The sequence below is a fragment of the Vigna umbellata genome, chromosome 4 (genome assembly GCF_029865625.1).
Source record: "Vigna umbellata cultivar VRB3 chromosome 4, Vumbellata_1.0, whole genome shotgun sequence".
Lineage (NCBI taxonomy): Eukaryota > Viridiplantae > Streptophyta > Magnoliopsida > Fabales > Fabaceae > Vigna > Vigna umbellata.
In genome coordinates, this window is record NC_142168.1 from 3,291,051 (window position 1) to 3,435,229 (window position 144,179).

Below are 144,179 nucleotides of genomic sequence, written 5' to 3' on the forward strand. Positions count from 1 at the left end.
TCTGTTTTCATTTTTACACCCCTGACAGACAAAGGAGCTTCAAATCTACTCTCTGCACTCCGGGTTTTTATCTCTGCACCCCCTATTCTTGTTGGTTTGTTTCTCTCGCTTTGTTCTTAAATTTTTATTTCTTTATGTAGCCCTTTGTGTTATAACTCCACTCTTGTATATTGCATCTTATATTTTGTTGGGTTTGTTCATAAAAAATATAAACAAAAAATAAAATAAAACAAACAAAGCCGTGTGAGTGCTCGTGCGATCGTACGCATCAGCCTAGTGCTCATTACGCAAACAATAAGAGAAAAAAGCCGTGTGAGTGCTCGTGCGATCGTACGCATCAGCCTAGTGCTCATTACGCAAAAATTTAAATATTACATCAAAAAATACCAAAAAAATATAAAATCTTCAAAAACCAAAAACATCCACATTTTCAAACAACAAACAATCTTTCTGGCCAAAACTACGTGATCCTTGATTCTCCATCAAAAGTGGAGATACGTAGGAGCAAGGCTAGTCCTTGTCAGGTTCATTTCCCCAAAAATCCAAATTTATCCATAATCAATCAAACAAATCTTTCAAACAATTTGCAAACAAATTTTCAAGTAGTTTTCTACAAGAACTACATAACCCTGATTTCTCATTCTGAATGAGAATACGTAGGAGCAAGGTCAATCTTTGTCGAGCACAAAAAACTAAAAAATATTTTGTTTCTTTAGAATTTTTATTTTAGGGGATAGTTAAACATTTTGAAAACCACATCACATTCGCATATTTAGTTAAAGGTACTGCCCTAGGGCAGGCGTTGTAGGGTGATAATACCTTCCCTACACGTAACCGACTCCCGAATTTAGAATCTCATTTTCGCAGACTATGCCTTATCATTTCATGATTTTTCTGTAGTTTTCCAGAATAAACTATGGTGGCGACTCCCAAAAAATCTTTTTTTCAAACCCCTGCGTTTTCTTTTTCGGATCGTTGTCCCGTCGCGATTCCGGTTGCGACACTTGTCTATTCTAAAACTCGGGAAGAACATGAAGATCACCTTAGGGCAGTGCTTGAAGTGCTGAGGGAAAGAAGATTGTATGCCAAGCTATCCAAGTGTGAGTTTTGGATGGAAGAGGTTCCTTTTCTTGGGCATGTGATTTCAGCTGGAGGAATTGCTGTCGATCCCGCTAAGGTGCAAGCAGTACTTCAATGGGAGAGACCTAAGACTGTTACAGAAATCAGGAGCTTTGTGGGTCTAGCGGGCTACTATCGTCGTTTTATTGAGAGCTTTTCCCGGATTGTGGCGCCGTTAACAAAACTGACTAGGAAGGATCAACCTTTTGTTTGGACAGACTGTTGTGAGACTAGCTTCCAAGAGCTAAAGAACAGATTGACTAGTGCACCAGTTTTGGTTATCCCTGACACAGATAAACCTTTTGAGGTTTTTTGTGATGCCTCTCATCAGGGATTAGGGTGCGTACTGATGCAGGAGAAGAAGGTAGTGGCATATGCATCAAGACAACTTAAGGTTCATGAGAAGAATTATCCCACTCATGACTTGGAGTTGGCACCTGTGGTATTTGCTTTGAAGATTTGGAGACACTATCTGTATGGCGCGCAATTTCAGGTGTTCAGTGATCATAAGAGCCTGAAATACCTCTTTGATCAGAAGGAGCTTAATATGAGGCAAAGGCGATGGATGGAGTTTCTTAAAGATTTTGAATTTGATCTCCTTTATCACCCTGGGAAGGCTAATGTGGTGGCAGATGCATTGAGCAGGAAGTCAGTGCATATTTCAGCCTTAATGGTCAGAGAGTTAGAGTTGGTAGAAAGCTTCAGAGATTTGAGGTTGCAGGTAGAATTTGAAGCTGACAGCATCAGATGCAGTAATTTGGTGGTGTCCAATGACTTGTTGAAGCGTGTTAAAGAAGAGCAGTCGAAGGATGTTGAGCTCCAAACGTCATCTAGTTTGATTGGGACTGAGCAGGGAAAGGATTTTGCCTTGGGGGCTGATGGTATCTTAAGGTTCAAAGGCAGAGTCTGTATCCCTAGCAATTCAGAAATGAAGAGGTTAATCCTTGAGGAAGGTCATAAAAGCCGTTTTAGCATGCATCCTGGCATGACTAAAATGTATCAAGACCTCAAGGAGTCTTTTTGGTGGTCTGGTATGAAAAGAGATGTAGCTCAGTTTGTTGTCTCTTGTTTAACTTGTCAGAAAGCTAAAATAGAGCATCAGAGACCAGGAGGTTTGTTGCAGCCATTGGAAATTCCAGAATGGAAATGGGATAGCATCGCTATGGACTTTGTTACCCATTTGCCACGCACTGTTCGAAGACATGATGCAATATGGGTAATAGTGGACCGATTGACCAAGAGTGCCCACTTCTTGGCAATCGATTTGAGGATGTCTATGGCGAAGTTGGCGCAACTGTATGTTAAGGAAATAGTGAGGTTACATGGGGTATCAGATAGAGACCCAAGGTTCACATCCAGGTTTTGGCAAACTCTTCAGAGTGAGATGGGAAGCAGACTTCAGATGAGCTCGGCTTATCATCCCCAAACGGATGGACAGTCTGAGCGGACAATCCAATCGCTTGAAGATTTGTTGCGGACTTGCATTTTGGATCACCTAGGGGTATGGGATGAGATATTGCCACTAGTTGAGTTCACTTACAACAACAGCTATCAGACTAGTATCGGCATGGCACCGTTTGAAGCGTTGTATGGGAGGCGCTGTAGAACACCTCTTTGTTGGTTTCAGGATGGAGAAGCAGTTTTGACGGGACCAGAAATAGTTCAGCAGACTACAGAGAAGGTGAAGCTTATATAAGAAAGGATGCGGGCGTCTCAGAATAGACAGAAGTCCTATGCTGATCGGAGGCGCAAGCCGTTAGAATTTGCAGTTGGGGATCATGTGTTCCTACGAGTGACTCCTACTACCGGTGTAGGAAGAGCCATTCGTGCTAGGAAACTATCTCCTAGATATCTTGGTCCTTACCAGATTCTACGACGTGTAGGACCCGTAGCTTATGAGATAACCATGCCACCTCGGTTGGCAAACTTGCATCCAGTGTTCCATGTATCTCAACTGAGAAAATACATGTCTGATCCTTCTCATGTGCTTGAAGTTGACGATGTGCAAGTCAGAGAAGATTTGTCAATTGAAGTGCAACCAATAAAGATTGAGGAGAGTCAAAACAAACAACTTAGAGGAAGAACTGTCAGACTTGTCAAAGTTATCTGGAACAGTGGAACGGGCGACTCTACCTGGGAGTTAGAGGACGAGATGAGAGAAACCTACCCACACTTGTTCTGATAAAGCCTAATTTTCGAGGACGAAAATTTTTGTTGTTGGGGAGAATGTAAAGACCGCACGTCCCACTTTCTTTTGAAAGTGGGAGGGGCGGCTACCTAACAGAGAAGTGGTGGGGAAGGGAGGCACGTTCCTGGAAGTGGAAGGGGGCGGCTGCACGATGGAAGTGGGCGGCTGGCTGCACGTTCGTGTAGTGGTGGGGGGCGCTTCAAGTGGCAACAGCAGCTGGTGGATGGTGGGGTCTTCCCACTTTGAAAGTGCTCCAGCCACCAAAGACACCATCATCTCCTTTGTTGGTGGGCATAGCACTGAGGAGTGGCTATGGGGAGCACCATTTCTTCCTTCTTAAAGGTAGAAATCGTGGATTGAAGGGGTTGGATGCTGCATCTGGAGAAGGGAGAGGCTTGCTGCAATTTCGGGAAAAGAAGAATTGGAGTTTTGCTGCAAAAATCTGAAGAGTGAGAGGAGAGCTCTGGAATTTCAAGGAGACCTTGGGAGAGAGATTCAAGATTCAAGGAGGTCTTCAAGAGGTAAGGGGAGCTAGATCCTTTTTTCTGGATTTTATGAACCATGTATGTGTGTTGTGAAATCTATAATATAGTGTCGTTGATGAACAAATTTCGTACTTAGAGTGACTTTGTTGTGTATGAATCTGTATGAGTGATGGTAGAATATTGTTGTTGAAGCAAATCTGGGAAGAAGGGGATGAAAATGGGGTTTCTGGTTTCTCTCCGGAAATCTGGTGCGATTCTGCAGAATTCTGCAGATCGCGCGTTCGTCCAATTTGGTGAGCCAAATTGGACGTTCGTCCAAATGGCTCGACCAATTAGTGGTCGGCCAAAATAGCATGAGCGTTCGGTTTTGTGTTAACGAGCGTTCGTTCGTTTGCAGTGATATATTAGACGTTCGTCCCAACTGTATACAGGAATTAGTAATTTTAGGCGTTCGTCCCTAAATTGATATTTACGTGATCTTGAGCGTTCGGTATTTGGTAATAGAAATTGCAGTCGTTCGTCCTTAACGGATTCTTAAGTTTAATCTTGATCGTTCGACCTTAAGTTGATACTATTAAGTTTGGATCTCTAAACGTTCGGTTTCGGTGTATTAGTCAGCGTTCGGCCGTTAGTTGGTATTCTTAGGATTGGATTTTGACCGTTCAGTCATAGTTTAATTCTCATTGTGAGCGTTCGGTTTTGGTTTAATTCTGATTGTGAGCGTTCGGTCTTTCCTTGATTCTAATTGTGAGCGTTCGGTCTTGGCTTGATAGTTTTAAGTTTTGGAATTTTGAGCGTTCGGTCTTATTCTGTTGAACGTTCGGTTTTGATAAGGTATTCTCGCTTCTGAGCGTTCGATTTTAATTTGGATTCCTTAGTTTGGATCATAAGCGTTCGTTCATGGATATTTGTGATTGTGAGCGTTCGGCCATAATTGGATATTATAATTTGAAATCTTTAACGATCGGCCTTATAATATTAGTGAGTTTGAGCGATCGTTCTTAACATTGTATTTTCGGATAGCAATGTTGAGCGTTCGGCCTTGAGTAGTATTCTTAGGTTCCAAGCGTTGCGCGTTCGTCCAAGTGTTGAATTTAGTATTGGTGTTCGATGGTTTAGCGTTCGGCCTGATAGTGTAGGATTTGATAACGTTCGTCCAACAGCGTTCGGCCTGGTGATTGATAACGAACGTACGTCCAAATAGTGTTCGGCCTAGTGGTTGGAAGGTAGTGTTCGTTCAGTAACGTTCGTCCACTGTGCTCGGTGAACAGTGCTCGTCCAAATAGTATTCTGCAAATGTTGGATTTTAAATTCATTTTCTCTTGAATTGAATTACGTGCAAGGTTTGGAAAATATATACTGTGAAGTGATTTATGTGAATGTATGAGGTGTGTTGGATTTACTGTGATAAAATGGATATCTGGTGATTCGGGAGTAACAATATGATTCAGGGACGTAATTCCATGATCCTCATGAGAGGATACATGGTGGTGGACGTAATTCCATGATCCTCAAGGAGAGGATATATGGTGGTGATTTGGGGTGTACAGAATGATTTCATGGTAGCTCATTCTTGAGGGTTTTCCTGACGCTCCAATGGTCTTTCATTCTCAAGTAGAGAGGATTGATCCATGTGGTGAGGAGTAGCAGGAGGTCCTAGTCTTGGAGGCTTCCAGTATGCTCCAGGGCGCGAAACGGACTAACCTCGTGAGGGTGGTAGGGTGGAACCCATTGGCAATGGCTTTGCAAAGCAGTAGAGGCCACCACGAGTGCATAACCCGCCATAGCTCGGTAATCATTCTGGTCCGGACGAGTCGGTCTATAAAGTAACAAGTCGGGGTTTAATGTAACAAGTCTTGTGATGTTAGTTTACCATGTATGAGTGACTTTTGCATATCATGTTGGATTGTATAACATGTTTTTTATATCTAGCTCACCCTTGCATTGTTTGTGTTGTGTGTTGTTTGGGTATGTTTCTTTGGCGATGATCATCCACTTGGATGGGAGCAGATGGCGAGGAGAATACTTTGGAAGCAACTCTTGATGAAGACGGCAGTGCTGCAGCCTAGATTAGCTAGTCTTATTTCATAATTCTTAATGTTTGGAATAACTCGTGTGTATTTTAAGTTTTAAATTCTCTGTGATTTTCATGGAGAAATTCTAAATACTCTTGTTGTCAATTCCGCACTATTCTAAGGATGACTGTAATCCTTAAATTACTCTTGACTGCTTTCTTATATTATGTATGATGACTCTTTATTATATATGCATGATGTATATTTTTGGGACGTTACAGTTAGTATTATAATATATTTTTTAATGAAGTCTGGTATTAGTTGAAAACAAACTCAACCACCAAAATACTTTCCTTTACCATAGATATAATCCTAAAATTCTCTTGATCATTAACTTTCAGGTTAACTTTTTCTGTGAAATTTTTTTCCCAGAAAAATTAACATTTTTCCATACAATATTATTACTTCAAATACTTTTTTTTCTTCTAAATCTGTATTAGTGATGTTTCAAACTTACAGTATTCAACTCTACCAAAAAACTTCAGTATTCCGCTCTAGCATACGTATTTAAAAGAAATAAAAAAATGTTAACTTAATTAAACTACTTTAAATTTACCAGGATTTAGAAATTACTATAAATTATTTACTTTTTATATTTACATAATTAATCAGTTTAACTCGTTATATCAAGACTTTAACTGCAATACAAACATTTAACACCAAAGCTGTCTTTATCAAACTGTATCGTACCCAAAAAGGAAATTTAGGAAACTAACCATTGAAATTAGTTAGCAATTAAATTGTCAATACTGATGTCATTGCTTTTTCTGAGGATGCAATCACCATGTACACACACTCAACCAACCCACTGATTATTTTGATTCTAACTTCAATCATTAATTCTTCATTCGTTGAAGTGTCAGATCATTAGTTCCATTCTACACGTCTTATTTTGGGGGATTGGTGGAAATTCAGAAAGTGGTCCCAAAATAAATCATAATTTTGCTACCTTTTATTCATAGTGATAAGGTGACAGAAATGAGAAACGAATTCTACAACAAATTTTCGTTTTATTCAGCACCGTATGCTAAAAACAAAATTGTTCCACGTAAATACAAGAGAATTCTCCTCCATAACCAAAAAAAAGCACAAATGCTGAAAGAACGGACCTACAAATCTGGAAAACCGTGACCACAGGTAATAATAATCATAGCATCATTTCTGCTATAAAAACTATACACCTCGTCGATACTCCAGTTGCTTTGTGTTCTCCAGCAAAATCTGCCAGCCAACAAAGAAACAGGATTTAAGCAGTGAAATTAATGTAAAACTTGTTTGGACTCCTCTTAGTATAATCACAAAAGTGTCAGCAGGTTCTTACTTCTCGAATGTAGTTTGTTATTGCTTTGCAGCCTTCGATTGCCAGTTGCATAACATTTTCCAAAATGTCAATTGGTAGTTTAGAATCCATCTATAGACAGTAACAACAGAAATTAGTGCAAATAAAATTAAACTAGGAGCTTTTCCATTCTAAACTACGGAATATGGCAGGGAGTGAACGAATGAAATAAGCTGGATGAGAAAAGAAAAGCATTGCATGCTTTTCATAATAATGATAGTAGTAAATTTCTGATTAAAACTTTGAAGGTTCACAATCTCAACCAGCCTTTACATAGTGGCACGTGTTCGAAACAAATTTAACTCCATAATATCAATCTAAGAATGGGAGCAATAAACTGACTGATAAACTGTCATTGGAAAAAATCTATGCCAGCCCCACCAAATGAAGTTACCCTCCCTCTCTGTTTTGTGGACCATACATGAATTTCATCCTATAATAAGGTGGCGGAAAGAATATATCAACTATATTTCTTCAGTCAAAATTTAAAGTATCAACAAAAGATCTGCAACTAAAAAAGTAAAAGATGCTGAACTGGAATTCCAAATAAAGAGTTACCAAGTATGATACTAGTGAAAATTAAGTTACACTTGATCAAACATTAACTCAGACTAAAAAGAAGATTTGTCATGACATAACTCCATCAAAGGGTACAACAGCAAATCACTCTATCAGGAACCTTCGTAAGAAGTATCTGTTGATTAAAAAACAACTGATATTTGAAAAAAGATTCATGTGTACAGCAAACTATTAAGTTGTTAAATCTGAGGCGAGCTTAGATAAGCTTCTTTTGGGGATTTCCGAACATGCACCTATTCCCTCGAGTAATCAAGGGTTAAAACTCTACTGTTCTCTCCAAAATCTCTAATAACAAGAACAGTTTTTGAAGGAAGAGGAATTACAGCTTCAACACCACCAGACTCTTTACTACGTGAGTACCAATGACTGAGAGAGCAATAAAAAGTTTTCCTTTCTGTTGAACTAATTTACCTGGTTGACTACACAATAGATACAAAGAAAATAACAAGACATGAATTAACCTGAAGCAGTGTTACTTTATCCAACTTTGGCAGAATTCCTAGGGTTACATCAGGACCTCCAGCACTGTCTTCTACATAGTTCAAATCTGTACACATTCAGAAACCTTTAATAATTAGGGCAGCCCGTGCATCAGAAGTAGACAGAAACAAAACAGACATACCACACTTGTATTTAGCCAGTTCAAATTTAGAGTAAAAACAGATATATACCAAGCAGACTTGTGCTGTTAAGGTATCCGGCACTGCAGGATGTTACAAGATCACGCATAGGGATCCCAGCATCGGCAAGGGCCAAAGTTGCAGCATTTATACAAGCAGATCTAGTTCCTATAAAAGACATGTCAACATCACCCAAAATTAATGTACATATTAAATGAGTAAAGAGAGAAAATAAAATGGCAATGACAGAAGAGAATCACAAGATCCCATTATCAAGTCTTAGTTACCTCCATCTGCTTGGAGAACTTGGACATATATATCTATCTGCAAATTTAATAAGTAAAACATTAGGGAGGACTAGGGGAAAGCAAAGCACATGACAAAATAAGTTCTTAATGTGTAATAAAACCTGAGATCGAGGCAATAGATGTGTCAATATAGATGCTTCCATGGTTTGCCGAATAACCAGGGAAATTTCAGTTGATCTCCTGTAGAATGAGAACTTCAAATCACGTAGTAAAAAATAAGAAGTGATCCTATTATCCTTCTGTAAGAGAACCTTACAATGAGAACCATATTAAAACTATGAAGGAAAAGCAAAACAGGATAACATTTATATCTGCAAACATTGATGGTTAAGCCATTCAAAACTATTCAGTGAGTTTTGGCCAAAGATTACTCAAAAAAGTCAAAGCTTGCAAAAAAGATTAAAAATGAGAAAAGGCAGCAAAAGGGTGCATGGGGTTAAGCTTTTCATTGTTTTATCATAACCCATTGCTGAGCCTGTAGTCAGCTATATCAAACTGACCGTTCGTCCATGTCGGATTTGAACGCTCGGTCATGCCATGTGCTGAGTGACGTTCGGTCAAATGTTGGTTTGATTAGCGTTCGTCCTTGTCTGGGGAGCGTTCGGTCTTAGGGGATGATATTAACAACGTTCGGTCATTGGTTTAAATAACGATCGCTCAAGTTATGGTTTAGTAACGATCGCTCAGGTGTTGGTTAGTAGCGTTCGTTCAGTTGATGGTTTAATTAGCGTTCGGTCAAAGGTTGAATTAGTAGCGAGCGTCCATAAGTAATAGCGAGCGTTCATGTTGGTGGCGTTCGGCCTTGGTTTAGTTGCGATTGTGAGTGTTCGGCCTTAAGTTTGTATTCTTAGGGTTGAATCTTAAGCGTCCGGTCTTGATATTGGTTAGTGATCGCTAGCGCTCGGTCTTCATGTTTGATCGTTGAGCGTTCGTCCAAACAATGTCCGCCCAAGGGATTTTGACGTTCGTTCAAACAGTGTCCGACCAATGGGTTTTGGACGTTCGTTCAAATAGTGTCCTCCCAAGGGCTCTTGGCGCTCGTCCAAATAGTGTTCGTCCAGTGGTGATATTTTCTGTTATGTTTTCTCTCATTCCAATAAGTTATGTTATTTAAATATTTCGGTTACAATTTATGAATGCATCTTCATGTGATCCAGATTGGTTGAAAGTGTATGGTTATAAGTGGTTTATGATGTACATTGTTGATCCAAAAGGAATATCATAAGATTTAAAATGGTAGGATTGAATCGGAAATTTAGATCTCTCGGTGGGATCAGTTAGTGTATTGAATGAATGTAAGAGGCTTCCATATGGGGGTTATCCCTAACACTCCAACGGTCTTTCATTCTCACTTAGAGAGGATTGACGCGTGTGGTGGGAGTAGTGGGAGGTCCTAGGGTAGACGCTATCACTGGAGGTCTATTCCGCGGTAACGGACTAGCCTTGTGTATGGTCGGGTGGAACCCCTCGGCAATGGCTTTGCAAAGCAGTAGAGGCCATCACAAGTGCACAACCCGCCCCAGCTCTACATACATTCTATGTCCGGACGTGTCTAGAGTCTTAACATGATAGGATGCTTGTCTTGATGAGTTTTATGAAATGAATGCTTATGTTTATGATGACTAAGGTGTTTATATGTGTATGGATATTCTGGTAACTGCTAGATTGATTGAAAATGAATTGTATGTGTTGCATGTGTTTGCCTTTCCCCTTGCGATGATCATCCAATCCTTTGGATGTGAGCAGTAGGTGATGATGTACCTTTGGAGCAAGCTTTGGAAGTTGAGGAAGACCCAGCCCCTAGTGCTTAGGATTTCTACTAGCTAAACAACTCTTTATTTTGAAAGACTTCTAGCCTTCATTTTAGCATGATCTGTGTTTTGGAGAATTATGAACTTGTACTTAAGTTTTAAAGTTTCCCAGCCAGACTTGGATAACTGTACTCCTTAATTCTATCTATTGTGTACTCTTAACTGCTTTCTATTATTATAATCGCTGCATTCTACATATATACATTGTTATATATTTTGGGATGTCAGCATGTGACACCCGGGCACTGATGAGAGTGCGGGGAGTGACGCCGGTGCAGGTAGCATGGTGCAGGGGGCATAGACAAGGAGCGGCTCCTGGCAAGGCTTCCGGTGGAAGGGGTACATGGATGAATCGAACATACACCGGAATGAGAGGGATCTGGAGACTATATAGGTATGGGACTATACCATTGAAGGATAGCTTAAAGGAATTGATTTGACTACTCATATCACCAAATGCATTTGCTTTTCGGTTGCCCGACTCATAAGAACTCCATGGTTAAGCATGCTTAGCCTAGAGTAATTCTAGGATAACAAACTCCAGTTGCTATCTAAAGATTAGGATGTAAACAAGGTTACAAAAAATCAAGCAATCTGAACTTTGAATGAATATCATATAGACAACAACAAACATTTACCCAATAAGTGGGGCACTAGGTAAATAATATTGCAGAAATAAATATTAGAAATCAGCAAACAACAAAATAACAACGCATTTGAAGAAAATAAATCTGGTCGTGTCCCTACCCTTTTAAACATTTAAGTTTGCTCTTAATCTCGTCGTCAGTCAGGTACTTTTCCTTTTCTCTCTCTCTGGTCATCAAAGTTCAAACCCTTTCAATGTTTGCGTTGTCATGTGTAGTGCCTTGCAGTGTCACCACTCACCACCCAATCCCTATTTTCTGTTAAACTCGTAAAAGTTGCTATGCTTTTCTAATTTAATCAATTCAACATTTACAACCAAGAAAAATGGAGTTTACGACGGCTTTGTATAAGCTTCAAACATTGAACATCTTGATAACCAATTACTCCTATACTATATCGTTCTCTCAATCAAACTTATAACCCTTCCTTGCCCTTTGTATCGATCTCACAAAAACTCTTCTTAAAAATCCTGCATCTTGAACTTGCATACCACTCAACCATAAAATTGATCTATAGCATAACCGAGTCACTAAAATCATTGCTCTGTGTTGTTAGTTTATTAAGTGGGAAGGGAACACTGTCCTTCTCATATATAATTGACCCAAATCTTTCTTCTGTAACTATTAAACTAAAAGCCTGCTCATTCTCCTTTAGAAATTTGTTGAAATTCGGAGAGTGCTAGAATAAAATAAAAATAATAACAGTATGCAGATTGAATTTGCTTCGAGAACCACCCCTTTACAATATCTTTCTGTCCGTGGTGTACTTTCCTCTTTTTCTTTGCTTGCAGTAAGATTAAGAGCAAACTTAAATGTTTAAAAGGGTAGGGACACGACCAGATTTATTTTCTTCAAATGCGTTGTTATTTTGTTGTTTGCTGATTTCTAATATTTATTTCTGCAATATTATTTACCTAGTGCCCCACTTATTGGGTAAATGTTTGTTGTTGTCTATATGATATTCATTCAAAGTTCAGATTGCTTGATTTTTTGTAACCTTGTTTTCATCCTAATCTTTACAGAGCAACTGGAGTTTGTTCGGTATGTTTTCAATTGAGCAGTGTTATTAATTCGAACTGCTCTCTCACTCATCTCACTGCATGACCCACAAACTACTTGAGCCAACACAAACTTTTAAATGACTCAGATTCATCAAAATCTCACCATTTTGTTTTAATAACTTTAGTAGAAAATATCATTTTTTTGGAAGCCAAGAATATAAAGCAAATAAAAACAAAATCCAGCTGCTTATGTCTCATCTTTGTCTCTGCCATAGATTGACCTGAGGATGGAATACGTCAGGCCAGAAGGACTTCGACTGGATGGTCGCAGACCCATGGAGGTACAGCTATTATTTTTTTCTTGGGCTTTTTTTTTCCTCCTTTTTTCTTCACTTAATATTCATTCCAAAAAAGGTTCCTTTAGATCTTTCAAGAATACTCATGAAGCGTATGAAATGCGGAGTATTAATAAATAATAATATCCTACATGAATTCTTACATAGTCATGAATCACTGAAGCTTTATGTTAATTAGTATATATAAGATCTGCAGATAATTCTGCATATGGGTTATACATAGATGAGCCATGCCATGGGTAATGGAAATGTGTAAGGGCACATTTTGAACTGCAAAAAAGCATATAAACAGATTAGAAGCAGTCAATAACCTTAGTTCTGATAAACATTAAAACCTATCATGATGGACGAACGCCCGAGGAGAGGTCGATTGAAGCTGCGCGAATACAAACCGGACCTCCTCGAAGCTTCTCCGACGAAGAATACACAACGGAAAATGACAAAAACAGAGGGTTAAACTCGATAGAAACCCTAGAAATGGAAGGAAACCCAATATGAACCGATTAATCGGTTCAAAATGAAGATTGAACGGTGGAAAAGGTTTGGAACGAATCAAAAGTAATTTTAATCGGCTAAAATCAGAGAAAATGATGAAGGATGAAGAAACCCTAGACAAATGTGCAGATGATTTTGTGACAGTGGAAGAAAGATGAAGAAACTTGTGAATCTGATACTTACGGAGGAGAAGAGATGGATTTGTGATGAAGAATGGCTGGCGACGAGGAAACTCTTGAGTGGAAGAACGAGATGTGGTTCTGCGAGATGGAGAAAAAGCTCTCACGAAAGAGAGAATGTGGCTGTGCGTGTCTGATGTGTGAGAAGAAAAGCAAATGATGTGGAATGAGGGAGCGGACGCGTGGCTGAAGAAGGAATTGAAAAACGCTGACGCATGCGAGGTGGCAGCGAAGGAGAGGTGGCGTGGAGGAATGAGTAGCACCGTGGAATTTTGGAGAAATGGAAAAATGAGAGTGTGCTTGGAAGGTGGCTAGAGGGAGTCTTTGGACTCTCTAGCCTATGACTTTCAAGAGAGAATTATTCTGATTTCAGAAATATAATTCTCATTCAGCTCAAAAGTGACAATACAATAAAGGAGCTGGGTATTTATCTTGAATTAATTGTTTTCTTAAAGATAAGAATAACTCAAGATTTGAATTGTCATATTTTGAAAATGTTTTCATGACAATTGGTTTGAAAGAGAAGTCAAAAATTGAAAAGTAATCAATTATTGGAAAAGAAGTAAAGATTTGGAAACCTTCCCTTTTTTGTTCCACAGTCTTTGAAAGAATAGGATTTGTCATCAGTAACAATTTCTCCTTTTCTTTCTTCTCTCTTTCTTGCCTTTCTCTCTTTTCTTCTTCTTTTCTCTCTTCTTCTCTTCTTAATTCCTCTCTTCTTCTCTCTTTTCTTTTCTCTATTTCTTCTCTTCTTAATTTCTCTCTTTTTCTCTCTTCTCTTTTCTCTATTTCTTCTCTCTCTCTCTTCTCTTCTTCTTTCCTTTCTTCCTTTTCTTTTCTCTCAATCTCTCTTTCTCTTTTCTTATCCTTGATCTCCTTAAGTCTTGCCCCAAATTCTAATTCTCTACGAAGAAACCCATGATTATTTAAACTCTCAAGAAATAATTTTCCATCATTAATGCAATCCCTAATTAGTTCTAGGTTTCTTTTAATGCTTGAAGGCACAAACTTTCTTCTCATGCAAGCTTTTAAATCACGCCAATCACGTATGGAGGACTTTCTACCTTTCCTAACATGATATTGTCTTTCATCCCACCACTCACTTGCATTTTCTTCTAACTTAGAGAGATATATACTAAGAACATAATATTCACTCTCTTCACAAAACCAAGGATTTATTTTATCAATTTCTTTTTCCCAAGCTAGGTATGTTAATGCACCTATATCTTTACCAAAGGATGGAAGATTCCTAGCTTGTTTAAACATTTCATCAACTTTATCTAACCTAGAAGACCTATATGAACCATAAGACATCTTTGTTTTTAAAAGTTTTCTTAATCTAAAGGGTTCAAAACTTTCACTTAGACAAGTCCCAGGTAAGAGAGGTGAGCTAAAGAGCTGCTTAAGTACCAAATCTTGCCTTGCCAGAAATGTCTTAGGCTACTAACTAATTACCCCTTAAACTAAAATCACCTTTAGAAACAAAGTACACAACTCAAACAATTAATCACAAATAAAAGACTAGACTATCGGACTCTAATGTGAAAAGGCTTAGAGTTTAATCCCTTTTAGCCTAATCAACCCTAAACGTGAACACAAAATCAAAGATACAAAAACACTAAAGAAACCAGCGGACTCTAATGACCCCTACGAGATACACAAATTAAGTCAATATTAAAGTCTACTCCTATGGTGAAGCTTGTAGCTTTGGCTAACAAGACACATTCACCTGTCTAGCTATGCTAAAAATAAAAGCAAATAAAGTTGCCAAGAGTTTGAAAGAGCACCAAGGACTCTTCCTAAACACTTGGACTTTATAAAAGGCCCTTTTACAAAACAAAAGCTAAAGCTAAGAGTAGGCTAACACAAGCCTATTACAAACAAATTGAAGAAAATAATTACAAAAGAAAAACTATACTAGGCTGCTACGGTCCTGGTCCTGGTCCACTTCATTCATTTTGATGCCAAGTCCTTCTGCCAAAAAAAAATGTACACTCCTGTTGCTGGTTCGGCCAGCTTTGGCCCCTTTTCTAGCTTCTGGTTTATCCTATAATCACAAATCACAATTGGAATCAATGTGCCTTATCTACACACAGATATCAAAAGGATTAAATTCACACAATATAAAAGATTCTTCCCCTTTCTCCTAGTCTCGTACACTTGATGCAGCTATATAAATTTCTGTTGCTCTCAAATGACAAACTGCAATCAAAGATTCACAATCAATTCAGCAGAGTAACCATCAATGCTATCAATTTCCAGCTAAGACAGAAACAATTAAGTAATCCAGAGGCAACAAAATTAAACAACTCCCCTAATTAAATGGTTGGTCTATCTTGCTGTAAACTCTACTGATATTCTGCTACTGCTTAAAATTCTTGACTCCAAATGTTTATCAACTCTGCACACAACAACATCAAACCAGATTCCAATTCAGCAAATCACATCATCCAACAAATTGCAAGCTATAACACAAACAGTTAAACAAATAGAAGTAATATAGCTAAGCAACTTCCCTGATTAATGCTTATTTCTAGTTGTTGGTTTTAGTGGACTTTGTTGTAGGTTCTTCCTTGTGCTCAACTAATCAGCAGATTCATTCTTCACTTTTTCCCTGCACTGATTCGTTTCAGATCTGCTCACAAAAATTGCACCAACTCCAGCAAAAATACACAAGGACATAGATATTAAACCAGATGCAATGGGTGTAATTCAAAGCTGAACTAAACTGATTTAAACAACCATTCAATTCTAATTTAAATTCTGATCAATCCAATGGGTAAAAGAATTATGTGCTTAATTCAACCACAACGTCAGAATTGGAAAGTAAGTGCTTTAGTCACTTCTTCAAATGGAATGATGCTTTGGCAGTTAAAACAAGTTCATGCACAAGACTAATTACTCCAAGCAAATCAATTCATGCATAAATCAGTCCATGAACAACTAACTAGGTGGCATGCAAGGTATTCAATCAATCAATCTGAATAAAACTGAAATCTGCATGTGATTAATACCAGGAAAATATTTTCTATATGCATTTGGAAAAATTGATCTCAACAACGAAAGAATGATGGTGCTAATAAGTATTCAACAGATTTCAACAATTGTAAGCAAACCATGAAATCAGTAATCACATTCAGACATATAATATCTCAATGATTTCAGCAAGCAGTTTATAATCCAAAATGAATGCAATGTCAGTTTAAGCAAACCACAACTGATCCAATCTAATTGATCCAATTTCTTTTCCTGCACAATGAACAATCACAAAACAGTTAGATTAACAATGAATTCTCTATTTCAAAGTGCCAAGGAATTAGGCAAAATCAGCCTTACAAAACTCAAAACACTCAGGCTTCTTTTTAAAAGCTTAAAGCACTCAAAATGTAAAGGTTTGGAAGGGAGATTCTCCCTTGGCAGTACACAGCTGGAGAGTATTCCAGACCACCACCACCTAAAATGCTACCAAGCACACAAACCTTCTTTCAATTTCCAGAAATCCAGAGTGAAAAAGCTTCTCAAGTAATAAAGAAATGGCTAGGCAAAGATCAAAGTAATGGACAGACAGGTAGAACAGAACAGGACAACCACTAAAGCAAAAGAATTTACAGCACAACAGAGAAACTGACTCAAGATCAGATTATGAAAGCAAACAAAGCTCAAATTAGAACAGCTGAACAGATTTTACATGTAATGTAGACAAAACTAAGACATTCAACAATGACAAGCAAGAAACAAAGCTTTTGATCACAGTAAGCACTCAAACAGGATCCTAAGATCAGTTCTAGAGTAGATTTCAAAAGCAATAAAAGATCAAGAACAAATTGCAGAATTTTTGTAAACAAATGTTCAAACTGATTCACTTTATTTCAGACTTGTAGTGCAGCATTTAACATTGTTAATTTCAGCCTTATGCACTGTTTTACAATGAAATCAGTAGAATCAACTCCAATTACAAGTGTTACTGCTAGGTTCAAATTCAAATCACAGATTTAGTGGTTGTTTTGTACAAGATTACAAGTACTGCTGATGTGATGCAGATTTTTGTGGACTTAATCATCAACCACTTACAAATTTTAAGCCAGAACAACTTTGACACAAAGGTGCAGTAACACAAGTCAAATCAAATTTAATTCTGCAGAAAAGAAATTAAAGCACTCAGACACAATGACTGTAGGATGTACTGATGTTAGAACTTAGTAATGATCTAATACTAAGTAGAACAAACACACACTCAAAACATTAACACAAACTTCAAAGAAAAACCAGTTCGGTGTAGCTGGCCAAATGAAAGACTGATGCTGCTGTAAGCATCTTGCACCCAAGCTCAATGCAACATTTCATAGCTTAATTGGTGTGCATTTGCTATCCACAAGCAGATTCAACTTTCAGCTCACAGAATTTCAAAAGTGCAATACAAATTACATGTAATGGTCAGCATCAAAAACTCAAGACAGCTTCAGATAAATGAAATGAAATTAAACTGCTGTTGAAGTCTGCATCAAGCTCATTCAATTGAATGTCACTGCTTATGATGATGAACAGATCTTACTCAAAGCAAAAAAAACTCAATTGAATCACAGTTAAACTCAGATTTAATTGACAATTAAAACAAAATAACATGACATAGACAAAACAGAAATGGATTTAGAAATTAAAATACTCAAACAAAGACTTGCACCGAAATAAAATGAAATAATACTCATATAATGACTCAAAGGCATAGAACAAGAAAGCTTAAACAAATAAGTAACACTCAACTTGAAAACCTAAACGCAGAAATTGAGATCCAAGAACGAACAAACATATTTGAATCTCATACAGAAAAAACAACACATACTGAAACTGAATCAAGGCAAAACACTTTGAGAATTCCATGACGAACAAAAGTTAAACACAAGACAGTAAAGAAATTAACTAAGAACGCGAAAATGGAAGAATAAACTCAGAATCAAGACAGAATCAAAACACAAAACTAGAACAAAGACAGAGACACGAATCAAACTGAAACAAGAATCGAAACAACTCAATAATGGAAGAAAACTCAGAACAGAGACGAACCGAGATACTTACCTCTGAAGCGTGTTCGAACTTGGCTCTGATACCACTTGATGGACGAACGCCCGAGGAGAGGTCGATTGAAGCTGCGCGAATACAAACCGGACCTCCTCGAAGCTTCTCCGACGAAGAATACGCAGCGGAAAATGACAAAAATAGAGGGTTAAACTCGATAGAAACCCTAGAAATGGAAGGAAACCCAATATGAACCGATTAATCGGTTCAAAATGAAGATTGAACGGTGGAAAAGGTTTGGAACGAATCAAAAGTAATTTTAATCGGCTAAAATCAGAGAAAATGATGAAGGATGAAGAAACCCTAGACAAATGTGCAGATGATTTGGTGACAGTGGAAGAAAGATGAAGAAACTTGTGAATCTGATACTTACGGAGGAGAAGAGATGGATTTGTGATGAAGAATGGCTGGCGACGAGGAAACTCTTGAGTGGAAGAACGAGATGTGGTTCTGCGAGATGGAGAAAAAGCTCTCACGAAAGAGAGAATGTGGCTGTGCGTGTCTGATGTGTGAGAAGAAAAGCAAATGATGTGGAATGAGGGAGCGGACGCGTGGCTGAAGAAGGAATTGAAAAACGCTGACGCATGCGAGGTGGCAGCGAAGGAGAGGTGGCGTGGAGGAATGAGTAGCACCGTGGAATTTTGGAGAAATGGAAAAATAGAGTGTGCTTGGAAGGTGGCTAGAGGAAGTCTTTGGACTCTCTAGCCTCTGACTTTCAAGAGAGAATTATTCTGATTTCAGAAATATAATTCTCATTCAGCTCAAAAGTGACAGTACAATAGAGGAGCTGGGTATTTATAGTAACCCATGCTCCTTAAGAGCTAAACTATAAAAAGTAAAAAAATACAAAAAGAGGACTACGTCAAGTACTGCAGTTTATCCTCTAAAGTGTTATTCCTTCACTGCAGAGGATCTAAATCTATGATTTTATATTTCTTTCTCTACTGATCTTTTGCCTTTAACTTTTTCTCCTCTCTTTATGGTATATTGTAGATGCGACAAATTCGTGCAGAAATTGGTGCTGTATCCAAAGCAGATGGGTAAATGAATTTTAGCTTTTTAGAAAATTAAGTTGTGATATCATTTGAAGCATTTGACCATAAAGTTTTTTTATTTTGAAAACAGTTCTGCCATGTTTGAGATGGGTAATACAAAAGTTATTGCTGCCGTCTATGGCCCTAGAGAGGTACTGTTTAATTATTTACCTTGCTAATGAAAATTTGTCTATGTAATTTAAGGATTGTTAACTATCCTTTTTCAGTGTTAGTTGGTTTAGACATTTAAAAAACTTTGATGTTGTAGTTGAGCTTTAGATGATTTGCTGTTTTTCTTTAGTAACTTCTCTGCATTTCAGGTGCAAAATAGAAGCCAAATAACCAACCATGCTCTGGTAGTTTTTTTTTTCTAAGTTATGTTGTCTGTATTTATATGAATTGTAACAAAAACTTAATTGTTGCTTATGTGCAATGTATGTCTATAGGTTCGGTGTGAGTACAGCATGGCTAATTTTAGCACTGGAGATCGCATGAGGAAATCAAAGGGTGACAGGTTTTGCTCATTTACTTGCTTTTGTTTAACTTCCTATTCTTTTTGACCTTTCACTTATTTTTTATATATTCGTAGTTTTATACTTATCAAAATGGTATTGGAGCATAGACTACTAGGATGATAGTGAATGTTGCATTAGTAGAATCTATCTTAAGAGTGCCTTGTAATTTGTAAATTGGACTTTTTGATCTTTTTACTGAGGCAAGAATTTAATAGCAATGGTGGTAATGCATGTTTAGACTTTTAGAGTATAAATTTTGATTATTAATTAGTAATATATATATATATATATATATATATATATATATATATATATATTGCATTTGTTCATGTGATACAGTATAATTTTTTTTTAATCTTGCATTCATAATTTTCTATGTAACAACTATCTTGCTATCCACTAACGTATTGTAGTGTTTTTGGGGCTGGCTGCTCCATGCCTTTGATATAGCTGACTACAGGCTCAGCAATGGGTTATGTATCATAAAACAATGAAAAGCTTAACCCCATGCACCCTTTTACTGCCTTTTCTCATTTTTAATCTTTTTTGCAAGCTTTGACTTTTTTGAGTAATCTTTGGCCAAAACTCACTGAATAGTTTTGAATGGCTTAACCATCAATGTTTGCAGATATAAATGTTATCCTGTTTTGCTTTTCCTTCATAGTTTTAATATGGTTCTCATTGTAAGGTTCTCTTACAGAAGGATAATAGGATCACTTCTTATTTTTTACTACGTGATTTGAAGTTCTCATTCTACAGGAGATCAACTGAAATTTCCCTGGTTATTCGGCAAACCATGGAAGCATCTATATTGACACATCTATTGCCTCGATCTCAGGTTTTATTACACATTAAGAACTTATTTTGTCATGTGCTTTGCTTTCCCCTAGTCCTCCCTAATGTTTTACTTATTAAATTTGCAGATAGATATATATGTCCAAGTTCTCCAAGCAGATGGAGGTAACTAAGACTTGATAATGGGATCTTGTGATTCTCTTCTGTCATTGCCATTTTATTTTCTCTCTTTACTCATTTAATATGTACATTAATTTTGGGTGATGTTGACATGTCTTTTATAGGAACTAGATCTGCTTGTATAAATGCTGCAACTTTGGCCCTTGCCGATGCTGGGATCCCTATGCGTGATCTTCTAACATCCTGCAGTGCCGGATACCTTAACAGCACAAGTCTGCTTGGTACATATCTGTTTTTACTCTAAATTTGAACTGGCTAAATACAAGTGTGGTATGTCTGTTTTGTTTCTGTCTACTTCTGATGCACGGGCTGCCCTAATTATTAAAGGTTTCTGAATGTGTACAGATTTGAACTGTGTAGAAGACAGTGCTGGAGGTCCTGATGTAACCCTAGGAATTCTGCCAAAGTTGGATAAAGTAACACTGCTTCAGGTTAATTCATGTCTTGTTATTTTCTCTGTATCTATTGTGTAGTCAACCAGGTAAATTAGTTCCACAGAAAGGAAAACTTTTTATTGCTCTCTCAGTCATTGGTACTCACGTAGTAAAGAGTCTGGTGGTGTTGAAGCTGTAATTCCTCTTCCTTCAAAAACTGTTCTTGTTATTCGAGATTTTGGAGAGAACAGTAGAGTTTTAACCCTTGATTACTCGAGGGAATAGGTGCATGTTCGGAAATCCCCAAAAGAAGCTTATCTAAGCTCGCCTCAGATTTAACAACTTAATAGTTTGCTGTACACATGAATCTTTTTTCAAATATCAGTTGTTTTTTAATCAACAGATACTTCTTACGAAGGTTCCTGATAGAGTGATTTGCTGTTGTACCCTTTGATGGAGTTATGTCATGACAAATCTTCTTTTTAGTCTGAGTTAATGTTTGATCAAGTGTAACTTAATTTTCACTAGTATCATACTTGGTAACTCTTTATTTGGAATTCCAGTTCAGCATCTTTTACTTTTTTAGTTGCAGATCTTTTGTTGATACTTTAAATTTTGACTGAAGAAATATAGTTGATATATTCTTTCCGCCACCTTATTATAGGATGAAATTCATGTATGGTCCACAAAACAGAGAGGGAGGGTAACTTCATTTGGTGGGGCTGGCATAGATTTTTTCCAATGACAGTTTATCAGTCAGTTTATTGCTCCCATTCTTAGATTGATATTATGGAGTTAAATTTGTTTCGAACACGTGCCACTATGTAAAGGCTGGTTGAGATTGTGAACCTTCAAAGTTTTAATCAGAAATTTACTACTATCATTATTATGAAAAGCATGCAATGCTTTTCTTTTCTCATCCAGCTTATTTCATTCGTTCACTCCCTGCCATATTTCGTAGTTTAGAATGGAAAAGCTCCTAGTTTAATTTTATTTGCACTAATTTCTGTTGTTACTGTCTATAGATGGATTCTAAACTACCAATTGACATTTTGGAAAATGTTATGCAACTGGCAATCGAAGGCTGCAAAGCAATAGCAAATTACATTCGAGAAGTAAGAACCTGCTGACACTTTTGTGATTATACTAAGATGAGTCCAAACAAGTTTTACATTAATTTCACTGCTTAAATCCTGTTTCTTTGTTGGCTGGCAGATTTTGCTGGAGAACACAAAGCAACTGGAGTATCGACGAGGTGTATAGTTTTTATAGCAGAAATGATGCTATGATTATTATTACCTGTGGTCACGGTTTTCCAGATTTGTAGGTCCGTTCTTTCAGCATTTGTGCTTTTTTTTGGTTATGGAGGAGAATTCTCTTGTATTTACGTGGAACAATTTTGTTTTTAGCATACGGTGCTGAATAAAACGGAAAATTGTTGTAGAATTCGTTTCTCATTTCTGTCACCTTATCACTATGAATAAAAGGTAGCAAAATTATGATTTATTTTGGGACCACTTTCTGAATTTCCACCAATCCCCCAAAATAAGACGTGTAGAATGGAACTAATGATCTGACACTTCAACGAATGAAGAATTAATGATTGAAGTTAGAATCAAAATAATCAGTGGGTTGGTGGAGTGTGTGTACATGGTGATTGCATCCTCAGAAAAAGCAATGACATCAGTATTGACAATTTAATTGCTAACTAATTTCAATGGTTAGTTTCCTAAATTTCCTTTTTGGGTACGATACAGTTTGATAAAGACAGCTTTGGTGTTAAATGTTTGTATTGCAGTTAAAGTCTTGATATAGCGAGTTAAACTGATTAATTATGTAAATATAAAAAGTAAATAATTTATAGTAATTTCTAAATCCTGGTAAATATAAAGTAGTTTAATTAAGTTAACATTTTTTTATTTCTTTTAAATACGTATGCTAGAGCGGAATACTGAAGTTTTTTTGTAGAGTTGAATACAGTAAGTTTGAAACATCACTAATACAGATTTAGAAGAAAAAAAAGTATTTGAAGTAATAATATTGTATGGAAAAATGTTAATTTTTCTGGGAAAAAATTTCACAGAAAAAGTTAACCTGAAAGTTAATGATCAAGAGAATTTTAGGATTATTTCTATGGTAAAGGAAAGTGTAAGACCCATGAAAAATATTTACTTTAATAATAATAATTTTATTACTAGTAGTAATAAATTTCTTTGTGAATGGAAAATATATAAGTTTATAAAATGTGGAAAGATTAATAAGAAATTTTGGTAGCTTAATTTGTAAGACCCATGAAAAAATATTTATAATAGTAAATTTTAGCATTTTATTAGTAATAATAATTTTAATGGATAGAAAAATGTAAATTTTTGGATATAAAATTATAGTAATTCTAGAGGGAGAGTTTCAAATTTTGATAACTTATTTAGGATTTTTTTTAAGAAAAGTGAATAGTGAATAGTAAATAGTAAATAGTAAATAGTGAATAGTGAATAGTTAAAAAAAAATATTAAAATAAATTGTGGAAGAGAACACTCCACGTAGAATTAATCATTCAGAGATAAGAATGGTGAATAAAAAATAATATTTGAATAGTAAAAATGAATAGTAAAAGTGAATAGTAAAAATGAATAGTAAAAATGAATAGTAAAAAAAATTTTTGGCTATAAATAGCCAAGGGGGGGAGGCTGAAGATTTGCACCAAAATTCTAGAGAAATTGTGAGAGAAGAGAGTTGGAGGAAATTCTAGTTGAAGAGGGGAAATTCTGGAAGTTTCCGAAGAACGGTTTGAGAAGAGGAAACTAAGTCTGGAATAGAGGTAAGGGGAGCTAACCTTGAGTATCTCCTTTTGTATTATCTTGAGTCTTGAATATGCTATATTTTGCTTTTGTCTGATCTTAAATCTTGAATATGGAGTATTTTGTTTCTGTATGATTTTGAATTTAAATGAGAGTATGCTTTTGTGTTGATATCCAAGTGTGATAGTTGTAAAACGTGATATTGATTATGTTATGCCATTTGTATGTTATTAGTTGTTTATTTTTGTATTTTGGAAGGATTAGAAATTGTCTAACCGGCTCTGCCAGATTCAATTTCTTGTTTCCCCAAACATTTTATTGCTTTCCTTGTTTATTTTTATCGTATTTTGGAAGGATTAGAAGTTGTCTAACCGGCTCTGCCAGATTCAACTTCTTGTTTCCCCAAACGTTTTATTTCTTTACTTATTTATTTTATTGCATTTTGGAAGGATTAGAAGTTGTCTAACCGGCTCTGCCAGATTCAACTTCTTGTTTCCCCAAACTATTTATTGCTTTACTTATTTATTTTATTGCATTTTTGGAAGGATTAGAAGTTGTCTAACCGGCTCTGCCAGATTCAACTTCTTATTTCCCCATACATGTTATTGTTCTTGTTATTTAATTATATTGTATTTTTGGATGGATTAGAAGTTGTCTAACCGGCTCTGCCAGATTCAACTTCTTGTTTCCCCATGAATTTTTATATTAGGATTATTTTTATGATTGTCAAATATTGTATTCTTATATGACCATTTACAGTAATATTTTATTATTGTTAATTGTTTATAATTATCTTGTATGAATTTTGTAAGACCCGTAAATTTTGGATGGTGGGGGACATGGTGGGGGCATGGTGGTCACCCACCTCTTTGACTATTGGGAGTGCATTATTGGAGTGCAATGATAGGAATGGGAGAATGAGGGGGGAATGGTCTCAGTAGGGGCATCTACTCTCGGATGCCATGGCCATGTACTTCTTCTTCATTCACGGTTGCAGCTGCTGGTGTGTTGGACTTCTCTTCTTTGCTTCCAAACTATAATTTCTTGTAAAGGCCGTGAAGCTTTCTTCACGCTGCTGCTGGATGCTTTCGGAAGTCCTCTCCTTTATTCCAAAACTTAGTGCTTTGGTGTATGCTTGCCACAACGGGAGAACAACCCAGAGGAAGGAAATCCTTTCTTCCCTTTTTCAACCGTCCAAGAGCACCCAAGGGAAGCAGTACCAATTTTAGAAGAACTGAGAGGAGGATCTGGGTTGAGCATCTTGTGAGGGTGGAGTTCTTGCACCAAGATCTGGGAGAGGAAGTGGAGAGCTGTTGAAGTTGCTAGGAGATCTTGATCTGCACGTCTAGGAGGAGATTGATCCCAAAACTTACAAGGAAGTCTTCAAGAGGTAAGGGGAGCTTGATTTATTTCCTTGATTTTTGAGTTATTAGTGTTTGATGCAAAACTGGGTAAAATCTGGGAAGAAGGAATGAAAATGGAGGTTTTTTGGGCTTTCTGGACTCTGGTGCGATTCTGCAGAATTTCTGCAGAATGCGCGTTCGTCCAATTTTGGGGAGTCAAAATTGGACGTTCGTCCTAACAGTGCTCGACCAAATAGTGGTCGGCCAACTTCTGAACGTTCGTCCAATTCTGGTGAAATTGGACGTTCGTCCAAATTGCTGAGCGTTCGGTTCTGAACGAACGTCCGCGTTCGTTCGTCATAATATATGGGACGCTCGTCCAAGTGGTATTTAAACAGTGAATTATGAGCGTTCGTCCGTAACTTAGTATTTTGGTGGAGTAATCTTGAACGTTCGGCCTTAGTCTCAAGACGAACGTCCATAGGTTATAAAGAGCGTTCGTTCTTTGAAGATGTCTGATATTATGCGCTCGTCCAAAGTGTCCAATGGTTTAGCGTTCGGCCAGAGTGATGGATCTTAGCGTTCGGCTCAGTAATTGAGCGTTCGGCCTTGTGGTAATTATGAGCGTTCGGCTTTTGCGTTTAACGACCGTTCGGTTTTGGAGTATAAGTGAGCGTTCGGTTTTTGAGTGTAAGTGAGCGCTCGGTTTTTGAGTGTAAGTGAGCGCTCGATTTTTGGGTATAATGAGCGTTCGGTTTTTGGATATAAGTGAGCGTTCGGTTTTAAGTGTTCGGTGTGGATCTTAAACGTTCGTCCTTGAATTTGTGAACGTTCGTCCTTTAATTTGTGAACGTTCGTCCTTGGTCTGTGAGCGTTCGTCCTTGGAGCTCGGTTAGGTTTGGTGTTCATCGGCAGCGTTCGGCTTTTGATGAGGATTGATTTCAGAACGTTCGTTCAGATAGTATCGGAGTTGGAAATAACGTTCGGCAATGCATGAATCCGTGGGAGTATTTTGAAGCAATTATTGAGAATTGTGGGTTATTTCCTTGATCCAATATTGGATTAGTTATACATATTATTGAGAATATGTATGACTTCGTGATTGAGCACGTTTATTCGGTTGGAGGTTGTGACATCCCAAAAATACAGTCATAAACCATATAATTAGAAAATCACAGTTAATAATAAAACAGTACAGTTTTATTACTAAAAATAAAATCGAACGAACGAAAGCTCAAGGACAAACGTCCTTGAGTACAGTCTTACATCAATAACGAACGAACGCGCAAAGCCGCACGTCCTCACAAGAGTTACAAATTTCAGCCGAACGTACAATTAAAACTTGACCGAACGGTTTACACGGAAATTACCGAACGGTCGTACAAACCAAAAGCAAACAGCTAAGTGATCGAACAACCATTATAGCACACTGCTACACTACTAGCCGAACCTCTTACTGCTCGGTCTTCACTTCAACTTCAACCAGATTCTCTTCGTTCAGAACATCCTCCAAACGCTCGTCTCCCTCTGCTCACATCCACACGGATGATCATTGCAATGACAGGACGGACGTACAAAACGAGACAACACAAGGAAAACGCAAGGGTAAGCTTATGTAATTTAATTCATGCATCAACACATCAATTCAAGTAAACAATTCAACATACGTCCTTATTTCAACGCACGCTCAACATAAAACTCAATACACGACTGACTGTCCGGACTGTATGAATTCTGCGTAGTTACAGGCGTTCACGCACCCGGGTGGTGTGGTAACTGGCATTCTCATCAGCTGCCACCCGAGGTTAGTCCGTTCCGTCCAAATTACTGTTATGTAACGGTTCCGCCCAAATTACTGTTATGTGACGGGGAACTCCTGCCATTCCCACGCATGACATACCCCTCTATGTGAGGACGAGTAGTCACGGAATATCAGGATCGAACAGCCAGCATTAACTATCCACAGTCATACTTTACAAAATTCTTATAATCATCCATGAGTCATTCCTCCCCGGAACGCTCGTTCAATATTCATACTTTCATTTCATTTCATATACTGTACATCATTCACTATTCATCATTCCATAATCATTTTCATCATTCATAATGAAACCAAAAAAAAACGGAACGTTCTATCCCCAATAAAACCGAGGACGAACGCTGTGAGCGAGACCCAAAAGACGCTCGTTCGAATCAGAGTACGAACGGCTGAATTTCAATGACGTACTGGGATACATATTATACTGTTTATTGGACGAACACGAATGGCTGAAAAATACACTGTTCATTTGGACGAACGCGAATGGCTATTTGGACGAACGTTATTTACCTTGAGAATATTTAAATGAACTGACGCTCGTGAATTTTAAATAAATAACCAAACGGTGGATAATCTGAAATTGGACGTACGCTTTTTCAATAAAACCGAACACCATTTTGAGCGAGCACTCAGTGTAAGACCGAGCCCCATTTTTAGGACGAACGCTCCTTTCAAAACCGAGCACCATTAGGACGAGCGTTCAATATAAACCGAACACCCTTTAGGACGAACGCTCAATCAAAACCGAGACCATTAGGACGAACGCTCAATTCAAAACCGAGACCATTAGGACGAACGCTCAATTCAAAACCGAGCGCTGGACGAACGCTCAGTTCAAAACCGAGCGCCATTTTGAGCGAGCGTTCGGTATCAGACCGAACACCAATTAGGACGAGCGCTCATCATAAAAACCGAGCACCCTAAAGGACGAACGCTCAATCAGAGTATTTTGACACGAGGACGCTCGTCCTCCACTAGATTACTATTTAAATGAGAGAATCAACATTTCACTGTTACTTACTGGAAAACCGAACGGTCAATGACCGTGCAGTAGGAACGTACATATTTATGGGAAATTCTCTTACAATCCATTCTCATTCCAGTTCATATCATCATTAACTTTCACAGTTAATACGACTCATATCATGTAAATTCATATATTTCATTTCACCAAATTAGCGAACGTTCATGCATCTCAAGCACATTAACATCATGCATTATACTCATCCAGCAAATAACGATCGTTCAAACATTTCATACGTATCATACATCATGCATTAATTTCATGCAGTAAATTAACGAACGTTCATACAAGGCACACCACATGAATTAAATCAAATAAGCTTCCCTTACTTGGAAAATGAACGAACGTCCACAGATGCGCAAATTACAATTCTCCACTACAATTTCTCCTACCGCCAACGCTTGTTATCCACACAGCTTCACTAACCGAACGTTCTTCTCTGGAAGTCCTTGACGCCGAGCGTCCTTCTACGGTGCTGGAATACAGAATTGGAGGGGATGAAACGGTGGTGTGTCTTAGAGAGAGGGTGCAGAGAGTTTAGAGAGAAGGAGGAGAGAAAGAATTTCTCAGAAATGAAGGAAAGAGGGGGCGTGCAGTGGGAGTGGGGAATAAATTCAGATCTCAGATTTGTTCCCACCCCCTTTCGAGCGCACGTCCAGTCTGGCAGCCAGCGCACGTTCCCACTTTGGCAGACACATTCCCATGCTGCCAGGGCACTCCACCACGCTCCTGTCGGCCATGCTGGGCGGTCGTCCACTCTGAGGTTGCCACGTGTTTTCCACTACCATCGGACGCACGTTCACACCCTGGCATCCGACAGACGCTGCTGTCTCCACGTGTGTCGCTGAGGTGGCGCGCTCTCAGACTGCCACGTTTTTTTTTTTTCTGAGGCCTGACATTCCCCCCAACTACAAAAATTTTCGTCCTCGAAAATTAAGACGTGCTCTCAAAGAGATGGGGATAAAACCTGAGATCGAGGCAATAGATGTGTCAATATAGATGCTTCCATCGTTTGTCGAATAACTAGGGAAATTTCAGTTGATCTCCTGTAGAATGAGAACTTCAAATCACGTAGTAAAAAATAAGAAGTGATCCTATTATCCTTCTGTAAGAGAACCTTACAATGAGAACCATATTAAAACTATGAAGGAAAAGCAAAACAGGATAACATTTATATCTGCAAACATTGATGGTTAAGCCATTCAAAACTATTCAGTGAGTTTTGGCCAAAGATTACTCAAAAAAGTCAAAGCTTGCAAAAAAGATTAAAAATGAGAAAAGGCAGTAAAAGGGTGCATGGGGTTAAGCTTTTCATTGTTTTATGATACATAACCCATTGTTGAGCCTGTAGTCAGCTATATCAAAGGCATGGAGCAGCCAGCCCCAAAAACACTACAATACGTTAGTGGATAGCAAGATAGTTGTTACATAGAAAATTATGAATGCAAGATTAAAAAAAAAATTATACTGTATCACATGAACAAATGCAATATATATATATATATATATATATATATATTACTAATTAATAATATATATATTACTAATTAATAATCAAAATTTATACTCTAAAAGTCTAAACATGCATTACCACCATTGCTATTAAATTCTTACCTCAGTAAAAAGATCAAAAAGTCCAATTTACAAATTACAAGGCACTTTTAAGATAGATTCTACTAATGCAACATTCACTATCATCCTAGTAGTCTATGCTCCAATACCATTTTGATAAGTATAAAACTACGAATATATAAAAAATAAGTGAAAGGTCAAAAAGAATAGGAAGTTAAACAAAAGCAAGTAAATGAGCAAAACCTGTCACCCTTTGATTTCCTCATGCGATCTCCAGTGCTAAAATTAGCCATGCTGTACTCACACCGAACCTATAGACATACATTGCACATAAGCAACAATTAAGTTTTTGTTACAATTCATATAAATACAGACAACATAACTTAGAAAAAAAAAACTACCAGAGCATGGTTGGTTATTTGGCTTCTATTTTGCACCTGAAATGCAGAGAAGTTACTAAAGAAAAACAGCAAATCATCTAAAGCTCAACTACAACATCAAAGTTTTTTAAATGTCTAAACCAACTAACACTGAAAAAGGATAGTTAACAATCCTTAAATTACATAGACAAATTTTCATTAGCAAGGTAAATAATTAAACAGTACCTCTCTAGGGCCATAGACGGCAGCAATAACTTTTGTATTACCCATCTCAAACATGGCAGAACTGTTTTCAAAACAAAAAAACTTTATGGTCAAATGCTTCAAATGATATCACAACTTAATTTTCTAAAAAGCTAAAATTCATTTACCCATCTGCTTTGGATACAGCACCAATTTCTGCACGAATTTGTCGCATCTACAATATACCATAAAGAGAGGAGAAAAAGTTAAAGGCAAAAGATCAGTAGAGAAAGAAATATAAAATCATAGATTTAGATCCTCTGCAGTGAAGGAATAACACTTTAGAGGATAAACTGCAGTAATAGTCATTGAGATTTTAATAACTTCATAGTTTCTTATACATGTACATATATTTTATCACACTCTTAAATACTAAATTTTTAATAAATAGTAATAACTTCACCTTATCCTCTAAAGTGCATCTCCTCATTTTAAATAGTCGAATCCCAAAATCATGTCCAAATCACAGCTGTTAAATAGGACTGAATTCCATAGGCCAGACCTTAAAATGCTGCTTTCAATTAGCTCATTTTGTCATAGGACCAAGTTCATATATCTCACTAAAAAAGGTTGGTTAGACATCCTTAGGGTTAGAACCCTCCATTTTCTTACTTTTATCATTTGGCAAACTACAACATTTGTAGCTTTTAAGTGATATGATGGAATCGTACTTGACGTAGTTGATGGACAAATTTATGATCACCAAAATATGATGTCACAAACTTGTTTCACAATCGGCAAGTATGACTGAATCGTTCAAGTAATAAACTTGGTAAGACCAAGTATCGTTCTTCCCAAAGGACTCACGACCTAGTTTAGTTATGTGATTTGTTGATTAGCTAGGACTTACAAACGAAATATTTGGATTTAATTATGCAAGACAGAAAATAAACATGTATGCATGAATTGATCAATGGCAAAGACAAAAGATAAACACTTTCAAGGAAATATATGAATGAATATGTTGTTGGGGGTCAATTTCATATCATCCACTCTCATACATTTTAGGAATTCAACATTCAAATCATCATTGTTAATGCCACTCTCTAAAGTACCATTCTAGATGGCTTCTCCCTAATCAAATAGTTCATACAATTCCTAGCATTCCTAATGATTAGTTCATAAGTGCAGGAGCTTAACGACAACCAATATAATATTGGGAGAAATTCCCCGGATCTAGACTTCCCCGTACGTGCCCGTATCGACAAAACCAATAATCATGCATTGAATGAGTTAAACTATGCAAGCATTAAGCAAAGAGGAAAAACCCTAACTAATGATGAAAGAAAGCATAAGTCTTAATGAAAAGATGCAAGCATAAATTCCATATATGAGAGCTTCAAGAGATTACATTGATTCCCCAACAAACATACAAGGTTTAGTTCACCATATTCATGGTGAACCTAGATGAATTACAATGAAAGTATGAAAGAATAAACCCAATAAAGGTGAAGAGGTAGCCTAAGCATCCAAGATCCTCCTTCAAAGGGGTGGAAGAGAGAGTGTTTGCCTCGTTTCTGCCAAAGATACTTAATCCTAGGACGTGCAAGTCCTTATATACTATTCTAGAGTTACAAAAGATTACAAAAGCCCAAGCCCAAAAAGTGCCGCTCAGCGGTAAATACCGCTCAGTGGTGACCACGCTTCACTTTTCTTCCCCTCAGCGGACCTCCCGTGACCTCCTGAGTGCCGCTCAGCGGTAAAATGCCGCTGAGCGGTGCCTTCGACTTCTCTTTTTGCACTCTTTGCTTCCTTTTATGATTCCATCTCTCTCCTTCTTCACTTCTTTCACTAAATTCACCTTAAAACCTGCACAAAAACACTGAAATCAAGCATAAACCTGTCCAGCTCTCTTATTTCTGAAAATATAGATAAAATGCATGATTTCAAGCTAGTTTCTAAGTCTAAAGGTTGCTTTTAGTATCAATTTTAAGCATGAAAATAACAGTTTTTCAACTGTTATCACAACCCCAAACTTAGAACTTTGCTTGTCCTCAAGCAAACAAAATGTAACTCCATCTCCAACCAATTCATATGATGGTTCACTCATTCAAAATCCTCTTTTCAAGATAAGTAACAACTTCACTCAAACTAATGACCAAGAGTTCAATCAAGATGTGCACATGCTTTATTATTCACAAAGTCATTTAAATTCCAACAAATGCTATTTTTCATGAATGATCAATCAATTAAGCATGGATGTTCATGTGCTCATGGAATATTTCCTCACTAGGTAAAGTGTTTCACTCAACACACAAGTGTATAAGAGGTAAAGTGTTTCACTCATTCACTCCACTATCACAATGTCACATGAATCAACTTTGCCTTTCATTTTACCACAATCAAAAACATTCACAAGCATGCATCATCACAAGGACTTTTCAATGGCTTATAATGTGGCTGGGCTAACAAGAAAATTGGTTTTTCTGGATCACAAAATCCTTGAGTCAAGAGAATCATAACAACACAATTTTCTTATTCATTCCCAACTTTCTTTTGCCTTTGCTTTTGCATTTGCATTGAGCTTTGCTTCTTTTTCTTTTCTTTTTCTTTCTCTTTGCATATTTTACTTTTTAGCTCTTAGCTCAATGCTTTTCCTTTTTCATGTTTCCCCAACAACCCCAAACTTGAACATTTAACAGTACCACACAAGATCTTCTACTTAACTCAAGGTAAAGATTTTCAATCAAGGGTGTTCAGTGTATGTTTAAGGCTAAGGGTTCAAAGGATAGAACACAACGTGTTCTCTTTTTAGTAGGCTAACTTTATGAATTTGGCCAATAAAAAGGGTTTTAAACAACACGGCCTTGATCATATGATGCAAAACAAGCAATTGATTCAATCATGGAAAACCTGGGCAAAATCATTCATGCTTTCAAAGTAACAGCATTTAACAATAACAACTCTGGAGCTCAAAACCTCACATATAAGCTCATTCACATTTGACATACACATCCTGCTTAATCTCACAATCACAATCATGATATCATGCATTTGTTCACAAAGCTTGTGAATCACCTGTATAAGCATTTAATGTGCACATCATCTCAACATCAATCAATCAATAAGCATCATTCAATCATTACTTATCAAACAACCACAGTTAATAGCAAACCATCATAACAAACCAGGTGTTCAATAGAGTACATCAAACCCTAATCTAAAAACAAAAACAAATAAGTTCAGAAAACTTAAACCACCAAAAGCATAAGCATATGATAGCATTCATCAGCAAATGCTATCTGAGCTCCTCATCAGTCTGAGCTGTCCTCTGTATCTTCCTTCTTCTTGGATCTTATAGTCTTGATTCTTTTTGCCCGATGAGGAGGCCATCCCTGCATCAAACATAATTCACAAAACCAACAGATACATTGTTAAGCATTAGTAAACCACAATGAAGAAATCATCCCCTTCAATGATGCTCTCTCCCAACCCAAACTTAGATGGAAAACTAGTGAGAAAGTGAGTGAAAGGGAGATTTTCTTAAGAGGGAATAGGGAAAAGATGTGGAGAACCTTGGAAAAGGTATGTGGGAATGTGTGTGCAGAGAAGAGCCTGAAAATAGAAGCTTATGCGCAGTTTAGGGTATAAAAATACCCTAATGGGCTCGGGTCCCGCTAAGGGGAACTAAAGCCCATTCTGCGAGAGTACCGCTCAGCGGTAAAATACCGCTCAGCGGCACTTGCGTGATGTGCTCTTCTCCTTCTTTTCTTAACCTACGTGCCTCCTAAACATGCCCCTCACTGGTTCCCTGCAATTCAATGTTTAAAATACTTATGCAAACCCTAACTAAAATAAAACAAACAAAAACAATCAATCAACTGGGTTGCCTCCCAGGTAGCGCTTGTTTAACGTCACGAGCCTGACCCAAAATCCACCAACACCCATCAGTAGGTGTTTCAAACTTACCAACACCCATCAGTAGGTGTTACAGACTTACCAGCACCCATCAGTAGGTGCAAAATTTTCTCACCAACACCCATCAGTAGGTGTTACAAACTTAGTATCCTTCAGTAGATACTTAACCACTTAGCATCCTTCAGTAGATGCTGTATCCAACAAAATATTTACAAAATAATGTCCACAAATTAAAAGTTACAAAACAAAATCAAAAGTTTTTAAATCCACTGGGTTGCCTCCCAGCAAGCGCTCTTTTAACGTCATTAGCTTGACCCAGTAAGCTCAAGTTCCTTCTTCTTTTTCTTCTTTCTACTGAACTTCTTCATAAATTTGATCAAACCGGGAACCTGTTGCAGTGTCTCAATCATAGGAACTTTAATCTCCAATTTCTTGAAGATTTCCATAAAGCGCTCAAATTCCTTCTTCCTATGATACTTCTTTGGATGAGGAAGAGGTTTTTCATATGATTCTTTCTTTTTTTCTCTCCTCCTCTTTTTCTTTTCTCTCACTTTCTTTTTTTCTTTTCTTTTTCTACTCACTTTCTCAATCTTCACACAAATTTTCTCTTCTCTCTCTTTTCTCTCTTCGTTTTCCAACTCAACTTTTTCAACATTTACACTCACTAGCACTTCACACTCTTCCCTGGGGTTAACCTCAGTATTAGCCCCACAATTTCTACTTGACCTTTCTTCCACCTGTTTGGTGATCTGCCCCATCTGAGTCTCCAAATTTTTGATAACAGCTTCAGTGCTCTTTTGGGTAGACTCAGTTTTCTGTATGAAATTGTTGAGAGTTTCCTCCATCCTCATGGACCTATCATTAAGCATAGATAACTGTTGCCATAAGGTGGGTTGCTGCTGCTGCTTATTATATTGACCCGCTTGCCCAGTTTGCCCTTGACCAATGCTTGGGTGTGGTTTCCACCCCTGATTGTAACTCCCTTGACGATATTGATTGGTCATGTAGTTTACATCCTCTATTGCTTCTACTGAAAAGGCACATTGACCATTGATATGGTCGCCTCCACATAATTCGCACAACTGGGATTGTACATGTGCAGCAGTCTTCAACTCTTTGGGTAGTTGTGCAAGTATCTTTGTGAGATTCTCCAATTGTTGAGTTAGTATCTTGTTCTGAGCTATCAAGGCATATTTGGATTGCAACTGTAGAACTCCTTTTTGTTGAATAGGAGCTCCTCTTTCACTGTTCCACTTATTGTCATTAGTAGTCATGCTTTCAATTATTTCTGTGGCTTCCTCTGGAGTCTTCCATTTGATATTGCCTCCAGCTGAGGCGTCAAGCATCATCATGGTTGTGAACCAAGGCCTCCAAGGAAGATTAGGACTACTTCTCCTTCGTTAAATCCATGCGTGGGAGTCTTTCTTAATAGGCTTTTATATCTGTCCCATGCATGACCTAGTGATTCCTCCATGCCTTGCCTGAAAGATGAGATCTCTTACTTTCCTTTGTTGACCTTGGAAGAATTGAGTGCCCATATAGTTAAATTCTTGATCGAATTGCATCCTGCATGCATTAGGCACAAAACTCTAGAAAATATTTGTTAGCACAAAAAGATAGAGAAGAAGATATAGATTCAGAAGATAAAAGATTCAGAAGATAGAATAAAATAAGATAGAATAAAATAAAATCTAACCTAATCTAAAAAGATAAAATAAAATAAAATCTAATCAAATCTAATAAAATAAAATCTAATAAAATCTAATCAAATAAAATCAAATATAATCTAATCTAATCTAATCTAATAAGATAAAATCTAATCTAAAAAGATAAAATAACAGAAAAACAGAAAAATAAAAACAGAAATTCAAAATTAAAGTCAAAGATAATCAATAATCACACAAATTAACCAGTTAAACCACGAGTCCCCAGCAACGGCGCCAAAAACTTGATGGACAAATTTATGATCACCAAAATATGATGTCACAAACTTGTTTCACAATTGGCAAGTATGACCGAATCGTTCAAGTAATAAACTTGGTAAGACCAAGTATCGTTCTTCCCAAAGGACTCACGGCCTAGTTTAGTTATGTGATTTGTTGATTAGCTAGGACTTACAAACGAAATATTTGGATTTAGTTATGCAAGACAGAAAATAAACATGTATGCATGAATTGATCAATGGCAAAGACAAAAGATAAACACTTTCAAGGAAATATAGGAATGAATATGTTGTTGGGGGTCAATTTCATATCATCCACTCTCATACATTTTAGGAATTCAACATTCAAATCATCATTGTTAATGCCACTCTCTAAAGTACCATTCTAGATGGCTTCTCCCTAATCAAATAGTTCATACAATTCCTAGCATTCCTAATGATTAGTTCATAAGTGCAGGAGCTTAACGACAACCAATATAATATTGGGAGAAATTCCCCGGATCTAGACTTCCCCGTACGTGCCCGTATCGACAAAACCAATAATCATGCATTGAATGAGTTAAACTATGCAAGCATTAAGCAAAGAGGAAAAACCCTAACTAATGATGAAAGAAAGCATAAGTCTTAATGAAAAGATGCAAGCATAAATTCCATATATGAGAGCTTCAAGAGATTACATTGATTCCCCAACAAACATACAAGGTTTAGTTCACCATATTCATGGTGAACCTAGATGAATTACAATGAAAGTATGAAAGAATAAACCCAATAAAGGTGAAGAGGTAGCCTAAGCATCCAAGATCCTCCTTCAAAGGGGTGGAAGAGAGAGTGTTTGCCTCGTTTCTGCCAAAGATACTTAATCCTAGGACGTGCAAGTCCTTATATACTATTCTAGAGTTACAAAAGATTACAAAAGCCCAAGCCCAAAAAGTGCCGCTCAGCGGTAAATACCGCTCAGCGGTGATCACGCTTCACTTTTCTTCCCCTCAGCGGCCAGTTTGCCCCTCAGCGGACCTCCCGTGACCTCCTGAGTGCCGCTCAGCGGTAAAATGCCGCTGAGCGGTGCCTTCGACTTCTCTTTTTGCACTCTTTGCTTCCTTTTATGATTCCATCTCTCTCCTTCTTCACTTCTTTCACTAAATTCACCTTAAAACCTGCACAAAAACACTGAAATCAAGCATAAACCTGTCCAGCTCTCTTATTTCTGAAAATATAGATAAAATGCATGATTTCAAGCTAGTTTCTAAGTCTAAAGGTTGCTTTTAGTATCAATTTTAAGCATGAAAATAACAGTTTTTCAACTGTTATCAGTAGTCCTCTTTTTGTATTTTTTTACTTTTTATAGTTTATCTCTTAAGGAGCATGGGTTACTATAAATACCCAGCTCCTCTATTGTATTGTCACTTTTGAGCTGAATGAGAATTATATTTCTGAAATCAGAATAATTCTCTCTTGAAAGTCATAGGCTAGAGAGTCCAAAGACTTCCTCTAGCCACCTTCCAAGCACACTCTATTTTTCCATTTCTCCAAAATTCCACGGTGCTACTCATTCCTCCACGCCACCTCTCCTTCGCTGCCACCTCGCATGCGTCAGCGTTTTTCAATTCCTTCTTCAGCCACGCGTCCGCTCCCTCATTCCACATCATTTGCTTTTCTTCTCACACATCAGACACGCACAGCCACATTCTCTCTTTCGTGAGAGCTTTTTCTCCATCTCGCAGAACCACATCTCGTTCTTCCACTCAAGAGTTTCCTCGTCGCCAGCCATTCTTCATCACAAATCCATCTCTTCTCCTCCGTAAGTATCAGATTCACAAGTTTCTTCATCTTTCTTCCACTGTCACCAAATCATCTGCACATTTGTCTAGGGTTTCTTCATCCTTCATCATTTTCTCTGATTTTAGCCGATTAAAATTACTTTTGATTCGTTCCAAACCTTTTCCACCGTTCAATCTTCATTTTGAACCGATTAATCGGTTCATATTGGGTTTCCTTCCATTTCTAGGGTTTCTATCGAGTTTAACCCTCTGTTTTTGTCATTTTCCGCTGCGTATTCTTCGTCGGAGAAGCTTCGAGGAGGTCCGGTTTGTATTCGCGCAGCTTCAATCGACCTCTCCTCGGGCGTTCGTCCATCAAGTGGTATCAGAGCCAGGTTCGAACACGCTTCAGAGGTAAGTATCTCGGTTCGTCTCTGTTCTGAGTTTTCTTCCATTATTGAGTTGTTTCGATTCTTGTTTCAGTTTGATTCGTGTCTCTGTCTTTGTTCTAGTTTTGTGTTTTGATTCTGTCTTGATTCTGAGTTTATTCTTCCATTTTCGCGTTCTTAGTTAATTTCTTTACTGTCTTGTGTTTAACTTTTGTTCGTCATGGAATTCTCAAAGTGTTTTGCCTTGATTCAGTTTCAGTATGTGTTGTTTTTTTGTATGAGATTCAAATATGTTTGTTCGTTCTTGGATCTCAATTTCTGCGTTTAGGTTTTCAAGTTGAGTGTTACTTATTTGTTTAAGCTTTCTTGTTCTGTGCCTTTGAGTCATTATATGAGTATTATTTCATTTTATTTCGGTGCAAGTCTTTGTTTGAGTATTTTAATTTCTAAATCCATTTCTGTTTTGTCTATGTCATGTTATTTTGTTTTAATTGTCAATTAAATCTGAGTTTAACTGTGATTCAATTGAGTTTTTTTTGCTTTGAGTAAGATCTGTTCATCATCATAAGCAGTGAAATTCAATTGAATGAGCTTGATGCAGACTTCAACAGCAGTTTAATTTCATTTCATTTATCTGAAGCTGTCTTGAGTTTTTGATGCTGACCATTACATGTAATTTGTATTGCACTTTTGAAATTCTGTGAGCTGAAAGTTGAATCTGCTTGTGGATAGCAAATGCACACCAATTAAGCTATGAAATGTTGCATTGAGCTTGGGTGCAAGATGCTTACAGCAGCATCAGTCTTTCATTTGGCCAGCTACACCGAACTGGTTGTTCTTTGAAGTCTGTGTTAATGTTTTGAGTGTGTGTTTGTTCTACTTAGTATTAGATCATTACTAAGTTCTAACATCAGTACATCCTAGAGTCATTGTGTCTGAGTGCTTTAATTTCTTTTCTGCAGAATTAAATTTGATTTGACTTGTGTTACTGCACCTTTGTGTCAAAGTTGTTCTGGCTTAAAATTTGTAAGTGGTTGATGATTAAGTCCACAAAAATCTGCATCACATCAGCAGTACTTGTAATCTTGTACAAAAAACCACTAAATCTGTGATTTGAATTTGAACCTAGCAGTAACACTTGTAATTGGAGTTGATTCTACTGATTTCATTGTAAAACAGTGCATAAGGCTGAAATTAACAATGTTAAATGCTGCACTACAAGTCTGAAATAAAGTGAATCAGTTTGAACATTTGTTTACAAAAATTCTGCAATTTGTTCTTGATCTTTTATTGCTTTTGAAATCTACTCTAGAACTGATCTTAGGATCCTGTTTGAGTGCTTACTGTGATCAAAAGCTTTGTTTCTTGCTTGTCATTGTTGAATGTCTTAGTTTTGTCTACATTACATGTAAAATCTGTTCAGCTGTTCTAATTTGAGCTTTGTTTGCTTTCATAATCTGATCTTGAGTCAGTTTCTCTGTTGTGCTGTAAATTCTTTTGCTTTAGTGGTTGTCCTGTTCTGTTCTACCTGTCTGTCCATTACTTTGATCTTTGCCTAGCCATTTCTTTATTACTTGAGAAGCTTTTTCACTCTGGATTTCTGGAAATTGAAAGAAGGTTTGTGTGCTTGGTAGCATTTTAGGTGGTGGTGGTCTGGAATACTCTCCAGCTGTGTACTGCCAAGGGAGAATCTCCCTTCCAAACCTTTACATTTTGAGTGCTTTAAGCTTTTAAAAAGAAGCCTGAGTGTTGTGAGTTTTGTAAGGCTGATTTGGCCTAATTCCTTGGCACTTTGAAATAGAGAATTCATTGTTAATCTAACTGTTTTGTGATTGTTCATTGTGCAGGAAAAGAAATTGGATCAATTAGATTGGATCAGTTGTGGTTTGCTTAAACTGACATTGCATTCATTTTGGATTATAAACTGCTTGCTGAAATCATTGAGATATTATATGTCTGAATGTGATTACTGATTTCATGGTTTGCTTACAATTGTTGAAATCTGTTGAATACTTATTAGCACCATCATTCTTTCGTTGTTGAGATCAATTTTTCCAAATGCATATAGAAAATATTTTCCTGGTATTAATCACATGCAGATTTCAGTTTTATTCAGATTGATTGATTGAATACCTTGCATGCCACCTAGTTAGTTGTTCATGGACTGATTTATGCATGAATTGATTTGCTTGGAGTAATTAGTCTTGTGCATGAACTTGTTTTAACTGCCAAAGCATCATTCCATTTGAAGAAGTGACTAAAGCACTTACTTTCCAATTCTGACGTTGTGGTTGAATTAAGCACATAATTCTTTTACCCATTGGATTGATCAGAATTTAAATTAGAATTGAATGATTGTTTAAATCAGTTTAGTTCAGCTTTGAATTACACCCATTGCATCTGGTTTAATATCTATGTCCTTGTGTATTTTTGCTGGAGTTGGTGCAATTTCTGTGAGCAGATCTGAAACGAATCAGTGCAGGGAAAAAGTGAAGAATGAATCTGCTGATTAGTTGAGCACAAGGAAGAACCTACAACAAAGTCCACTAAAACCAACAACTAGAAATAGCATTAATCAGGGAAGTTGCTTAGCTATATTACTTCTATTTGTTTAACTGTTTGTGTTATAGCTTGCAATTTGTTGGATGATGTGATTTGCTGAATTGGAATCTGGTTTGATGTTGTTGTGTGCAGAGTTGATAAACATTTGGAGTCAAGAATTTTAAGCAGTAGCAGAATATCAGTAGAGTTTACAGCAAGATAGACCAACCATTTAATTAGGGGAGTTGTTTAATTTTGTTGCCTCTGGATTACTTAATTGTTTCTGTCTTAGCTGGAAATTGATAGCATTGATGGTTACTCTGCTGAACTGATTGTGAATCTTTGATTGCAGTTTGTCATTTGAGAGCAACAGAAATTTATATAGCTGCATCAAGTGTACGAGACTAGGAGAAAAGGGAAGAATCTTTTATATTGTGTGAATTTAATCCTTTTGATATCTGTGTGTAGATAAGGCACATTGATTCCAATTGTGATTTGTGATTATAGGATAAACCAGAAGCTAGAAAAGGGGCCAAAGCTGGCCGAACCAGCAACAGGAGTGTACATTTTTTTTTGGCACAAGGACTTGGCATCAAAATGAATGAAGTGGACCAGGACCAGGACCGTAGCAGCCTAGTATAGTTTTTCTTTTGTAATTATTTTCTTCAATTTGTTTGTAATAGGCTTGTGTTAGCCTACTCTTAGCTTTAGCTTTTGTTTTGTAAAAGGGCCTTTTATAAAGTCCAAGTGTTTAGGAAGAGTCCTTGGTGCTCTTTCAAACTCTTGGCAACTTTATTTGCTTTTATTTTTAGCATAGCTAGACAGGTGAATGTGTCTTGTTAGCCAAAGCTACAAGCTTCACCATAGGAGTAGACTTTAATATTGACTTAATTTGTGTATCTCGTAGGGGTCATTAGAGTCCGCTGGTTTCTTTAGTGTTTTTGTATCTTTGATTTTGTGTTCACGTTTAGGGTTGATTAGGCTAAAAGGGATTAAACTCTAAGCCTTTTCACATTAGAGTCCGAGAGTCTAGTCTTTTATTTGTGATTAATTGTTTGAGTTGTGTACTTTGTTTCTAAAGGTGATTTTAGTTTAAGGGGTAATTAGTTAGTAGCCTAAGACATTTCTGGCAAGGCAAGATTTGGTACTTAAGCAGCTCTTTAGCTCACCTCTCTTACCTGGGACTTGTCTAAGTGAAAGTTTTGAACCCTTTAGATTAAGAAAACTTTTAAAAACAAAGATGTCTTATGGTTCATATAGGTCTTCTAGGTTAGATAAANNAAAAAAACTTTATGGTCAAATGCTTCAAATGATATCACAACTTAATTTTCTAAAAAGCTAAAATTCATTTACCCATCTGCTTTGGATACAGCACCAATTTCTGCACGGATTTGTCGCATCTACAATATACCATAAATAGAGGAGAAAAAGTTAAAGGCAAAAGATCAGTAGAGAAAGAAATATAAATCATAGATTTAGATCCTCTGCAGTGAAGGAATAACACTTTAGAGGATAAACTGCAGTAATAGTCATTGAGATTTTAATAACTTCATAGTTTCTTATACATGTACATATATTTTATCACACTCTTAAATACTAAATTTTTAATAAATAGTAATAACTTCACCTTATCCTCTAAAGTGCATCTCCTCATTTTAAATAGTCGAATCCCAAAATCATGTCCAAATCACAGCTGTTAAATAGGACTGAATTCCATAGGCCAGACCTTAAAATGCTGCTTTCAATTAGCTCATTTTGTCATAGGACCAAGTTCATATATCTCACTAAAAAAGGTTGGTTAGACATCCTTAGGTTAGAACCCTCCATTTTCTTACTTTTATCATTTGGCAAACTACAACATTTGTAGCTTTTAAGTGATATGATGGAATCGTACTTGACGTAGTTGATGGACAAATTTATGATCACCAAAATATGATGTCACAAACTTGTTTCACAATCGGCAAGTATGACTGAATCGTTCAAGTAATAAACTTGGTAAGACCAAGTATCGTTCTTCCCAAAGGACTCACGACCTAGTTTAGTTATGTGATTTGTTGATTAGCTAGGACTTACAAACGAAATATTTGGATTTAATTATGCAAGACAGAAAATAAACATGTATGCATGAATTGATCAATGGCAAAGACAAAAGATAAACACTTTCAAGGAAATATATGAATGAATATGTTGTTGGGGGTCAATTTCATATCATCCACTCTCATACATTTTAGGAATTCAACATTCAAATCATCATTGTTAATGCCACTCTCTAAAGTACCATTCTAGATGGCTTCTCCCTAATCAAATAGTTCATACAATTCCTAGCATTCCTAATGATTAGTTCATAAGTGCAGGAGCTTAACGACAACCAATATAATATTGGGAGAAATTCCCCGGATCTAGACTTCCCCGTACGTGCCCGTATCGACAAAACCAATAATCATGCATTGAATGAGTTAAACTATGCAAGCATTAAGCAAAGAGGAAAAACCCTAACTAATGATGAAAGAAAGCATAAGTCTTAATGAAAAGATGCAAGCATAAATTCCATATATGAGAGCTTCAAGAGATTACATTGATTCCCCAACAAACATACAAGGTTTAGTTCACCATATTCATGGTGAACCTAGATGAATTACAATGAAAGTATGAAAGAATAAACCCAATAAAGGTGAAGAGGTAGCCTAAGCATCCAAGATCCTCCTTCAAAGGGGTGGAAGAGAGAGTGTTTGCCTCGTTTCTGCCAAAGATACTTAATCCTAGGACGTGCAAGTCCTTATATACTATTCTAGAGTTACAAAAGATTACAAAAGCCCAAGCCCAAAAAGTGCCGCTCAGCGGTAAATACCGCTCAGTGGTGACCACGCTTCACTTTTCTTCCCCTCAGCGGACCTCCCGTGACCTCCTGAGTGCCGCTCAGCGGTAAAATGCCGCTGAGCGGTGCCTTCGACTTCTCTTTTTGCACTCTTTGCTTCCTTTTATGATTCCATCTCTCTCCTTCTTCACTTCTTTCACTAAATTCACCTTAAAACCTGCACAAAAACACTGAAATCAAGCATAAACCTGTCCAGCTCTCTTATTTCTGAAAATATAGATAAAATGCATGATTTCAAGCTAGTTTCTAAGTCTAAAGGTTGCTTTTAGTATCAATTTTAAGCATGAAAATAACAGTTTTTCAACTGTTATCACAACCCCAAACTTAGAACTTTGCTTGTCCTCAAGCAAACAAAATGTAACTCCATCTCCAACCAATTCATATGATGGTTCACTCATTCAAAATCCTCTTTTCAAGATAAGTAACAACTTCACTCAAACTAATGACCAAGAGTTCAATCAAGATGTGCACATGCTTTATTATTCACAAAGTCATTTAAATTCCAACAAATGCTATTTTTCATGAATGATCAATCAATTAAGCATGGATGTTCATGTGCTCATGGAATATTTCCTCACTAGGTAAAGTGTTTCACTCAACACACAAGTGTATAAGAGGTAAAGTGTTTCACTCATTCACTCCACTATCACAATGTCACATGAATCAACTTTGCCTTTCATTTTACCACAATCAAAAACATTCACAAGCATGCATCATCACAAGGACTTTTCAATGGCTTATAATGTGGCTGGGCTAACAAGAAAATTGGTTTTTCTGGATCACAAAATCCTTGAGTCAAGAGAATCATAACAACACAATTTTTCTTATTCATTCCCAACTTTCTTTTGCCTTTGCTTTTGCATTTGCATTGAGCTTTGCTTCTTTTTCTTTTCTTTTTCTTTCTCTTTGCATATTTTTACTTTTTAGCTCTTAGCTCAATGCTTTTCCTTTTTCATGTTTCCCCAACAACCCCAAACTTGAACATTTAACAGTACCACACAAGATCTTCTACTTAACTCAAGGTAAAGATTTTCAATCAAGGGTGTTCAGTGTATGTTTAAGGCTAAGGGTTCAAAGGATAGAACACAACGTGTTCTCTTTTTAGTAGGCTAACTTTATGAATTTGGCCAATAAAAAGGGTTTTAACAACACGGCCTTGATCATATGATGCAAAACAAGCAATTGATTCAATCATGGAAAACCTGGGCAAAATCATTCATGCTTTCAAAGTAACAGCATTTAACAATAACAACTCTGGAGCTCAAAACCTCACATATAAGCTCATTCACATTTGACATACACATCCTGCTTAATCTCACAATCACAATCATGATATCATGCATTTGTTCACAAAGCTTGTGAATCACCTGTATAAGCATTTAATGTGCACATCATCTCAACATCAATCAATCAATAAGCATCATTCAATCATTACTTATCAAACAACCACAGTTAATAGCAAACCATCATAACAAACCAGGTGTTCAATAGAGTACATCAAACCCTAATCTAAAAACAAAAACAAATAAGTTCAGAAAACTTAAACCACCAAAAGCATAAGCATATGATAGCATTCATCAGCAAATGCTATCTGAGCTCCTCATCAGTCTGAGCTGTCCTCTGTATCTTCCTTCTTCTTGGATCTTATAGTCTTGATTCTTTTTGCCCGATGAGGAGGCCATCCCTGCATCAAACATAATTCACAAAACCAACAGATACATTGTTAAGCATTAGTAAACCACAATGAAGAAATCATCCCCTTCAATGATGCTCTCTCCCAACCCCAAACTTAGATGGAAAACTAGTGAGAAAGTGAGTGAAAGGGAGATTTTCTTAAGAGGGAATAGGGAAAAGATGTGGAGAACCTTGGAAAAGGTATGTGGGAATGTGTGTGCAGAGAAGAGCCTGAAAATAGAAGCTTATGCGCAGTTTAGGGTATAAAAATACCCTAATGGGCTCGGGTCCCGCTAAGGGGAACTAAAGCCCATTCTGCGAGAGTACCGCTCAGCGGTAAAATACCGCTCAGCGGCACTTGCGTGATGTGCTCTTCTCCTTCTTTTCTTAACCTACGTGCCTCCTAAACATGCCCCTCACTGGTTCCCTGCAATTCAATGTTTAAAATACTTATGCAAACCCTAACTAAAATAAAACAAACAAAAACAATCAATCAACTGGGTTGCCTCCCAGGTAGCGCTTGTTTAACGTCACGAGCCTGACCCAAAATCCACCAACACCCATCAGTAGGTGTTTCAAACTTACCAACACCCATCAGTAGGTGTTACAGACTTACCAGCACCCATCAGTAGGTGCAAAATTTTCTCACCAACACCCATCAGTAGGTGTTACAAACTTAGTATCCTTCAGTAGATACTTAACCACTTAGCATCCTTCAGTAGATGCTGTATCCAACAAAATATTTACAAAATAATGTCCACAAATTAAAAGTTACAAAACAAAATCAAAAGTTTTTAAATCCACTGGGTTGCCTCCCAGCAAGCGCTCTTTTAACGTCATTAGCTTGACCCAGTAAGCTCAAGTTCCTTCTTCTTTTTCTTCTTTCTACTGAACTTCTTCATAAATTTGATCAAACCGGGAACCTGTTGCAGTGTCTCAATCATAGGAACTTTAATCTCCAATTTCTTGAAGATTTCCATAAAGCGCTCAAATTCCTTCTTCCTATGATACTTCTTTGGATGAGGAAGAGGTTTTTCATATGATTCTTTCTTTTTTTCTCTCCTCCTCTTTTTCTTTTCTCTCACTTTCTTTTTTCTTTTCTTTTTCTACTCACTTTCTCAATCTTCACACAAATTTTCTCTTCTCTCTCTTTTCTCTCTTCGTTTTCCAACTCAACTTTTTCAACATTTACACTCACTAGCACTTCACACTCTTCCCTGGGGTTAACCTCAGTATTAGCCCCACAATTTCTACTTGACCTTTCTTCCACCTGTTTGGTGATCTGCCCCATCTGAGTCTCCAAATTTTTGATAACAGCTTCAGTGCTCTTTTGGGTAGACTCAGTTTTCTGTATGAAATTGTTGAGAGTTTCCTCCATCCTCATGGACCTATCATTAAGCATAGATAACTGTTGCCATAAGGTGGGTTGCTGCTGCTGCTTATTATATTGACCCGCTTGCCCAGTTTGCCCTTGACCAATGCTTGGGTGTGGTTTCCACCCCTGATTGTAACTCCCTTGACGATATTGATTGGTCATGTAGTTTACATCCTCTATTGCTTCTACTGAAAAGGCACATTGACCATTGATATGGTCGCCTCCACATAATTCGCACAACTGGGATTGTACATGTGCAGCAGTCTTCAACTCTTTGGGTAGTTGTGCAAGTATCTTTGTGAGATTCTCCAATTGTTGAGTTAGTATCTTGTTCTGAGCTATCAAGGCATATTTGGATTGCAACTGTAGAACTCCTTTTTGTTGAATAGGAGCTCCTCTTTCACTGTTCCACTTATTGTCATTAGTAGTCATGCTTTCAATTATTTCTGTGGCTTCCTCTGGAGTCTTCCATTTGATATTGCCTCCAGCTGAGGCGTCAAGCATCATCATGGTTTGTGAACCAAGGCCTCCAAGGAAGATTAGGACTACTTCTCCTTCGTTAAATCCATGCGTGGGAGTCTTTCTTAATAGGCTTTTATATCTGTCCCATGCATGACCTAGTGATTCCTCCATGCCTTGCCTGAAAGATGAGATCTCTTACTTTCCTTTGTTGACCTTGGAAGAATTGAGTGCCCATATAGTTAAATTCTTGATCGAATTGCATCCTGCATGCATTAGGCACAAAACTCTAGAAAATATTTGTTAGCACAAAAAGATAGAGAAGAAGATATAGATTCAGAAGATAAAAGATTCAGAAGATAGAATAAAATAAGATAGAATAAAATAAAATCTAACCTAATCTAAAAAGATAAAATAAAATAAAATCTAATCAAATCTAATAAAATAAAATCTAATAAAATCTAATCAAATAAAATCAAATATAATCTAATCTAATCTAATCTAATAAGATAAAATCTAATCTAAAAAGATAAAATAACAGAAAAACAGAAAAATAAAAACAGAAATTCAAAATTAAAGTCAAAGATAATCAATAATCACACAAATTAACCAGTTAAACCACGAGTCCCCAGCAACGGCGCCAAAAACTTGATGGACAAATTTATGATCACCAAAATATGATGTCACAAACTTGTTTCACAATTGGCAAGTATGACCGAATCGTTCAAGTAATAAACTTGGTAAGACCAAGTATCGTTCTTCCCAAAGGACTCACGGCCTAGTTTAGTTATGTGATTTGTTGATTAGCTAGGACTTACAAACGAAATATTTGGATTTAGTTATGCAAGACAGAAAATAAACATGTATGCATGAATTGATCAATGGCAAAGACAAAAGATAAACACTTTCAAGGAAATATAGGAATGAATATGTTGTTGGGGGTCAATTTCATATCATCCACTCTCATACATTTTAGGAATTCAACATTCAAATCATCATTGTTAATGCCACTCTCTAAAGTACCATTCTAGATGGCTTCTCCCTAATCAAATAGTTCATACAATTCCTAGCATTCCTAATGATTAGTTCATAAGTGCAGGAGCTTAACGACAACCAATATAATATTGGGAGAAATTCCCCGGATCTAGACTTCCCCGTACGTGCCCGTATCGACAAAACCAATAATCATGCATTGAATGAGTTAAACTATGCAAGCATTAAGCAAAGAGGAAAAACCCTAACTAATGATGAAAGAAAGCATAAGTCTTAATGAAAAGATGCAAGCATAAATTCCATATATGAGAGCTTCAAGAGATTACATTGATTCCCCAACAAACATACAAGGTTTAGTTCACCATATTCATGGTGAACCTAGATGAATTACAATGAAAGTATGAAAGAATAAACCCAATAAAGGTGAAGAGGTAGCCTAAGCATCCAAGATCCTCCTTCAAAGGGGTGGAAGAGAGAGTGTTTGCCTCGTTTCTGCCAAAGATACTTAATCCTAGGACGTGCAAGTCCTTATATACTATTCTAGAGTTACAAAAGATTACAAAAGCCCAAGCCCAAAAAGTGCCGCTCAGCGGTAAATACCGCTCAGCGGTGATCACGCTTCACTTTTCTTCCCCTCAGCGGCCAGTTTGCCCCTCAGCGGACCTCCCGTGACCTCCTGAGTGCCGCTCAGCGGTAAAATGCCGCTGAGCGGTGCCTTCGACTTCTCTTTTTGCACTCTTTGCTTCCTTTTATGATTCCATCTCTCTCCTTCTTCACTTCTTTCACTAAATTCACCTTAAAACCTGCACAAAAACACTGAAATCAAGCATAAACCTGTCCAGCTCTCTTATTTCTGAAAATATAGATAAAATGCATGATTTCAAGCTAGTTTCTAAGTCTAAAGGTTGCTTTTAGTATCAATTTTAAGCATGAAAATAACAGTTTTTCAACTGTTATCAGTAGTCCTCTTTTTGTATTTTTTTACTTTTTATAGTTTATCTCTTAAGGAGCATGGGTTACTATAAATACCCAGCTCCTCTATTGTATTGTCACTTTTGAGCTGAATGAGAATTATATTTCTGAAATCAGAATAATTCTCTCTTGAAAGTCATAGGCTAGAGAGTCCAAAGACTTCCTCTAGCCACCTTCCAAGCACACTCTATTTTTCCATTTCTCCAAAATTCCACGGTGCTACTCATTCCTCCACGCCACCTCTCCTTCGCTGCCACCTCGCATGCGTCAGCGTTTTTCAATTCCTTCTTCAGCCACGCGTCCGCTCCCTCATTCCACATCATTTGCTTTTCTTCTCACACATCAGACACGCACAGCCACATTCTCTCTTTCGTGAGAGCTTTTTCTCCATCTCGCAGAACCACATCTCGTTCTTCCACTCAAGAGTTTCCTCGTCGCCAGCCATTCTTCATCACAAATCCATCTCTTCTCCTCCGTAAGTATCAGATTCACAAGTTTCTTCATCTTTCTTCCACTGTCACCAAATCATCTGCACATTTGTCTAGGGTTTCTTCATCCTTCATCATTTTCTCTGATTTTAGCCGATTAAAATTACTTTTGATTCGTTCCAAACCTTTTCCACCGTTCAATCTTCATTTTGAACCGATTAATCGGTTCATATTGGGTTTCCTTCCATTTCTAGGGTTTCTATCGAGTTTAACCCTCTGTTTTTGTCATTTTCCGCTGCGTATTCTTCGTCGGAGAAGCTTCGAGGAGGTCCGGTTTGTATTCGCGCAGCTTCAATCGACCTCTCCTCGGGCGTTCGTCCATCAAGTGGTATCAGAGCCAGGTTCGAACACGCTTCAGAGGTAAGTATCTCGGTTCGTCTCTGTTCTGAGTTTTCTTCCATTATTGAGTTGTTTCGATTCTTGTTTCAGTTTGATTCGTGTCTCTGTCTTTGTTCTAGTTTTGTGTTTTGATTCTGTCTTGATTCTGAGTTTATTCTTCCATTTTCGCGTTCTTAGTTAATTTCTTTACTGTCTTGTGTTTAACTTTTGTTCGTCATGGAATTCTCAAAGTGTTTTGCCTTGATTCAGTTTCAGTATGTGTTGTTTTTTCTGTATGAGATTCAAATATGTTTGTTCGTTCTTGGATCTCAATTTCTGCGTTTAGGTTTTCAAGTTGAGTGTTACTTATTTGTTTAAGCTTTCTTGTTCTGTGCCTTTGAGTCATTATATGAGTATTATTTCATTTTATTTCGGTGCAAGTCTTTGTTTGAGTATTTTAATTTCTAAATCCATTTCTGTTTTGTCTATGTCATGTTATTTTGTTTTAATTGTCAATTAAATCTGAGTTTAACTGTGATTCAATTGAGTTTTTTTTGCTTTGAGTAAGATCTGTTCATCATCATAAGCAGTGAAATTCAATTGAATGAGCTTGATGCAGACTTCAACAGCAGTTTAATTTCATTTCATTTATCTGAAGCTGTCTTGAGTTTTTGATGCTGACCATTACATGTAATTTGTATTGCACTTTTGAAATTCTGTGAGCTGAAAGTTGAATCTGCTTGTGGATAGCAAATGCACACCAATTAAGCTATGAAATGTTGCATTGAGCTTGGGTGCAAGATGCTTACAGCAGCATCAGTCTTTCATTTGGCCAGCTACACCGAACTGGTTGTTCTTTGAAGTCTGTGTTAATGTTTTGAGTGTGTGTTTGTTCTACTTAGTATTAGATCATTACTAAGTTCTAACATCAGTACATCCTAGAGTCATTGTGTCTGAGTGCTTTAATTTCTTTTCTGCAGAATTAAATTTGATTTGACTTGTGTTACTGCACCTTTGTGTCAAAGTTGTTCTGGCTTAAAATTTGTAAGTGGTTGATGATTAAGTCCACAAAAATCTGCATCACATCAGCAGTACTTGTAATCTTGTACAAAAAAACCACTAAATCTGTGATTTGAATTTGAACCTAGCAGTAACACTTGTAATTGGAGTTGATTCTACTGATTTCATTGTAAAACAGTGCATAAGGCTGAAATTAACAATGTTAAATGCTGCACTACAAGTCTGAAATAAAGTGAATCAGTTTGAACATTTGTTTACAAAAATTCTGCAATTTGTTCTTGATCTTTTATTGCTTTTGAAATCTACTCTAGAACTGATCTTAGGATCCTGTTTGAGTGCTTACTGTGATCAAAAGCTTTGTTTCTTGCTTGTCATTGTTGAATGTCTTAGTTTTGTCTACATTACATGTAAAATCTGTTCAGCTGTTCTAATTTGAGCTTTGTTTGCTTTCATAATCTGATCTTGAGTCAGTTTCTCTGTTGTGCTGTAAATTCTTTTGCTTTAGTGGTTGTCCTGTTCTGTTCTACCTGTCTGTCCATTACTTTGATCTTTGCCTAGCCATTTCTTTATTACTTGAGAAGCTTTTTCACTCTGGATTTCTGGAAATTGAAAGAAGGTTTGTGTGCTTGGTAGCATTTTAGGTGGTGGTGGTCTGGAATACTCTCCAGCTGTGTACTGCCAAGGGAGAATCTCCCTTCCAAACCTTTACATTTTGAGTGCTTTAAGCTTTTAAAAAGAAGCCTGAGTGTTGTGAGTTTTGTAAGGCTGATTTGGCCTAATTCCTTGGCACTTTGAAATAGAGAATTCATTGTTAATCTAACTGTTTTGTGATTGTTCATTGTGCAGGAAAAGAAATTGGATCAATTAGATTGGATCAGTTGTGGTTTGCTTAAACTGACATTGCATTCATTTTGGATTATAAACTGCTTGCTGAAATCATTGAGATATTATATGTCTGAATGTGATTACTGATTTCATGGTTTGCTTACAATTGTTGAAATCTGTTGAATACTTATTAGCACCATCATTCTTTCGTTGTTGAGATCAATTTTTCCAAATGCATATAGAAAATATTTTCCTGGTATTAATCACATGCAGATTTCAGTTTTATTCAGATTGATTGATTGAATACCTTGCATGCCACCTAGTTAGTTGTTCATGGACTGATTTATGCATGAATTGATTTGCTTGGAGTAATTAGTCTTGTGCATGAACTTGTTTTAACTGCCAAAGCATCATTCCATTTGAAGAAGTGACTAAAGCACTTACTTTCCAATTCTGACGTTGTGGTTGAATTAAGCACATAATTCTTTTACCCATTGGATTGATCAGAATTTAAATTAGAATTGAATGATTGTTTAAATCAGTTTAGTTCAGCTTTGAATTACACCCATTGCATCTGGTTTAATATCTATGTCCTTGTGTATTTTTGCTGGAGTTGGTGCAATTTCTGTGAGCAGATCTGAAACGAATCAGTGCAGGGAAAAAGTGAAGAATGAATCTGCTGATTAGTTGAGCACAAGGAAGAACCTACAACAAAGTCCACTAAAACCAACAACTAGAAATAGCATTAATCAGGGAAGTTGCTTAGCTATATTACTTCTATTTGTTTAACTGTTTGTGTTATAGCTTGCAATTTGTTGGATGATGTGATTTGCTGAATTGGAATCTGGTTTGATGTTGTTGTGTGCAGAGTTGATAAACATTTGGAGTCAAGAATTTTAAGCAGTAGCAGAATATCAGTAGAGTTTACAGCAAGATAGACCAACCATTTAATTAGGGGAGTTGTTTAATTTTGTTGCCTCTGGATTACTTAATTGTTTCTGTCTTAGCTGGAAATTGATAGCATTGATGGTTACTCTGCTGAACTGATTGTGAATCTTTGATTGCAGTTTGTCATTTGAGAGCAACAGAAATTTATATAGCTGCATCAAGTGTACGAGACTAGGAGAAAAGGGAAGAATCTTTTATATTGTGTGAATTTAATCCTTTTGATATCTGTGTGTAGATAAGGCACATTGATTCCAATTGTGATTTGTGATTATAGGATAAACCAGAAGCTAGAAAAGGGGCCAAAGCTGGCCGAACCAGCAACAGGAGTGTACATTTTTTTTTGGCACAAGGACTTGGCATCAAAATGAATGAAGTGGACCAGGACCAGGACCGTAGCAGCCTAGTATAGTTTTTCTTTTGTAATTATTTTCTTCAATTTGTTTGTAATAGGCTTGTGTTAGCCTACTCTTAGCTTTAGCTTTTGTTTTGTAAAAGGGCCTTTTATAAAGTCCAAGTGTTTAGGAAGAGTCCTTGGTGCTCTTTCAAACTCTTGGCAACTTTATTTGCTTTTATTTTTAGCATAGCTAGACAGGTGAATGTGTCTTGTTAGCCAAAGCTACAAGCTTCACCATAGGAGTAGACTTTAATATTGACTTAATTTGTGTATCTCGTAGGGGTCATTAGAGTCCGCTGGTTTCTTTAGTGTTTTTGTATCTTTGATTTTGTGTTCACGTTTAGGGTTGATTAGGCTAAAAGGGATTAAACTCTAAGCCTTTTCACATTAGAGTCCGAGAGTCTAGTCTTTTATTTGTGATTAATTGTTTGAGTTGTGTACTTTGTTTCTAAAGGTGATTTTAGTTTAAGGGGTAATTAGTTAGTAGCCTAAGACATTTCTGGCAAGGCAAGATTTGGTACTTAAGCAGCTCTTTAGCTCACCTCTCTTACCTGGGACTTGTCTAAGTGAAAGTTTTGAACCCTTTAGATTAAGAAAACTTTTAAAAACAAAGATGTCTTATGGTTCATATAGGTCTTCTAGGTTAGATAAAGTTGATGAAATGTTTAAACAAGCTAGGAATCTTCCATCCTTTGGTAAAGATATAGGTGCATTAACATACCTAGCTTGGGAAAAAGAAATTGATAAAATAAATCCTTGGTTTTGTGAAGAGAGTGAATATTATGTTCTTAGTATATATCTCTCTAAGTTAGAAGAAAATGCAAGTGAGTGGTGGGATGAAAGACAATATCATGTTAGGAAAGGTAGAAAGTCCTCCATACGTGATTGGCGTGATTTAAAAGCTTGCATGAGAAGAAAGTTTGTGCCTTCAAGCATTAAAAGAAACCTAGAACTAATTAGGGATTGCATTAATGATGGAAAATTATTTCTTGAGAGTTTAAATAATCATGGGTTTCTTCGTAGAGAATTAGAATTTGGGGCAAGACTTAAGGAGATCAAGGATAAGAAAAGAGAAAGAGAGATTGAGAGAAAAGAAAAGGAAGAAAGGAAAGAAGAAGAGAAGAGAGAGAGAGAAGAAATAGAGAAAAGAGAAGAGAGAAAAAGAGAGAAATTAAGAAGAGAAGAAATAGAGAAAAGAAAAGAGAGAAGAAGAGAGGAATTAAGAAGAGAAGAAGAGAGAAAAGAAGAAGAAAAGAGAGAAAGGCAAGAAAGAGAGAAGAAAGAAAAGGAGAAATCGTTACTGATGACAAATCCTATTCTTTCAAAGACTGTGGAACAAACAAGGGAAGGTTTCCAAATCTTTACTTCTTTTCCAATAATTGATTACTTTTCAATTTTTGACTTCTCTTTCAAACCAATTGTCATGAAAACATTTTCAAAATATGACAATTCAAATCTTGAGTTATTCTTATCTTTAAGAAAACAATTAACTCAAGATAAATACCCAGCTCCTCTATTGTATTGTCACTTTTGAGCTGAATGAGAATTATATTTCTGAAATCAGAATAATTCTCTCTTGAAAGTCATAGGCTAGAGAGTCCAAAGACTCCCTCTAGCCACCTTCCAAGCACACTCTCATTTTTCCATTTCTCCAAAATTCCACGGTGCTACTCATTCCTCCACGCCACCTCTCCTTCGCTGCCACCTCGCATGCGTCAGCGTTTTTCAATTCCTTCTTCAGCCACGCGTCCGCTACCTCATTCCACATCATTTGCTTTTCTTCTCACACATCAGACACGCACAGCCACATTCTCTCTTTCGTGAGAGCTTTTTCTCCATCTCGCAGAACCACATCTCGTTCTTCCACTCAAGAGTTTCCTCGTCGCCAGCCATTCTTCATCACAAATCCATCTCTTCTCCTCCGTAAGTATCAGATTCACAAGTTTCTTCATCTTTCTTCCACTGTCACCAAATCATCTGCACATTTGTCTAGGGTTTCTTCATCCTTCATCATTTTCTCTGATTTTAGCCGATTAAAATTACTTTTGATTCGTTCGAAACCTTTTCCACCGTTCAATCTTCATTTTGAACCGATTAATCGGTTCATATTGGGATTCCTTCCATTTCTAGGGTTTCTATCGAGTTTAACCCTCTGTTTTTGTCATTTTCCGTTGTGTATTCTTCGTCGGAGAAGCTTCGAGGAGGTCCGGTTTGTATTCGCGCAGCTTCAATCGACCTCTCCTCGGGCGTTCGTCCATCCTGATAGATTTTAATGTTTATCAGAACTAAGGTTATTGACTGCTTCTAATCTGTTTATATGCTTTTTTGCAGTTCAAAATGTGCCCTTACACATTTCCATTACCCATGGCATGGCTCATTGATAACAGTTGAAAAACTGTTATTTTCATGCTTAAAATTGATACTAAAAGCAACCTTTAGACTTAGAAACTAGCTTGAAATCATGCCTTTTATCCATATTTTCAGAAATAAGAGAGCTGGACAGGTTTATGCTTGATTTAAGTGTTTTTGTGCAGGTTTTGAGGTGAATTTGGTGAAAGAAGTGAAGAAGGAGAGAGATGACATTAGAAAAGACAAGAAAGAGTGCAAAAGTAGAAGCCGAAGGCACCGCTCAGCGGCAATTTACCGCTGAGCGGCACTCAGGAGGTTGCGGGAGTCACGCTGAGGGGCAAACTGGCCACTGAGGGGAAGAAACGTGAAGCGCAACCACCGCTGAGCGGTATTTACCGCTGAGCGGCACTTTTATGGACTTGGGCTTTTGTAATCTTTTGTAATTCTAGAATAGTATATAAGGACTTGCACGTCCTAGGGTTAGACATCTTTGGCAGAAACGAGGCAAACACTCTCTCTTCCACCCCTTTGAAGGAGGATCTTGGATGCTCAGGCTACCTCTTCACCTTTATTGGGTTTATTCTTTCATACTTTCATTGTAATTCATCTAGGTTCACCATGAATATGGTGAACTAAACCTTGTATGTTTGTTGGGGAATCAATGTAATCTCTTGAAGCTCTCATATATGGAATTTATGCTTGCATCTTTGAATTAAGATATATGCTTTCTTTCATCATTAGTTAGGGTTTTTCCTCTTTGCTTAATGCTTGCATTGTTTAACTCATTCTAATGCATGATTATTGGTTTTGTCGATACGGGCACGTACGGGGAAGTCTAGATCCGGGGAATTTCTCCCAATATTATATTGGTTGTCGTTAAGCTCCTGCGCTTATGAACTAATCATTAGGAATGCTAGGAATTGTATGAACTCGTGATTAGGGAGAAGCCATCTAGAATGGTACTTTAGAGAGTGGCATTAACAATGATGATTTGAATGTTGAATTCCTAAAATGTATGAGAGTGGATGAGATGAAATTGACCCCCAACAACATATTCATATATTCCATTGAAAGTGTTTATCTTTTGTCTTTGCCATTGATCAAACTTCATGCATACATGTTTATTTTTCGTCTTGCATATTAAAATCCAATTATTTTGTTTGTAAGTCTTAGCTAATCAACAAATCACATAACTAAACTAGGCCGTGAGTCCTTTGGGAAGAACGATACTTGGTCTTACCAAGTTTATTACTTGAACGATTCGGTCATACTTGCCGATTATGAAACAAGTTTGTGACATCATATTTTGGTGCTTACAAATTTGTCCATCAAGTTTTTGGCGCCGTTGCCGGGGACTCGTGGTTTAACTGGTTAATTTGTGTGATTATTGATTATCTTTGACTTTAATTTTGAATTTCTGTTTTTATTTTTCTGTTTTTATTTTATTCTATCTTTTTATCTTTTTAGATTAGATTAGATTTTATTTTAGATTTGATTTGATTAGATTTTATTTTATCTTTTAGGTTAGGTTAGATTTTATTTTATCTTTTAGAGTAGGTTAGATTTTATTAGATTTTATTTTTTAGATTAGGTTTTATTTTATTCTATCTTATTTGATTCTATCTTCTAAATTTTTTTTTTCTTCTGAATATATCTTTTCTTCTATATCTTTTTGTGCTAACAAATCTTTTCTAGGGTTTTGTTTTCTTGTGTATGCAGGAAGCAATTCGAACTAGAAGTAAGAAAACAACAGAACCACTTCTTGAAGGTCTAGACGAGAGTAGAAGGAGGAGAAGAATCAGAACGTCTAGAGAACTTTTCCCTTCTCCAGAAACTCTCCTACAATCATCACCACAAGGTTCTGTTCATAGCACAGGGAGTATGGAGAACAATAATAATGTTAGAAGAACTCTTGCAGATTACACTAATCTTGCTGGACCTCAGCACTTCAACAGCATAGCTAGACCTAGAGTCAATGCAGCCAATATGGAGGTCAAGCCAGCATTAATTCAATTGGTGAAGAGTAATCAATTTAATGGGTTATCTCACGAAAGCCCATATGAGCACCTTACTACCTTTAATGAGATCTGCAACACGGTCAAAATTAATGGGGTGCCAGACGAAGCTATCAAACTTAGCTTGTTTCCTTTCTCATTGGGAGGCAATGCTAAGCTTTGGTTGAACTCTTTTCCAGAAGAAAGTTTCACAGAGTGGGAAGCAGTGGTTACAAAATTTTTAAATAAATACTTCCCACAATCTAAGGTAACTAAGGGCAAGCAAGAGAGGTAAAGGTTAATTTAGTAATGGCCGATGGATCTTCAAAAGAGCCATGTGGGATTGCAGAAGACGTTGTAGTTTGTGTGGGCAAACTTCAGTTCTTGGCAGACTTTGTGGTGATGAAGATGGAAACCGAGAAGATACCTTTTATACTTGGAAGACCGTTTATGAAAACGGCCAGGGCTATCATAGATGTGAATGAAGGTATAGTGGTTCTCCAAGACAGAGAGGAGAGAGTGGTGGTGGATGTCTTCAAAGATGAAAAACAAGCAGAGGAGGAAGAGGCTAGTTACAAAGCTGCATTTCGAGATGCACCCATGACTAGAGGTAAGGATGAAAATCTTGAAGTTTTAGATAACCATTGTTTGTTTTTTCAGGTAAACAAGGTAGAAGAGATTGGAAAAGGAGAAGAAGTTCCTAGAGACTGGAAGAAAATAAGACTCCAACTTGGCACACCTGTAAGACTCAAGAACAAGTTGTGGGTTATAAAAGGCTTTAAAGAGAAGGAGATGATAGAGATAGAGTCTCCATATTCTAGAGGATCCAAAACAGTCCAAAGGAAGCAGTTGAAAGGTTGGTGGAAGGACTACATCAACTATAAAGAAGATGGAACATGAGCTTTAACAAGGTCAAGCTAATGACGTTAAAGGAGCGCTTGCTGGGAGGCAACCCAGTGGATTTACAAACTTTTGATTTGTTTTGGTTTTGTAACTTTTAATCTGTGAACATTATTCTGGACATTATTTTGTTGAATCTAGCATCTACTGAAGGATGCTAGGTGGTTAAGTATCTACTGAAGGATACTAGGTTTGTAACACCTACTGATGGGTGTTGGTGAGAAAATTTTGCACCTACTGACGGGTGCTGGTAAGTTTGAAACACCTACTGATGGGTGTTGGTGGATTTTGGGTCAGGCTCGTGACGTTAAACAAGCGCTACCTGGGAGGCAACCCAGTTGATTGATTGTTTCTGTTTGTTTTATTTTAGTTAGGATTTGCATAAGCATTTTTAACATTGAATTGCAGGGAACCCATGAGGGGCATGTAGGGAAGGCACGTAGGTTAAGAAAAGAAGGAGAGGAGCACTTCACGAAAGTGCCGCTGAGCGGCAATTACCGCTGAGCGGTACTATCGCAGTTGGGCTTAAGTTCCCCTTAGCGGAACCCGAGCCCATTAGGGTATTTTTAAACCCTAAGCTGCGCAATTTTTCATTCTTTCAAGCTCTTCTCTGCACAAACACTTCCACACATCTTCTCTTAGGTTTTCCACATCTTTTCACTCTTCCCTCTTTAGAAAATCTCTCTTTCACTCACTTTTTCACTAGTGTGCCATCAAAGTTTGGGGTTGGAAGAGAGTAATCTAGTTTGGAAGCATTCTCATAGCATCTAGCATCTCCACCCAAGTAAGTAAATGCATTTTGTTCATTCTAGGGTTCTTGAATTTGAATGTGATTGTCAAAGCATGAATATTTAGGGGTTTTGATTTCTATGCATGATTTGATTATATATTTGATGTTTGAACCGATTAAACTGCATGATTATGAACTGGAAAACTGAAAATTGCATTTGGGTGGAGTTAGGACAGTTTTAAAATGAGATTTTCAAAAATCTGCAGATCACCGCTGAGCGGCAGTTACCGCTGAGCGGCACTCTGCCAGATTTGATTTTTCTGGTTTGTTGCGTGTTGGTATGTGGCACTGGTGGCGCTGAGGGGAAATTCTAGCCCTCAGCGGTGGTTTAGCTTCGAAAGGAGTTGTGTTCTGTGTTATACTAATGATTAACATCATGTTCTGTGGTTTTGTATTTATGTCTGAATGCAGGAATGGCATCCTCTTCAGGAAAGAGATTGAAAACCATGGCAACCAAGAGGAAGGAAAAGGAACCAGAGCAACCCCACTCTAGCAGGTTCCTCTCTAGGAAACATGAGAAGCACTTTAGGGTGGTTCAGGACAGGAGACTTCTAATGGAGAGAAAGGTTGGAATGATACCTAACTTTGCTCCGCAATTTGGAGAGCAAGTGTTAGGGAATGATTGGGGAAAGCTAGCCACTTATCCAGCACCTGCCAACATAGCTGTGGTGAAGGAATTCTACACCAATGCAAAGAAGATTGGTGACTATCCAGCTGAGAATTATTTGGGATATGTCAGAGGCCATGCTATTAGGTATGATCCTGATTCTATCAACAACTTCCTGGATACTGTGTGGGCTGGTGAGCAATGCCAGTTTGCTCTTAGCATGGAGGAAGGTGCTGATTTTGAGGATGTGGAGAGAGTGTTGTGTATACCTGGAGGACACTTCCAAAGGAATAGATCTGGCGCAGTGGTTAACATTAGGAGGACAGATTTGACTCCTCTTGCAAAGTATTGGATGGCGTTTTCTCATGCCAACATTCAGCCATGTTCACATGTGTCAGATATTACTCTCAGCAGGGCACTATTCATCTACTGTGCTATCAGGAACTTAAATGTTAATGTTGGGCAGGTGATAGCTGATGAAATTAGTGTGTGCGCGAATACCTCAAACAACAAAGCACCACTAGGACATCCTTCTTTGATCACTCACCTTTGCAAACTAGCTGGGGTGGACACTTCTGCTCCACCATTTGAGAGGCCAAGAAAAGCTATTGATGAGGCCTATTACAGACAGTACTGTGGAGGTGAGGATATAGCTCAGCCAGTTCCACCACGCCGAGCTCGTAGAGAGAGAGGATCAGCACAGAGCCAGACATCTGCTGATACACATGAAGCAGAACCATTCCAGATGAGGGACATGTATATGTCTCTTATAGGTGCTCAGTTGCAGTCCATCCACAGAGGGCAGGTGGCCACTGCTGAAATGATAGTGGGGATGTATGATACACCTCCAACCCACAGGTGGACTATGGATGAATTCCATAATGTGGTAGCGTGGCCAGAAGAACCAGTACATGGAGGAGCTGGAGCAGCTGAAGCTTCAGCAGGAGATATGGAAGAAGATGAAGCTGAGGAGGAGGATGCATTTGATGATGATGATGATGAAGAGGAAGAGGAAGATACAGAGGACAGCTCAGACTGATGAGGAGCTGAGATAGCATTTACTGATGAATGCTATCATATGATTATGCTTTTGTGGTTTAAGTTTTCTGAACTTATTTGTTTTTGTTTTTAGATTAGGGTTTGATGTACTCTATTGAACATCTGGTTTATTATGATGGTTTGCTATTAACTGTGATTGTTTGATGAGTAATGCTTGATGATGCTTATTGACTGATTGATGTTGAGATGATGTGCACATTAAATGCTTATACAGGTGATTCACAAGCTTTGTGAACAAATGCATGATATCATGATTGTGATTGTGAAATTAAGCAGGATGTGTATGTCAAATGTGAATGAGCTTGTATGTGAGGTTTTGAGCTCCAGAGTTGTTATTGTTGAATGCTATTACTTTGAAAGCATGAATGATTTTGCCCAGGTTTTCTATGATTGAATCAATTGCTTGTTTTGCATCATGTGATCAAGGCCGTGTTTTTAAAACCCTTTTTATTGGCCAAATTCATAAAGTTAGCCTACTAAAAGAGAACACTTTGTGTTCTATCCTTTCAACCCAAAGCCTTGAACATACACTGAACACCCTTGATTGAAAATCTTTACCTTGAGTTAAGTAGAAGATCTTATGTGGTATTGTTAAATGTTCAAGTTTGGGGTTGTTGGGGAAACATGAAAAAGGAAAAGCATTGAGCTAAGAGCTAAAAAGTAAGAATATGAAAAGAATAAGAAAAAGAAAAGAAAAGAAAAAGAAGTAAAGCTCAATGCAAATGCAAATGCAAAAGCAAAAAGGCAAGTTGGGAATGAATAAGATGATTGTGTTGTTATGATTCTCTTAACTCAAGGATTTTGTGATCCAGAAAAACCAATTTTCTTGTTAGCCCAGCCACGTTATAAGCCATTGAAAAGTCCTTGTGATGATGCATGCTTGTGAATGTTTTTGATTGTGGTAAAATGAAAGGCAAAGTTGATTCATGTGACATTGTGATAGTAGAGTGAATGAGTGAAACACTTTACCTCTTATACACTTGTGTGTTGAGTGAAACACTTTACCTAGTGAGGAAATATTCCATAAGTACATGAACATCCATGCTTAATTGATTGATCATTCATGAAAAATAGCATTTGTTGGAATCTAGATGACTTTGTGAAACACTAAAGCATGTGCACATCTTAATTGAACTCTTGGTCATAAGTTTGAGTGAAGTTGTTACTTATCTTCAAAAGAGAATTTTGAATGAGTGAACCATCATATGAATTGGTTGGAGATGGAGTTACATTTTGTTTGCTTGAGGACAAGCAAAGTTCTAAGTTTGGGGTTGTGATAACAGTTGAAAAACTGTTATTTTCATGCTTAAAATTGATACTAAAAGCAACCTTTAGACTTAGAAACTAGCTTGAAATCATGCCTTTTATCCATATTTTCAGAAATAAGAGAGCTGGACAGGTTTATGCTTGATTTAAGTGTTTTTGTGCAAGTTTTGAGGTGAATTTGGTGAAAGAAGTGAAGAAGGAGAGAGATGACATTAGAAAAGACAAGAAAGAGTGCAAAAGTAGAAGCCGAAGGCACCGCTCAGCGGCAATTTACCGCTGAGCGGCACTCAGGAGGTTGCGGGAGTCACGCTGAGGGGCAAACTGGCCACTGAGGGGAAGAAACGTGAAGCGCAACCACCGCTGAGCGGTATTTACCGCTGAGCGGCACTTTTATGGACTTGGGCTTTTGTAATCTTTTGTAATTCTAGAATAGTATATAAGGACTTGCACGTCCTAGGGTTAGACATCTTTGGCAGAAACAAGGCAAACACTCTCTCTTCCACCCCTTTGAAGGAGGATCTTGGATGCTCAGGCTACCTCTTCACCTTTATTGGGTTTATTCTTTCATACTTTCATTGTAATTCATCTAGGTTCACCATGAATATGGTGAACTAAACCTTGTATGTTTGTTGGGGAATCAATGTAATCTCTTGAAGCTCTCATATATGGAATTTATGCTTGCATCTTTGAATTAAGATATATGCTTTCTTTCATCATTAGTTAGGGTTTTTCCTCTTTGCTTAATGCTTGCATTGTTTAACTCATTCTAATGCATGATTATTGGTTTTGTCGATACGGGCACGTACGGGGAAGTCTAGATCCGGGGAATTTCTCCCAATATTATATTGGTTGTCGTTAAGCTCCTGCGCTTATGAACTAATCATTAGGAATGCTAGGAATTGTATGAACTCGTGATTAGGGAGAAGCCATCTAGAATGGTACTTTAGAGAGTGGCATTAACAATGATGATTTGAATGTTGAATTCCTAAAATGTATGAGAGTGGATGAGATGAAATTGACCCCCAACAACATATTCATATATTCCATTGAAAGTGTTTATCTTTTGTCTTTGCCATTGATCAAACTTCATGCATACATGTTTATTTTTCGTCTTGCATATTAAAATCCAATTATTTTGTTTGTAAGTCTTAGCTAATCAACAAATCACATAACTAAACTAGGCCGTGAGTCCTTTGGGAAGAACGATACTTGGTCTTACCAAGTTTATTACTTGAACGATTCGGTCATACTTGCCGATTGTGAAACAAGTTTGTGACATCATATTTTGGTGCTTACAAATTTGTCCATCACTCATCTATGTATAACCCATATGCAGAATTATCTGCAGATCTTATATATACTAATTAACATAAAGCTTCAGTGATTCATGACTATGTAAGAATTCATGTAGGATATTATTATTTATTAATACTCCGCATTTCATACGCTTCATGAGTATTCTTGAAAGATCTAAAGGAACCTTTTTTGGAATGAATATTAAGTGAAGAAAAAAGGAGGAAAAAAAAAGCCCAAGAAAAAAATAATAGCTGTACCTCCATGGGTCTACGACCATCCAGTCGAAGTCCTTCTGGCCTGACGTATTCCATCCTCAGGTCAATCTATGGCAGAGACAAAAGGGAGACAAAGATGAGACATAAGCAGCTGGATTTTGTTTTTATTTGCTTTATATTCTTGGCTTCCAAAAAAAAATGATATTTTCTACTAAAGTTATTAAAACAAAATGGTGAGATTTTGATGAATCTGAGCCATTTAAAAGTTTGTGTTGGCTCAAGTAGTTTGTGGGTCATGCAGTGAGATGAGTGAGAGAGCAGTTCGAATTAATAACACTGCTCAATTGAAAACATACCGAACAAACTCCAGTTGCTCTGTAAAGATTAGGATGAAAACAAGGTTACAAAAAATCAAGCAATCTGAACTTTGAATGAATATCATATAGACAACAACAAACATTTACCCAATAAGTGGGGCACTAGGTAAATAATATTGCAGAAATAAATATTAGAAATCAGCAAACAACAAAATAACAACGCATTTGAAGAAAATAAATCTGGTCGTGTCCCTACCCTTTTAAACATTTAAGTTTGCTCTTAATCTTACTGCAAGCAAAGAAAAAGAGGAAAGTACACCACGGACAGAAAGATATTGTAAAGGGGTGGTTCTCGAAGCAAATTCAATCTGCATACTGTTATTATTTTTATTTTATTCTAGCACTCCCCGAATTTCAACAAATTTCTAAAGGAGAATGAGCAGGCTTTTAGTTTAATAGTTACAGAAGAAAGATTTGGGTCAATTATATATGAGAAGGACAGTGTTCCCTTCCCACTTAATAAACTAACAACACAGAGCAATGATTTTAGTGACTCGGTTATGCTATAGATCAATTTTATGGTTGAGTGGTATGCAAGTTCAAGATGTAGGATTTTTAAGAAGAGTTTTTGTGAGATCGATACAAAGGGCAAGGAAGGGTTATAAGTTTGATTGAGAGAACGATATAGTATAGGAGTAATTGGTTATCAAGATGTTCAATGTTTGAAGCTTATACAAAGCTGTCGTAAACTCCATTTTTCTTGGTTGTAAATGTTGAATTGATTAAATTAGAAAAGCATAGCAACTTTTACGAGTTTAACAGAAAATAGGGATTGGGTGGTGAGTGGTGACTTTGTTGTCTATATGATATTCATTCAAAGTTCAGATTGCTTGATTTTTTGTAACCTTGTTTACATCCTAATCTTTAGGAGCAACTGGAGTTTGTTCGGTAGATTGTAACGTCACAAGGACCGTCGACTGCCCCCACAGATCACCACTAGGCTTTCTAGTGTGCTTTGTCCTCACTCGCACACTTTCCGGGAAAACTTCCCAGAAGGTCACCCATCCTAGAATTACTCTAGGCTAAGCACGCTTAACCATGGAGTTCTTATGAGTCGGGCAACCGAAAAGCAAATGCATTTGGTGATATGAGTAGTCAAATCAATTCCTTTAAGCTATCCTTCAATGGTATAGTCCCATACCTATATAGTCTCCAGATCCCTCTCATTCCGGTGTATGTTCGATTCATCCATGTACCCCTTCCACCGGAAGCCTTGCCAGGAGCTGCTCCTTGTCTATGCCCCCTGCACCATGCTACTTGCACCGGCGTCACTCCCCGCACTCTCATCAGTGCCCGGGTGTCACATGCTGACATCCCAAAATATATAACAATGTATATATGTAGAATGCAGCGATTATAATAATAGAAAGCAGTTAAGAGTACACAATAGATAGAATTAAGGAGTACAGTTATCCAAGTCTGGCTGGGAAACTTTAAAACTTAAGTACAAGTTCATAATTCTCCAAAACACAGATCATGCTAAAATGAAGGCTAGAAGTCTTTCAAAATAAAGAGTTGTTTAGCTAGTAGAAATCCTAAGCATTAGGGGCTGGGTCTTCCTCAACTTCCAAAGCTTGCTCCAAAGGTACATCATCACCTACTGCTCACATCCAAAGGATTGGATGATCATCGCAAGGGGAAAGGCAAACACATGCAACACATACAATTCATTTTCAATCAATCTAGCAGTTACCAGAATATACATACACATATAAACACCTTAGTCATCATAAACATAAGCATTCATTTCATAAAACTCATCAAGACAAGCATCCTATCATGTTAAGACTCTAGACACGTCCGGACATAGAATGTATGTAGAGCTGGGGCGGGTTGTGCACTTGTGATGGCCTCTACTGCTTTGCAAAGCCATTGCCGAGGGGTTCCACCCGACCATACACAAGGCTAGTCCGTTACCGCGGAATAGACCTCCAGTGATAGCGTCTACCCTAGGACCTCCCACTACTCCCACCACACGCGTCAATCCTCTCTAAGTGAGAATGAAAGACCGTTGGAGTGTTAGGGATAACCCCCATATGGAAGCCTCTTACATTCATTCAATACACTAACTGATCCCACCGAGAGATCTAAATTTCCGATTCAATCCTACCATTTTAAATCTTATGATATTCCTTTTGGATCAACAATGTACATCATAAACCACTTATAACCATACACTTTCAACCAATATGGATCACATGAAGATGCATTCATAAATTGTAACCGAAATATTTAAATAACATAACTTATTGGAATGAGAGAAAACATAACAGAAAATATCACCACTGGACGAACACTATTTGGACGAGCGCCAAGAGCCCTTGGGAGGACACTGTTTGAACGAACGTCCAAAACCCATTGGTCGGACACTGTTTGAACGAACGTCAAAATCCCTTGGGCGGACTTTGTTTGGACGAACGCTCAACGATCAAACATGAAGACCGAGCGCTAGCGATCACTAACCAATATCAAGACCGGACGCTTAAGATTCAACCCTAAGAATACAAACTTAAGGCCGAACACTCACAATCGCAACTAAACCAAGGCCGAACGCCACCAACATGAACGCTCGCTATTACTTATGGACGCTCGCTACTAATTCAACCTCTGACCGAACGCTAATTAAACCATCAACTGAACGAACGCTACTAACCAACACCTGAGCGATCGTTACTAAACCATAACTTGAGCGATCGTTATTTAAACCAATGACCGAACGCTGTTAATATCATCCCCTAAGACCGAACGCTCCCCAGACAAGGACGAACGCTAATCAAACCAACATTTGACCAAACGTCACTCAGCACATGGCATGACCGAGCGTTCAAATCTGACATGGACGAACGGTCAGTTTGCGCATTCTGCAGAATTCTGCAGAATTATGCAGAATTCTGCATAATGGTAACAGAACCTCCCTTTGACCATTTCTAACCACTTTTCTCAACTTCTTAGACTCTTAATTCTCGTTTTAGACTTAATTAAACTTGTCCAACTGATTCTAAGCATTCCTACTACCATTTTTAAGTGATTAAAGTTCACTTTCAGCTCCAAAACACTAACTTCAACAACTTAGGGACCCAAATTTGATTCTACTACTTGGAACATGTTTCCGACCACTCTTATGTTTCTAACAAGTCACAATGGACTTGTCTAGGCTGCCCAAACAGTCCAGGAACACTGCAGCCTTCATTTACTCAAAATCCCTACCTCACTTCCTCTAAAATGGCCTAAAATTGACCCTAAAGACACTTTATTTCCTTTCTAACAGCACTACCACAGAATTTTCACGCTAAAACAGTTCCAACATACACAATTCCATCATTCTAAGTCATTCCAAACAGTTTATAGACATCAATCACCAAATACACATAACACACACTTCCATACATGCATTTCAAGTTTAGCTAGAACCAAGTTCATGCTTCCACCACAAACCACTACAAATTTTATCATGCATTCACTCCACACAGTAAAATCAAAAGTAGAACTAGCTCCCCTTACCTCTAGTGTAGACAACCAAGCTCAAGTAGGAACCCTAGACCACTTGCTTGCACTCTCAAAATGTTAGAATCACCTATAAATCATCAATTGATGATAGAAAATGAATCTTAGAACCCAATAGAAGCTAGATTACGGAAGAAAACGAAATGGGTTGCATGCAACAAGTTCAATCACATGCTTACAACCCTAGGGCACATGAGAAAGGGGGTTTTCTTACCGGTTCTGATTAGAGAAATTGATCGACTAAGAGCAAGACCCGCTACTTTGTGATCGTTGGGGCAGCACCTAATCGAGAATTTAATGGTTCAGTGTGAAGAAGGGAAACGGAGAAGATATAGGGGGAGGAGAGAGCTTGCAGGAAGAGGAATGGTTTCTCAGACAAGAGGAATGAGTTAAAAATCAATGTTTCAAAACTAATGTAATTTTATTTTAAAGAACTCAACCTCTCATCTTTTCCACTTGTCATCCCCTTTTTGCTGACTCAAATCCAAGTCCTTACACAGATTCTGCAAAATCTCACCATTTTGTTTCAATAACTTTAGTAGAAAATATCATTTTTTTTTTGAAGCCAAGAATATAAAGCAAAATAAAACAAAATCCAGCTGCTTATGTCTCATCTTTGTCTCCTTTTTGTCTCTGCCATAGATTGACCTGAGGATGGAATACGTCAGTCCAGAAGGACTTCGACTGGATGGTCGCAGACCCATGGAGGTACAGCTATTATTTTTTTCTTGGGCTTTTTTTTTCCTCCTTTTTTCTTCACTTAATATTCATTCCAAAAAAGGTTCCTTTAGATCTTTCAAGAATACTCATGAAGCGTATGAAATGCGGAGTATTAATAAATAATAATATCCTACATGAATTCTTACATAGTCATGAATTACTGAAGCTTTATGTTAATTAGTATATATAAGATCTGCAAATAGTTCTGCATATGGGTTATACATAGATGAGCCATGCCATGGGTAATGGAAATGTGTAAGGGCACATTTTGAACTGCAAAAAAACATATAAACAGATTAGAAGCAGTCAATAACCTTAGTTCTGATAAACATTAAAACCTATCACTTAAAAGCTACAAATGTTGTAGTTTGCCAAATGATAAAAGTAAGAAAATGGAGGGTTCTAACCCTAAGGATGTCTAACCAACCTTTTTTAGTGAGATATATGAACTTGGTCCTATGACAAAATGAGCTAATTGAAAGCAGCATTTTAAGGTCTGGCCTATGGAATTCAGTCCTATTTAACAACTGTGATTTGGACATGATTTTGGGATTCGACTATTTAAAATGAGGAGATGCACTTTAGAGGATAAGGTGAAGTTATTACTATTTATTAAAAATTTAGTATTTAAGAGTGCGATAAAATATATGTACATGTATAAGAAACTATGAAGTTATTAAAATCTCAATGACTATTACTGCAGTTTATCCTCTAAAGTGTTATTCCTTCACTGCAGAGGATCTAAATCTATGATTTTATATTTCTTTCTCTACTGATCTTTTGCCTTTAACTTTTTCTCCTCTCTTTATGGTATATTGTAGATGCGACAAATTCGTACAGAAATTGGTGCTGTATCCAAAGCAGATGGGTAAATGAATTTTAGCTTTTTAGAAAATTAAGTTGTGATATCATTTGAAGCATTTGACCATAAAGTTTTTTTATTTTGAAAACAGTTCTGCCATGTTTGAGATGGGTAATACAAAAGTTATTGCTGCCGTCTATGGCCCTAGAGAGGTACTGTTTAATTATTTACCTTGCTAATGAAAATTTGTCTATGTAATTTAAGGATTGTTAACTATCCTTTTTCAGTGTTAGTTGGTTTAGACATTTAAAAAACTTTGATGTTGTAGTTGAGCTTTAGATGATTTGCTGTTTTTCTTTAGTAACTTCTCTGCATTTCAGGTGCAAAATAGAAGCCAAATAACCAACCATGCTCTGGTAGTTTTTTTTTTCTAAGTTATGTTGTCTGTATTTATATGAATTGTAACAAAAACTTAATTGTTGCTTATGTGCAATGTATGTCTATAGGTTCGGTGTGAGTACAGCATGGCTAATTTTAGCACTGGAGATCGCATGAGGAAATCAAAGGGTGACAGGTTTTGCTCATTTACTTGCTTTTGTTTAACTTCCTATTCTTTTTGACCTTTCACTTATTTTTTATATATTCGTAGTTTTATACTTATCAAAAGGGTATTGGAGCATAGACTACTAGGATGATAATGAATGTTGCATTAGTAGAATCTATCTTAAGAGTGCCTTGTAATTTGTAAATTGGACTTTTTGATCTTTTTACTGAGGTAAGAATTTAATAGCAATGGTGGTAATGCATGTTTAGACTTTTAGAGTATAAATTTTGATTATTAATTAGTAATATATATATATATATATTGCATTTGTTCATGTGATACAGTATAATTTTTTTTTTAATCTTGCATTCATAATTTTCTATGTAACAACTATCTTGCTATCCACTAACGTATTGTAGTGTTTTTGGGGCTGGCTGCTCCATGCCTTTGATATAGCTGACTACAGGCTCAGCAATGGGTTATGTATCATAAAACAATGAAAAGCTTAACCCCATGCACCCTTTTACTGCCTTTTCTCATTTTTAATCTTTTTTGCAAGCTTTGACTTTTTTGAGTAATCTTTGGCCAAAACTCACTAAATAGTTTTGAATGGCTTAACCATCAATGTTTGCAGATATAAATGTTATCCTGTTTTGCTTTTCCTTCATAGTTTTAATATGGTTCTCATTGTAAGGTTCTCTTACAGAAGGATAATAGGATCACTTCTTATTTTTTACTACGTGATTTGAAGTTCTCATTCTACAGGAGATCAACTGAAATTTCCCTGGTTATTCGGCAAACCATGGAAGCATCTATATTGACACATCTATTGCCTCGATCTCAGGTTTTATTACACATTAAGAACTTATTTTGTCATGTGCTTTGCTTTCCCCTAGTCCTCCCTAATGTTTTACTTATTAAATTTGCAGATAGATATATATGTCCAAGTTCTCCAAGCAGATGGAGGTAACTAAGACTTCATAATGGGATCTTGTGATTCTCTTCTGTCATTGCCATTTTATTTTCTCTCTTTACTCATTTAATATGTACATTAATTTTGGGTGATGTTGACATGTCTTTTATAGGAACTAGATCTGCTTGTATAAATGCTGCAACTTTGGCCCTTGCCGATGCTGGGATCCCTATGCGTGATCTTGTAACATCCTGCAGTGCCGGATACCTTAACAACACAAGTCTGCTTGGTATATATCTGTTTTTACTCTAAATTTGAACTGGCTAAATACAAGTGTGGTATGTCTGTTTTGTTTCTGTCTACTTCTGATGCACGGGCTGCCCTAATTATTAAAGGTTTCTGAATGTGTACAGATTTGAACTATGTAGAAGACAGTGCTGGAGGTCCTGATGTAACCCTAGGAATTCTGCCAAAGTTGGATAAAGTAACACTGCTTCAGGTTAATTCATGTCTTGTTATTTTCTCTGTATCTATTGTGTAGTCAACCAGGTAAATTAGTTCAACAGAAAGGAAAACTTTTTATTGCTCTCTCAGTCATTGGTACTCACGTAGTAAAGAGTCTGGTGGTGTTGAAGCTGTAATTCCTCTTCCTTCAAAAACTGTTCTTGTTATTAGAGAGTTTGGAGAGAACAGTAGAGTTTTAACCCTTGATTACTCGAGGGAATAGGTGCATGTTCGGAAATCCCCAAAAGAAGCTTATCTAAGCTCGCCTCAGATTTAACAACTTAATAGTTTGCTGTACACATGAATCTTTTTTCAAATATCAGTTGTTTTTTAATCAACAGATACTTCTTACGAAGGTTCCTGATAGAGTGATTTGCTGTTGTACCCTTTGATGGAGTTATGTCATGACAAATCTTCTTTTTAGTCTGAGTTAATGTTTGATCAAGTGTAACTTAATTTTCACTAGTATCATACTTGGTAACTCTTTATTTGGAATTCCAGTTCAGCATCTTTTACTTTTTTAGTTGCAGATCTTTTGTTAATACTTTAAATTTTGACTGAAGAAATATAGTTGATATATTCTTTCCGCCACCTTATTATAGGATGAAATTCATGTATGGTCCACAAAACAGAGAGGGAGGGTAACTTCATTTGGTGGGGCTGGCATAGATTTTTTCCAATGACAGTTTATCAGTCAGTTTATTGCTCCCATTCTTAGATTGATATTATGGAGTTAAATTTGTTTCGAACACGTGCCACTATGTAAAGGCTGGTTGAGATTGTGAACCTTCAAAGTTTTAATCAGAAATTTACTACTATCATTATTATGAAAAGCATGCAATGCTTTTCTTTTCTCATCCAGCTTATTTCATTCGTTCACTCCCTGCCATATTCCGTAGTTTAGAATGGAAAAGCTCCTAGTTTAATTTTATTTGCACTAATTTCTGTTGTTACTGTCTATAGATGGATTCTAAACTACCAATTGACATTTTGGAAAATGTTATGCAACTGGCAATCGAAGGCTGCAAAGCAATAGCAAACTACATTCGAGAAGTAAGAACCTGCTGACACTTTTGTGATTATACTAAGAGGAGTCCAAACAAGTTTTACATTAATTTCACTGCTTAAATCCTGTTTCTTTGTTGGCTGGCAGATTTTGCTGGAGAACACAAAGCAACTGGAGTATCGACGAGGTGTATAGTTTTTATAGCAGAAATGATGCTATGATTATTATTACCTGTGGTCACGGTTTTCCAGATTTGTAGGTCCGTTCTTTCAGCATTTGTGCTTTTTTTTGGTTATGGAGGAGAATTCTCTTGTATTTACGTGGAACAATTTTGTTTTTAGCATACGGTGCTGAATAAAACGGAAAATTGTTGTAGAATTCGTTTCTCATTTCTGTCACCTTATCACTATGAATAAAAGGTAGCAAAATTATGATTTATTTTGGGACCACTTTCTGAATTTCCACCAATCCCCCAAAATAAGACGTGTTGAATGGAACTAATGATCTGACACTTCAACGAATGAAGAATTAATGATTGAAGTTAGAATCAAAATAATCAGTGGGTTGGTGGAGTGTGTGTACATGGTGATTGCATCCTCAGAAAAAGCAATGACATCAGTATTGACAATTTAATTGCTAACTAATTTCAATGGTTAGTTTCCTAAATTTCCTTTTTGGGTACGATACAGTTTGATAAAGACAGCTTTGGTGTTAAATGTTTGTATTGCAGTTAAAGTCTTGATATAGCGAGTTAAACTGATTAATTATGTAAATATAAAAAGTAAATAATTTATAGTAATTTCTAAATCCTGGTAAATATAAAGTAGTTTAATTAAGTTAACATTTTTTTATTTCTTTTAAATACGTATGCTAGAGCGGAATACTGAAGTTTTTTTGTAGAGTTGAATACAGTAAGTTTGAAACATCACTAATACAGATTTAGAAGAAAAAAAAGTATTTGAAGTAATAATATTGTATGGAAAAATGTTAATTTTTCTGGGAAAAAAATTTCACAGAAAAAGTTAACCTGAAAGTTAATGATCAAGAGAATTTTAGGATTATTTCTATGGTAAAGGAAAGTGTAAGACCCATGAAAAATATTTACTTTAATAATAATAATTTTATTACTAGTAGTAATAAATTTCTTTGTGAATGGAAAATATATAAGTTTATAAAATGTGGAAAGATTAATAAGAAATTTTGGTAGCTTAATTTGTAAGACCCATGAAAAAATATTTATAATAGTAAATTTTAGCATTTTATTAGTAATAATAATTTTAATGGATAGAAAAATGTAAATTTTTGGATATAAAATTATAGTAATTCTAGAGGGAGAGTTTCAAATTTTTGATAACTTATTTAGGATTTTTTTTAAGAAAAGTGAATAGTGAATAGTAAATAGTAAATAGTAAATAGTGAATAGTGAATAGTTAAAAAAAAATATTAAAATAAATTGTGGAAGAGAACACTCCACGTAGAATTAATCATTCAGAGATAAGAATGGTGAATAAAAAATAATATTTGAATAGTAAAAATGAATAGTAAAAGTGAATAGTAAAAATGAATAGTAAAAATGAATAGTAAAAAAAATTTTTGGCTATAAATAGCCAAGGGGGGGAGGCTGAAGATTTGCACCAAAATTCTAGAGAAATTGTGAGAGAAGAGAGTTGGAGGAAATTCTAGTTGAAGAGGGGAAATTCTGGAAGTTTCCGGAGAACGGTTTGAGAAGAGGAAACTAAGTCTGGAATAGAGGTAAGGGGAGCTAACCTTGAGTATCTCCTTTTGTATTATCTTGAGTCTTGAATATGCTATATTTTGCTTTTGTCTGATCTTAAATCTTGAATATGGAGTATTTTGTTTCTGTATGATTTTGAATTTAAATGAGAGTATGCTTTTGTGTTGATATCCAAGTGTGATAGTTGTAAAACGTGATATTGATTATGTTATGCCATTTGTATGTTATTAGTTGTTTATTTTTGTATTTTGGAAGGATTAGAAATTGTCTAACCGGCTCTGCCAGATTCAATTTCTTGTTTCCCCAAACATTTTATTGCTTTCCTTGTTTATTTTTATCGTATTTTGGAAGGATTAGAAGTTGTCTAACCGGCTCTGCCAGATTCAACTTCTTGTTTCCCCAAACGTTTTATTTCTTTACTTATTTATTTTATTGCATTTTGGAAGGATTAGAAGTTGTCTAACCGGCTCTGCCAGATTCAACTTCTTGTTTCCCCAAACTATTTATTGCTTTACTTATTTATTTTATTGCATTTTTGGAAGGATTAGAAGTTGTCTAACCGGCTCTGCCAGATTCAACTTCTTATTTCCCCATACATGTTATTGTTCTTGTTATTTAATTATATTGTATTTTTGGATGGATTAGAAGTTGTCTAACCGGCTCTGCCAGATTCAACTTCTTGTTTCCCCATGAATTTTTATATTAGGATTATTTTTATGATTGTCAAATATTGTATTCTTATATGACCATTTACAGTAATATTTTATTATTGTTAATTGTTTATAATTATCTTGTATGAATTTTGTAAGACCCGTAAATTTTGGATGGTGGGGGACATGGTGGGGGCATGGTGGTCACCCACCTCTTTGACTATTGGGAGTGCATTATTGGAGTGCAATGATAGGAATGGGAGAATGAGGGGGGAATGGTCTCAGTAGGGGCATCTACTCTCGGATGCCATGGCCATGTACTTCTTCTTCATTCACGGTTGCAGCTGCTGGTGTGTTGGACTTCTCTTCTTTGCTTCCAAACTATAATTTCTTGTAAAGGCCGTGAAGCTTTCTTCACGCTGCTGCGGGATGCTTTCGGAAGTCCTCTCCTTTATTCCAAAACTTAGTGCTTTGGTGTATGCTTGCCACAACGGGAGAACAACCCAGAGGAAGGAAATCCTTTCTTCCCTTTTTCAACCGTCCAAGAGCACCCAAGGGAAGCAGTACCAATTTTAGAAGAACTGAGAGGAGGATCTGGGTTGAGCATCTTGTGAGGGTGGAGTTCTTGCACCAAGATCTGGGAGAGGAAGTGGAGAGCTGTTGAAGTTGCTAGGAGATCTTGATCTGCACGTCTAGGAGGAGATTGATCCCAAAACTTACAAGGAAGTCTTCAAGAGGTAAGGGGGAGCTTGATTTATTTCCTTGATTTTTGAGTTATTAGTGTTTGATGCAAAACTGGGTAAAATCTGGGAATGAAAATGGAGGTTTTCTGGGCTTTCTGGACTCTGGTGCGATTCTGCAGAATTTCTGCAGAATGCGCGTTCGTCCAATTTTGGGGAGTCAAAATTGGACGTTCGTCCTAACAGTGCTCGATCAAATAGTGGTCGGCCAACTTCTGAACGTTCGTCCAATTCTGGTGAAATTGGACGTTCGTCCAAATTGTTGAGCGTTCGGTTCTGAACGAACGTCCGCGTTCGTTCGTCATAATATATGGGACGCTCGTCCAAGTGGTATTTAAACAGTGAATTATGAGCGTTCGTCCGTAACTTAGTATTTTGGTGGAGTAATCTTGAACGTTCGGCCTTAGTCTCAAGACGAACGTCCATAGGTTATAAAGAGCGTTCGTTCTTTGAAGATGTCTGATATTATGCGCTCGTCCAAAGTGTCCAATGGTTTAGCGTTCGGCCTAAGTGATGGATCTTAGCGTTCGACTCAGTAATTGAGCGTTCGGCCTTGTGGTAATTATGAGCGTTCGGCTTTTGGGTTTAACGACCGTTCGGTTTTGGAGTATAATTGAGCGTTCGGTTTTTGAGTGTAAGTGAGCGCTCGGTTTTTGAGTGTAAGTGAGCGCTCGGTTTTTGGGTATAATAAGCGTTCGGTTTTTGGATATAAGTGAGCGTTCGGTTTTAAGTGTTCGGTGTGGATCTTAAACGTTCGTCCTTGAATTTGTGAACGTTCGTCGTTTAATTTGTGAACGTTCGTCCTTTAATTTGTGAACGTTCGTCCTTGGTCTGTGAGCGTTCGTCCTTGGAGCTCGGTTAGGTTTGGTGTTCATCGGCAGCGTTCGGCCTTTTATGAGGATTGATTTCAGAACGTTCGTTCAGATAGTATCCGAGTTGGAAATAACGTTCGGCAATGCATGAATCCGTGGGAGTATTTTGAAGCAATTATTGAGAATTGTGGGTTATTTCTTTGATCCAATATTGGATTAGTTATACATATTATTGAGAATATGTATGACTTCGTGATTGAGCACGTTTATTCGGTTGGAGGTTGTGACATCCCAAAAATACAGTCATAAACCATATAATTAGAAAATCACAGTTAATAATAAAACAGTACAGTTTTATTACTAAAAATAAAATCGAACGAACGAAAGCTCAAGGACAAACGTCCTTGAGTACAGTCTTACATCAATAACGAACGAACGCGCAAAGCCGCACGTCCTCACAAGAGTTACAAATTTCAGCCGAACGTACAATTAAAACTTGACCGAACGGTTTACACGGAAATTACCGAACGGTCGTACAAACCAAAAGCAAACAGCTAAGTGATCGAACAACCATTATAGCACACTGCTACACTACTAGCCGAACCTCTTACTGCTCGGTCTTCACTTCAACTTCAACCAGATTCTCTTCGTTCAGAACATCCTCCAAACGCTCGTCTCCCTCTGCTCACATCCACACGGATGATCATTGCAATGACAGGACGGACGTACAAAACGAGACAACACAAGGAAAACGCAAGGGTAAGCTTATGTAATTTAATTCATGCATCAACACATCAATTCAAGTAAACAATTCAACATACGTCCTTATTTCAACTCACGCTCAACATAAAACTCAATACACGACTGACTGTCCGGACTGTATGAATTCTGCGTAGTTACAGGCGTTCACGCACCCGGGTGGTGTGGTAACTGGCATTCTCATCAGCTGCCACCCGAGGTTAGTCCGTTCCGTCCAAATTACTGTTATGTAACGGTTCCGCCCAAATTACTGTTATGTGACGGGGAACTCCTGCCATTCCCACGCATGACATACCCCTCTATGTGAGGACGAGTAGTCACGGAATATCAGGATCGAACAGCCAGCATTAACTATCCACAGTCATACTTTACAAAATTCTTATAATCATCCATGAGTCATTCCTCCCCGGAACGCTCGTTCAATATTCATACTTTCATTTCATTTCATATACTGTACATCATTCACTATTCATCATTCCATAATCATTTTCATCATTCATAATGAAACCAAAAAAAAAACGGAACGTTCTATCCCCAATAAAACCGAGGACGAACGCTGTGAGCGAGACCCAAAAGACGCTCGTTCGAATCAGAGTACGAATGGCTGAATTTCAATGACGTACTGGGATCATATTATACTGTTTATTGGACGAACACGAATGGCTGAAAAATACACTGTTCGTTTGGACGAACGCGAATGGCTATTTGGACGAACGTTATTTACCTTGAGAATATTTAAATGAACTGACGCTCGTGAATTTTAAATAAATAACCAAACGGTGGATAATCTGAAATTGGACGTACGCTTTTTCAATAAAACCGAACACCATTTTGAGCGAGCACTCAGTGTAAGACCGAGCCCCATTTTTAGGACGAACGCTCCTTTCAAAACCGAGCACCATTAGGACGAGCGTTCAATATAAACCGAACACCCTTTAGGACGAACGCTCAATCAAAACCGAGACCATTAGGACGAACGCTCAATTCAAAACCGAGACCATTAGGACGAACGCTCAATTCAAAACCGAGCGCTGGACGAACGCTCAGTGTGAGACCGAGCACCATTTTGGACGAACGCTCAATTCGGAGCACTTTTGGACGAACGCTCAGTTCAAAACCGAGCGCCATTTTGAGCGAGCGTTCGGTATCAGACCGAACACCAATTAGGACGAGCGCTCATCATAAAAACCGAGCACCCTAAAGGACGAACGCTCAATCAGAGTATTTTGACACGAGGACGCTCGTCCTCCACTAGATTACTATTTAAATGAGAGAATCAACATTTCACTGTTACTTACTGGAAAACCGAACGGTCAATGACCGTGCAGTAGGAACGTACATATTTATGGGAAATTCTCTTACAATCCATTCTCATTCCAGTTCATATCATCATTAACTTCCACAGTTAATACGACTCATATCATGTAAATTCATATATTTCATTTCACCAAATTAGCGAACGTTCATGCATCTCAAGCACATTGCATTATACTCATCCAGCAAATAACGATCGTTCAAACATTTCATACGTATCATACATCATGCATTAATTTCATGCAGTAAATTAACGAACGTTCATACAAGGCACACCACATGAATTAAATCAAATAAGCTTCCCTTACTTGGAAAATGAACGAACGTCCACAGATGCGCAAATTACAATTCTCCACTACAATTTCTCCTACCGCCAACGCTTGTTATCCACACAGCTTCACTAACCGAACGTTCTTCTCTGGAAGTCCTTGACGCCGAGCGTCCTTCTACGGTGCTGGAATACAGAATTGGAGGGGATGAAACGGTGGTGTGTCTTAGAGAGAGGGTGCAGAGAGTTTAGAGAGAAGGAGGAGAGAAAGAATTTCTCAGAAATGAAGGAAAGAGGGGGCGTGCAGTGGGAGTGGGGAATAAATTCAGATCTCAGATTTGTTCCCACCCCCTTTCGAGCGCACGTCCAGTCTGGCAGCCAGCGCACGTTCCCACTTTGGCAGACACATTCCCATGCTGCCAGGGCACTCCACCACGCTCCTGTCGGCCATGCTGGACGGTCGTCCACTCTGAGGTTGCCACGTGTTTTCCACTACCATCGGACGCACGTTCACACCCTGGCATCCGACAGACGCTGCTGTCTCCACGTGTGTCGCTGAGGTGGCGCGCTCTCAGACTGCCACGTTTTTTTTTTTTTTTTTTTTCTGAGGCCTGACATTCCCCCCAACTACAAAAATTTTCGTCCTCGAAAATTAAGACGTGCTCTCAAAGAGATGGGGATAAAACCTGAGATCGAGGCAATAGATGTGTCAATATAGATGCTTCCATGGTTTGCCGAATAACCAGGGAAATTTCAGTTGATCTCCTGTAGAATGAGAACTTCAAATCACGTAGTAAAAAATAAGAAGTGATCCTATTATCCTTCTGTAAGAGAACCTTACAATGAGAACCATATTAAAACTATGAAGGAAAAGCAAAACAGGATAACATTTATATCTGCAAACATTGATGGTTAAGCCATTCAAAACTATTCAGTGAGTTTTGGCCAAAGATTACTCAAAAAGTCAAAGCTTGCAAAAAAGATTAAAAATGAGAAAAGGCAGTAAAAGGGTGCATGGGGTTAAGCTTTTCATTGTTTTATGATACATAACCCATTGCTGAGCCTGTAGTCAGCTATATCAAAGGCATGGAGCAGCCAGCCCCAAAAACACTACAATACGTTAGTGGATAGCAAGATAGTTGTTACATAGAAAATTATGAATGCAAGATTAAAAAAAAAATTATACTGTATCACATGAACAAATGCAATATATATATATATATATATATATATATATATATATATATATATATATTACTAATTAATAATATATATATTACTAATTAATAATCAAAATTTATACTCTAAAAGTCTAAACATGCATTACCACCATTGCTATTAAATTCTTACCTCAGTAAAAAGATCAAAAAGTCCAATTTACAAATTACAAGGCACTCTTAAGATAGATTCTACTAATGCAACATTCACTATCATCCTAGTAGTCTATGCTCCAATACCATTTTGATAAGTATAAAACTACGAATATATAAAAAATAAGTGAAAGGTAAAAAAGAATAGGAAGTTAAACAAAAGCAAGTAAATGAGCAAAACCTGTCACCCTTTGATTTCCTCATGCGATCTCCAGTGCTAAAATTAGCCATGCTGTACTCACACCGAACCTATAGACATACATTGCACATAAGCAACAATTAAGTTTTTGTTACAATTCATATAAATACAGACAACATAACTTAGAAAAAAAAAACTACCAGAGCATGGTTGGTTATTTGGCTTCTATTTTGCACCTGAAATGCAGAGAAGTTACTAAAGAAAAACAACAAATCATCTAAAGCTCAACTACAACATCAAAGTTTTTTAAATGTCTAAACCAACTAACACTGAAAAAGGATAGTTAACAATCCTTAAATTACATAGACAAATTTTCATTAGCAAGGTAAATAATTAAACAGTACCTCTCTAGGGCCATAGACGGCAGCAATAACTTTTGTATTACCCATCTCAAACATGGCAGAACTGTTTTCAAAATAAAAAAACTTTATGGTCAAATGCTTCAAATGATATCACAACTTAATTTTCTAAAAAGCTAAAATTCATTTACCCATCTGCTTTGGATACAACACCAATTTCTGCACGAATTTGTCGCATCTACAATATACCATAAAGAGAGGAGAAAAAGTTAAAGGCAAAAGATCAGTAGAGAAAGAAATATAAAATCATAGATTTAGATCCTCTGCAGTGAAGGAATGACACTTTAGAGGATAAACTGCAGTAATAGTCATTGAGATTTTAATAACTTCATAGTTTCTTATACATGTACATATATTTTATCACACTCTTAAATACTAAATTTTTAATAAATAGTAATAACTTCACCTTATCCTCTAAAGTGCATCTCCTCATTTTAAATAGTCGAATCCCAAAATCATGTCCAAATCACAGCTGTTAAATAGGACTGAATTCCATAGGCCAGACCTTAAAATGCTGCTTTCAATTAGCTCATTTTGTCATAGGACCAAGTTCATATATCTCACTAAAAAAGGTTGGTTAGACATCCTTAGGGTTAGAACCCTCCATTTTCTTACTTTTATCATTTGGCAAACTACAACATTTGTAGCTTTTAAGTGATATGATGGAATCGTACTTGACGTAGTCCTCTTTTTGTATTTTTTTACTTTTTATAGTTTAGCTCTTAAGGAGCATGGGTTACTATAAATACCCAGCTCCTCTATTGTATTGTCACTTTTGAGCTGAATGAGAATTATATTTCTGAAATCAGAATAATTCTCTCTTGAAAGTCATAGGCTAGAGAGTCCAAAGACTTCCTCTAGCCACCTTCCAAGCACACTCTATTTTTCCATTTCTCCAAAATTCCACGGTGCTACTCATTCCTCCACGCCACCTCTCCTTCGCTGCCACCTCGCATGCGTCAGCGTTTTTCAATTCCTTCTTCAGCCACGCGTCCGCTCCCTCGTTCCACATCATTTGCTTTTCTTCTCACACATCAGACACGCACAGCCACATTCTCTCTTTCGTGAGAGCTTTTTCTCCATCTCGCAGAACCACATCTCGTTCTTCCACTCAAGAGTTTCCTCGTCGCCAGGTTCGAACACGCTTCAGAGGTAAGTATCTCGGTTCGTCTCTGTTCTGAGTTTTCTTCCATTATTGAGTTGTTTCGATTCTTGTTTCAGTTTGATTCGTGTCTCTGTCTTTGTTCTAGTTTTGTGTTTTGATTCTGTCTTGATTCTGAGTTTATTCTTCCATTTTCGTGTTCTTAGTTAATTTCTTTACTGTCTTGTGTTTAACTTTTGTTCGTCATGGAATTCTCAAAGTGTTTTGCCTTGATTCAGTTTCAGTATGTGTTGTTTTTTCTGTATGAGATTCAAATATGTTTGTTCGTTCTTGGATCTCAATTTCTGCGTTTAGGTTTTCAAGTTGAGTGTTACTTATTTGTTTAAGCTTTCTTGTTCTGTGCCTTTGAGTCATTATATGAGTATTATTTCATTTTATTTCGGTGCAAGTCTTTGTTTGAGTATTTTAATTTCTAAATCCATTTCTGTTTTGTCTATGTCATGTTATTTTGTTTTAATTGTCAATTAAATCTGAGTTTAACTGTGATTCAATTGAGTTTTTTTTGCTTTGAGTATGATCTGTTCATCATCATAAGCAGTGACATTCAATTGAATGAGCTTGATGCAGACTTCAACAGCAGTTTAATTTCATTTCATTTATCTGAAGCTGTCTTGAGTTTTTGATGCTGACCATTACATGTAATTTGTATTGCACTTTTGAAATTCTGTGAGCTGAAAGTTGAATCTGCTTGTGGATAGCAAATGCACACCAATTAAGCTATGAAATGTTGCATTGAGCTTGGGTGCAAGATGCTTACAGCAGCATCAGTCTTTCATTTGGCCAGCTACACCGAACTGGTTTTTCTTTGAAGTCTGTGTTAATGTTTTGAGTGTGTGTTTGTTCTACTTAGTATTAGATCATTACTAAGTTCTAACATCAGTACATCCTAGAGTCATTGTGTCTGAGTGCTTTAATTTCTTTTCTGCAGAATTAAATTTGATTTGACTTGTGTTACTGCACCTTTGTGTCAAAGTTGTTCTGGCTTAAAATTTGTAAGTGGTTGATGATTAAGTCCACAAAAATCTGCATCACATCAGCAGTACTTGTAATCTTGTACAAAACAACCACTAAATCTGTGATTTGAATTTGAACCTAGCAGTAACACTTGTAATTGGAGTTGATTCTACTGATTTCATTGTAAAACAGTGCATAAGGCTGAAATTAACAATGTTAAATGCTGCACTACAAGTCTGAAATAAAGTGAATCAGTTTGAACATTTGTTTACAAAAATTCTGCAATTTGTTCTTGATCTTTTATTGCTTTTGAAATCTACTCTAGAACTGATCTTAGGATCCTGTTTGAGTGCTTACTGTGATCAAAAGCTTTGTTTCTTGCTTGTCATTGTTGAATGTCTTAGTTTTGTCTACATTACATGTAAAATCTGTTCAGCTGTTCTAATTTGAGCTTTGTTTGCTTTCATAATCTGATCTTGAGTCAGTTTCTCTGTTGTGCTGTAAATTCTTTTGCTTTAGTGGTTGTCCTGTTCTGTTCTACCTGTCTGTCCATTACTTTGATCTTTGCCTAGCCATTTCTTTATTACTTGAGAAGCTTTTTCACTCTGGATTTCTGGAAATTGAAAGAAGGTTTGTGTGCTTGGTAGCATTTTAGGTGGTGGTGGTGTGGAATACTCTCCAGCTGTGTACTGCCAAGGGAGAATCTCCCTTCCAAACCTTTACATTTTGAGTGCTTTAAGCTTTTAAAAAGAAGCCTGAGTGTTGTGAGTTTTGTAAGGCTGATTTGGCCTAATTCCTTGGCACTTTGAAATAGAGAATTCATTGTTAGTCTAACTGTTTTGTGATTGTTCATTGTGCAGGAAAAGAAATTGGATCAATTAGATTGGATCAGTTGTGGTTTGCTTAAACTGACATTGCATTCATTTTGGATTATAAACTGCTTGCTGAAATCATTGAGATATTATATGTCTGAATGTGATTACTGATTTCATGGTTTGCTTACAATTGTTGAAATCTGTTGAATACTTATTAGCACCATCATTCTTTCGTTGTTGAGATCAATTTTTCCAAATGCATATAGAAAATATTTTCCTGGTATTAATCACATGCAGATTTCAGTTTTATTCAGATTGATTGATTGAATACCTTGCATGCCACCTAGTTAGTTGTTCATGGACTGATTTATGCATGAATTGATTTGCTTGGAGTAATTAGTCTTGTGCATGAACTTGTTTTAACTGCCAAAGCATCATTCCATTTGAAGAAGTGACTAAAGCACTTACTTTCCAATTCTGACGTTGTGGTTGAATTAAGCACATAATTCTTTTACCCATTGGATTGATCAGAATTTAAATTAGAATTGAATGGTTGTTTAAATCAGTTTAGTTCAGCTTTGAATTACACCCATTGCATCTGGTTTAATATCTATGTCCTTGTGTATTTTTGCTGGAGTTGGTGCAATTTCTGTGAGCAGATCTGAAACGAATCAGTGCAGGGAAAAAGTGAAGAATGAATCTGCTGATTAGTTGAGCACAAGGAAGAACCTACAACAAAGTCCACTAAAACCAACAACTAGAAATAGCATTAATCAGGGAAGTTGCTTAGCTATATTACTTCTATTTGTTTAACTGTTTGTGTTATAGCTTGCAATTTGTTGGATGATGTGATTTGCTGAATTGGAATCTGGTTTGATGTTGTTGTGTGCAGAGTTGATAAACATTTGGAGTCAAGAATTTTAAGCAGTAGCAGAATATCAGTAGAGTTTACAGCAAGATAGACCAACCATTTAATTAGGGGAGTTGTTTAATTTTGTTGCCTCTGGATTACTTAATTGTTTCTGTCTTAGCTGGAAATTGATAGCATTGATGGTTACTCTGCTGAATTGATTGTGAATCTTTGATTGCAGTTTGTCATTTGAGAGCAACCGAAATTTATATAGCTGCATCAAGTGTACGAGACTAGGAGAAAAGGGAAGAATCTTTTATATTGTGTGAATTTAATCCTTTTGATATATGTGTGTAGATAAGGCACATTGATTCCAATTGTGATTTGTGATTATAGGATAAACCAGAAGCTAGAAAAGGGGCCAAAGCTGGCCGAACCAGCAACAGGAGTGTACATTTTTTTTTGGCACAAGGACTTGGCATCAAAATGAATGAAGTGGACCAGGACCAGGACCGTAGCAGCCTAGTATAGTTTTTCTTTTGTAATTATTTTCTTCAATTTGTTTGTAATAGGCTTGTGTTAGCCTACTGTTAGCTTTAGCTTTTGTTTTGTAAAAGGGCCTTTTATAAAGTCCAAGTGTTTAGGAAGAGTCCTTGGTGCTCTTTCAAACTCTTGGCAACTTTATTTGCTTTTATTTTTAGCATAGCTAGACAGGTGAATGTGTCTTGTTAGCCAAAGCTACAAGCTTCACCATAGGAGTAGACTTTAATATTGACTTAATTTGTGTATCTCGTAGGGGTCATTAGAGTCCGCTGGTTTCTTTAGTGTTTTTGTTTATTTGATTTTGTGTTCACGTTTAGGGTTGATTAGGCTAAAAGGGATTAAACTCTAAGCCTTTTCACATTAGAGTCCGAGAGTCTAGTCTTTTATTTGTGCTTAATTGTTTGAGTTGTGTACTTTGTTTCTAAAGGTGATTTTAGTTTAAGGGGTAATTAGTTAGTAGCCTAAGACATTTCTGGCAAGGCAAGATTTGGTACTTAAGCAGCTCTTTAGCTCACCTCTCTTACCTGGGACTTGTCTAAGTGAAAGTTTTGAACCCTTTAGATTAAGAAAACTTTTAAAAACAAAGATGTCTTATGGTTCATATAGGTCTTCTAGGTTAGATAAAGTTGATGAAATGTTTAAACAAGCTAGGAATCTTCCATCCTTTGGTAAAGATATAGGTGCATTAACATATCTGCAGATCTTATATATACTAATTAACATAAAGCTTCAGTGATTCATGACTATGTAAGAATTCATGTAGGATATTATTATTTATTAATACTCCGCATTTCATACGCTTCATGAGTATTCTTGAAAGATCTAAAGGAACCTTTTTTGGAATGAATATTAAGTGAAGAAAAAAGGAGGAAAAAAAAAGCCCAAGAAAAAAATAATAGCTGTACCTCTATGGGTCTGCGACCATCCAGTCGAAGTCCTTCTGGCCTGACGTATTCCATCCTCAGGTCAATCTATGGCAGAGACAAAAGGGAGACAAAGATGAGACATAAGCAGCTGGATTTTGTTTTTATTTGCTTTATATTCTTGGCTTCCAAAAAAAAATGATATTTTCTACTAAAGTTATTAAAACAAAATGGTGAGATTTTGATGAATCTGAGCCATTTAAAAGTTTGTGTTGGCTCAAGTAGTTTGTGGGTCATGCAGTGAGATGAGTGAGAGAGCAGTTCGAATTAATAACACTGCTCAATTGAAAACATACCGAACAAACTCCAGTTGCTCTGTAAAGATTAGGATGAAAACAAGGTTACAAAAAATCAAGCAATCTGAACTTTGAATGAATATCATATAGACAACAACAAACATTTACCCAATAAGTGGGGCACTAGGTAAATAATATTGCAGAAATAAATATTAGAAATCAGCAAACAACAAAATAACAACGCATTTGAAGAAAATAAATCTGGTCGTGTCCCTACCCTTTTAAACATTTAAGTTTGCTCTTAATCTTACTGCAAGCAAAGAAAAAGAGGAAAGTACACCACGGACAGAAAGATATTGTAAAGGGGTGGTTCTCGAAGCAAATTCAATCTGCATACTGTTATTATTTTTATTTTATTCTAGCACTCCCCGAATTTCAACAAATTTCTAAAGGAGAATGAGCAGGCTTTTAGTTTAATAGTTACAGAAGAAAGATTTGGGTCAATTATATATGAGAAGGACAGTATTCCCTTCCCACTTAATAAACTAACAACACAGAGCAATGATTTTAGTGACTCGGTTATGCTATAGATCAATTTTATGGTTGAGTGGTATGCAAGTTCAAGATGCAGGATTTTTAAGAAGAGTTTTTGTGAGATCGATAGAAAGGGCAAGGAAGGGTTATAAGTTTGATTGAGAGAACGATATAGTATAGGAGTAATTGGTTATCAAGATGTTCAATGTTTGAAGCTTATACAAAGCTGTCGTAAACTCCATTTTTCTTGGTTGTAAATGTTGAATTGATTAAATTAGAAAAGCATAGCAACTTTTACGAGTTTAACAGAAAATAGGGATTGGGTGGTGAGTGGTGACACTGCAAGGCACTACACATGACAACGCAAACATTGAAAGGGTTTGAACTTTGATGACCAGAGAGAGAGAAAAGGAAAAGTACCTGACTGACGGCGAGATTTGCCGGTGGCTGTTACGCTCTGTGTGGCGACGGCGAGAACGGAAGTTGGTTCGCGCACTGCAAACGAGCCTAGTCTAGGCAGGGTTCCGCTGTTCGGTGTTTAAATTTGATTTTTCTAGAAAAAAAAATAGGACCTATTAAACCTATTTAGTGACCTATTTAAAATCAAACATTTGCAAAATACTATTTGGACGAGCACTGTTCACCGAGCACAGTGGACGAACGTTACTGAACGAACACTACCTTCCAACCACTAGGCCGAACACTATTTGGACGTACGTTCGTTATCAATCAACAGGCCGAACGCTGTTGGACGAACGTTATCAAATCCTACACTATCAGGCCGAACGCTAAACCATCGAACACCAGTACTAAATTCAATACTTGGACGAACGCGCAACGCTTGGAACCTAAGAATACTACTCAAGGTCGAACGCTCAACATTGCTATCCGAACAGGTTTAAACAAGTGACCTATTAAACCTATTTAGTGACCTATTTAAACACCGAACAGCGGAACCCTGCCTAGACTAGGCTCGTTTGCAGTGCGCGGACCAACTTCCGTTCTCGCCGTCGCCACACAGAGCGTAACAGCCACCGTCAAATCTCGCCGTCAGTCAGGTACTTTTCCTTTTCTCTCTCTCTGGTCATCAAAGTTCAAACCCTTTCAATGTTTGCGTTGTCATGTGTAGTGCCTTGCAGTGTCACCACTCACCACCCAATCCCTATTTTCTGTTAAACTCGTAAAAGTTGCTATGCTTTTCTAATTTAATCAATTCAACATTCACAACCAAGAAAAATGGAGTTTACGACAGCTTTGTATAAGCTTCAAACATTGAACATCTTGATAACCAATTACTACTATACTATATCGTTCTCTCAATCAAACTTATAACCCTTCCTTGCCCTTTGTATCGATCTCACAAAAACTCTTCTTAAAAATCCTGCATCTTGAACTTGCATACCACTCAACCATAAAATTGATCTATAGCATAACCGAGTCACTAAAATCATTGCTCTGTGTTGTTAGTTTATTAAGTGGGAAGGGAACACTGTCCTTCTCATATATAATTGACCCAAATCTTTCCTCTGTAACTATTAAACTAAAAGCCTGCTCATTCTCCTTTAGAAATTTGTTGAAATTCGGGGAGTGCTAGAATAAAATAAAAATAATAACAATATGCAGATTGAATTTGCTTCGAGAACCACCCCTTTACAATATCTTTCTGTCCGTGGTGTACTTTCCTCTTTTTCTTTGCTTGCAGTAAGATTAAGAGAAAACTTAAATGTTTAAAAGGGTAGGGACACGACCAGATTTATTTTCTTCAAATGCGTTGTTATTTTGTTGTTTGCTGATTTCTAATATTTATTTCTGCAATATTATTTACCTAGTGCCCCACTTATTGGGTAAATGTTTGTTGTTGTCTATATGATATTTATCGGTAGATTGTAACGTCACAGGGACCGTCGACTGCCCCCACAGATCACCACTAGGCGCTTTGTCCTCACTCGCACATGCTTTGTCCTCACTCGCACACTTTTCGGGAAAACTTCCCAGAAGGTCACCCATCCTAGAATTACTCTAGGCTAAGCACGCTTAACCATGGAGTTCTTATGAGTCGGGCAATGATAACAGTTGAAAAACTGTTATTTTCATGCTTAAAAGTGATACTAAAAGCAACCTTTAGACTTAGAAACTAGCTTGAAATCATGCCTTTTGTTTATATTTTCAGAAATAAGAGAGTTGGACAGGTTTATGCTTGATTTGAGTGTTTTTGTGCAGGTTTTGAGGTGAATTTGGTGAAAGAAGTGAAGAATGAGAGAGAGGACATTAGAAAAGACAAGAAAGAGTGCAAAAAGGAGAAGTCGAAGGCACCGCTCAGCGGCAAACTACCGCTGAGCGGCACTCAAGAGGTGGCGTTGGAACCGCTGAGGGGCAAATGGCCGCTGAGGGGAAGAAAGAAGACGCGTAACCACCGCTGAGCGGTAAATGGCGCTGAGCGGCACTTTTTGGGCTTGGGCTTTTGTAATCTTTTGTAACTCTAGATTAGTATATAAGGGCTTGCACGTCCTTTAGTTAGGTATCTTTGGCAGAAACGAGGCAAACACTCTCTCTTTCACCCCTTTGAAGGAGGATCTTGGATGCTCAGGCTACCTCTTCCACTTTATTGGGTTTATTCTTTCATACTTTCATTGTTATTCATCTAGGTTCACCATGAATATGGTGAACTAAACCTTGTATGTTTGTTGGGGAATCAATGTAATCTCTTGAAGCTCTCATATATGGAATCTGTTGAGTACATCTTTGAATTAAGACATATGCTTTCTTTCATCATTAGTTAGGGTTTTTCCTCTTTGCTCAATGCTTGCATTGTTTAACTCATTCTAATGCATGATTATTGGTTTTGTCGATACGGACACGTACGGGGAAGTCTAGATCCGGGGAATTTCTCCCAATATTATACTGACAATATTCTATTGGTTGCCTTTAAGCTCCTGCACTCATGAACTAATCATTAGGAATGCTAGGAATTGTATGAACTATTTGATTAGGGAGAAGCCATCTAGAATGGTACATTAGAGAGTGGCATTAACAATGATGATTTGAATGTTGAATTCCTAAAATATATGAGAGTGGATGAGATGAAATTGACCCCCAACAACATATTCATTCATATATTCCATTGAAAGTGTTTATCTTTTGTCTTTGCCATTGATCAAAATTCATGGATACATGTTTATTTTCTGTCTTGCATTTTAAACTCAAATATTTCATTTGTAAGTCTTAGTTAATCAAGAAACCACATAACTAAACTAGGCCGTGAGTCCTTTGGGAAGAACGATACTTGGTCTTACCAAGTTTTATTACTTGAACGATTCGGTCATACTTGCCGATTGTGAAACAAGTTTGTGACATCATATTTTGGTGCTTACAAATTTGTCCATCAAGTTTTTGGCGCCGTTGCCGGGGATTCGTGGTTTAACTGGTTAATTTGTGTGATTATTGATTACCTTTGACTTTAATTTTGAATTTCTGTTTTTATTTTTTCTGTTTTTATTAGATTTTATTTTTTTAGATTTGATTTTTATCTTTTAGGTTAGATTTTATTTTTATCTTTTTAGATTAGATTTTATTTTAATTTCGAATTTTTATTTTATTTTTCTGTTTTCTGTTTTTCTGTTTTCTGTTTTTTATTTTTCGGTTTTTATTAGATTTTATTTTTTTTTTAGGTTAGATTTTATTAGATTTTATTTTTATCTTTTAGGTTAGATTTTATTTTTATCTTTTTAGATTAGATTTTATTTTAATTTCGAATTTTTATTTTATTTTTCTGTTTTCTGTTTTTCTGTTTTCTGTTTTTTATTTTTCGGTTTTTATTAGATTTTATTTTTTTTTTTTTTAGGTTAGATTTTATTAGATTTTATTTTTATCTTTTAGGTTAGATTTTATTTTATCTTTTAGATTAGATTTTATTTTTTAGATTAGGTTTTATTTTATTTGATTCTATCTTCTAAATCTTTTATCTTCTTATATCTTTTCAATCTTTATTTTCTTCTATATCTTTTTGTGCTAACAAATCTTTTCTAGGGTTTTGTTTTCTTGTGCATGCAGAAGGCAATTCGAACTAGAAGTAAGAAAACAACAGAACCACTACTTGAAGGACTAGACGAGAGTAGAAGGAGGAGAAGAATCAGAACGTCCAGAGAACTTTTCCCTTCTCCTGAAACTCTCCTACAATCATCACCACAAGGTTCTGTTCACAGCACAGGGAGTATGGAGAACAATAATAATGCTAGAAGAACTCTTGCAGATTACACTAATCTTGCTGGACCTCAGCACTTCAATAGCATAGCTCGACCTAGAGTCAATGCAGTCAACATGGAGGTCAAACCAGCATTAATTCAACTGGTAAAGAGTAATCAATTTACTGGGTTATCACATGAAAGCCCATATGAGCACCTTACAACATTTAATGAGATCTGCAACACGGTCAAGATCAATGGGGTGCCAGACGAAGCTATCAAACTTAGCTTGTTTCCTTTCTCATTGGGGGGCAATGCTAAGCTTTGGTTGAACTCTTTTCCAGAAGAAAGTTTCACGGAGTGGGAAGCAGTGGTTACAAAGTTTCTAAGCAAATACTTCCCACAATCTAAAGTGACTAAGGGAAAGCAAGAGATATCTTCATTCAAGCAGGGCATGGAAGAATCACTTGGACATGCATGGGATAGGTATAAAAGCTTGTTACGTAAAACTCCCACGCATGGCTTTGAAGATCAAGAAGTAGTCCTAACTTTCCTTGGAGGGCTTGGTTCACAAACCAAGATGATGTTGGATGCCTCAGCTGGAGGCAATATCAAATGGAAAACTCCAGAGGAAGCAACTGAAATTATTGAAAATATGGCTACAAGTGATAATGAGCTTCACAATGAAAGAGGCGCCCCTATGCAACAGAAAGGGGTTCTTCAATTACAAACCCATGATGCTCTGCTAGCACAGAATAAGATTCTAACTCAACAGCTGGAAACTCTGACCAAAACTCTTGCTTCACTACCTAAAGAGTTAAAATCTGCTGCACAGGTACAAACCCAGTTGTGCGAACTATGTGGAGGTGATCACATAAATGGCCAGTGTGCTTTTCCAGTGGAGGCCTTGGAGGATGTTAACTTCATGGCTAATCAGTTTCCATACCGTCAAGGGAATTATAATCAGGGTTGGAAACCACATCCAAGCATTGGCCAAGGACAAACTGGGCAGGCTAATCAGTATAATAAGCAGCAGCAGCAACCAACCTTGTGGCAACAATTATCTATGCTTAATGAAAGACAAGCAAGGTTGGAAGAAACTCTTCAGCAATTCATACAGAAAACTGAATCTTCTCAAAAGAGCACTGAAGCTGCTATAAAGAATTTTGAGATTCAGATGGGTCAGATCACCAAGCAATTGGAAGAAAGACCCAACAGAAACTTTGGGGCTAATACTGAGGTTAACCCCAGAGAAGAGTGCAAAATGGTCAAGAGTGTAAATGAAGAGATCATTGAGTTGGAAGAAGATGAAACAGAAGAAAGAAGGGAAGAAGAAAGAAAGGACACTTTTCCTTTTCTAACAAATCAGGAGAAACCAATGAATTTCACAGATTTATTCAAAATGGTTGATAATGAAGCTCCTTGGGAACAAATTCTACAGAAAATAGCAGTTTACACCAAATCAGATGAAGGAACCTCTACAAAAAGAAGACGTAGAGAGGATGAGGAAGAAAAATGTGTAACTGTTAAGAAAGAATCATTCCCACCAAAAGCAGCAGATCCAGGCAGTTTTTCTATCCCTTGCACTATAGGGAAGAAAAAGATAAAGAAAGCTCTCCTTGATTTAGGCTCAAGTGTCAACTTGATGCCTTATTCTCTATTGGAGCAAATTGGCCATGTTAAAATAAAACCTGTAAAGGTTAATCTTGTAATGGCTGATGGATCTTCAAAGGAGCCATGTGGGATTGCAGAAGACATTGTAGTTTGTGTTGGCAAACTTCAGTTCTTGGCAGACTTTGTGGTGATGAAGATGGAAACCGAGAAGATACCTTTTATACTTGGAAGACCGTTTATGAAAACGGCCAGGGCTATCATAGATGTGAATGAAGGTATAGTGGTTCTCCAAGACAGAGAGGAGAGAGTGGTGGTGGATGTCTTCAAAGATGAAACACAAGCAAAGGAGGAAGAAGCCAGTTATAAAGCTGCATTTCAAGATGCACCCATAACTAGAGGTAAAAATAAAAATCTTGAGGTTTCTGATAACCATTGTTTGTATTTTCAGGTACCCAAGGTAGAAAAGATTGGAAAAGGAGAAGAAGTTCCTAGAGACTGGAAGAAAATAAGACTCCAACTTGGCACACCTGTAAGACTCAAGAACAAGTTGTGGGTTATAAAAGGCTTTAAAGAGAAGGAGATGATAGAGATAGAGTCTCCATATTCTAGAGAGTCCAAAACAGTCCAAAGGAAGCAGTTGAAAGGTTGGTGGAAGGACTACATCAACTATAAAGAAGATGGAACGTGAGCTTTAACAGGGTCAAGCTAGTGACGTTAAAGAAGCGCTTGCTGGGAGGCAACCCAGTGGATTTACAAACTTTTGATTTGTTTTATTTTGGTTGTGTAACTTGTAATTTGTGAACATTATTCTGGACATTATTTTGTTGGATTTAGCATCTACTGAAGGATGCTAGGTGGTTAAGTATCTACTGAAGGATACTAAGTTTGTAACACCTACTGATGGGTGTTGGTGAGAAGATTTTGCACCTACTGATGGGTGCTGGTAAGTTTGAAACACCTACTGATGGGTGTTGGTGGATTTTGGGTCAGGCTCGTGACGTTAAACAAGCGCTACCTAGGAGGCAACCCAGTTGATAGATTGTTTTCTGTTTGTTTATTTTAGTTAGGGTTTGCATAAGCATTTTTAATATTGAATTGCAGGGGACCAGTGAGGGGTATGTCTAGGAGGCACGTAGGTAAAGAAAAGAAGGAGAAGAGCACATCACGCAAGTGCCGCTGAGCGGTATTTTACCGCTGAGCGGTACTCTCGCAGAATGTGCTTTAGTTCCCCTTAGCGGGACTCGAGCCCATTAGGGTATTTTTATACCCTAAGCTGCGCATAAGCTTCTATTTTCAGGCTCTTCTCTGCACACACACTCCCACATACTTTTTCCAAGGTTCTCCACATCTTTTCCCTATTCCCTCTTAAGAAAATCTCCTTTTCACTCACTTTCTCACTAGTTTTCCATCTAAGTTTGGGGTTGGGAGAAAGCATCATTGAAGGGGATGATTTCTTCATTGTGGTTTACTAATGCTTAACAATGTATCTGTTGGTTTTGTGAATTATGTTTGATGCAGGGATGGCCTCCTCATCGGGCAAAAAGAATCAAGACTATAAGATCCAAGAAGAGGAAGAGGAAGATACAGAGAGCTCGGACTGATGAGGAGCTGAGATAGCATTTACTGATGAATGCTATCATATGATTATGCTTTTGTGGTTTAAGTTTTCTGAACTTATTTGTTTTTGTTTTTAGATTAGGGTTTGATGTACTCTATTGAACACCTGGTTTGTTATGATGGTTTGCTATTAATTGTGATTGTGTGATAAGTAATGCTTGATGATGCTTATTGATTGATTGATGTTGAGATGATGTGCACATTAAAATGCTTATACAGGTGATTCACAAGCTTTGTGAATAAATGCATAATATCATGATTGTGATTGTGAAATTAAGCAGGATATGCATGTCAAATGTGAATGAGCTTATATGTGAGGTTTTGAGCTCCAGAGTTGTTATTGTTGAATGCTATTACTTTGAAAGCATGAATGACTTTGCCCAGGTTTTCTATGATTGAATCAATTGCTTGTTTTGCATCATATGATCAAAGGCCGTGTTTTTGAAACCCTTTTTATTGGCCAAATTCATAAAGTTAGCCTTCTAAAAGAGAACACGTTGTGTTCTATCCTTTGAACCCTTAGCCTTAAATATACACTGAACACCCTTGATTGAAAATCTTTACCTTGAGTTAAGTAGAAGATCTTGTGTGGTATTGTTAAATGTTCAAGTTTGGGGTTATTGGGGAAACATGAAAAAGGAAAAAGCATTGAGCTAAGAGCTAAAAGTAAGAATATGCAAAGAAAAGAAAAGAAAAAGAAGCAAAGCTCAATGCAAATGCAAAAGCAAAGGCAAAAGAAAGTTGGGAATGAATAAGAAGATTGTGTTGTTATGATTCTCTTAACTCAAGGATTTTGTGATCCAGAAAAACCAATTTTCTTGTTAGCCCAGCCACATTATAAGCCATTGAAAAGTCCTTGTGATGATGCATGCTTGTGAATGTATTTGATTGTGGTTAAATGAAAGGCAAAGTTGATTCATGTGACATTGTGATAGTGGAGTGAATGAGTGAAACACTTTACCTCTTATACACTTGTGTGTTGAGTGAAACACTTTACCTAGTGAGGAAAGATTCCATAAGCACATGAACATCCATGCTTAATTGATTGATCATTCATGAAAAATAGCATTTGTTGGAACTTAAATGACTTTGTGAACACTAAAGCATGTGCACATCTTGAATTAACTCTTGGTCATAAGTTTGAGTGAAGTTATTACTTATCTTGATAAGAGGATTTTGAATGAGTGAACCATCATATGAATTGGTTGGAGATGGAGTTACATTTTGTTTGCTTGAGGACAAGCAAAGTTCTAAGTTTGGGGTTGTGATAACAGTTGAAAAACTGTTATTTTCATGCTTAAAAGTGATACTAAAAGCAACCTTTAGACTTAGAAACTAGCTTGAAATCATGCCTTTTGTTTATATTTTCAGAAATAAGAGAGTTGGACAGGTTTATGCTTGATTTGAGTGTTTTTGTGCAGGTTTTGAGGTGAATTTGGTGAAAGAAGTGAAGAATGAGAGAGAGGACATTAGAAAAGACAAGAAAGAGTGCAAAAAGGAGAAGTCGAAGGCACCGCTCAGCGGCAAACTACCGCTGAGCGGCACTCAAGAGGTGGCGTTGGAACCGCTGAGGGGCAAATGGCCGCTGAGGGGAAGAAAGAAGACGCGTAACCACCGCTGAGCGGTAAATGGCGCTGAGCGGCACTTTTTGGGCTTGGGCTTTTGTAATCTTTTGTAACTCTAGATTAGTATATAAGGGCTTGCACGTCCTTTAGTTAGGTATCTTTGGCAGAAACGAGGCAAACACTCTCTCTTTCACCCCTTTGAAGGAGGATCTTGGATGCTCAGGCTACCTCTTCCACTTTATTGGGTTTATTCTTTCATACTTTCATTGTTATTCATCTAGGTTCACCATGAATATGGTGAACTAAACCTTGTATGTTTGTTGGGGAATCAATGTAATCTCTTGAAGCTCTCATATATGGAATCTGTTGAGTACATCTTTGAATTAAGACATATGCTTTCTTTCATCATTAGTTAGGGTTTTTCCTCTTTGCTCAATGCTTGCATTGTTTAACTCATTCTAATGCATGATTATTGGTTTTGTCGATACGGACACGTACGGGGAAGTCTAGATCCGGGGAATTTCTCCCAATATTATACTGACAATATTCTATTGGTTGCCTTTAAGCTCCTGCACTCATGAACTAATCATTAGGAATGCTAGGAATTGTATGAACTATTTGATTAGGGAGAAGCCATCTAGAATGGTACATTAGAGAGTGGCATTAACAATGATGATTTGAATGTTGAATTCCTAAAATATATGAGAGTGGATGAGATGAAATTGACCCCCAACAACATATTCATTCATATATTCCATTGAAAGTGTTTATCTTTTGTCTTTGCCATTGATCAAAATTCATGGATACATGTTTATTTTCTGTCTTGCATTTTAAACTCAAATATTTCATTTGTAAGTCTTAGTTAATCAAGAAACCACATAACTAAACTAGGCCGTGAGTCCTTTGGGAAGAACGATACTTGGTCTTACCAAGTTTTATTACTTGAACGATTCGGTCATACTTGCCGATTGTGAAACAAGTTTGTGACATCATATTTTGGTGCTTACAAATTTGTCCATCAGGCAACCGAAAAGCAAATGCATTTGGTGATATGAGTAGTCAAATCAATTCCTTTAAGCTATCCTTCAATGGTATAGTCCCATACCTATATAGTCTCCAGATCCCTCTCATTCCGGTGTATGTTCGATTCATCCATGTACCCCTTCCACCGGAAGCCTTGCCAGGAGTCGCTCCTTGTCTGTGCCCCCTGCACCATGCTACCTGCACCGGCGTCACTCCCCGCACTCTCATCAGTGCCCGGGTGTCACATGCTGACATCCCAAAATATATAACAATGTATATATGTAGAATGCAGTGATTATAATAATAGAAAGCAGTTAAGAGTACACAATAGATAGAATTAAGGAGTACAATTATCCAAGTCTGGCTGGGAAACTTTAAAACTTAAGTACAAGTTCATAATTCTCCAAAACACAGATCATGCTAAAATGAAGGCTAGAAGTCTTTCAAAATAAAGAGTTGTTTAGCTAGTAGAAATCCTAAGCACTAGGGGCTGGGTCTTCCTCAACTTCCAAAGCTTGCTCCAAAGGTACATCATCACCTACTGCTCACATCCAAAGGATTGGATGATCATCGCAAGGGGAAAGGCAAACACATGCAACACATACAATTCATTTTCAATCAATCTAGCAGTTACCAGAATATCCATACACATATAAACACCTTAGTCATCATAAACATAAGCATTCATTTCATAAAACTCATCAAGACAAGCATCCTATCATGTTAAGACTCTAGACACGTCCGGACATAGAATGTATGTAGAGCTGGGGCGGGTTGTGCACTTGTGATGGCCTCTACTGCTTTGCAAAGCCATTGCCGAGGGGTTCCACCCGACCATACACAAGGCTAGTCCGTTACCGCGGAATAGAGACCTCCAGTGATAGCGTCTACCCTAGGACCTCCCACTACTCCCACCACACGCGTCAATCCTCTCTAAGTGAGAATGAAAGACCGTTGGAGTGTTAGGGATAACCCCCATATGGAAGCCTCTTACATTCATTCAATACACTAACTGATCCCACCGAGAGATCTAAATTTCCGTTTCAATCCTACCATTTTAAATCTTATGATATTCCTTTTGGATCAACAATGTACATCATAAACCACTTATAACCATACACTTTCAACCAATCTGGATCACATGAAGATGCATTCATAAATTGTAACCGAAATATTTAAATAACATAACTTATTGGAATGAGAGAAAACATAACAGAAAATATCACCACTGGACGAACACTATTTGGACGAGCGCCAAGAGCCCTTGGGAGGACACTGTTTGAACGAACGTCCAAAACCCATTGGTCGGACACTGTTTGAACGAACGTCAAAATCCCTTGGGCGGACTTTGTTTGGACGAACGCTCAACGATCAAACATGAAGACCGAGCGCTAGCGATCACTAACCAATATCAAGACCGGACGCTTAAGATTCAACCCTAAGAATACAAACTTAAGGCCGAACACTCACAATCGCAACTAAACCAAGGCCGAACGCCACCAACATGAACGCTCGCTATTACTTATGGACGCTCGCTACTAATTCAACCTCTGACCGAACGCTAATTAAACCATCAACTGAACGAACGCTACTAACCAACACCTGAGCGATCGTTACTAAACCATAACTTGAGCGATCGTTATTTAAACCAATGACCGAACACTGTTTATATCATCCCCTAAGACCGAACGCTCCCCAGACAAGGACGAACGCTAATCAAACCAACATTTGACCGAACATCACTCAGCACATGGCATGACCGAGCGTTCAAATCCGACATGGACGAACGGTCAGTTTGCGCATTCTGCAGAATTCTGCAGAATTATGCAGAATTCTGCATAATGGTAACAGAACCTCCCTTTGACCATTTCTAACCACTTTTCTCAACTTCTTAGACTCTTAATTCTCGTTTTAGACTTAATTAAACTTGTCCAACTGATTCTAAGCATTCCTACTACCATTTTTAAGTGATTAAAGTTCACTTTCAGCTCCAAAACACTAACTTCAACAACTTAGGGACCCAAATTTGATTCTACTACTTGGAACATGTTTCCGACCACTCTTATGTTTCTAACAAGTCACAATGGACTTGTCTAGGCTGCCCAAACAGTCCAGGAACACTGCAGCCTTCATTTACTCAAAATCCCTACCTCACTTCCTCTAAAATGGCCTAAAATTGACCCTAAAGACACTTTATTTCCTTTCTAACAGCACTACCACAGAATTTTCACGCTAAAACAGTTCCAACATACACAATTCCATCATTCTAAGTCATTCCAAACAGTTTATAGACATCAATCACCAAATACACATAACACACACTTCCATACATGCATTTCAAGTTTAGCTAGAACCAAGTTCATGCTTCCACCACAAACCACTACAAATTTTATCATGCATTCACTCCACACAGTAAAATCAAAAGTAGAACTAGCTCCCCTTACCTCTAGTGTAGACAACCAAGCTCAAGTAGGAACCCTAGACCACTTGCTTGCACTCTCAAAATGTTAGAATCACCTATAAATCATCAATTGATGATAGAAAACGAATCTTAGAACCCAATAGAAGCTAGATTACGGAAGAAAACGAAATGGGTTGCATGCAACAAGTTCAATCACATGCTTACAACCCTAAGGCACATGAGAAAGGGGGTTTTCTTACCGGTTCTGATTAGAGAAATTGATCGACTAAGAGCAAGACCTGCTACTTTGTGATCGTTGGGGCAGCACCTAATCGAGAATTTAATGGTTCAGTGTGAAGAAGGGAAAGGGAGAAGATATAGGGGGAGGAGAGAGCTTGCAGGAAGAGGAATGGTTTCTCAGACAAGAGGAATGAGTTAAAAATCAATGTTTCAAAACTAATGTAATTTTATTTTAAAGTACTCAACCTCTCATCTTTTCCACTTGTCATCCCCTTTTTGCTGACTCAAATCCAAGTCCTTACACAGATTCTGCAAAATCTCACCATTTTGTTTCAATAACTTTAGTAGAAAATATCATTTTTTTTGGAAGCCAAGAATATAAAGCAAAATAAAACAAAATCCAGCTGCTTATGTCTCATCTTTGTCTCCTTTTTGTCTCTGCCATAGATTGACCTGAGGATGGAATACGTAAGCCCAGAAGGACTTCGACTGGATGGTCGCAGACCCATGGAGGTACAGCTATTATTTTTTTCTTGGGCTTTTTTTTTCCTCCTTTTTTCTTCACTTAATATTCATTCCAAAAAAGGTTCCTTTAGATCTTTCAAGAATACTCATGAAGCGTATGAAATGCGGAGTATTAATAAATAATAATATCCTACATGAATTCTTACATAGTCATGAATTACTGAAGCTTTATGTTAATTAGTATATATAAGATCTGCAGATAGTTCTGCATATGGGTTATACATAGATGAGCCATGCCATGGGTAATGGAAATGTGTAAGGGCACATTTTGAACATATAAACAGATTAGAAGCAGTCAATAACCTTAGTTCTGATAAACATTAAAACCTATCACTTAAAAGCTACAAATGTTGTAGTTTGCCAAATGATAAAAGTAAGAAAATGGAGGGTTCTAACCCTAAGGATGTCTAACCAACCTTTTTTAGTGAGATATATGAACTTGGTCCTATGACAAAATGAGCTAATTGAAAGCAGCATTTTAAGGTCTGGCCTATGGAATTCAGTCCTATTTAACAGCTGTGATTTGGACATGATTTTGGGATTCGACTATTTAAAATGAGGAGATGCACTTTAGAGGATAAGGTGAAGTTATTACTATTTATTAAAAATTTAGTATTTAAGAGTGCGATAAAATATATGTACATGTATAAGAAACTATGAAGTTATTAAAATCTCAATGACTATTACTGCAGTTTATCCTCTAAAGTGTTATTCCTTCACTGCAGAGGATCTAAATCTATGATTTTATATTTCTTTCTCTACTGATCTTTTGCCTTTAACTTTTTCTCCTCTCTTTATGGTATATTGTAGATGCGACAAATTCGTGCAGAAATTGGTGCTGTATCCAAAGCAGATGGGTAAATGAATTTTAGCTTTTTAGAAAATTAAGTTGTGATATCATTTGAAGCATTTGACCATAAAGTTTTTTTATTTTGAAAACAGTTCTGCCATGTTTGAGATGGGTAATACAAAAGTTATTGCTGCCGTCTATGGCCCTAGAGAGGTATTGTTTAATTATTTACCTTGCTAATGAAAATTTGTGTATGTAATTTAAGGATTGTTAACTATCCTTTTTCAGTGTTAGTTGGTTTAGACATTTAAAAAACTTTGATGTTGTAGTTGAGCTTTAGATGATTTGCTGTTTTTCTTTAGTAACTTCTCTGCATTTCAGGTGCAAAATAGAAGCCAAATAACCAACCATGCTCTGGTAGTTTTTTTTTTCTAAGTTATGTTGTCTGTATTTATATGAATTGTAACAAAAACTTAATTGTTGCTTATGTGCAGTGTATGTCTATAGGTTCGGTGTGAGTACAACATGGCTAATTTTAGCACTGGAGATCGCATGAGGAAATCAAAGGGTGACAGGTTTTGCTCATTTACTTGCTTTTGTTTAACTTCCTATTCTTTTTGACCTTTCACTTATTTTTTATATATTCGTAGTTTTATACTTATCAAAATGGTATTGGAGCATAGACTACTAGGATGATAATGAATGTTGCATTAGTAGAATCTATCTTAAGAGTGCCTTGTAATTTGTAAATTGGACTTTTTGATCTTTTTACTGAGGTAAGAATTTAATAGCAATGGTGGTAATGCATGTTTAGACTTTTAGAGTATAAATTTTGATTATTAATTAGTAATATATATATATATATATATATATATATATATATATATTGCATTTGTTCATGTGATACAGTATAATTTTTTTTTTAATCTTGCATTCATAATTTTCTATGTAACAACTATCTTGCTATCCACTAACGTATTGTAGTGTTTTTGGGGCTGGCTGCTCCATGCCTTTGATATAGCTGACTACAGGCTCAGCAATGGGTTATGTATCATAAAACAATCAAAAGCTTAACCCCATGCACCCTTTTACTGCCTTTTCTCATTTTTAATCTTTTTTGCAAGCTTTGACTTTTTTGAGTAATCTTTGGCCAAAACTCACTGAATAGTTTTGAATGGCTTAACCATCAATGTTTGCAGATATAAATGTTATCCTGTTTTGCTTTTCCTTCATAGTTTTAATATGGTTCTCATTGTAAGGTTCTCTTACAGAAGGATAATAGGATCACTTCTTATTTTTTACTACGTGATTTGAAGTTCTCATTCTACAGGAGATCAACTGAAATTTCCCTAGTTATTCGGCAAACCATGGAAGCATCTATATTGACACATCTATTGCCTCGATCTCAGGTTTTATTACACATTAAGAACTTATTTTGTCATGTGCTTTGCTTTCCCCTAGTCCTCCCTAATGTTTTACTTATTAAATTTGCAGATAGATATATATGTCCAAGTTCTCCAAGCAGATGGAGGTAACTAAGACTTGATAATGGGATCTTGTGATTCTCTTCTGTCATTGCCATTTTATTAAATGAGTAAAGAGAGAAAATAAAATGGCAATGACAGAAGAGAATCACAAGATCCCATTATCAAGTCTTAGTTACCTCCATCTGCTTGGAGAACTTGGACATATATATCTATCTGCAAATTTAATAAGTAAAACATTAGGGAGGACTAGGGGAAAGCAAAGCACATGACAAAATAAGTTCTTAATGTGTAATAAAACCTGAGATCGAGGCAATAGATGTGTCAATATAGATGCTTCCATGGTTTGCCGAATAACCAGGGAAATTTCAGTTGATCTCCTGTAGAATGAGAACTTCAAATCACGTAGTAAAAAATAAGAAGTGATCCTATTATCCTTCTGTAAGAGAACCTTACAATGAGAACCATATTAAAACTATGAAGGAAAAGCAAAACAGGATAACATTTATATCTGCAAACATTGATGGTTAAGCCATTCAAAACTATTCAGTGAGTTTTGGCCAAAGATTACTCAAAAAGTCAAAGCTTGCAAAAAAGATTAAAAATGAGAAAAGGCAGTAAAAGGGTGCATGGGGTTAAGCTTTTCATTGTTTTATGATACATAACCCATTGCTGAGCCTGTAGTCAGCTATATCAAAGGCATGGAGCAGCCAGCCCCAAAAACACTACAATACGTTAGTGGATAGCAAGATAGTTGTTACATAGAAAATTATGAATGCAAGATTAAAAAAAAAATTATACTGTATCACATGAACAAATGCAATATATATATATATATATATATATATATATATATATATATATATATATATATTACTAATTAATAATATATATATTACTAATTAATAATCAAAATTTATACTCTAAAAGTCTAAACATGCATTACCACCATTGCTATTAAATTCTTACCTCAGTAAAAAGATCAAAAAGTCCAATTTACAAATTACAAGGCACTCTTAAGATAGATTCTACTAATGCAACATTCACTATCATCCTAGTAGTCTATGCTCCAATACCATTTTGATAAGTATAAAACTACGAATATATAAAAAATAAGTGAAAGGTCAAAAAGAATAGGAAGTTAAACAAAAGCAAGTAAATGAGCAAAACCTGTCACCCTTTGATTTCCTCATGCGATCTCCAGTGCTAAAATTAGCCATGCTGTACTCACACCGAACCTATAGACATACATTGCACATAAGCAACAATTAAGTTTTTGTTACAATTCATATAAATACAGACAACATAACTTAGAAAAAAAAAAACTACCAGAGCATGGTTGGTTATTTGGCTTCTATTTTGCACCTGAAATGCAGAGAAGTTACTAAAGAAAAACAGCAAATCATCTAAAGCTCAACTACAACATCAAAGTTTTTTAAATGTCTAAACCAACTAACACTGAAAAAGGATAGTTAACAATCCTTAAATTACATAGACAAATTTTCATTAGCAAGGTAAATAATTAAACAGTACCTCTCTAGGGCCATAGACGGCAGCAATAACTTTTGTATTACCCATCTCAAACATGGCAGAACTGTTTTCAAAATAAAAAAACTTTATGGTCAAATGCTTCAAATGATATCACAACTTAATTTTCTAAAAAGCTAAAATTCATTTACCCATCTGCTTTGGATACAGCACCAATTTCTGCACGAATTTGTCGCATCTACAATATACCATAAAGAGAGGAGAAAAAGTTAAAGGCAAAAGATCAGTAGAGAAAGAAATATAAAATCATAGATTTAGATCCTCTGCAGTGAAGGAATAACACTTTAGAGGATAAACTGCAGTAATAGTCATTGAGATTTTAATAACTTCATAGTTTCTTATACATGTACATATATTTTATCACACTCTTAAATACTAAATTTTTAATAAATAGTAATAACTTCACCTTATCCTCTAAAGTGCATCTCCTCCTTTTAAATAGTCGAATCCCAAAATCATGTCCAAATCACAGCTGTTAAATAGGACTGAATTCCATAGGCCAGACCTTAAAATGCTGCTTTCAATTAGCTCATTTTGTCATAGGACCAAGTTCATATATCTCACTAAAAAAGGTTGGTTAGACATCCTTAGGGTTAGAACCCTCCATTTTCTTACTTTTATCATTTGGCAAACTACAACATTTGTAGCTTTTAAGTGATATGATGGAATCGTACTTGACGTAGTCCTCTTTTTGTATTTTTTTACTTTTTATAGTTTAGCTCTTAAGAGCATGGGTTACTATAAATACGCAGCTCCTCTATTGTATTGTCACTTTTGAGCTGAATGAGAATTATATTTCTGAAATCAGAATAATTCTCTCTTGAAAGTCATAGGCTAGAGAGTCCAAAGCCTTCCTCTAGCCACCTTCCAAGCACACTCTATTTTTCCATTTCTCCAAAATTCCACGGTGCTACTCATTCCTCCACGCCACCTCTCCTTCGCTGCCACCTCGCATGCGTCAGCGTTTTTCAATTCCTTCTTCAGCCACGCGTCCGCTCCCTCGTTCCACATCATTTGCTTTTCTTCTCACACATCAGACACGCACAGCCACATTCTCTCTTTCGTGAGAACTTTTTCTCCATCTCGCAGAACCACATCTCGTTCTTCCACTCAAGAGTTTCCTCGTCGCCAGCCATTCTTCATCACAAATCCATCTCTTCTCCTCCGTAAGTATCAGATTCACAAGTTTCTTCATCTTTCTTCCACTGTCACCAAATCATCTGCACATTTGTCTAGGGTTTCTTCATCCTTCATCATTTTCTCTGATTTTAGCCGATTAAAATTAATTTTGATTCGTTCCAAACCTTTTCCACCGTTCAATCTTCATTTTGAACCGATTAATCGGTTCATATTGGGTTTCCTTCCATTTCTAGGGTTTCTATCGAGTTTAACCCTCTGTTTTTGTCATTTTCCGCTGCGTATTCTTCGTCGGAGAAGCTTCGAGGAGGTCCGGTTTGTATTCGCGCAGCTTCAATCGACCTCTCCTCGGGCGTTCGTCCATCAAGTGGTATCAGAGCCAGGTTCGAACACGCTTCAGAGGTAAGTATCTCGGTTCGTCTCTGTTCTGAGTTTTCTTCCATTATTGAGTTGTTTCGATTCTTGTTTCAGTTTGATTCGTGTCTCTGTCTTTGTTCTAGTTTTGTGTTTTGATTCTGTCTTGATTCTGAGTTTATTCTTCCATTTTCGCGTTCTTAGTTAATTTCTTTACTGTCTTGTGTTTAACTTTTGTTCGTCATGGAATTCTCAAAGTGTTTTGCCTTGATTCAGTTTCAGTATGTGTTGTTTTTTCTGTATGAGATTCAAATATGTTTGTTCGTTCTTGGATCTCAATTTCTGCGTTTAGGTTTTCAAGTTGAGTGTTACTTATTTGTTTAAGCTTTCTTGTTCTGTGCCTTTGAGTCATTATATGAGTATTATTTCATTTTATTTCGGTGCAAGTCTTTGTTTGAGTATTTTAATTTCTAAATCCATTTCTGTTTTGTCTATGTCATGTTATTTTGTTTTAATTGTCAATTAAATCTGAGTTTAACTGTGATTCAATTGAGTTTTTTTTGCTTTGAGTATGATCTGTTCATCATCATAAGCAGTGACATTCAATTGAATGAGCTTGATGCAGACTTCAACAGCAGTTTAATTTCATTTCATTTATCTGAAGCTGTCTTGAGTTTTTGATGCTGACCATTACATGTAATTTGTATTGCACTTTTGAAATTCTGTGAGCTGAAAGTTGAATCTGCTTGTGGATAGCAAATGCACACCAATTAAGCTATGAAATGTTGCATTGAGCTTGGGTGCAAGATGCTTACAGCAGCATCAGTCTTTCATTTGGCCAGCTACACCGAACTGGTTTTTCTTTGAAGTCTGTGTTAATGTTTTGAGTGTGTGTTTGTTCTACTTAGTATTAGATCATTACTAAGTTCTAACATCAGTACATCCTAGAGTCATTGTGTCTGAGTGCTTTAATTTCTTTTCTGCAGAATTAAATTTGATTTGACTTGTGTTACTGCACCTTTGTGTCAAAGTTGTTCTGGCTTAAAATTTGTAAGTGGTTGATGATTAAGTCCACAAAAATCTGCATCACATCAGCAGTACTTGTAATCTTGTACAAAACAACCACTAAATCTGTGATTTGAATTTGAACCTAGCAGTAACACTTGTAATTGGAGTTGATTCTACTGATTTCATTGTAAAACAGTGCATAAGGCTGAAATTAACAATGTTAAATGCTGCACTACAAGTCTGAAATAAAGTGAATCAGTTTGAACATTTGTTTACAAAAATTCTGCAATTTGTTCTTGATCTTTTATTGCTTTTGAAATCTACTCTAGAACTGATCTTAGGATCCTGTTTGAGTGCTTACTGTGATCAAAAGCTTTGTTTCTTGCTTGTCATTGTTGAATGTCTTAGTTTTGTCTACATTACATGTAAAATCTGTTCAGCTGTTCTAATTTGAGCTTTGTTTGCTTTCATAATCTGATCTTGAGTCAGTTTCTCTGTTGTGCTGTAAATTCTTTTGCTTTAGTGGTTGTCCTGTTCTGTTCTACCTGTCTGTCCATTACTTTGATCTTTGCCTAGCCATTTCTTTATTACTTGAGAAGCTTTTTCACTCTGGATTTCTGGAAATTGAAAGAAGGTTTGTGTGCTTGGTAGCATTTTAGGTGGTGGTGGTGTGGAATACTCTCCAGCTGTGTACTGCCAAGGGAGAATCTCCCTTCCAAACCTTTACATTTTGAGTGCTTTAAGCTTTTAAAAAGAAGCCTGAGTGTTGTGAGTTTTGTAAGGCTGATTTGGCCTAATTCCTTGGCACTTTGAAATAGAGAATTCATTGTTAGTCTAACTGTTTTGTGATTGTTCATTGTGCAGGAAAAGAAATTGGATCAATTAGATTGGATCAGTTGTGGTTTGCTTAAACTGACATTGCATTCATTTTGGATTATAAACTGCTTGCTGAAATCATTGAGATATTATATGTCTGAATGTGATTACTGATTTCATGGTTTGCTTACAATTGTTGAAATCTGTTGAATACTTATTAGCACCATCATTCTTTCGTTGTTGAGATCAATTTTTCCAAATGCATATAGAAAATATTTTCCTGGTATTAATCACATGCAGATTTCAGTTTTATTCAGATTGATTGATTGAATACCTTGCATGCCACCTAGTTAGTTGTTCATGGACTGATTTATGCATGAATTGATTTGCTTGGAGTAATTAGTCTTGTGCATGAACTTGTTTTAACTGCCAAAGCATCATTCCATTTGAAGAAGTGACTAAAGCACTTACTTTCCAATTCTGACGTTGTGGTTGAATTAAGCACATAATTCTTTTACCCATTGGATTGATCAGAATTTAAATTAGAATTGAATGGTTGTTTAAATCAGTTTAGTTCAGCTTTGAATTACACCCATTGCATCTGGTTTAATATCTATGTCCTTGTGTATTTTTGCTGGAGTTGGTGCAATTTCTGTGAGCAGATCTGAAACGAATCAGTGCAGGGAAAAAGTGAAGAATGAATCTGCTGATTAGTTGAGCACAAGGAAGAACCTACAACAAAGTCCACTAAAACCAACAACTAGAAATAGCATTAATCAGGGAAGTTGCTTAGCTATATTACTTCTATTTGTTTAACTGTTTGTGTTATAGCTTGCAATTTGTTGGATGATGTGATTTGCTGAATTGGAATCTGGTTTGATGTTGTTGTGTGCAGAGTTGATAAACATTTGGAGTCAAGAATTTTAAGCAGTAGCAGAATATCAGTAGAGTTTACAGCAAGATAGACCAACCATTTAATTAGGGGAGTTGTTTAATTTTGTTGCCTCTGGATTACTTAATTGTTTCTGTCTTAGCTGGAAATTGATAGCATTGATGGTTACTCTGCTGAATTGATTGTGAATCTTTGATTGCAGTTTGTCATTTGAGAGCAACCGAAATTTATATAGCTGCATCAAGTGTACGAGACTAGGAGAAAAGGGAAGAATCTTTTATATTGTGTGAATTTAATCCTTTTGATATCTGTGTGTAGATAAGGCACATTGATTCCAATTGTGATTTGTGATTATAGGATAAACCAGAAGCTAGAAAAGGGGCCAAAGCTGGCCGAACCAGCAACAGGAGTGTACATTTTTTTTTGGCACAAGGACTTGGCATCAAAATGAATGAAGTGGACCAGGACCAGGACCGTAGCAGCCTAGTATAGTTTTTCTTTTGTAATTATTTTCTTCAATTTGTTTGTAATAGGCTTGTGTTAGCCTACTGTTAGCTTTAGCTTTTGTTTTGTAAAAGGGCCTTTTATAAAGTCCAAGTGTTTAGGAAGAGTCCTTGGTGCTCTTTCAAACTCTTGGCAACTTTATTTGCTTTTATTTTTAGCATAGCTAGACAGGTGAATGTGTCTTGTTAGCCAAAGCTACAAGCTTCACCATAGGAGTAGACTTTAATATTGACTTAATTTGTGTATCTCGTAGGGGTCATTAGAGTCCGCTGGTTTCTTTAGTGTTTTTGTTTATTTGATTTTGTGTTCACGTTTAGGGTTGATTAGGCTAAAAGGGATTAAACTCTAAGCCTTTTCACATTAGAGTCCGAGAGTCTAGTCTTTTATTTGTGCTTAATTGTTTGAGTTGTGTACTTTGTTTCTAAAGGTGATTTTAGTTTAAGGGGTAATTAGTTAGTAGCCTAAGACATTTCTGGCAAGGCAAGATTTGGTACTTAAGCAGCTCTTTAGCTCACCTCTCTTACCTGGGACTTGTCTAAGTGAAAGTTTTGAACCCTTTAGATTAAGAAAACTTTTAAAAACAAAGATGTCTTATGGTTCATATAGGTCTTCTAGGTTAGATAAAGTTGATGAAATGTTTAAACAAGCTAGGAATCTTCCATCCTTTGGTAAAGATATAGGTGCATTAACATATCTGCAGATCTTATATATACTAATTAACATAAAGCTTCAGTGATTCATGACTATGTAAGAATTCATGTAGGATATTATTATTTATTAATACTCCGCATTTCATACGCTTCATGAGTATTCTTGAAAGATCTAAAGGAACCTTTTTTGGAATGAATATTAAGTGAAGAAAAAAGGAGGAAAAAAAAAGCCCAAGAAAAAAATAATAGCTGTACCTCCATGGGTCTGCGACCATCCAGTCGAAGTCCTTCTGGCCTGACGTATTCCATCCTCAGGTCAATCTATGGCAGAGACAAAAGGGAGACAAAGATGAGACATAAGCAGCTGGATTTTGTTTTTATTTGCTTTATATTCTTGGCTTCCAAAAAAAAATGATATTTTCTACTAAAGTTATTAAAACAAAATGGTGAGATTTTGATGAATCTGAGCCATTTAAAAGTTTGTGTTGGCTCAAGTAGTTTGTGGGTCATGCAGTGAGATGAGTGAGAGAGCAGTTCGAATTAATAACACTGCTCAATTGAAAACATACCGAACAAATTCCAGTTGCTCTGTAAAGATTAGGATGAAAACAAGGTTACAAAAAATCAAGCAATCTGAACTTTGAATGAATATCATATAGACAACAACAAACATTTACCCAATAAGTGGGGCACTAGGTAAATAATATTGCAAAAATAAATATTAGAAATCAGCAAACAACAAAATAACAACGCATTTGAAGAAAATAAATCTGGTCGTGTCCCTACCCTTTTAAACATTTAAGTTTGCTCTTAATCTTACTGCAAGCAAAGAAAAAGAGGAAAGTACACCACGGACAGAAAGATATTGTAAAGGGGTGGTTCTCGAAGCAAATTCAATCTGCATACTGTTATTATTTTTATTTTATTCTAGCACTCCCCGAATTTCAACAAATTTCTAAAGGAGAATGAGCAGGCTTTTAGTTTAATAGTTACAGAAGAAAGATTTGGGTCAATTATATATGAGAAGGACAGTGTTCCCTTCCCACTTAATAAACTAACAACACAGAGCAATGATTTTAGTGACTCGGTTATGCTATAGATCAATTTTATGGTTGAGTGGTATGCAAGTTCAAGATGCAGGATTTTTAAGAAGAGTTTTTGTGAGATCGATAGAAAGGGCAAGGAAGGGTTATAAGTTTGATTGAGAGAACGATATAGTATAGGAGTAATTGGTTATCAAGATGTTCAATGTTTGAAGCTTATACAAAGCTGTCGTAAACTCCATTTTTCTTGGTTGTAAATGTTGAATTGATTAAATTAGAAAAGCATAGCAACTTTTACGAGTTTAACAGAAAATAGGGATTGGGTGGTGAGTGGTGACACTGCAAGGCACTACACATGACAACGCAAACATTGAAAGGGTTTGAACTTTGATGACCAGAGAGAGAGAAAAGGAAAAGTACCTGACTGACGGCGAGATTTGCCGGTGGCTGTTACGCTCTGTGTGGCGACGGCGAGAACGGAAGTTGGTTCGCGCACTGCAAACGAGCCTAGTCTAGGCAGGGTTCCGCTGTTCGGTGTTTAAATTTGATTTTTCTAGAAAAAAAAATAGGACCTATTAAACCTATTTAGTGACCTATTTAAAATCAAACATTTGCAAAATACTATTTGGACGAGCACTGTTCACCGAGCACAGTGGACGAACGTTACTGAACGAACACTACCTTCCAACCACTAGGCCGAACACTATTTGGACGTACGTTCGTTATCAATCAACAGGCCGAACGCTGTTGGACGAACGTTATCAAATCCTACACTATCAGGCCGAACGCTAAACCATCGAACACCAGTACTAAATTCAATACTTGGACGAACGCGCAACGCTTGGAACCTAAGAATACTACTCAAGGTCGAACGCTCAACATTGCTATCCGAACAGGTTTAAACAAGTGACCTATTAAACCTATTTAGTGACCTATTTAAACACCGAACAGCGGAACCCTGCCTAGACTAGGCTCGTCTGCAGTGCGCGGACCAACTTCCGTTCTCGTCGTCGCCACACAGAGCGTAACAGCCACCGTCAAATCTCGCCGTCAGTCAGGTACTTTTCCTTTTCTCTCTCTCTGGTCATCAAAGTTCAAACCCTTTCAATGTTTGCGTTGTCATGTGTAGTGCCTTGCAGTGTCACCACTCACCACCCAATCCCTATTTTCTGTTAAACTCGTAAAAGTTGCTATGCTTTTCTAATTTAATCAATTCAACATTTACAACCAAGAAAAATGGAGTTTACGACAGCTTTGTATAAGCTTCAAACATTGAACATCTTGATAACCAATTACTCCTATACTATATCGTTATCTCAATCAAACTTATAACCCTTCCTTGCCCTTTGTATCGATCTCACAAAAGCTCTTCTTAAAAATCCTGCACCTTGAACTTGCATACCACTCAACCATAAAATTGATCAATAGCATAACCGAGTCACTAAAATCATTGCTCTGTGTTATTAGTTTGTTAAGTGGGAAGGGAACACTGTCCTTCTCATATATAATTGACCCAAATCTTTCTTCTTTAACTATTAAACTAAAAGCCTGCTCATTCTCCTTTAGAAATTTGTTGAAATTCGGGGAGTGCTAGAATAAAATAAAAATAATAACAGTATGCAGATTGAATTTGCTTCGAGAACCACCCCTTTACAATATCTTTCTGTCCGTGGTGTACTTTCCTCTTTTTCTTTGCTTGTAGTAAGATTAAGAGCAAACTTAAATGTTTAAAAGGGTAGGGACACGACCAGATTTATTTTCTTCAAATGCGTTGTTATTTTGTTGTTTGCTGATTTCTAATATTTATTTTTGCAATATTATTTACCTAGTGCCCCACTTATTGGGTAAATGTTTGTTGTTGCCTATATGATATTCATTCAAAGTTCAGATTGTTTGATTTTTTGTAACCTTGTTTTCATCCTAATCTTTACAGAGCAACTGGAGTTTGTTCGGTATGTTTTCAATTGAGCAGTGTTATTAATTCGAACTGCCCTCTCACTCATCTCACTGCATGACCCACAAACTACTTGAGCCAACACAAACTTTTAAATGGCTCAGATTCTGCAAAATCTCACCATTTTGTTTCAATAACTTTAGTAGAAAATATCATTTTTTTTGGAAGCCAAGAATATAAAGCAAAATAAAACAAAATCCAGCTGCTTATGTCTCATCTTTGTCTCCTTTTTGTCTCTGCCATAGATTGACCTGAGGATGGAATACGTCAGTCCAGAAGGACTTCGACTGGATGGTCGCAGACCCATGGAGGTACATCTATTATTTTTTTCTTGGGCTTTTTTTTCCTCCTTTTTTCTTCACTTAATATTCATTCCAAAAAAGGTTCCTTTAGATCTTTCAAGAATACTCATGAAGCGTATGAAATGCGGAGTATTAATAAATAATAATATCCTACATGAATTCTTACATAGTCATGAATTACTGAAGCTTTATGTTAATTAGTATATATAAGATCTGCAGATAGTTCTGCATATGGGTTATACATAGATGAGCCATGCCATGGGTAATGGAAATGTGTAAGGGAACATTTTGAACTGCAAAAAAACATATAAACATATTAGAAGCAGTCAATAACCTTAGTTCTGATAAACATTAAAACCTATCACTTAAAAGCTACAAATGTTGTAGTTTGCCAAATGATAAAAGTAAGAAAATGGAGGGTTCTAACCCTAAGGATGTCTAACCAACCTTTTTTAGTGAGATATATGAACTTGGTCCTATGACAAAATGAGCTAATTGAAAGCAGCATTTTAAGGTCTGGCCTATGGAATTCAGTCCTATTTAACAGCTGTGATTTGGACATGATTTTGGGATTCGACTATTTAAAATGAGGAGATATGTAAAACCCTCTATAATTAGCAATAATAATTCTGCGTCAAATCAAATTAAATTGCACCACAATCAATGTTTAATTCCCTTAAAAACTCACTCCCAACTCTGATTTCATCTCTGCTGTGCACGGAAAGCTGAGCCAAAAATCATTTCTCTGGAAACATTAAAAACGCACCAATCTTTGCATGCAAGCACGCCACGTGTCGCGGGAGAAGCTTCCAAAGCAGGGTTTGGTGTGCAGGTGGCAGGCTGGGAGACGCTCGTCCGTTTTGACGTGGAAATCCACAAAATCTGAGTTTTGAGAAACTCTCTCTCACTTGCACGCACTCTTCGTCTTCCCCAGAACCTAAAACCTCCATTTTTCTCCAACTTCTCTCTAAGAACCTTCATCTTCTCTCTACCATTACTCACTTCTTTCAAATCCAATCAACTTTCTGAAACCGTAGAAACGTTCACGGGCCAGTAAGCTTCATTTTGAGCCGAACCTCTTTTGATCCTGTACCCGGTAAGTTTCCCAGCCATACCCTAGTTCTGGAGTTACTATGAACGCTGTTTCAGTTGCATGCAAGGATAAAATCTGAGTTTCTGAGTTTTCTTTGGTTAGACTTAGTTAAGGAGCGTAAGGAAGAGCTTAGCGGGTAGAAAGTCATAGTTGGGCAGATTCAAGTTATACTGTTAAACGTTCACTGCTATCCAGGTAAGGGAAGCTTATATGTTTAATTTATACTGTATGTTGTACGATCTGAGTTGCATGTACAAACTGTATGAAGTATGAGCTGTTATGGATGTTCACTGATATCTGATATGATTCTGGTTTGATTGAGCTGGCATGAACGAGCACTGCTTGTATGTATTATATATGTTGTTGATTTTGATTGAAAGGCATGTTGATTCGATTACGCATGACTTGAGTATGGTTATTGTATGGTTTGAATGATTAAAATGTTGAGATCTATATGATGATGATATTTAAGGTCAATTAAATCTGGAATGAAAGTTATAAAGCTTATAAATTTGAAATCTGGAAAATTTTGTCAAGTTTGAAAAATCTGAAACTTTAAATCTTCCCTTTGATAAATGACGCTCGTCACTGTACGGTCTTATACCGTTCGGTTTCCCTGCAAAAGACTTAGAATTGAATTCTTTCATTTGGGAAGAATTCGGTGTGAGAGCGAGCGTTTTTATTGAGTTACTATGTTGAGCGTTCGGCTCAACATAGAGTGTCGTATGCCTTAACTTAAACAATGTTGAAATAAGAACGTTCGGCCTTATGTCGAACGTTCGTCCTAAAGAGCGCTCGGTTTAATATTGAGCGTTCGTCCTAAAGAGCGCTCGGTTTAATATTGAGCGTTCGTCCTAAAGAGAGCTCGGTTTAATATTGAGCGTTCGTCCTAAAGAGAGCTCGGTTCCATATTGAGCGTTCGTCCTAAAGAGCGCTCGGCCTTTTGCCAAGCGTTCGTCATGATTTGTGCTCGGTCATATACCGAGCGTCCGCTTTAATAAAGAGTTCGGTCTTAAACCGAACGTTCGATATTATTCCCTGCCAAACGTAAATAGCGTTCGTTCAAGTATTTGAATATTCACATTCTTACGTTCGTTCTAATACTAGTATCGGTCTTCCATGTGCAAATTCCTTCAAAGAAAATTTCTAAGTAGTATTAACCATCCTTCCTATATTGAATCTGGTTCAAGATCTTTATTATGAAATTTTCTAAGTATCAGTACTCCTTCAAATTGAGTCGTTTCATTTAACTGACCCAATAGAGAGTCACGTTTGTCTATCCAGTACTTATTTTAGACATTCGTCCTAATTCTTCAAAGGACTGAACGTTCGTCCTTTTATGCTCTTAAAGTTAAATATGAGAATGATGATAAAGTATAAGATCTTACCATGCGAACACTATATTGAGTGATTCTATGAGTATGGAATTTGAACGAGCGTTCCATGGAGGAATGTCTCCTATATATATTTGAATATTAAATTTGGTAAAGTATGACTGTGGATAAGCTAAGCCAGGCTTGGTCCATCCTGATATTCCGTGACACTCATTCTCAAGTAGAGAGGAGTAGTTCATGTGTGGGAATGGCAGGAGGTCCTTAGTCCATAAGTTAACATGGGCGACGTAAGAACGGACTAACCTCGAGTGGCAGCTGATTAGGTATATCCCGGCTACTACACCACTCGGGTGCGAGGACGCTTGTAGCTACACAGATCATACAGTCCGGACGGTCGTCATAAATATATATATATATATAGTCATATAATGTTACATGAGTGCTTGCGTGGAATGATATGTTTATTGTATATGTTGATGTATGATTTAAACTATATAAGCTTACCCTTTCGTTTCCTTGTGTTGTCGCCTTGTATATGTACGTTCGTCCTGTCATTGCAATGATCATCCGTGTGGATGTGAGCAGATGGAGGTGCGTCACTTGAAGAAGTGTTAGAAGAAGAAATTTTGGAAGACGCTAACCTGGTGGAGGTAGAAGTTAAAGCAGAGCCTTAGAGCGCTCGCGAGTGTTTGTAGTTAGTTTTATTTATGTTATTTTGAACGTTCGGTTATAGTTTTGTAAGACCGTTCGTCCCTGAACTCTTGCTTGTTTAAGCGTTCGTTATTTCTTTATGTTTATGCCGTTCGGCAATTAGACGCTAGTTCAGATTTGTAAGACTGCATTGTTTTATATGATTAATGTAATTAATTCTGATTATGGTAAATTACTATATGATGGGATGTTACAAGATGCACTTTAGAGGATAAGGTGAAGTTATTACTATTTATTAAAAATTTAGTATTTAAGAGTGTGATAAAATATATGTACATGTATAAGAAACTATGAAGTTATTAAAATCTCAATGACTATTACTGCAGTTTATCCTCTAAAGTGTTATTCCTTCACTGCAGAGGATCTAAATCTATGATTTTATATTTCTTTCTCTACTGATCTTTTGCCTTTAACTTTTTCTCCTCTCTTTATGGTATATTGTAGATGCGACAAATTCGTGCAGAAATTGGTGCTGTATCCAAAGCAGATGGGTAAATGAATTTTAGCTTTTTAGAAAATTAAGTTGTGATATCATTTGAAGCATTTGACCATAAAGTTTTTTTATTTTGAAAACAGTTCTGCCATGTTTGAGATGGGTAATACAAAAGTTATTGCTGTCGTCTATGGCCCTAGAGAGGTACTGTTTAATTATTTACCTTGCTAATGAAAATTTGTCTATGTAATTTAAGGATTGTTAACTATCCTTTTTCAGTGTTAGTTGGTTTAGACATTTAAAAAACTTTGATGTTGTAGTTGAGCTTTAGATGATTTGCTGTTTTTCTTTAGTAACTTCTCTGCATTTCAGGTGCAAAATAGAAGCCAAATAACCAACCATGCTCTGGTAGTTTTTTTTTTCTAAGTTATGTTGTCTGTATTTATATGAATTGTAACAAAAACTTAATTGTTGCTTATGTGCAATGTATGTCTATAGGTTCGGTGTGAGTACAGCATGGCTAATTTTAGCATTGGAGATCGCATGAGAAAATCAAAGGGTGACAGGTTTTGCTCATTTACTTGCTTTTGTTTAACTTCCTATTCTTTTTGACCTTTCACTTATTTTTTATATATTCGTAGTTTTATACTTATCAAAATGGTATTGGAGCATAGACTACTAGGATGATAATGAATGTTGCATTAGTAGAATCTATCTTAAGAGTGCCTTGTAATTTGTAAATTGGACTTTTTGATCTTTTTACTGAGGTAAGAATTTAATAGCAATGGTGGTAATGCATGTTTAGACTTTTAGAGTATAAATTTTGATTATTAATTAGTAATATATATATATATATATATATATATATATATATATATATATATATATATATATATATTGGATTTGTTCATGTGATACAGTATAATTTTTTTTTTTAATCTTGCATTCATAATTTTCTATGTAACAACTATCTTGCTATCCACTAACGTATTGTAGTGTTTTTGGGGCTGGCTGCTCCATGCCTTTGATATAGCTGACTACAGGCTCAGCAATGGGTTATGTATCATAAAACAATGAAAAGCTTAACCCCATGCACCCTTTTACTGCCTTTTCTCATTTTTAATCTTTTTTGCAAGCTTTGACTTTTTTGAGTAATCTTTGGCCAAAACTCACCGAATAGTTTTGAATGGCTTAACCATCAATGTTTGCAGATATAAATGTTATCCTGTTTTGCTTTTCCTTCATAGTTTTAATATGGTTCTCATTGTAAGGTTCTCTTACAGAAGGATAATAGGATCACTTCTTATTTTTTTACTACGTGATTTGAAGTTCTCATTCTACAGGAGATCAACTGAAATTTCCCTGGTTATTCAGCAAACCATGGAAGCATCTATATTGACACATCTATTGCCTCGATCTCAGGTTTTATTACACATTAAGAACTTATTTTGTCATGTGCTTTGCTTTCCCCTAGTCCTCCCTAATGTTTTACTTATTAAATTTGCAGATAGATATATATGTCCAAGTTCTCCAAGCAGATGGAGGTAACTAAGACTTGATAATGGGATCTTGTGATTCTCTTCTGTCATTGCCATTTTATTTTCTCTCTTTACTCATTTAAATTTGATTTTTCTAGAAAAAAAATAGGACCTATTAAACCTATTTAGTGACCTATTTAAACACCGAACAGCGGAACCCTGCCTAGACTAGGCTCGTTTGCAGTGCGCGGACCAACTTCCGTTCTCGCCGTCGCCACACAGAGCGTAACAGCCACCGGCAAATCTCGCCGTCAGTCAGGTACTTTTCCTTTTCTCTCTCTCTGGTCATCAAAGTTCAAACCCTTTCAATGTTTGCGTTGTCATGTGTAGTGCCTTGCAGTGTCACCACTCACCACCCAATCCCTATTTTCTGTTAAACTCGTAAAAGTTGCTATGCTTTTCTAATTTAATCAATTCAACATTTACAACCAAGAAAAATGGAGTTTACGACAGCTTTGTATAAGCTTCAAACATTGAACATCTTGATAACCAATTACTCCTATACTATATCGTTCTCTCAATCAAACTTATAACCCTTCCTTGCCCTTTGTATCGATCTCACAAAAACTCTTCTTAAAAATCCTGCATCTTGAACTTGCATACCACTCAACCATAAAATTGATCTATAGCATAACCGAGTCACTAAAATCATTGCTCTGTGTTGTTAGTTTATTAAGTAGGAAGGGAACACTGTCCTTCTCATATATAATTGACCCAAATCTTTCCTCTGTAACTATTAAACTAAAAGCCTGCTCATTCTCCTTTAGAAATTTGTTGAAATTCGGGGAGTGCTAGAATAAAATAAAAATAATAACAGTATGTAGATTGAATTTGCTTCCACTTATTGGGTAAATGTTTGTTGTTGTCTATATGATATTCATTCAAAGTTCAGATTGCTTGATTTTTTGTAACCTTGTTTACATCCTAATCTTTAGAGAGCAACTGGAGTTTGTTCGGTAGATTGTAACGTCACAGGGACCGTCGACTGCCCCCACAGATCACCACTAGGCTTTCTAGTGTGCTTTGTCCTCACTCGCACACTTTCCGGGAAAACTTCCCAGAAGGTCACCCATCGTAGAATTACTCTAGGCTAAGCACGCTTAACCATGGAGTTCTTATGAGTCGGGCAACCGAAAAGCAAATGCATTTGGTGATATGAGTAGTCAAATCAATTCCTTTAAGATATCCTTCAATCGTATAGTCCCATACCTATATAGTCTCCAGATCCCTCTCATTCCGGTGTATGTTCGATTCATCCATGTACCCCTTCCACCGGAAGCCTTGCCAGGAGCCGCTCCTTGTCTGTGCCCCCTGCACCATGCTACCTGCACCGGCGTCACTCCCCGCACTCTCATTAGTGCCTGGGTGTCACATGCTGACATCCCAAAATATATAACAATGTATATATGTAGAATGCAGCGATTATAATAATAGAAAGCAGTTAAGAGTACACAATAGATAGAATTAAGGAGTACAGTTATCCAAGTCTGGCTGGGAAACTTTAAAACTTAAGTACAAGTTCATAATTCTCCAAAACACAGATCATGCTAAAATGAAGGCTAGAAGTCTTTCAAAATAAAGAGTTGTTTAGCTAGTAGAAATCCTAAGCACTAGGGGCTGGGTCTTCCTCAACTTCCAAAGCTTGCTCCAAAGGTACATCATCACCTACTGCTCACATCCAAAGGATTGGATGATCATCGCAAGGGGAAAGGCAAACACATGCAACACATACAATTCATTTTCAATCAATCTAGCAGTTACCAGAATATCCATACACATATAAACACCTTAGTCATCATAAACATAAGCATTCATTTCATAAAACTCATCAAGACAAGCATCCTATCATGTTAAGACTCTAGACACGTCCGGACATAGAATGTATGTAGAGCTGGGGCGGGTTGTGCACTTGTGATGGCCTCTACTGCTTTGCAAAGCCATTGCCGAGGGGTTCCACCCGACCATACACAAGGCTAGTCCGTTACCGCGGAATAGACCTCCAGTGATAGCGTTTACCCTAGGACCTCCCACTACTCCCACCACACGCGTCAATCCTCTCTAAGTGAGAATGAAAGACCGTTGGAGTGTTAGGGATAACCCCCATATGGAAGCCTCTTACATTCATTCAATACACTAACTGATCCCACCGAGAGATCTAAATTTCCGATTCAATCCTACCATTTTAAATCTTATGATATTCCTTTTGGATCAACAATGTACATCATAAACCACTTATAACCATACACTTTCAACCAATCTGGATCACATGAAGATGCATTCATAAATTGTAACCGAAATATTTAAATAACATAACTTATTGGAATGAGAGAAAACATAACAGAAAATATCACCACTGGACGAACACTATTTGGACGAGCGCCAAGAGCCCTTGGGAGGACACTGTTTGAACGAACGTCCAAAACCCATTGGTCGGACACTGTTTGAACGAACGTCAAAATCCCTTGGGCGGACTTTGTTTGGACGAACGCTCAACGATCAAACATGAAGACCGAGCGCTAGCGATCACTAACCAATATCAAGACCGGACGCTTAAGATTCAACCCTAAGAATACAAACTTAAGGCCGAACACTCACAATCGCAACTAAACCAAGGCCGAACGCCACCAACATGAACGCTCGCTATTACTTATGGACGCTCGCTACTAATTCAACCTCTGACCGAACGCTAATTAAACCATCAACTGAACGAACGCTACTAACCAACACCTGAGCGATCGTTACTAAACCATAACTTGAGCGATCGTTATTTAAACCAATGACCGAACGCTGTTAATATCATCCCCTAAGACCGAACGCTCCCCAGACAAGGACGAACGCTAATCAAACCAACATTTGACCGAACGTCACTCAGCACATGGCATGACCGAGCGTTCAAATCCGACATGGACGAACGGTCAGTTTGCGCATTCTGCAGAATTATGCAGAATTCTGCATAATGGTAACAGAACCTCCCTTTGACCATTTCTAACCACTTTTCTCAACTTCTTAGACTCTTAATTCTCGTTTTAGACTTAATTAAACTTGTCCAACTGATTCTAAGCATTCCTACTACCATTTTTAAGTGATTAAAGTTCACTTTCAGCTCCAAAACACTAACTTCAACAACTTAGGGACCCAAATTTGATTCTACTACTTGGAACATGTTTCCGACCACTCTTATGTTTCTAACAAGTCACAATGGACTTGTCTAGGCTGCCCAAACAGTCCAGGAACACTGCAGCCTTCATTTACTCAAAATCCCTACCTCACTTCCTCTAAAATGGCCTAAAATTGACCCTAAAGACACTTTATTTCCTTTCTAACAGCACTACCACAGAATTTTCACGCTAAAACAGTTCCAACATACACAATTCCATCATTCTAAGTCATTCCAAACAGTTTATAGACATCAATCACCAAATACACATAACACACACTTCCATACATGCATTTCAAGTTTAGCTAGAACCAAGTTCATGCTTCCACCACAAACCACTACAAATTTTATCATGCATTCACTCCACACAGTAAAATCAAAAGTAGAACTAGCTCCCCTTACCTCTAGTGTAGACAACCAAGCTCAAGTAGGAACCCTAGACCACTTGCTTGCACTCTCAAAATGTTAGAATCACCTATAAATCATCAATTGATGATAGAAAACGAATCTTAGAACCCAATAGAAGCTAGATTACGGAAGAAAACGAAATGGGTTGCATGCAACAAGTTCAATCACATGCTTACAACCCTAGGGCACATGAGAAAGGGGGTTTTCTTACCGGTTCTGATTAGAGAAATTGATCGACTAAGAGCAAGACCCGCTACTTTGTGATCGTTGGGGCAGCACCTAATCGAGAATTTAATGGTTCAGTGTGAAGAAGGGAAAGGGAGAAGATATAGGGGGAGGAGAGAGCTTGTAGGAAGAGGAATGGTTTCTCAGACAAGAGGAATGAGTTAAAAATCAATGTTTCAAAACTAATGTAATTTTATTTTAAACTACTCAACCTCTCATCTTTTCCACTTGTCATCCCCTTTTTGCTGACTCAAATCCAAGTCCTTACACAGATTCTGCAAAATCTCACCATTTTGTTTCAATAACTTTAGTAGAAAATATCATTTTTTTTGGAAGCCAAGAATATAAAGCAAAATAAAACAAAATCCAGCTGCTTATGTCTCATCTTTGTCTCCTTTTTGTCTCTGCCATAGATTGACCTGAGGATGGGATACGTCAGCCCAGAAGGACTTCGACTGGATGGTCGCAGACCCATGGAGGTACAACTATTATTTTTTTCTTGGGCTTTTTTTTTCCTCCTTTTTTCTTCACTTAATATTCATTCCAAAAAAGGTTCCTTTAGATCTTTCAAGAATACTCATGAAGCGTATGAAATGCGGAGTATTAATAAATAATAATATCCTACATGAATTCTTACATAGTCATGAATTACTGAAGCTTTATGTTAATTAGTATATATAAGATCTGCAGATAGTTCTGCATATGGGTTATACATAGATGAGCCATGCCATGGGTAATGGAAATGTGTAAGGGCACATTTTGAACATATAAACAGATTAGAAGCAGTCAATAACCTTAGTTCTGATAAACATTAAAACCTATCACTTAAAAGCTACAAATGTTGTAGTTTGCCAAATGATAAAAGTAAGAAAATGGAGGGTTCTAACCCTAAGGATGTCTAACCAACCTTTTTTAGTGAGATATATGAACTTGGTCCTATGACAAAATGAGCTAATTGAAAGCAGCATTTTAAGGTCTGGCCTATGGAATTCAGTCCTATTTAACAGCTGTGATTTGGACATGATTTTGGGATTCGACTATTTAAAATGAGGAGATGCACTTTAGAGGATAAGGTGAAGTTATTACTATTTATTAAAAATTTAGTATTTAAGAGTGCGATAAAATATATGTACATGTATAAGAAACTATGAAGTTATTAAAATCTCAATGACTATTACTGCAGTTTATCCTCTAAAGTGTTATTCCTTCACTGCAGAGGATCTAAATCTATGATTTTATATTTCTTTCTCTACTGATCTTTTGCCTTTAACTTTTTCTCCTCTCTTTATGCTATATTGTAGATGCGACAAATTCGTGCAGAAATTGGTGTTGTATCCAAAGCAGATGGGTAAATGAATTTTAGCTTTTTAGAAAATTAAGTTGTGATATCATTTGAAGCATTTGACCATAAAGTTTTTTTATTTTGAAAACAGTTCTGCCATGTTTGAGATGGGTAATACAAAAGTTATTGCTGCCGTCTATGGCCCTAGAGAGGTACTGTTTAATTATTTACCTTGCTAATGAAAAAGGATAGTTAACAATCCTTAAATTATATAGACAAATTTCATTAGCAAGGTAAATAATTAAACAGTACCTCTCTAGGGCCATAGACGGCAGCAATAACTTTTGTATTACCCATCTCAAACATGGCAGAACTGTTTTCAAAATAAAAAAACTTTATGGTCAAATGCTTCAAATGATATCACAACTTAATTTTCTAAAAAGCTAAAATTCATTTACCCGTCTGCTTTGGATACAGCACCAATTTCTGCACCAATTTGTCGCATCTACAATATACCATAAAGAGAGGAGAAAAAGTTAAAGGCAAAAGATCAGTAGAGAAAGAAATATAAAATCATAGATTTAGATCCTCTGCAGTGAAGGAATAACACTTTAGAGGATAAACTGCAGTAATAGTCATTGAGATTTTAATAACTTCATAGTTTCTTATACATGTACATATATTTTATCACAATCTCAAATACTAAATTTTTAATAAATAGTAATAACTTCACCTTATCCTCTAAAGTGCATCTCCTCATTTTAAATAGTCGAATCCCAAAATCATGTCCAAATCACAGCTGTTAAATAGGACTGAATTCCATAGGCCAGACCTTAAAATGCTGCTTTCAATTAGCTCATTTTGTCATAGGACCAAGTTCATCTCACTAAAAAAGGTTGGTTAGACATCCTTAGGGTTAGAACCCTCCATTTTCTTACTTTTATCATTTGGCAAACTACAACATTTGTAGCTTTTAAGTGATATGATGGAATCGTACTTGACGTAGTCCTCTTTTTGTATTTTTTTACTTTTTATAGTTTAGCTCTTAAGGAGCATGGGTTACTATAAATACCCAGCTCCTCTATTGTATTGTCACTTTTGAGCTGAATGAGAATTATATTTCTGAAATCAGAATAATTCTCTCTTGAAAGTCATAGGCTAGAGAGTCCAAAGACTTCCTCTAGCCACCTTCCAAGCACACTCTATTTTTCCATTGGAAAATGATACTCGAACAACTTAATTTAACAACATTTCGACACAGCCTACGTGTCAGCATATGAGCGGTCCACGTTTTGAGGGAAAAAGCTGCTGAAATCTGAGAAAACCTGCTTCAATTGTGATGTGGCGAGGGACGGGCACGGGCAGAGTAAAAGTTGCGTTTCAAATTTGAGATTCATTTTCGAACTTCGTAGAGAGAAGCCGCGCGAACATTGGGGACGGATGCTGTGACCTAGACAGAGAGACGAGAGAGTTGGAGAAAGGGTTCACGAGCGAGAGAGAGACGGAGTGCTTGCCGGAGTGCCGCCGTTCACTGTCGAAGGCCGTGTCGGAGAGATCGAACGCCTCCAGCCCGTTCCGTTTCAGGGGCGCCGCAGGTCCGACGTCGACCGGTCGAAGCGAACACGGCATCGTGTTCCGTCCGTTCCGGCCCAGCGACTTAGGGAGGCGTTGAAGGTGTCGCTTCGTCCCAGCTGCTTCCGTCCCTGTCCCGGAGTGCCGCCGGACCTTTCTTCTAAAGATATTGTCGTCATGAAGAGGCGGATTGCAAATGTTCTTGAACTTGGGGAAACGGTATGTATGTATTTTATCATTCTTAATTTTCTGATTTTTTATTTCTTTGTTCTACTGAAGTATCATTGTAAAATACAATATTTATTTTCCAATTCACTCCAGAGTAGTTGTAGATCATCCATTTGTTTAGGCAATCATTGGTTTTTTATGTGGCCAAGGAGTTGTGGAATTTCTTGCTAAGGGTAGTTCATATCCTTAAAAAATATTATCCAGTTAAAAATATTTTACTCTCAAATCTGAACGTGTAAGGAATGTGTAATTTTGACATTGTGCTTTTCAAGTTGGAACAAATAAATACAGAAAATAAGAGAACCCGAATCTGCTGTTGACTCCATAGTTGCGTATGCAAATTTACTTTTAACTTGAGTTGAGTATGGCAACCCTAAACCGTTATCAGAGAAAGCCTGTTAATTGCCATTTTTTCAAAATAAAGGATTAATGGTGTTCATAAAGATAAAAATATAAGAAACAATATTTAAAGTTATATTTGGCTTGTATCTAACTGCAATTATTAATTTTATATCATGTTCATTTACATGTTCTCTTTATATCTTGTAAATCTTTATACTTGACTAGGCTGGAATTATATATCATATATCTACTTCGTTAAGAGTTTTTTGAGGTTCATTAGTTGGGCAGTATTAACCGATATTCTTCCAATAAGTTTTGCAAGCCTTGAGAAGGCTAAAAGGTAACAATGACAGAAAGGCAAAAATGTCTGCTGAGACTAAGGTTGTATTTGACCAGCTAACTAAGGATGCTATGAAGCTGATGGAGAATGGTGAATACAGTTGAGTTAATCCCTCCAGGCTTTGTAGATATTATGCATTGTGTAAACATGTAATCATTTAGATAGGCTGATGAGACTCTATGTCATGCGACTTGTTTTGATTCACTGTTTCTTTAGTTGCTATGCCTACATTATGCTTAACTTTGGCTCCTTGACCTTTTTCGCAGATGTTTATCATGAAAAGCGAGAGGTTTTTGATCGTGAAGCGGGTTAGTGTTATACACTATGCTTTATTCTACTTATATTATGTTTTGTTGTTTCATTATGTTTACATTGTTAACAACATGATGTAATATGCTGTTTGATTTTATAATTTATTTGATTTAACTACTTGGTTTTACTATTATAATACTGTTCAACTTATGTTGTTATTATGGTCATGATGCAAGATAGAACTTATTGTTCTATTATCAATATCATACATGGTGTTTGTTTATTCTTAGTGTTTGGAGAAACTATCTTTGGGCCTCCATATTAGTTAAGTGTTGGATTTTGGGGCAGGTTATTAATTGTCAATTTTTCCTTGGCTCTTCTTTCTTCTTTCTATGATGTTGTCGATATTTAGGTTTATGAGAAGGAGTGAAGGGTGCCTGTTTCGTGGTATTAACTGCTTAATGCTTATGCCTTCTACATTCTCCCCTTTTCAGAAGGATATGAGAAGTTAGCCCGGGCAAAAGAAGGCCCATCAAATCAACATTTGGCTAGTGGAGAAGCCTCTAGCACTGGTGAAGGTGATTATGATATGTTTGCTGACGAGGATGATAACAGTAAGCCATCTACAGATGAAAATAATACAGTTAGTCAATCTTCATCGGACGCCATATTGTGTGGAGGAATGAAGTGTTGCAACATTTAGGGTTGTTACAAAATGGATAGTACGAATGTCATTTATGTATTTCTTATCACTCTTTGAAATTGTGATGATTAGGTTTGAATGTACATATTTTTTGTTACAAATCATCAAAGAAATGTTCAATAAATGACATAATCAATGGTTGAAGATCATTTGCATGTCCAATAAGTGTTAAAAAAAATTCATTAAAAAATCAATGTCATTTTGAAAGTTGAACTATCTCTGCAAAAACTTTGCTTGAACTCCCCACTTATTTGGTCTTTGCTACCAATGTTGTTTCTGTACAACGATTTTTACAAAGAAGGGTTCCTTGGGCATGGAGTTTGATATAAAGGTGATAATCAATGTCTGAACATCACTTGTATGTCCAATAAGTCTTTAAAAAAAATTGGTTCATTTAAAATCAATGCTATTTTCACAGTTGACCCCTATGTGCAAAACCTTTGCCTGAACTCTCCACTTATTTGGCCTTTGCTGTAAGGACCGTGCATTATGTTAAAATAAGAATTGGGGGAAGAGCTTCACGTGGGCGGCTGCACATTTCTAAGTGGTGGGACAAGGGGAGCACGTCCGTGAGTGGAAAGAAGGGAGGCACGTTCCTGGAAGTGGGGAAGTGGGCGGCTGCACTTGGAGAAAGTGGAGGGGCAGCCACACATGTGAGGGATGGGTGGAGACTCTCACTTTCGGCTGCTGGTGGAGAGTGAGTCACTCCACTTTGAAGTGTCCAACCACCAAGAAACACCATCATCATCATTGGGCACAGCATTATGGAAGGAAGGGAGAAGCTGGGGAGTGCACGGTTCTACTTCTTAAAGAGAAGAGTTGGTAGATTGAAGGATTTTTGGGGAGAGGGGCGTTACAGATTGGAGAGCTTACTGCATCGGTGAAGTTCGGAGATGCTAAATTACAAGGAGGTCTTGGATTGAAAATCTTGAAGAAGATAAGATTCAAGAGGGGTGTTGGGTGCTGCATCCAGAGAAGTGGAGAGCTCGTGGGTTTGGAAGGAGATCCGCGCACTGTATTTCAAGATTTGCAAGGAGGTCTTCAAGAGGTAAGGGGAGCTAGATCCTTTTCTCTGGATTGTATGAACCATGCATGTGTGTACTGAGATCTATGATATAGTGTTGTTGATGAACAAATATCGTACTTAGAATGACTTTGTTGTGCATGAATCTGTATGCCTGGTAGTACAATTGTGTTATTGAAGAAAATCTGGGTAGAAGGGGATGAAAATTGGGATTTTCTGGATTTCTGGAAAACCTGCGAAATCTGCAGAATTCTGCAGATTCGCGCGTTCGTTCTAAATTTTGGAGTGAAAATGGGACGTTCGTCCCATTCGCTAAGAGCGTTCGGTTTTTGTGTAGCGAACGTCCGCGTTCGTCCTAGCGTTCGGTCTTTTGAGAAATAGTAATATTAGACGTTCGGTTTCGTGTGTGTTAGCGCTCGTCCAAACAGTACTCCACCTCAGCCTTTTAAACGTTCGGTTTTGATGTAAGAGAAATGGTGAGCGTTCGGTTTCTTAATATTGACTGTATGTGCGTTCGTCCCAAACACTGTTTACCTATTGAGTTTCGTTATCTATGTACGTTCGTTCCAGACGGTGCTTATATATCTTGTTTCGATTGTAATTGTCTATGAACGTACGGTTTTTGACTGTATGTGCGTTCGTCCTTAAAGTGTAGCGTTCGTCCTTCCCTATGAGTGTAGCGTTCGTCCTTTCCTATGAGTGTAACGTTCGTCCTTTCCTATGAGTGTAGCGTTCGTCCTTTCCTATGAGTGTAGCGTTCGTCCTTCCAAATGGTATAACGTTCGGCATTATTAGCGAGTTATGACGTTCGTCAGAGAAGTGTTTCGGCCTGTTGTTGAGCGTTCGTCCGTAGCGTTCGTACAAAGAAGTGTGCGGCCTGTTGTTGAGCGTTCGTCCGTAGCGTTCGTCCAAGGAAGTGTTCGGCCTGTTGTTGAGCGTTCGTCCCGTAGCGTTCGTCCATATCAATTTTGTGACGTTCGGTCAAATTGTGTTCCTCCTGGCGTTCGGAAATGACGTACGCCAAAATAGTGTTCGGCTCGGAAAGTGACGTTGGTCCAGATAGCGCTCGCCCAGATAGCGTTCGTCCAGTAGTATGCGTCCAAAGCATTTTGGGACGTTCGGTCAAATAGAGTTCGGCTCGTAAATGGCGTTTGTTCTGTTGTAACGTTCGTTCCTTAAAGTGCCCAGTGAATAGTAGTCGTCCAAATAGTATTCTACAAACTATGTTGTCTAAGTTTATTTTTCTTTTAAATTGAACTATGTGTACAAATGTTTGAAATGTATACTGTGATGAGATTTATGTGAAAGCATGTGAATGCATGAGAATGTATGAAATATGATAAATTAATGCGATGATATGATTGTAAATGTAAAGATGAGACGTGTGTATTACCTTGCATAGTGTTGGGGAGTGCCAGCTGAACTATGCGAGTGTAAAGAAGAGTCGGGTGTATTTACCTTGCATAGTGTTGGGGAGTGCCAGCTGAACTATGCAAGTGTAAAGATGAGTCGTGTGTATTTACCTTGCATAGTGTTGGGGAGTGCCAGCTGAACTATGCGAGTGTAAAGATGAGACGTGTGTATTTACCTTGCATAGTGTTGGGGAGTGCCAGCTGAACTATGCGAGTGTAAAGATGAGACGTGTGTATTTACCTTGCGTAGTGTTGGGGAGTGCCAGCTGAACTATGCGAGTGTAAAGATGAGTCGTATGTATGGATTTACCTTGCATAGTGTTGGGGAGTGCCAGCTGAACTATGCGAGTGTAAAGATGAGTCTTGTGATGTCAATTTACCATGTTTGGAGGACTTTTGCATGACGTGTTAGTGTGTGATTTGTGGTTTAACGAGTATATCTTATTTGTTCTATGTATGATAACATAAATTAACTGTGCTATATGTATAACATGCTTTTTACATCTAGCTCACCCTTGCATTGTTTGTGTTGTGTGCTGTTTGGGTATGTTTCTCTGGCGATGATCATCCACTTGGATGGGAGCAGACGTTGTTGAGGAGATCTCTTTGGAGCAAGAGCTGGAGGATACTAAGGTTGCGGAGTAGTCTTCTTAGGGATTTCCCATCTGAACACTTGTAGTGTTTGACTCTTTAAGCTATTAAAGTTTGAATTTCCCGTCTCTTTTATTTCTGGATGACTGTAATTTTACATTTAATTACACGTCATGATCCGACTGTTCTCTTTATTGGAATGTTGACATCTTTATTATGTAATATTTGTTATTATATAATCGGGATGTTACATTTGCTCCCAATGTTGTTTCTGCACAATGAGTTTTACAGAAAATGGTTCCTTGAGCATGAAGTTTGATATAAATGTGATAATAAATGCCTGAATATCACTTGTATGTCCAATAAGTCTTAAAAAAATTGGTTCACTTAAAAATCAATGTCATTTTCACAGTTGACCTGTGTGTGCAAAATCTTTGCCTGAACTCCCCACTTATTTGGCCTTTGCTCCCAGTGTTGTTTCTTCATAATGAGTTTTACAAAGAGTAGTTCCTTGGACAGAGATTTCAATATAAATATCATAATCATTGCCTAAACATCACTTGTATGTCCAATAACGATTAAAAAAAATTTGCACTTAAAAATTAACGGTATTTTCTTTGTTGACCTGACTATGCAAAACCTTTGCCTTAAGTCCCCAGTTATTTAGCCATTGGTACCAATGCAATTTTGCATGAAGAGTTATGCAAAAAATGGTTCCTTGGGATGAACTTCGATATAAATATCATAATCTTTTTGCCTAATATTTCACATTATCATGCTTATATTTGTGATTCCATTCATCAACTTTGTTTGGATCATGTGCCCAATGGAGTCTGTTCTACCCAATATTCAACCGTTTGGAAGTTATAATATTATGTTTTCAGCCGATGATCCAAACACCCCTTATAAAGTTTGTGACAATTTTTTCTCTAATATTAATTTTATATTTTGATGTATAGAAAGTTGAAGGTATAAAAATAATTCAAATCATCAATAACTCGTTAAATGGATTTAGAATCTTAAACAAAAGATGAACATTGGGGCACCTATTGCTACACCAAATACAATAAACTGGCCGTAAAAGGTTATCATATGATGCTACAAAGGCGTACATTAACATAATTACAATTTGCTTCTCAGGAGGACCACGAAAGTCACTATTGACTCGGTGTTCAAGAATCCATATAAAAATTCCAATCACAAAAAATGAGACAGTCGTAGCACACCACATATCTGCTGTAAATGGTTTGAGGAACACCCAAGCACTTGATCCTGATTTGTCGATAGGACGAGCGTCCTCTGCGCGCTGGACGAGCGTCCCCTCTGGGCGACAAGCGTCTGGACGAGCGTCCTCTGCCAGCTGGGCGAGCGACCTCCGCTCTCTGGACGAGCGTCCTCTGCGTGCTGGACGAGCGTTCTCTTCGCGCTGGACGAGCGTCCCCTCTGGGCGACAAGCGTCTGGACGAGCGTCCTCTGCCAGCTGGGCGAGCGATCTCCGCTCTCTGGACGAGCGTCCACTTTCTGGACGAGCGTCCTCTGCGCGCTGGACGAGCGTCCCCTCTTGGCGACAAGCGTCTGGACGAGCGTCCTCTACCAGCTGGGCGAGCGATCTCCGCTCTCTGGACGAGCGTCCACTTGCTGGACGAGCGTCCTCTGAGCGCTGGACGAGCCTCCTCTGCGCGCTGGACGAGCGTCCTCTGCGCTGCGCGCTGGACGAGCGTCCTGGCTTGCTGTTCGATTGGCATTCGTTCTTCTAAGTCCGCGCAGGCTTATTTCATCCTTCTAAGTCGCGCCCGGGCGCGAGACTCTCTGTAAAATCGCGTCCGGCGCCCTCTTTTTCGCGCTTGGGCGTGAAACTCTCGGAAGAACAGCGTCCTCTTCTCGATGCCGACAGGCAAATGATGCGCTCCAAGTTTTTGATAGTATCCAATCCTTATTCTACTTCGAAATAAACAAACAAAAGCATCAAAAAACATTTAAACAGTCAAAATTATACTTATATCAACAATTATATACTTTTCATGACAATTAACACTAAAACTTACTCAAAAGCACAACAATTTAAGCAACAAAAACAAGTAAAATTTACACCTATCACTCCTCTCAGCCAAAGGTGTTAATTATACAACTAATCACCCTGCATGTTTTTATGCCACCAAAGATCTATAAATTGACGTACACATATCACATCTCTTGATATAGTTTCCAACAAAAAATATCACAAATCAAGATTAAATTTTAACAAACAACTAAAGACACATCCAAATCCACATCTATGTTTGGCACCACTTACTGTAAACAAAGGCTAAAAGATGTCAGCATAAAAATTGACAAACCACACGAAAAGATGATAAAGGAATGTGTTGTACCATTGTCCTGATGCTGCAGAGCAATAAAGCCCGGTATTTGGATCATAATAATAGCCCAAACTGCTGCTATAATAGTACCTGGACCATCAAATATTGATGTCAGAACAAGCTTATAACAGCTCTTTTTGGTAACAGAATTCATTAGAAGAAGAAGTGGGTACAAACCCTCAACTTTTGCCACCTCCTTAATACCATAATGATTTTTTTTTTGGTTTTGAAATTTACAACAAAGATAAATAATGTCATGTATATCAGACTATTTCCCAAAATTTACATGGAAGAGAAGAGCCATACCCAGAAGATTCATCATACACATAATCATTTTGCAATGCTCCACCTGAAAGAAAAGTAGAACAATGTTAAGTAAATACTAGATTGATTTCTTAGATTTGCCCGCTCTTTGGCAGCTTTGGCAGCTACTTGGGGATTCGTTAAGTCAACTTCACCCTCCTCGACATTTCCTTTGTCCACAACTTCATCTCCAGGCTTCACTTTCTTGCCCTTTGGAAACCTAACCCTTTTTGCTCTGTATAAATTCAACAGAAAATCTCAAAATTCAGTTCCACAAGCCAATCATTACAGCCTCTAAAGTTAAAGCCCCAACAAGGGGACTCATACACACACAACATATTACCAATCCAACAAAATTACAGCAACAATGTAAGATTAACCAAAGAACATGTATACAAATCAATAACACAACAAAATTCACTTGGGAGACGTATCGTACATAACCAAATCCATCCACAAACAACATCATCCATGTATTAAACATTCATTCCACTGAAAAAACAAAAAAAAAAACCAACCTTCAGTGAAGACGACGTGTGGCGGTTGGAACAGAGACGATTGCCTAAGGTGTGGGTGGGACTGACAACCCGGAAAACCCCTCTTTTTGGTCCACCGAACAGTCCACACTCCGGCGACACTCCGGCGATGCTCCAGCGGCACTCCGGCGGCACTCCGGGACAGGGACGGAAGCAGTTGGGACGAAGCGGCACCTTCAACGCCTCCCTAAGTCGCTGGGCCGGAACGGACGGAACACGATGCCGTGTTCGCTTCGACCGGTCGACGTCGGACCTGTGGCGCCCCTGAAACGGAACGGGCTGGAGGCGTTTGATCTCTTCGACACGGCCTTCGACAGTGAACGGCGGCACTCCGGCAAGCACTCCGTCTATCTCTCGCTCGTGAACCCTTTCTCCAACTCTCTCGTCTCTCTGTCTAGGTCACAGCATCCGTCCCCAATGTTCGCGCGGTTTCTCTGTACGAAGTTCGAAAATGAATTTCAAATTTGAAACGCAACTTTTACTCTGCCCGTGCCCGTCCCTCGCCACGTCACAATTGAAACAGGTTTTCTCAGATTTCAGCAGCTTTTTCCCTCAAAACGTGGACCGCTCATATGCTGACACGTAGGCTGTGTCGAAATGTTGTCAAATTAAGTTGTTCGACTATCATTTTCCTTTTCCATTTCTCCAAAATTCCACGGTGCTACTCATTCCTCCACGCCACCTCTCCTTCGCTGCCACCTCGCATGCGTCAGCGTTTTTCAATTCCTTCTTCAGCCACGCGTCCGCTCCCTCGTTCCACATCATTTGCTTTTCTTCTCACACATCAGACACGCACAGCCACATTCTCTCTTTCGTGAGAGCTTTTTCTCCATCTCGCAGAACCACATCTCGTTCTTCCACTCAAGAGTTTCCTCGTCGCCAGCCATTCTTCATCACAAATCCATCTCTTCTCCTCCGTAAGTATCAGATTCACAAGTTTCTTCATCTTTCTTCCACTGTCACCAAATCATCTGCACATTTGTCTAGGGTTTCTTCATCCTTCATCATTTTCTCTGATTTTAGCCGATTAAAATTACTTTTGATTCGTTCCAAACCTTTTCCACCGTTCAATCTTCATTTTGAACCGATTAATCGGTTCATATTGGGTTTCCTTCCATTTCTAGGGTTTCTATCGAGTTTAACCCTCTGTTTTTGTCATTTTCCGCTGCGTATTCTTCGTCGGAGAAGCTTCGAGGAGGTCCGGTTTGTATTCGCGCAGCTTCAATCGACCTCTCCTCGGGCGTTCGTCCATCAAGTGGTATCAGAGCCAGGTTCGAACACGCTTCAGAGGTAAGTATCTCGGTTCGTCTCTGTTCTGAGTTTTCTTCCATTATTGAGTTGTTTCGATTCTTGTTTCAGTTTGATTCGTGTCTCTGTCTTTGTTCTAGTTTTGTGTTTTGATTCTGTCTTGATTCTGAGTTTATTCTTCCATTTTCGCGTTCTTAGTTAATTTCTTTACTGTCTTGTGTTTAACTTTTGTTCGTCATGGAATTCTCAAAGTGTTTTGCCTTGATTCAGTTTCAGTATGTGTTGTTTTTTCTGTATGAGATTCAAATATGTTTGTTCGTTCTTGGATCTCAATTTCTGCGTTTAGGTTTTCAAGTTGAGTGTTACTTATTTGTTTAAGCTTTCTTGTTCTGTGCCTTTGAGTCATTATATGAGTATTATTTCATTTTATTTCGGTGCAAGTCTTTGTTTGAGTATTTTAATTTCTAAATCCATTTCTGTTTTGTCTATGTCATGTTATTTTGTTTTAATTGTCAATTAAATCTGAGTTTAACTGTGATTCAATTGAGTTTTTTTTGCTTTGAGTAAGATCTGTTCATCATCATAAGCAGTGACATTCAATTGAATGAGCTTGATGCAGACTTCAACAGCAGTTTAATTTCATTTCATTTATCTGAAGCTGTCTTGAGTTTTTGATGCTGACCATTACATGTAATTTGTATTGCACTTTTGAAATTCTGTGAGCTGAAAGTTGAATCTGCTTGTGGATAGCAAATGCACACCAATTAAGCTATGAAATGTTGCATTGAGCTTGGGTGCAAGATGCTTACAGCAGCATCAGTCTTTCATTTGGCCAGCTACACCGAACTGGTTTTTCTTTGAAGTCTGTGTTAATGTTTTGAGTGTGTGTTTGTTCTACTTAGTATTAGATCATTACTAAGTTCTAACATCAGTACATCCTAGAGTCATTGTGTCTGAGTGCTTTAATTTCTTTTCTGCAGAATTAAATTTGATTTGACTTGTGTTACTGCACCTTTGTGTCAAAGTTGTTCTGGCTTAAAATTTGTAAGTGGTTGATGATTAAGTCCACAAAAATCTGCATCACATCAGCAGTACTTGTAATCTTGTACAAAACAACCACTAAATCTGTGATTTGAATTTGAACCTAGCAGTAACACTTGTAATTGGAGTTGATTCTACTGATTTCATTGTAAAACAGTGCATAAGGCTGAAATTAACAATGTTAAATGCTGCACTACAAGTCTGAAATAAAGTGAATCAGTTTGAACATTTGTTTACAAAAATTCTGCAATTTGTTCTTGATCTTTTATTGCTTTTGAAATCTACTCTAGAACTGATCTTAGGATCCTGTTTGAGTGCTTACTGTGATCAAAAGCTTTGTTTCTTGCTTGTCATTGTTGAATGTCTTAGTTTTGTCTACATTACATGTAAAATCTGTTCAGCTGTTCTAATTTGAGCTTTGTTTGCTTTCATAATCTGATCTTGAGTCAGTTTCTCTGTTGTGCTGTAAATTCTTTTGCTTTAGTGGTTGTCCTGTTCTGTTCTACCTGTCTGTCCATTACTTTGATCTTTGCCTAGCCATTTCTTTATTACTTGAGAAGCTTTTTCACTCTGGATTTCTGGAAATTGAAAGAAGGTTTGTGTGCTTGGTAGCATTTTAGGTGGTGGTGGTCTGGAATACTCTCCAGCTGTGTACTGCCAAGGGAGAATCTCCCTTCCAAACCTTTACATTTTGAGTGCTTTAAGCTTTTAAAAAGAAGCCTGAGTGTTGTGAGTTTTGTAAGGCTGATTTGGCCTAATTCCTTGGCACTTTGAAATAGAGAATTCATTGTTAATCTAACTGTTTTGTGATTGTTCATTGTGCAGGAAAAGAAATTGGATCAATTAGATTGGATCAGTTGTGGTTTGCTTAAACTGACATTGCATTCATTTTGGATTATAAACTGCTTGCTGAAATCATTGAGATATTATATGTCTGAATGTGATTACTGATTTCATGGTTTGCTTACAATTGTTGAAATCTGTTGAATACTTATTAGCACCATCATTCTTTCGTTGTTGAGATCAATTTTTCCAAATGCATATAGAAAATGTTTTCCTGGTATTAATCACATGCAGATTTCAGTTTTATTCAGATTGATTGATTGAATACCTTGCATGCCACCTAGTTAGTTGTTCATGGACTGATTTATGCATGAATTGATTTGCTTGGAGTAATTAGTCTTGTGCATGAACTTGTTTTAACTGCCAAAGCATCATTCCATTTGAAGAAGTGACTAAAGCACTTACTTTCCAATTCTGACGTTGTGGTTGAATTAAGCACATAATTCTTTTACCCATTGGATTGATCAGAATTTAAATTAGAATTGAATGGTTGTTTAAATCAGTTTAGTTCAGCTTTGAATTACACCCATTGCATCTGGTTTAATATCTATGTCCTTGTGTATTTTTGCTGGAGTTGGTGCAATTTCTGTGAGCAGATCTGAAACGAATCAGTGCAGGGAAAAAGTGAAGAATGAATCTGCTGATTAGTTGAGCACAAGGAAGAACCTACAACAAAGTCCACTAAAACCAACAACTAGAAATAGCATTAATCAGGGAAGTTGCTTAGCTATATTACTTCTATTTGTTTAACTGTTTGTGTTATAGCTTGCAATTTGTTGGATGATGTGATTTGCTGAATTGGAATCTGGTTTGATGTTGTTGTGTGCAGAGTTGATAAACATTTGGAGTCAAGAATTTTAAGCAGTAGCAGAATATCAGTAGAGTTTACAGCAAGATAGACCAACCATTTAATTAGGGGAGTTGTTTAATTTTGTTGCCTCTGGATTACTTAATTGTTTCTGTCTTAGCTGGAAATTGATAGCATTGATGGTTACTCTGCTGAATTGATTGTGAATCTTTGATTGCAGTTTGTCATTTGAGAGCAACAGAAATTTATATAGCTGCATCAAGTGTACGAGACTAGGAGAAAAGGGAAGAATCTTTTATATTGTGTGAATTTAATCCTTTTGATATCTGTGTGTAGATAAGGCACATTGATTCCAATTGTGATTTGTGATTATAGGATAAACCAGAAGCTAGAAAAGGGGCCAAAGCTGGCCGAACCAGCAACAGGAGTGTACATTTTTTTTTGGCACAAGGACTTGGCATCAAAATGAATGAAGTGGACCAGGACCAGGACCGTAGCAGCCTAGTATAGTTTTTCTTTTGTAATTATTTTCTTCAATTTGTTTGTAATAGGCTTGTGTTAGCCTACTGTTAGCTTTAGCTTTTGTTTTGTAAAAGGGCCTTTTATAAAGTCCAAGTGTTTAGGAAGAGTCCTTGGTGCTCTTTCAAACTCTTGGCAACTTTATTTGCTTTTATTTTTAGCATAGCTAGACAGGTGAATGTGTCTTGTTAGCCAAAGCTACAAGCTTCACCATAGGAGTAGACTTTAATATTGACTTAATTTGTGTATCTCGTAGGGGTCATTAGAGTCCGCTGGTTTCTTTAGTGTTTTTGTATCTTTGATTTTGTGTTCACGTTTAGGGTTGATTAGGCTAAAAGGGATTAAACTCTAAGCCTTTTCACATTAGAGTCCGAGAGTCTAGTCTTTTATTTGTGATTAATTGTTTGAGTTGTGTACTTTGTTTCTAAAGGTGATTTTAGTTTAAGGGGTAATTAGTTAGTAGCCTAAGACATTTCTGGCAAGGCAAGATTTGGTACTTAAGCAGCTCTTTAGCTCACCTCTCTTACCTGGGACTTGTCTAAGTGAAAGTTTTGAACCCTATAGATTAAGAAAACTTTTAAAAACAAAGATGTCTTATGGTTCATATAGGTCTTCTAGGTTAGATAAAGTTGATGAAATGTTTAAACAAGCTAGGAATCTTCCATCCTTTGGTAAAGATATAGGTGCATTAACATACCTAGCTTGGGAAAAAGAAATTGATAAAATAAATCCTTGGTTTTGTGAAGAGAGTGAATATTATGTTCTTAGTATATATCTCTCTAAGTTAGAAGAAAATGCAAGTGAGTGGTGGGATAAAAGACAATATCATGTTAGGAAAGGTAGAAAGTCCTCCATACGTGATTGGCGTGATTTAAAAGCTTGCATGAGAAGAAAGTTTGTGCTTTCAAGCATTAAAAGAAACCTAGAACTAATTAGGGATTGCATTAATGATGGAAAATTATTTCTTGAGAGTTTAAATAATCATGGGTTTCTTCGTAGAGAATTAGAATTTGGGGCAAGACTTAAGGAGATCAAGGATAAGAAAAGAGAAAGAGAGATTGAGAGAAAAGAAAAGGAAGAAAGGAAAGAAGAAGAGAAGAGAGAGAGAGAAGAAATAGAGAAAAGAGAAGAGAGAAAAAGAGAGAAATTAAGAAGAGAAGAAATAGAGAAAAGAAAAGAGAGAAGAAGAGAGGAATTAAGAAGAGAAGAAGAGAGAAAAGAACAAGAAAAGAAAGAAAGGCAAGAAAGAGAGAAGAAAAAGAAAGAGAGAAGAAAGAAAAGGAGAAATTGTTACTGATGACAAATCCTATTCTTTCAAAGACTGGAACAAAAAAGGGAAGGTTTCCAAATCTTTACTTCTTTTCCAATAATTGATTACTTTTCAATTTTTGACTTCTCTTTCAAACCAATTGTCATGAAAACATTTTCAAAATATGACAATTCAAATCTTGAGTTATTCTTATCTTTAAGAAAACCATTAATTCAAGATAAATACTCAGCTCCTCTATTGTATTGTCACTTTTGAGCTGAATGAGAATTATATTTCTGAAATCAGAATAATTTTCTCTTGAAAGTCATAGGCTAGAGAGTCCAAAGACTCCCTCTAGCCACCTTCCAAGCACACTCTCATTTTTCCATTTCTCCAAAATTCGACGGTGCTACTCATTCCTCCACGCCACCTCTCCTTCGCTGCCACCTCGCATGCGTCAGTGTTTTTCAATTCCTTCTTCAGCCACGCGTCTGCTCCCTCATTCCACATCATTTGCTTTTCTTCTCACACATCAGACACGCACAGCCACATTCTCTTTTTCGTGAGAGCTTTTTCTCCATCTCGCAGAACCACATCTCGTTCTTCCACTCAAGAGTTTCCTCGTCGTCAGCCATTCTTCATCACAAATCCATCTCTTCTCCTCCGTAAGTATCAGATTCACAAGTTTCTTCATCTTTCTTCCACTGTCACCAAATCATCTGCACATTTGTCTAAGGTTTCTTCATCCTTCATCATTTTCTCTGATTTTAGCCGATTAAAATTACTTTTGATTCGTTCCAAACCTTTTCCACCGTTCAATCTTCATTTTGAACCGATTAATCGGTTCATATTGGGTTTCCTTCCATTTCTAGGGTTTCTATCGAGTTTAACCCTCTGTTTTTGTCATTTTTCGTTGTGTATTCTTCGTCGGAGAAGCTTCGAGGAGGTCCGATTTGTATTCGCGCAGCTTCAATCGACCTCTCCTCGGGCGTTCGTCCATCATGATAGGTTTTAATGTTTATCAGAACTAAGGTTATTGACTGCTTCTAATCTGTTTATATGCTTTTTTAAAGTTCAAAATGTGCCCTTACACATTTTCATTACCCATGGCATGGCTCATCTATGTATAACCCATATGCAGAATTATCTGCAGATCTTATATATACTAATTATATACTATGTAAGAATTCATGTAGAATATTATTATTTATTAATACTCCGCATTTCATACGCTTCATGAGTATTCTAGAAAGATCTAAAGGAACCCTTTTTGGAATGAATATTAAGTGAAGAAAAAAGGAGGAAAAAAAAAGCCCAAGAAAAAAATAATAGCTGTACCTCCATGGGTCTGCGACCATCCAGTCGAAGTCCTTCTGGCCTGACGTATTCCATCCTCAAGTCAATCTATGGCAGAGACAAAAGGAAGACAAAGATGAGACATAAGCAGCTGGATTTTGTTTTTATTTGCTTTATATTCTTGGCATAAAAAAAAAATGATATTTTCTACTAAAGTTATTAAAACAAAATGGTGAGATTTTGATGAATCTGAGCCATTTAAAAGTTTGTGTTGGCTCAAGTAGTTTGTGGGTCATGCAGTGAGATGAGTGAGAGAGCAGTTCGAATTAATAACACTGCTCAATTGAAAACATACCGAACAAACTCCGGTTGCTCTGTAAAGATTAGGATGAAAACAAGGTTACAAAAAATCAAGCAATCTGAACTTTGAATGAATATCATATAGACAACAACAAACATTTACCCAATAAGTGCGGCACTAGGTAAATAATATTGCAGAAATAAATATTAGAAATCAGCAAACAACAAAATAACAACGCATTTGAAGAAAATAAATCTGGTCGTGTCCCTACCCTTTTAAACATTTAAGTTTGCTCTTAATCTTATTGCAAGCAAAGAAAAAGAGGAAAGTACACCACGGACAGAAAGATATTGTAAAGGGGTGGTTCTCGAAGCAAATTCAATCTGCATACTGTTATTATTTTTATTTTATTCTAGCACTCCCCGAATTTCAACAAATTTCTAAAGGAGAATGAGCAGACTTTTAGTTTAATAGTTACAGAAGAAAGATTTGGGTCAATTATATATGAGAAGGACAGTGTTCCCTTCCCACTTAATAAACTAACAACACAGAGCAATGATTTTAGTGACTCGGTTATGCTATAGATCAATTTTATGGTTGAGTGGTATGCAAGTTCAAGATGTAGGATTTTTAAGAAGAGTTTTTGTGAGATCGATACAAAGGGCAAGGAAGGGTTATAAGTTTGATTGAGAGAACGATATAGTATAGGAGTAATTGGTTATCAAGATGTTCAATGTTTGAAGCTTATACAAAGCTGTCGTAAACTCCATTTTTCTTGGTTGTAAATGTTGAATTGATTAAATTAGAAAAGCATAGCAACTTTTACGAGTTTAACAGAAAATAGGGATAGGGTGGTGAGTGGTGACACTGCAAGGCACTACACATGACAACGCAAACATTGAAAGGGTTTGAACTTTGATGACCAGAGAGAGAGAGAAAAGGAAAAGTACCTGACTGACGGCGAGATTTGTCGGTGGCTGTTACGCTCTGTGTGGCGACGGCGAGAACGGAAGTTGGTCCGCGCACTGCAAACGAGCCTAGTCTAGGCAGGGTTCCGCTGTTCGGTGTTTAAATTTGATTTTTCTAGAAAAAAAAAATAGGACCTATTAAACCTATTTAGTGACCTATTTAAACACCGAACAGCGGAACCCTGCCTAGACTAGGCTCGTTTGCAGTGCGCGGACCAACTTCCGTTCTCGCCGTCGCCACACAGAGCGTAACAGCCACCGGCAAATCTCGCCGTCAGTCAGGTACTTTTCCTTTTCTCTCTCTCTGGTCATCAAAGTTCAAACCCTTTCAATGTTTGCGTTGTCATGTGTAGTGCCTTGCAGTGTCACCACTCACCACCCAATCCCTATTTTCTGTTAAACTCGTAAAAGTTGCTATGCTTTTCTAATTTAATCAATTCAACATTCACAACCAAGAAAAATGGAGTTTACGACAGCTTTGTATAAGCTTCAAAAATTGAACATCTTGATAACCAATTACTACTATATTATATCGTTCTCTCAATCAAACTTATAACCCTTCCTTGCCCTTTGTATCGATCTCACAAAAACTCTTCTTAAAAATCCTGCATCTTGAACTTGCATACCACTCAACCATAAAATTGATCTATAGCATAACCGAGTCACTAAAATCATTGCTCTGTGTTGTTAGTTTATTAAGTGGGAAGGGAACACTGATAACAGTATGCAGATTGAATTTGTAACCTTGTTTACATCCTAATCTTTAGGAGCAACTGGAGTTTGTTCGGTAGATTGTAACGTCACAGGGACCGTCGACTGCCCCCACAGATCACCACTAGGCTTTCTAGTGTGCTTTGTCCTCACTCACACACTTTCCGGGAAAACTTCCCAGAAGGTCACCCATCCTAGAATTACTCTAGGCTAAGCACGCTTAACCATGGAGTTCTTATGAGTCGGGCAACCGAAAAGCAAATGCATTTGGTGATATGAGTAGTCAAATCAATTCCTTTAAGCTATCCTTCAATGGTATAGTCCCATACCTATATAGTCTCCAGATCCCTCTCATTCCGGTGTATGTTCGATTCATCCATGTACCCCTTCTACCGGAAGCCTTGCCAGGAGCCGCTCCTTGTCTGTGCCCCCTGCACCATGCTACCTGCACCGGCGTCACTCCCCGCACTCTCATTAGTGCCTGGGTGTCACATGCTGACATCCCAAAATATATAACAATGTATATATGTAGAATGCAGCGATTATAATAATAGAAAGCAGTTAAGAGTACACAATAGATAGAATTAAGGAGTACAGTTATCCAAGTCTGGCTGGGAAACTTTAAAACTTAAGTACAAGTTCATAATTCTCCAAAACACAGATCATGCTAAAATGAAGGCTAGAAGTCTTTCAAAATAAAGAGTTGTTTAGCTAGTAGAAATCCTAAGCACTAGGGGCTGGGTCTTCCTCAACTTCCAAAGCTTGCTCCAAAGGTACATCATCACCTACTGCTCACATCCAAAGGATTGGATGATCATCGCAAGGGGAAAGGCAAACACATGCAACACATACAATTCATTTTCAATCAATCTAGCAGTTACCAGAATATCCATACACATATAAACACCTTAGTCATCATAAACATAAGCATTCATTTCATAAAACTCATCAAGACAAGCATCCTATCATGTTAAGACTCTAGACACGTCCGGACATAGAATGTATGTAGAGCTGGGGCGGGTTGTGCACTTGTGATGGCCTCTACTGCTTTGCAAAGCCATTGCCGAGGGGTTCCACCCGACCATACACAAGGCTAGTCCGTTACCGCGGAATAGACCTCCAGTGATAGCGTCTACCCTAGGACCTCCCACTACTCCCACCACACGCGTCAATCCTCTCTAAGTGAGAATGAAAGACCGTTGGAGTGTTAGGGATAACCCCCATATGGAAGCCTCTTACATTCATTCAATACACTAACTGATCCCACCGAGAGATCTAAATTTCCGATTCAATCCTACCATTTTAAATCTTATGATATTCCTTTTGGATCAACAATGTACATCATAAACCACTTATAACCATACACTTTCAACCAATCTGGATCACATGAAGATGCATTCATAAATTGTAACCGAAATATTTAAATAACATAACTTATTGGAATGAGAGAAAACATAACAGAAAATATCACCACTGGACGAACACTATTTGGACGAGCGCCAAGAGCCCTTGGGAGGACACTGTTTGAACGAACGTCCAAAACCCATTGGTCGGACACTGTTTGAATGAACGTCAAAATCCCTTGGGCGGACTTTGTTTGGACGAACGCTCAACGATCAAACATGAAGACCGAGCGCTAGCGATCACTAACCAATATCAAGACCGGACGCTTAAGATTCAACCCTAAGAATACAAACTTAAGGTCGAACACTCACAATCGCAACTAAACCAAGGCCGAACGCCACCAACATGAACGCTCGCTATTACTTATGGACGCTCGCTACTAATTCAACCTCTGACCGAACGCTAATTAAACCATCAACTGAACGAACGCTACTAACCAACACCTGAGCGATCGTTACTAAACCATAACTTGAGCGATCGTTATTTAAACCAATGACCGAACGCTGTTAATATCATCCCCTAAGACCGAACGCTCCCCAGACAAGGACGAACGCTAATCAAACCAACATTTGACCGAACGTCACTCAGCACATGGCATGACCGAGCGTTCAAATCCGACATGGACGAACGGTCAGTTTGCGCATTCTGCAGAATTCTGCAGAATTATGCAGAATTCTGCATAATGGTAACAGAACCTCCCTTTGACCATTTCTAACCACTTTTCTCAACTTCTTAGACTCTTAATTCTCGTTTTAGACTTAATTAAACTTGTCCAACTGATTCTAAGCATTCCTACTACCATTTTTAAGTGATTAAAGTTCACTTTCAGCTCCAAAACACTAACTTCAACAACTTAGGGACCCAAATTTGATTCTACTACTTGGAACATGTTTCCGACCACTCTTATGTTTCTAACAAGTCACAATGGACTTGTCTAGGCTGCCCAAACAGTCCAGGAACACTGCAGCCTTCATTTACTCAAAATCCCTACCTCACTTCCTCTAAAATGGCCTAAAATTGACCCTAAAGACACTTTATTTCCTTTCTAACAGCACTACCACATAATTTTCACGCTAAAACAGTTCCAACATACACAATTCCATCATTCTAAGTCATTCCAAACAGTTTATAGACATCAATCACCAAATACACATAACACACACTTCCATACATGCATTTCAAGTTTAGCTAGAACCAAGTTCATGCTTCCACCACAAACCACTACAAATTTTATCATGCATTCACTCCACACAGTAAAATCAAAAGTAGAACTAGCTCCCCTTACCTCTAGTGTAGACAACCAAGCTCAAGTAGGAACCCTAGACCACTTGCTTGCACTCTCAAAATGTTAGAATCACCTATAAATCATCAATTGATGATAGAAAACGAATCTTAGAACCCAATAGAAGCTAGATTACGGAAGAAAACGAAATGGGTTGCATGCAACAAGTTCAATCACATGCTTACAACCCTAGGGCACATGAGAAAGGGGGTTTTCTTACCGGTTCTGATTAGAGAAATTGATCGACTAAGAGCAAGACCCGCTACTTTGTGATCGTTGGGGCAGCACCTAATCGAGAATTTAATGGTTCAGTGTGAAGAAGGGAAAGGGAGAAGATATAGGGGGAGGAGAGAGCTTGCAGGAAGAGGAATGGTTTCTCAGACAAGAGGAATGAGTTAAAAATCAATGTTTCAATTTTTATTTTAAAGTACTCAACCTCTCATCTTTTCCACTTGTCATCCCCTTTTTGCTGACTCAAATCCAAGTCCTTACACAGATTCTGCAAAATCTCACCATTTTGTTTCAATAACTTTAGTAGAAAATATCATTTTTTTTGGAAGCCAAGACTATAAAGCAAAATAAAACAAAATCCAGCTGCTTATGTCTCATCTTTGTCTCCTTTTTGTCTCTGCCATAGATTGACCTGAGGATGGAATACGTAAGCCCAGAAGGACTTCGACTGGATGGTCGCAGACCCATGGAGGTACAACTATTATTTTTTTCTTGGGCTTTTTTTTTCCTCCTTTTTTCTTCACTTAATATTCATTCCAAAAA

At 37.2% G+C, this 144,179-nt stretch overlaps 7 protein-coding genes and 5 long non-coding RNA genes across 15 annotated transcripts in view; 9 read left to right on the forward strand and 3 right to left on the reverse strand.

Moving 5' to 3' along the window:
- Positions 1-7,040: 7,040 nt before the first annotated feature.
- On the reverse strand, positions 7,041-64,220 carry LOC148199007 (exosome complex component RRP41 homolog). 2 transcript variants are annotated; one of them, XM_088114358.1, is made up of 11 exons: positions 63,696-64,220; positions 42,190-42,236; positions 30,332-30,392; positions 30,128-30,163; positions 29,970-30,037; positions 29,122-29,200; positions 8,693-8,729; positions 8,457-8,573; positions 8,247-8,317; positions 7,189-7,278; positions 7,041-7,088 (listed from the first exon to the last, which is right to left on the reverse strand). In XM_088114358.1, the coding sequence occupies exons 1-11, from the start codon at positions 63,747-63,749 to the stop codon at positions 7,041-7,043; spliced, it is 708 nt and encodes a 235-aa protein (XP_087970484.1). In that variant the 5' UTR covers positions 63,750-64,220. The 2 variants fall into 2 exon arrangements, with proteins under 2 accessions (XP_087970484.1, XP_087970485.1); XM_088114359.1 differs by having other exon boundaries at positions 8,247-8,332.
- LOC148199008 (exosome complex component RRP41 homolog) lies at positions 12,457-22,433 on the forward strand. Of its 2 annotated transcripts, none has more exons than XM_088114235.1 (11): positions 12,457-12,510; positions 19,266-19,312; positions 19,398-19,458; positions 19,627-19,662; positions 19,753-19,820; positions 20,581-20,659; positions 20,745-20,781; positions 20,901-21,017; positions 21,142-21,227; positions 22,196-22,285; positions 22,386-22,433. In XM_088114235.1, the coding sequence occupies exons 1-11, from the start codon at positions 12,457-12,459 to the stop codon at positions 22,431-22,433; spliced, it is 723 nt and encodes a 240-aa protein (XP_087970361.1). The 2 variants fall into 2 exon arrangements, with proteins under 2 accessions (XP_087970361.1, XP_087970362.1); XM_088114236.1 differs by having other exon boundaries at positions 21,157-21,227.
- On the forward strand, positions 37,581-41,771 carry LOC148199009 (uncharacterized). Its single transcript, XR_015786259.1, has 2 exons — positions 37,581-37,947; positions 38,219-41,771. It is a non-coding gene; the product is annotated as an uncharacterized LOC148199009 (long non-coding RNA).
- LOC148199010 (uncharacterized) lies at positions 49,293-53,485 on the forward strand. The gene is made up of 2 exons (XR_015786090.1): positions 49,293-49,659; positions 49,931-53,485. It is a non-coding gene; the product is annotated as an uncharacterized LOC148199010 (long non-coding RNA).
- A 3,968-nt stretch (positions 64,221-68,188) lies between the features above and the next one.
- On the forward strand, positions 68,189-72,394 carry LOC148199011 (exosome complex component RRP41 homolog). Of its 2 annotated transcripts, none has more exons than XM_088111179.1 (11): positions 68,189-68,242; positions 69,076-69,122; positions 69,208-69,268; positions 69,437-69,472; positions 69,563-69,630; positions 70,366-70,444; positions 70,530-70,566; positions 70,686-70,802; positions 70,927-71,012; positions 71,981-72,070; positions 72,171-72,394. In XM_088111179.1, exons 1-11 carry the CDS (start codon positions 68,189-68,191, stop codon positions 72,216-72,218), a joined length of 723 nt encoding a protein of 240 aa, XP_087967305.1. In that variant the 3' UTR covers positions 72,219-72,394. The 2 variants fall into 2 exon arrangements, with proteins under 2 accessions (XP_087967305.1, XP_087967306.1); XM_088111180.1 differs by having other exon boundaries at positions 70,942-71,012.
- Positions 72,395-99,346: 26,952 nt separating this feature from the next.
- LOC148199012 (exosome complex component RRP41 homolog) lies at positions 99,347-101,741 on the forward strand. The gene is made up of 6 exons (XM_088111999.1): positions 99,347-99,400; positions 100,223-100,269; positions 100,355-100,415; positions 100,710-100,777; positions 101,533-101,611; positions 101,697-101,741. Exons 1-6 carry the CDS (start codon positions 99,347-99,349, stop codon positions 101,739-101,741), a joined length of 354 nt encoding a protein of 117 aa, XP_087968125.1.
- Positions 101,742-101,857: 116 nt separating this feature from the next.
- LOC148199013 (exosome complex component RRP41 homolog) lies at positions 101,858-103,412 on the reverse strand. Its single transcript, XM_088112002.1, has 6 exons — positions 103,366-103,412; positions 103,220-103,280; positions 103,016-103,051; positions 102,857-102,924; positions 101,988-102,066; positions 101,858-101,902 (listed from the first exon to the last, which is right to left on the reverse strand). Exons 1-6 carry the CDS (start codon positions 103,410-103,412, stop codon positions 101,858-101,860), a joined length of 336 nt encoding a protein of 111 aa, XP_087968128.1.
- Positions 103,413-104,038: 626 nt separating this feature from the next.
- Positions 104,039-108,742, forward strand: LOC148199014 (uncharacterized). Its single transcript, XR_015785971.1, has 2 exons — positions 104,039-104,400; positions 104,672-108,742. It is a non-coding gene; the product is annotated as an uncharacterized LOC148199014 (long non-coding RNA).
- An 8,410-nt stretch (positions 108,743-117,152) lies between these two features.
- On the forward strand, positions 117,153-125,538 carry LOC148199015 (uncharacterized). Its single transcript, XM_088114387.1, has 5 exons — positions 117,153-117,262; positions 121,207-121,272; positions 123,337-124,656; positions 124,824-124,865; positions 125,304-125,538. The coding sequence occupies exons 3-5, from the start codon at positions 124,581-124,583 to the stop codon at positions 125,510-125,512; spliced, it is 327 nt and encodes a 108-aa protein (XP_087970513.1). The 5' UTR covers positions 117,153-117,262; positions 121,207-121,272; positions 123,337-124,580; the 3' UTR covers positions 125,513-125,538.
- A 5,101-nt stretch (positions 125,539-130,639) lies between these two features.
- On the reverse strand, positions 130,640-131,343 carry LOC148199016 (uncharacterized). The gene is made up of 3 exons (XR_015785792.1): positions 131,203-131,343; positions 130,909-130,986; positions 130,640-130,676 (listed from the first exon to the last, which is right to left on the reverse strand). It is a non-coding gene; the product is annotated as an uncharacterized LOC148199016 (long non-coding RNA).
- Positions 131,344-132,380: 1,037 nt separating this feature from the next.
- On the forward strand, positions 132,381-136,478 carry LOC148199017 (uncharacterized). The gene is made up of 2 exons (XR_015785870.1): positions 132,381-132,652; positions 132,924-136,478. It is a non-coding gene; the product is annotated as an uncharacterized LOC148199017 (long non-coding RNA).
- Positions 136,479-144,054: 7,576 nt separating this feature from the next.
- The window catches only part of LOC148199018 (exosome complex component RRP41 homolog), a 2,414-nt gene continuing 2,289 nt past the window's right edge, over positions 144,055-144,179 (forward strand). Inside the window, exon 1 of the mRNA XM_088112005.1 lies at positions 144,055-144,108. Within this exon, the coding sequence (XP_087968131.1) occupies positions 144,055-144,108 (54 nt within the window). The remainder of the gene's footprint in view (positions 144,109-144,179) is intronic.

Bases quoted from the DNA above. Each gene is read 5' to 3' on its own strand.
- LOC148199007 (XM_088114359.1), bottom strand. From the start codon at position 63,749: ATGGAATACGTCAGGCCAGAAGGACTTCGACTGGATGGTCGTAGACCC. The intron at 30,164-30,331 runs GTACTGTTTAAT...TCTGCATTTCAG, and splicing joins CCGTCTATGGCCCTAGAGAG to GTGCAAAATAGAAGCCAAAT. The intron at 30,038-30,127 runs GTAGTTTTTTTT...GTATGTCTATAG, and splicing joins AAATAACCAACCATGCTCTG to GTTCGGTGTGAGTACAGCAT.
- LOC148199015 (XM_088114387.1), top strand. From the start codon at position 124,581: ATGTCTGCTGAGACTAAGGTTGTATTTGACCAGCTAACTAAGGATGCT. The intron at 124,657-124,823 runs GTTGAGTTAATC...CCTTTTTCGCAG, and splicing joins GATGGAGAATGGTGAATACA to ATGTTTATCATGAAAAGCGA. The intron at 124,866-125,303 runs GTTAGTGTTATA...TCCCCTTTTCAG, and splicing joins GGTTTTTGATCGTGAAGCGG to AAGGATATGAGAAGTTAGCC.
- LOC148199013 (XM_088112002.1), bottom strand. From the start codon at position 103,412: ATGCGACAAATTCGTGCAGAAATTGGTGCTGTATCCAAAGCAGATGG. The intron at 103,052-103,219 runs GTACTGTTTAAT...TCTGCATTTCAG, and splicing joins CCGTCTATGGCCCTAGAGAG to GTGCAAAATAGAAGCCAAAT. The intron at 102,925-103,015 runs GTAGTTTTTTTT...GTATGTCTATAG, and splicing joins AAATAACCAACCATGCTCTG to GTTCGGTGTGAGTACAGCAT.
- LOC148199011 (XM_088111179.1), top strand. From the start codon at position 68,189: ATGGAATACGTCAGTCCAGAAGGACTTCGACTGGATGGTCGCAGACCC. The intron at 69,123-69,207 runs GTAAATGAATTT...TTTTGAAAACAG, and splicing joins GCTGTATCCAAAGCAGATGG to TTCTGCCATGTTTGAGATGG. The intron at 70,567-70,685 runs GTAACTAAGACT...TGTCTTTTATAG, and splicing joins AGTTCTCCAAGCAGATGGAG to GAACTAGATCTGCTTGTATA.
- LOC148199012 (XM_088111999.1), top strand. From the start codon at position 99,347: ATGGAATACGTAAGCCCAGAAGGACTTCGACTGGATGGTCGCAGACCC. The intron at 100,778-101,532 runs GTTTTGCTCATT...CTCATTCTACAG, and splicing joins AGGAAATCAAAGGGTGACAG to GAGATCAACTGAAATTTCCC. The intron at 101,612-101,696 runs GTTTTATTACAC...TTAAATTTGCAG, and splicing joins ATCTATTGCCTCGATCTCAG to ATAGATATATATGTCCAAGT.
- LOC148199008 (XM_088114235.1), top strand. From the start codon at position 12,457: ATGGAATACGTCAGGCCAGAAGGACTTCGACTGGATGGTCGCAGACCC. The intron at 19,821-20,580 runs GTTTTGCTCATT...CTCATTCTACAG, and splicing joins AGGAAATCAAAGGGTGACAG to GAGATCAACTGAAATTTCCC. The intron at 22,286-22,385 runs GTAAGAACCTGC...GTTGGCTGGCAG, and splicing joins TAGCAAATTACATTCGAGAA to ATTTTGCTGGAGAACACAAA.